At 63.8% G+C, this 134963-nt stretch overlaps 4 protein-coding genes across 4 annotated transcripts; 2 read left to right on the forward strand and 2 right to left on the reverse strand.

Annotated features, from left to right (window-relative positions):
• Window positions 1-31068: 31068 nt before the first annotated feature.
• Window positions 31069-39719, reverse strand: AIPL1 (aryl hydrocarbon receptor interacting protein like 1). Its single transcript, XM_047089963.1, has 6 exons — window positions 39624-39719; window positions 38915-39094; window positions 33498-33686; window positions 32261-32437; window positions 31839-31980; window positions 31069-31401 (listed from the first exon to the last, which is right to left on the reverse strand). Exons 1-6 carry the CDS (start codon window positions 39717-39719, stop codon window positions 31199-31201), a joined length of 987 nt encoding a protein of 328 aa, XP_046945919.1. The 3' UTR covers window positions 31069-31198.
• Window positions 39720-45045: 5326 nt separating this feature from the next.
• Window positions 45046-49032, forward strand: PIMREG (PICALM interacting mitotic regulator). The gene is made up of 4 exons (XM_047089891.1): window positions 45046-45362; window positions 46797-47092; window positions 47462-47557; window positions 48099-49032. The coding sequence occupies exons 1-4, from the start codon at window positions 45069-45071 to the stop codon at window positions 48136-48138; spliced, it is 726 nt and encodes a 241-aa protein (XP_046945847.1). The 5' UTR covers window positions 45046-45068; the 3' UTR covers window positions 48139-49032.
• Window positions 49033-52611: 3579 nt separating this feature from the next.
• On the reverse strand, window positions 52612-99222 carry PITPNM3 (PITPNM family member 3). The gene is made up of 19 exons (XM_047090140.1): window positions 99162-99222; window positions 98030-98137; window positions 84598-84645; window positions 74777-74853; window positions 74212-74447; window positions 72601-72790; window positions 71354-71476; window positions 70837-71027; window positions 68562-68734; window positions 67201-67371; window positions 65825-66019; window positions 65274-65422; window positions 63350-63466; window positions 61008-61124; window positions 60682-60830; window positions 60298-60447; window positions 57007-57190; window positions 54712-54840; window positions 52612-53440 (listed from the first exon to the last, which is right to left on the reverse strand). Exons 1-19 carry the CDS (start codon window positions 99220-99222, stop codon window positions 53138-53140), a joined length of 2871 nt encoding a protein of 956 aa, XP_046946096.1. The 3' UTR covers window positions 52612-53137.
• A 6031-nt stretch (window positions 99223-105253) lies between these two features.
• LOC124519712 (collagen alpha-1(I) chain-like) lies at window positions 105254-129379 on the forward strand. The gene is made up of 9 exons (XM_047090141.1): window positions 105254-106973; window positions 110087-110396; window positions 115339-115576; window positions 123339-123447; window positions 124099-124229; window positions 124391-124469; window positions 125800-126025; window positions 126117-126244; window positions 129315-129379. The coding sequence occupies exons 1-9, from the start codon at window positions 105254-105256 to the stop codon at window positions 129377-129379; spliced, it is 3006 nt and encodes a 1001-aa protein (XP_046946097.1).
• Window positions 129380-134963: the final 5584 nt, after the last annotated feature.

Consider the following 134963-nt stretch of genomic DNA (forward strand, 5'->3'; position numbering starts at 1 on the left):
GGACTGTGACAGGAGCGCAGTGATTGAGGTCTGGGAAAACCGCAGCCCGTTAAATTAATGCTGTTAATTTGAATTTTATTGATTTCCTAGTTTGCCGTTCTGTAATTTGTCCATTTGTTTTGCTTTTGTAGTGAAATGAGAGCCATAAATAGAGGGTCTTGCTTCTGCTTCCGCGTCGTACGTGTTCAAGCAACATTCTGATGGGAATTAACTTGAATCAACAGGAGTCGGGGAGAGGTCTTGGAAAATACTTGCATCTTATAAAGGGACCCTCAGCGTTGCTTGGGTTTGAGAATCTATATTTTATTTGGCGTTAGATTTTTTCAGCCAAGATCACGGTCTCCAAGCCTTCCAGCCGCAGGTGACTTCTTCACGTGAAATCTGTGTGATTTTCCTGGTGGGACCCGCCCCCCGGGGCAGCTCAGAGCTTTGCAAAGGGACGAGCTGGGCGTTGGGGGCAGGGGTGTTGCTCCCCGAACCCGCCCGAAACAGGCCCAGCTCCCGCCCGGTTACAAACGAAGGGGATGGGACACAGCCATCACCGTGGGCCCCCCAGTCTGGGAGCGCCTGGGCTGTGAGATGTCGCAGGACAGACCCTCGGTGCTGAGAAGCCGCCCCTGATGACCGGTCCTGTGCCAGCACGGCCTGGCGGGAGACGGTTTTCTCTCTGGAGCGACAGGATTCACTTCACGAGCAAACTCCCCACCCCCGCTGCCAGTTCTCACGTTCTAACGGGCGGGGAGGGCGCGGTGAAAGCCAACAGGAAAAGCACAGCCACCAGTGCGGCTGTGACCGCAGGCCCACAACCGCCGGGAAGGTTCAGTTGCCACAAAGTCCCTGGGACCTTGCTCCCCACACACCTTCCTCTTGAGCCTGCTTGTTCCCTCGCAGCGGTGGAGATGTCGCCTCCTCCAGGAAGCCCTCCCTGACCCAAGCAAAGACAGGAACTCGTGCCTCTCCTCCACGCCCCACGCACCCTGCATGTGCCCTACTCAGCAGTCACCACACGACAGTACCATGTGGTTTGAGTGTCTGTCCCCCCACCGAGGCAGGGTCTCGGCTCCTTAATACTCCCCTGGCCCAGCAAAATGCGGGGTACCTCTGGGTACACAGCTCGTATTTGTGAATGGGTGGATGAACAAAGTTTCAGAGGAAACCCTCCCACTGGAGAAGAACGAGGATCCTTGGTGACAGCTGTCCCGTCCCCCCTCTGCCTCTTCTGCTCCCTGATCCCCGCCTGCTGGGCACACTCGGCCTTGGGCCGCCCACTCCCCAGGGCAACAGGCCCGGAGCAGCCTCACTCTCCCAACGAGCCGACCCTGTCACAGACCCCAGGTCTCCCCCGTTGGCCTGATCCGGGACCCAGAGCAAATCGCCAGCCGCCACAGCCACGCCATGGGCTCTCCCCGGGTCTGGAAGGCCGGTGCAGGTGGGGAGGAGTCCCTGGGGCCCAGGCCTCCCTCCAGGGGCAACCGAGTCCCAACAGGTGGCTCTCTTGGTCCCTTCTCTAATCACTGGCCATTTGGCCCCCAGCTTCTCAGGGATGGTTCTGAACGTGGTTCTGTCTGCCCGGCCCCGCCGTCCCCAACTCCACATCACCGGGCAGGTGCCACAGCACCTGGGGGCGCTATCTGGCCCGCTGAGACATGCCCCATCATTCTCTTGCACTTTCCCGGGCCATCCGAGCCCCAAAGATCAATCCGGACGGCTGCCGGGAGGCAGGAGGGGGCCGGGTCGTGCGTGGCCTCCCCGTGGCTCCTCGTCCACACCAGCCCGGCCCCCGTCTGTGACGGTGCGCACAGCCTCCAACCCGAACCACGAAAGCTGCTTTCCCTGTGCCTCTAACATCCCACCGGAAAATGAGCCGTAATTTGAAACACACGGTGAAACGTAATCTTCCCTCTGTGGCGCCCAAGCGCCTTCGCTTCCAAAGGAGGCAGCGGCCGGCAGATTGCATTCTGTGTTTTGCCAGTTACACATCTTGCCTCAAAAGCTGCCTGGAGAACAGAGAAGCAGCGAGGACGTTCACGCTCTGAAGACGGGCCGCCCGCGCCCGCGCGCACCCAGTCGCGAGCCGGTCGCTCGAGTCGTTAGCGGGAGCCCGTGTGACAGGCCCCAGTTACGACTCGCGTTTGCTCTCCGCAGTCAGGAGTGTCCTCTATTAATGACAACAGCTGGCGGTTTAATAACCCCGGAAAAGATCATTAAATTCCTTCGCGTTTCCCGGGAACAGATGGAAGAATTTCAGAAAAGGTTCGAGCATATGGGGGAACATACGGGGCTGCGGCGGCTCCAAGGCGGGGCCGGGACGGCCGGTCCACGCCGCGTGGCCGGGGGCACCGGCGGGGGCCGCAAGCCGGGAAGGTGGCCGCCCGATGGCGGGTCTGGTGAAGGCCAAGGGGGTGGCTGGTGTCACGGCCCTCGGCCCCGCGTGGCTGCCTCGGTGACCGCCAGAGGCACCGTCCGCCGGCCGAGGAGGACGCGCATGCGCGCGCATGCGCACGCACGCGCTTCCTCGGTCCCGGCACACTCACCCCGTGGAAAGCATGGCCGTTCCTTCTCGAAGGAAGCGTGGCCTCGTAACCCTCGCCAAAGCGTGGAGAGACAGCAAGCGGAGGGCCCAGCTGGCGTGGGGATGCGGCCGTGAACGGCCCTGTGAGCAACGGCAGGACGCACACAACTCCTTTAAGGGATACACGCGGGTCGGCCAGGTTTGCGAGAACGCTGCGACGTGACGCAAGTGATTGCCACAAGGTAGCGGATGATGCCGTCGCGTGGAAACGTGACGCGTCGTAAAGATTTCCGTTGCTGTTCCCGCCGCTGTGTTCTGCTCACGTGGAGTTACTGGCGTCACGGGGTGAAGTGCGTCCTGCCTAAAAGGGTCCGGGGAGCGCTTGTCCCCGTACCTCACGGGGACCTTGTTCGGAGACAGGGACCTGGCAGGCGGAATTAGTTAAGATGGGGTCACGCTGGAGTCAGGAGCGCCCCTCATCCGGCGCGACTGGTGTCCTTACGGGAAGAGGTCCGAGTGAGGACCGAGATGCGGGGAGAAGCCGGGACCACCGCCGAGGACGCCCACCTTTGCTGGTGGCACCGGAGGCCAGGGAGACGCACAGAGGGCTTGAGGTCGGCGAGGGGGCGCGGTCCCGCGGGCACCTCGACTCGGATCGCTGCGATGCAGACTGTGGGACCGTAAACCCCCCGGGTTCCGAGTCACTCTGTCTCTGGTACTTTGTCACAGTCCCAGGAAACCCCCACACACGGTTGGTTTCAATCGGGGACCTGCTGGGGCGCCTGGGTGGCTCAGTTAAGTGTCCGACTTCGGCTCAGGTCATAACCTCACGGTTTGTGGGTTCGAGCCCCGCGTTGGGCTCTGTGCTGACCGGCTCAGAGCCTGGAGCCTGCTTCGGATTCTGTCTTTCTCTGTCTCTCTCTCTCTGCCCCTCCTCCACTCACACTCTGTCTCTCTCTCCTTCGGAAATAAATACACATTAAAAAAAAAAAAAAAAGAAGGACGCCTGGGTGGCTCAGTTAAGTGTCCGACTTCGGCTCAGGTCATAATCTCGCGGTTTGTGGGTTCGAGCCCCACATCGGGCTCTGTGCCAACAGCTCGGAGCCTGGAGCCTGCTTCAGATTCTGTGTCTCCCTCTCTCTCTCTCTGTCCCCCCCTGCTTGCACTCTGTCTCAGTCTCTCAAAAATAAATAAACATAAATAAACGTTAAAAAAATTTTAATAAAGCAGTTGTTGCTGTCTTTGCTAGAAATTTAATTTTTAAACAGCATTTTTATTAAGATGGTTGTTTTTTGTTAGTGTTGTGGTTACAACAGAACATAATTTTCAGTGATCTGCCTTAAACACATTTTCTCCCATAAGTCATGTCATGTTTACTGCATGATTTTACAGAACACAATATTTTTTGGCACTTTATATGACATATATATACACATATATATCACATTACCGTATGACACCTCCATACCATAATCAAAATCCTCACACACAAAAAAAATTAACCAGCAACTCCACTCACAGCGATACGGACGTAGGGGAAAAAAACAGATACGCACAAAAATGTATGCACAACGGTGCTCGTCAAGGACTTATTTATAAAACTAAAACATTGGAAAAAATTATCCAAATGCATAATAATTGACCGAATGCCTGAAATTGCATCTATACGATGGAACGTATGAGCCATTAGACATAATCTTTGCAAAGAACGCTCAGAGCAATGACAATTTTTCATAATAGTTCATTAACTGGGGGGGGGGGGAAGGCAGTCTATAAAATAATGCAAATTTCATAATATACATTATTAAGTTGTGTGCTTATTTATATGTGGCAAACACGTAAATATGAACAGCGAAGTATCAATAATAGTCATAAGTGAAAGTAGACGGGGTTGGGGGCAGGCATCAGCTAGCTTCTCGTGCTTGACATTTTCCAGGGATTCCACCGTGAACACATTACTGTTATAAATAAAAGGAAAATGAACAGTATTTTTAAAGCAAATGAAAACCTAATGGGTTTTTTACAACACCGAAAGGAGAGGACGAAGGAAGGGCAGAGAAGGGGAGAGACGGGGCCACCCCAGGGTCGAATCGCGGCTCCTTGTGCTCAGAGACCCGGAGGCCGGGGGAGGGGGCCTCTTCTCTCAGCCCGTGGAGACCCTCGACCCCTAGAGACTGTCTGCCTTCTCCCCAAGCCCGCAAGGCCTCATTGTTGGGGTAGTCCCCAGGCCAGGATGGGCTCTCCGCCCAGAGACCCACTCGCTTGTCAGGTTCTGTGCCCTGGGGTCAAGCCCTCAGCTGCCCCCGTCCCTGCCGTCCCCTGCCCTGCCCACCCCTGGAACCCAGGCAATCAGGGCCAGACCCCCTGAGGAGGATCCCCAAGCCCACTCCCACCGCCACCCTGCCCTGGAGGGTCGAGAGCTTCTCTGTAATTCCGGCCCTGGGAGGGGAGGGGGTGCGGCCCCCAAGAGAGGCGCAAAACTGCCGATCTGAGAGGGCCAGGTAGCTCGGTGGGCATCCAGGTATGTCCACGGGGATGGGATACGCCCTGTTCCCACACCCCTGCCTTGGCACTACAAGGGGGGAAAGAAAAGAGGGACCTTGAAAGGACAAAGCCAGTGGTGGTTTTGCCAAGAATAACACGGTGGCCCGTGTCCGGAGGCAGTGTGCCCCGGTCCCTCGGAGGACCCCTCTCCCCACGATACAGAGTGGCTGGATACGAGAGCTGTAAAAATGCACCTGAACTCACTATCGAGCTGGCACAAACGTGAGGGACCTATGAAGCCCCAAAAGGGAAATAAGGAGCCCGGGGAGAACAGGGGGCCCGAGGTCTGCTCTGTCCCTGGACACCGAGAGGCTCTTCGCTGGGAGCCGCCGGATGTTTGGGGCTGAGGACACCCGGCCGCGGCCCGAGGCAGGCGGTCTGATGTCAAACCTGTCGGTGAGGCTGGGAGGGGTCCCAAACCTGGACCCCCACAAAGACACAGCCGGGAGACTCCTCCGGCCTGAAGAGGAAAAGCTTCCTGGAAACACAAGCCACTTCCGATGTGACTTTGAGGTCCCAGATGACACCACCTGTGAGTCACAAACAGCCTGGCATCGGGCTTCCGGCCACCGCGGATGCAAACAGAATCCGGAAAAGCCTAACCCCAGGTGAGGCCTCAGAAGCCCCATAAATACTTGCCGCTGGACAGGGGTGGGCAGTGTGGACAGGGGCGGGCAGGGTGGACAGGGGCAGGGAGTGTGGACAGGGGTGGGCAGTGTGGACAGGGGCAGGGAGTGTGGACAGGGGCGGGCAGTGTGGACAGGGGCAGGGAGTGTGGATAGGGGCGGGCAGTGTGGACAGGGGCAGGGAGTGTGGATAGGGGCGGGCAGTGTGGACAGGGCTGGGCGCTGTGGACAGGGGCGGGCAGTGTGGACAGGGGTGGGTGCTGTGGACAGGGGCAGGCAGAGTGGACAGGACCCCAGACTGGAGCTCACCGGCCATCAGAGCACCAGGTCACAAGGTACAAATAAGAACGGCCGACAGTAATGAATGCCAAGAAGGGGGGCCCCTGGGGGGCTCCGTGGGGTAAGCAGCAGACTTCAAATCAGGTCATGATCTCACGGATTGTGGGTTTGAGGTCCACGTTGGGCTCTGTGCTGACAGCTCAGAGCCTGGAGCCTGCTTCGGATTCTGTGTCTCCATCTCTCTCTGCTCATCCCCCGCTCACACTGTGTGTCTCTCTCTCTCTCAAAAATAAATAAATATTAAAAATAAAATAAAAAATATTAACTCGGACATGTAGACGTTCTGTGGAGACTGATGTGCAGACACAGTTGGAGCCACCGAGGTCCCCCAACCGGGCCATGTTGGCCACTCACCTGTCGTGATGCAGGACTTCTCAGCGCGCATGGACAGCATGGGTGTGTAAGGGTTAAATTGTAGTGTAGGGCTAAGGTAGCTTGAAAAGTAACAGCTTTGTTCTGACACTGAAGGTCAAGAGATAACAGCCTTGCTTTTTACTCTTGTAAATTATGCTTCATACTCTTGTGAATCAGGCTTCACCAATGAAGGAAACAAAAACTCAAAGAAAAGAGCATCAGAGGCAAGTTCAAAGAGATCCACTGGTTGCAACTTGGCGGCAGAAAGTCTAAAATAATCACCTCATCTGGCAACTGTTTCTAACTCGTCTGACAACTGTTTCTAATTCATCTGGAAACTGTTTCTAAGTCATCTGGGAACTATTTCTCTGTTCTGTTCCCAGGTAATGATAAAACGATGTGATCGGCTTTAAAAACTCTGTACCCCGGCTGTTCGGGGCCGCACTCTTATCAAGAGTGTTGGTCCCGACCGGTCGGCCTTGCCTCTCACTGCAATGAACTCTGTTGTGACTGTCACTGGTGCCGGTAGCATTCTGTTTCAGGAGTCGTGTGGATGCAACAGGTGGAGAACCACGTGGCGGGGGAGCAGAACGGAGCAAAAGAGGGAGGCAGGTGAGATCCTAATACATACACGAGGCCACCAGCAGGGCCGTGTCCCCCAGGAAGTGCCGGGGGAGGGGGCGTCACCGGGAACCTGCCCACCGCCCCCCAGCGCTTGTGGCTGGAACTGTCCACCCCGGGGTTTCCGGTACAACCTGCTCACCGGGATTGGTCCAAACGGAGGGCACGTGACTCAAGCAGGACCAATCCGGCCTCTCCCATAGGCACCTGCCGGACTACAGGGTGCCCAAGGGACTCTGAGTTTTAGATGAAAACCAAATAGCTTTCTTTTCTTTTTCTTTTTCTTTTTCTTTTCTTTTCTTTTTTAACTGTAAGCCACAGCTCTCCATCCAGAGGCCAAGGTCTTGTCACCAGCCGCGACCTGCCACCGGGGGGGGGGGGGGGGGGGTGCCGTGGCTCGGTTCCCTACCGCGGACTGGCCCCGGCAGAGGTGAGGGACGCCCATGTGCGGGTGCCTGTCCGCTGAGATCCTAGCAGCTCTACAGCGAGCTCTCTGGGAAATTACAAGACCGCGCGATGTGCAGGTCGTCCTGTAATAAATAGGGTCCAGCCCTCCGTGCAGAAGCCCCTCGGGACTGGCCACAGCTGGTGTCCCTGAGACCTCTTCCCCCTGGGGCGACTCACCGCCAGGCGCCTGTAAGGCCATTGGGAATGGCCCCCGCAGCCGAGGCAGGAGGACAAGGACCGGGAGGCCCTGAGCCCGGCTCACAGGCCCAGGCAATCCCACTGGGGACACTGGAGAAAGGAGCCCGTGGGCACTTCCTTCCCCCAAACGGAGGACACGGTCCCGGCAGCAGGGGACACGGTACTGCTGCTGAGGTCGGAGGTGGGTGGCCGGCCTGGTTCAGGGCTCGGGGGCGTCCCTTCCCTCCGGCACTGAGGCCGTCCCAACCCTGCTGCCCCGCTGTCCAAGCACGCCCACCCGCCTGCCCCGCCGGCCCCTCTGCCCGCAGGCCCACGTCCACACCGCCCCCAGCTTCTCTGCCCCTCGGGCCTCAGGGGAAGCACAGGGTCGGGACCCAGCCTCCGAGCCCCCGCTGTGTGATGCCCGGCAGGCACCTCCGCCTCCGAGCCTTGGCGTCCTCACCTGTGAGACGACATCACGATACCCACCTCGCAGAGCGACTGGATGGACCCACAGTATCGTGACAAGGAGCCCCGGCGGGATGCTGAGCACAGAGCGGGGCTCCAGAATCCACGTCTTTCATTGTGCCTAGCACGCGCTTCTCATCCGCCTCCTCCAGGAAGCACTCCCTGACCACCCAGCTCCGACGGTCCTTGCAGCCTGCCGCGCGGGCACAGCACCTGACTCCTCTCCATGGGCGGTCCTCTCTCGAATGCACAGAAAATCCTCTGAGGGCAGAGACTCGGACCGGACCCCGGCTCTCCGGCCTTGCCCTCGGTGCCGGGCCGGGCACATAGTAGGTGCCCCGGTCCGCAGTTCGCCGAGTGCCGGAAGCTTGGCTTTTACGGGGAAGGCAAGGAGCCAGGGAGCTGGGGAGGGCTCTGGAGGAGGGGGGATGGGGGCAGGGGCCGAGGACGGACGAGGCACTGAGCAGCGGCAGCCCGCAGGATTCCCGGCCCGTAGCCTTCCTCCCTTCCCGGCCGGGGCCATCGGCAGAGTGATGGATGTGCCGGGGGCTGCGCATTATTAATCACCTTAAAAGCACACATTCATCTTCGTGCAGGATTTTTACTTTTCTCCTCTAATAATGGATTAAAGCGCCCGGATATTAATGGGCCAGATAATTTATGTTTTGCTTAAGCAGGAAAAACAAACCATCAAGCCCTCACGGCAACAGCACTTTGCCACGGATTGAGAGATCTGCCGAATAAATCGCCGGGACGGAAACACGCGGACGCCCGCTCACCTGCTGACACTTGGCGGTTTGCAGCACGATTTCCGCGCACGAACAATGACCTCCTCTCACCAGCGGGTTCCGCCCTCCTCGCCTTCCCAGCCGCTTGGGGCAATTGAGCCTCTAACCCGCGGACCGCACGCCCGTGTGCCCCGGTCACAGACTGTGACCTCGGCCCCGAACGAATCAGTCCCGGGAGCTGACGCCCGGAGGAATTTCCAGCGCCCCCAGAGACGGCAGACGGGCCCAGGCCGTGCTCCCCCCCCCGGGCTCCCGTCTCCTGACGGGGGTCTTGGGGACAGAGAAGGCCTCCTGACCCTTCACCTTGACCCTCTGGCCTGCACGCTGTGCAGCACTGGCCGTGCCGGGCTGTCTCGGGTCCCGGCCCAGGGCCGAAGCCGTGGAGAGGGGACGGGAGAGCTGACACTCGTTCCCGCGTGGCACCACTCAGCACGTGACCTCCCCCAATCCCCCGCCGCCCTCTGGGCTTCGGCTCCCCATCGGAACGACGAATGCTCGGTTCTGGTAACTTCAGACTCTGCGGTGGGTGGTTTAACCCCTGCTGGGCTCCAACAGCCACACGGGACGGGAGCCCCGAGGGTCGGGGCCGAGCAGTCAGAAGGAACGTGCACGCTGGGGGCCCACGCGCACTGCCCACCGACCACGCTGGGTGCAAGGCAGTTAGAGGCCTCATCTAAGGCCCCAGAGCAGACTCTGGCTCACCGGGCACATTCAGTTCTGAAGGAAAGGGCACCACCCACGCTTAGCCACAGGCAATATCCCGTCCCCTGATGAAAGCTTGTCCCCCCACCTCCAGCTCCCCAGCCAGGACAGACACACCTGACGCCCTTAGCGAGTAGTCGACTTAAAGAAATCGAGTAACCTTCATCTGCTGGTGTAGACAATCTCTAAGCGTGAGATACGTGGGTTCTGAATTGGCGTGTTACAGCAAAGCCTGGTTCCTTGCAGGGAGACCCTGTCCGCCAGTCCCACCAGCACAGAGCATGTCCTCGGAGCCCTCCTCACTGTCTTCGTGCCCGAAGAATACAGAAGGTGTGAAGGAGGGCCTTGCACACCATCGAGGGGTCACCCCATCAACAACTCACCTTCTTCCCAGGAATGCAAGGAACGGTCACCAGGACAAGGCCATTTGCTTGCCCATAAAGCATGTCTCAAAACACGCAGGAAGACGGAAATCATACAGGTTATATTCTCCAATCCAGCGGACTCAAACTTAAACGTGATAACAGTAAGCCATCTAGAAACTCACCAAGTATCAGGAAATCAAGCCAAAACACTTTTAAATAAGCCATCAATCAGTGGAAAAGGGTAACAAAGGGGAAAAGGCAATTGGGAAATATTTCAAAGTGAATGATAATGAAAGCAAAGCATATCAAAGTTGTAGGCGACAGCTAACACGGGGGTTAAAAGAAAAGCCGGAGCGTTAGATGCCTGTGTTAATAAAGAAAAAAGACGTGAGAGCAATGGTCTCAGTTTCCACCTATAGGTGCAAAAAAGAAAGGAAATAAAATTCAGGGAAAGCAGGAGACAGACAGGAAACAAGAAGAAGCAGAAGAGGGAAAATCAATGATCTAAAACTTAGATAAACAATCACGAAAATCACCAGAGTCATCTCCTTGGAAAGGCTAATACAATTGATAGCCTCTCTGAGGAGACTGATCAAGAAAAAAGGAGTGTGTAGAAAACTGGAAGAAAAAACAAAAGTGTGGCGCCTGATGGCTCAGGAGGTTGAGCGTCCGACTCTCGAGGGCGGCTCGGGTCATGATCCCAGGGTCGTAAGATCGAGCCCCACGTTAGGCTCCGCGCTGACCTTGGAGCCTGCTTGGGATTCTCTCTCTGCCTCTCTCTCTTTGCCCCTCCCCCGGCCCTCTCTCCCTTTCTGAAAGAAAGAAAGAAAGAAAGAAAGAAAGAAAGAAAGAAAGAGAAAACACACTGCCAATATCAGGAACTAAAGAGGATTTCAATACAGATTCTCTATTAAAAGAAGCATAGAGGGCCGCCTGGGGGGCTCAGTCGGTTGAGCGTCCAACTTCGGCTCAGGTCATGGTCTCACGGTTTGTGGGTTCGAGCCCCATATCAGGCTCTGTGCTGACAGTGTGGAGACTGCTTGGGATTCTCTCTCTCCTTTCTCTGCCCCTCCCCACTCACACATGTCCTAAATAAATAAATAAGTAAACATTTTTTAAAAAGGAAAAAGTTTTTACTTTTAAAATAAAAAAGGGGCGCCTGGGGGGGCTCAGCCCAGTCGGCTCAGTCGGTTGGCTCAGGTCACGATGTCGTGGTCCGTGAGTTCGAGCCCCGCGTCGTCGGGCCTTGTGCTGACAGCTGGGAGCCTGGAGCCTGCTTCGGATTCTGTGTCTCCCTCTCTCTCTGCCCCTTCCCCCGCTCATGCTCTGTCTCTCTCTGTGTCTCAAAAATGAACAAAGCTAAAAAAATTTTTTTTCAAAAAAATATTTTAAAAAAAGAGGTAAACGGAACAGAACAGAATACAAAGTCTAAAACGTAGGCCCAGCATAGACCTAAAGACAGTGCCAGAGCCACAGAAGTTCCAGAGAAAACACACTCGTTACCTTCAAGACTTGGGGCAGACGACGTATGAAATAAGAGGACAGACCCGTGTGTAGGGCTCTGCCCCCGTTTCTGGCGCAGAACTCCTAAATCCTTCGGCATCGCCTGGGTGATAGGAACGTCCTTTGTCCTAAGGAGGTGGCTCTTGGCGGCTCCTGGACGGGGGCTGGTCGCCAGAAAGACCAAGCTATGAATAAAAGCTTAGAATTTTCAGTCTCATCCTCTGTTCTCTGGAGAGGGCCTGGAAATTGAGTGATGACCGGTTCTGCCCCTAATAGGAGACCCGCACAGAAAAGCCCAAAGTACCGGGTTCCGGAGGTTCCTGGCCAGGTGACCACGCAGGGGTGTGGGGAGAGTGGTACCTGCAGACAGCACGGAGGCTCTGCCCCCTCCCCCGCCCCTCGCCCTGGGCACCCCTTCCGTCTGCTGTCCCCGAGCTGTGTCCTCTCATGGCACACGGGTCACCTGTTTCCTGAGGTCTGGGAGCCACCCAGCAAAGTGATCGAACCCGAAGAGGGGGCCGTGGGAACCTCGGACTCAGAGCTGGGTGGTCAGGACCTACAAGTGGCCCCCGAAGGGGGCTGGGCAGTCTCGTGGGGCTGAGCCCTCACCCCGTGGGATCCGAGGCCGTCTCCAGGTGCGCAGGGTCAGAAGCGGGTTACGCTGGAATACATCCGGCTGGCGGGACGGAGAACTGCTTTGGTGCGGGGAAAACCCACTCATCCGGGGAGAAGGGAGGAGCCCCGCGTGGCAGGCACAGCGAGGTTCCCCGGCTCACAAAGGCTTCTCAGAACACGGAAAACAACACTCATAAGATTTTTAAAATCGAACAGGCCAACTTAATCAAAAGGTACGCGTCTTCTCTCCGATGTGTACCATTAACCAAGTGAATCAACAGGCTACAAACTGAGAGAAACGTTCAGCATGCAGATCCCAAACAAGGGACTCACGCACAATATGTAAGGAATCTCGCCAATCAACGGCAAAAAGACAAGTAACACCAGTTTGGAAATGAGCCAGACTGGAAAAGACCTTTCACGAAAGGAAATGCACGGGTCAGTACTAAGACATGGAAATGCTCCGTACCCGCGTCCGTCGGGAAATGCAAATTGAAATCACAAGGAGACACGTTTCATACCCACGAGGACGTCTTTTTTAAAACGACGGCAGGTGGGTACAAGGAATCCTTTGGGGGGAGGCGGGTGGAAATATTCCGGACTGCATGTGATGGTGTTACAACTGCTCACATTTATGGGGCCGCCCGGGGGGGGCTCAGCCGGCTAAGGGTCCGACTCTTGATTTCGGCTCAGGTCCTGAGGTCACCGTGCGTGGGATCGAGCCCCGCGTCAGGCTCTGTGCTGACAGCATGGAGCCTGCTTGGATTCTCCATCTCTCCTCTCTCGGCGTCCCTCCCTGCTAGTGCTCTCTCTCTCCAAATAAACAAATAAGCTTAAAGAAAAAACAAAAAACCCACAACTGTCTGCATCTACGGAAAGCAGGGAACACCACCACACAAATGAGTCCTGACCAAGCTCGTTCGTTGCCGCGAGAGCGTCGGCCGCGTATCACAACGGAGAGACACATGCCTGTGGGGAAACTGGAGCAAAGGGCTGGAGGACGGTGAACGCGAAATCCGGGGCAGCGATCGCCTCGGAGAGGGTGGAAGTCGTGAAAACGGACAGGAAGCTTCCAGGGCGTCCGTCACCTTTTTCCGGCATGTTGGCGGTGATACGTGGCGTTGCTCGCCACGCCGATGTTTTCTGCTTACAAACGTCGGCCTGACGCTATGCCCGAGTTTATAAAAACCACGCCACGCCAACGAACCGTGGAAGAGACCGGGGGTGGACCGGGGAGGAACATGCATTATGGCAACAACCCGCCCAGCGGGGAGGGGGTGGGGGGACTCGACTCCACCCCAAAACCGCTGACGGCGCCCCAGGCAGAGTCAGGAGAGCCCCCAGAGTTGGAAGCCCACGGGGGCCACCCCGAGCGACAGGCGGACGGATGGGGACGCACGGGGGGCAAGGGAACGCGACCTCCCCGGCTCCGCGCCCGTTACACGCCGGGCCTTTGCACTTCCCGGAGCCGCACTGCGTCCTCGGAGCTCAGTGCCCGTCCCGCTCGGAGAAGGTGCACGAGGACGTCCGTCCGCGAGCGGGGCTGGGTGGCGGTGCCCTCGGGTCCCTCGAAGCACTGGCACCGGGGATTCCTTTCCGCCACAGGCGCCCCGGTGCGAGGACGGTGGCCCTGGCGGTGACTCCCTCGTGCGGAGCTTTAAGCCCCAGACGCGGGGCGCCTGGGTGGCTCCGCCCGTTAAGCCGTAGCACCTTTACTACCCTCAAAATGAAGGCACAGAAAACAGCCTCAACCTCGACCAAAGTCAAGTGATTAAGAACTCAGAACAGCTCGCTAACGGAACCAGAAGGAGGTACCAAGAAAAGTAAATTCTAACGAAGACAGTGCACGGCTCAGTATTCGCTGTGCGAGTGAACGCGCGGGCGTCGCGCTGGGGGAGGGCTATCAGGACAGGGCTACAGACCAGAAATGCACGGTGCGGAAGCCACAGGACATCACCCGAGAGGACCGCCAGGGAAACGAGAGGAAGGAAGACGGAGGAGGTGCCCGGGAAGGGTGGCGAAGCGGGCGGGGCTCCCAGCAGGTCACGGAGCCAGGGGTCTGTGCTTCCCGCCCACATCAGCATCAGGAAGGACTCCGCGATGCAGCTTGGGGGAACCCGGCCGGGCGCCCCCATCCCGTGTGGCTCGTACGCCCCGTCCCGAGGGCCCCCCGCCCATCCGAAGCTCACGCTGGGGACGAGCTCCTGTCAGGGCTGGACGAGCAAATGCAGCGCCACCGGGCGGGGGGCGGGGCGCCGGGGCAGGTGCACCCTCCAGATTTAGTTTCTAAGTCTGTGCCCCTCCCCCATCCCAGGGCTTTTTCTTGAGAAGCGAGGGGAGGTCGCGGCCTGACTCGAAGGCTGTGGATGACGAGGCCGGGTCCCCAGGGGCACAGGGAGCCCGCCGGGAGCCCGCGTGTGTCTGCAGCGGCACTCTTAGACCGCGACCTACGGCTTATGGACTCATTTCTGTTAATTAAACTCCTTAATATAATTTTGAGGTAAGAGTGCTTGGCCCGTATTTCAGACGGTCCCCGGAGGACCGGGAAAGGGAGAATATGCCATGTGGCAAAGCGCCATGAAGCTTAATCACCCGGGGACATCTGCAGGAAAAGGCACTGACGGAGGAGGGACACGTGGGTGGACCAGTCCACACGCACAATCCCGACTCACTTCACCAGCCCGTCAAGGCTCAGAGCCCGACTCGGTTTCCCCGGGGGCCCACCCACCTCTGAATCGCAGCCTCGGGGTGGGGGGGGGTGGCTGTCGCTGCCGTGCCCACCCCGCTCACCCAGGAGCCGGGCTCCCGACTCCCCCCCGAAAAGGAACCCTCTTCCTCCTCAGACCGTGTCTATGCAGGGCCGCGAAAGTGCTGCACTGACCCCGGGCCGTGCATCTTCGGAAGGAAATCAATACATAATTATGTCTTCCGTCCGAGCAGCGCGGCCCAGAGCCCGGCTGATTGGGAATTAGAGAAACTGGAAGCAGAGGGGTCAAGGCTGGCCCAGGGGGCCCAGGTCACGCCCGAGGCCCTGAAGCCGGGGCCGCCTCTCGGGCCGCACGGCCTTTGTACCCTCGTGGGGCGAGGCGGGACAGGCAGGGCCCGGGGTGACGGCTCCTCCCCTCTCCCCGCGGAGGAGTCCCTCCCGCGTCCGCAGAGGGCCGGACTCCGTGCGGCCACCCCGCACCCCGCTGCCGGCTTCCCGGCCCCTCCCTTACCCCCCGGCTTGGGCCCAGCAACCCAGATGCTCCCCCTCAAGGGCAGGTATGACCTGCTCATTTCTCTGCCTCTCGTCCCTCTTGGCAGGGAGCACGGTGGTGGGGGGCGGCGGTTAAAAGCACCCCCGTGACCTAGAAAGGCCTAAGCGTGCGTCTTGCTGGGTCACCGAGTCCCTGGCGCCCCGTGTAAAACGAGCAAACAAAAACACCCATCCGTCAGGTTGTCCGCGGCGGGATGATGACGCGAAGAACGCCGACGAACGTGAGCCCGGTGGCTGGTCGCGGTGGGCGCCACCATCATCATCACCGTCACTTTCACAGCTTCCCAGCTGTGGCGCCTGGTGAGCCGGGTCAAAGGAAGGGGCGAGAAGGGGTGAGGACGGGGCTGGTCGTCCACCTGGGCCGTGAGCAGATCCGGCAGAGACGGGGCGGCTCGAACAGCAAGCGCTGACCCGTCACGGCTCTGGAGGCCGCGGGGCGCCATCAGGGCTCCAACAGATTTAGCTGGTTCGCAGACGGCCATCTTCCCGCTGTGTCCCCTGCGGTGCAGAGAGATCTCGCGTCCCTTCCTCTGCTCACGAGGGCACCGATCCCACCCTGGGGCCACGCGCACGACCTCCTGTCACTCAACACGTCACAAGGCCCCTCCAGACACCATCACGCTGGGGATCGGAGCTTCACCATGCGGATGGGGGGGGAGGGGGACACGACCGGGCCCCAGCAAGGGGACGTCAGAGGAGGCTGGGGCGCCCTCCAACCGGCTGGGCTTGGGCAAAAGGCTTGCCTTCTTCATCCTCCAGGCCTCCTGCACACCTGTGCACCTGTAGTATGTGCGATCTGGGGAGCCCCGGCCGTCTCCCCCACGTGTGGAGGCTCCGAGCCTCACGGATGCAGGACCCGGACGCCAGCTGTGTCCCAGGGCGGGGGGGAGAACGAGCTTACGAGGGAGGCCAGGCTTGCCTCCGGCCTTGCGGACGCCCAAGCGCAGGCTGGGGCTGGCGTCTGGACCTCAGTCCTGGGCAGGCCCAGAGCCCCGTCCGCAAACGGAGCCGGAACTCAGCCCGAGGCCGGGATCGGTCCTCAGCCTGCAACCAGATCCGAGCTGCGCTGGGGCCACCGCCGAGACCCCGCCTGAGGACAGGAATGGAATTTTCTGATGCGAAGTTTAACGGTTTCTGCGAACAGAACCCGCGGCCAAAGCTTCGCGGACGTCGGGCTCTAACCACGCCACGGATGCACCGAGGTCAGAAGTGAATCGTCCCCTTCGTGGTTTTATGTGTCTTCAGCCCACGTGCAGCATCCCCACGGACATCGTCTGCGACAAGTGCACGGACGTCAGTGGTTTCCCCTCTGCAGCCAGCGCACCTGCCAAGGCCGTTCTGCTGCTCGATGCCCCTGGAGACCCCCGGCAGGCATCGCCCCGACCCTCGAGACTCTAAAGATAAACCTCTTGTGGACGTTTCCACAGACCCAGGCACCTGTGCCCTCTGTATCCAATCCTCTGCCCTCGCAACAGGGGAGCCACGGCGGCAGAAAGGCGGAGTGTGGCTCACGGCAGCGGTCTGTGGACCGGGATCACGCGTGGGGTCCGGCCAGAAGGGGCCTGAGAAGTGATCAGCAGGGGCCCGGGGTGGGGCCCCCCCCCTTGGCCAGCAACAGGTGCCGAGACGAGACGGGAGGAGACTGGGCAGAGCCCCGAGGGGACCCGTCCCCTGTCCCTGGGGGCGAGGAATGGACGTGTGAGTGGGGCTCCTCCCCACCTCACTCCAGACACCACGTCCTCTCTCATTCACCCCCCACGTCTTTCACCACGGCGGTTCCAGAAGGAAGGTCCGAGCTCTGGCAGGAACATGAGTCTCTCCCACTCCGGGCGTGCTTGAACGCTAGGGACCTCCCCCGGCAAATATAATACATGGACTCGGAAAGTTTAACTCGCGGTGTAACCGGGCCAGGCCGGCCCCGCCCGTCCTGCTGCAGAGAGCCCTCCAAGGGCCGGCTCATAAATACAAGGACCGGGAGAGCAAACTCACTCCTGCTCCTTTTCCAGCTTCCTTTTTTTTTTTTTTTTATAATTAAACAGTTAGTGGCTAAATTGCATTGTAATTGATTGCAAAATTGCTTTTTTAATGAGATTTAGACACTAGGAAATAGCTTTTTGGTTTTTTTTTTCTCCAATATGCCCAGAGTGAACTTGGTCATTTCGACAACAAATTGCCTCCCTGGCCTCCTGGGCGCTTGTCACTGGGAGCCGAGCAGAGGGCAGGGGACGGGGCCGCCTTGCAAAGAGGCGGCTGGAGCCCCGGCCCCTGCCCGCCCCCCCGCAGGAAGGGCGCCCGGCAGCCCTGGTGTCTGGGCCCCTCGGGGCTCCTCCAGGCCCTCCCCCGCCCCCCCAAGGTGCCGGCTGTCCGAGCGGGGCCCTGAGACTGTCCTGTGTGCCCCCTCGTCATCCGGGGCGCGACCCTGAAGCCCCCTCTGGGAAGCGTGTCTCCTCCAGCTCGTTCCAGCTCACCCCGTGCCGGTCACCGGAAGGAACCTCGAGGTCTCCCGGCCCCCAGCCCACGGGGCCCACCGGGGAGGCGGGAAGGTCAGAGCCCCCTTCCGGGCTCCAGGAGCCCCGTGACTGGAGGCGAATAAGACAGAATTCCTGCCCCGAGATCACAGGTCACGGCTGGGGACAGAAATAGGGGCACAGACAGATCAGGAGGCGAGGGACACTTGCACGGGGCCTTGAAGGGTGAGTAGGAGTTGGTGGGGAGTGAGTCAGAGCTGGAGAACAGAGCTCTCTGCTCACACTGGGTGCTCAAAGGACAGATCCTGGAGCCGGGAGAGCGTGGCAGGAGCCCGGCGGTCGCCAGAAGGAGCCTGGCCGAAGTCCTTGCTCCGCCCCACCCTTGGCCGTGCTGGGCTGGTTTCTCCCCTGCACGCCGGGGCCGCGGTTGTGAACTGCTACAGACGTGCCTCTGCCCTCCGGAAGCTCAGAGGTCTCCACGTGGCCACAGGCAGATGTGTCCCCGGAATCACGCGCTCCGCCCTGTGCTAGGCATCCAACCACGTGGGCACACCCCCGGAAAGATCCTGTAAGGGGTGCGGGTTCCGGGCAGGCGGTCAGATGCACCCTCCCTCAGGAGGACTCACCTCCCCCGAGACCCAGAAGATAAGCATCACCCGCGAGCCGGGGAGGCCGGGACGCTGCTCCGTGTGGAGAGGCCCTGGGGGGTGATCGCTGGGGACCGGGGGCTTCTCACGCGGGCAGGAAGGCAGAGCGGTGGCCGCGGAAGGGCGCCTGGTCTCCGCCAGGGAGGACGGGTCTGTACGCAGAAAAGCATCAGTCTGTGATGTGCAGACAGGACCTGAGGGGGCGCGGGGGCCGGGGGCGGGCAGGGGGTTCTGCAGCTGGCCTGGCAGGGCAGGGTGGTGGCAGCCGGGATGCGGGGCGCAGGGGGTGGGGAGGCAGAGGCTGTGGACGGGGAGAGTGGACGGATCCGAGAGGGACCAAGCCGGCAAATCAGGGCCTACGAGGCAGGCTGCGGCAGGTGGAGGGGAGGAGTCAGGGCGGGGCACCGTGGGCCTTGGAGGAGTAGCCGGCCCGGCGTCCCCCCTGCACGCGCGAGAAGCCGGCCTGGGTCCCCACCCCATGTGCCAGGAGCCGCACGGTGTCCCCACCCCCGCACGCCAGAAGCCACAGGCTCGCAGAGACGAAGGACCTGGCCGCGGCCACCCAGCTCACCAGTGGCGGGTCTGGGGTCCGTCCACGCCAACCCAGCCCGCCTCTGTCCCGGCCCAGCTCCAGATCCCCGGGGCCTCCCTCACCTGCCTGCCGTGTGACCCCGTCTCTCCTGTGCCCTCGTGTGTCCTTTCAGGGACCCCCCCCCCAAATACTCGAGTCGACTTAGGTCTGTCCCCGTCCCTGGCCACCTGGGGACACAGCCCTGCGCAGGGCGCTGCTCCGCTCTGGGAGGAATCAGGGTCCAGTTAAAACCGAAAATGCAGTGGTTTTTAAGACACGACACGAGCTCCCTTTCTGAGGCTTTTGGTTTTCAAACAGGTGACGGACACACCAGGCTGAGAACCACGGTCCTGCCGGGAGCTGGTGGAAGGGGCAGGAGATCTGCGGGGGCCTCACAAGGACGGCCTCCGGCCCTTGCTGGGAGAACCCTGCGTCACAGCACCGTCAAAGGGGAATCATCTGCACCCCAACAAAAAGAGTGAACACCGGGGCGCCTGGGTGGCTCCGTCGGTTGGGCGTCCGACTTCGGCTCAGGTCACGATCTCACGGTCCGTGGGTTCGAGCCCCGCGTCGGGCTCTGTGCCGACAGCTGGGAGCCTGGAGCCTGCTTCAAGTTCTGTGTCCCCCTCTCTCTGCCCCTCCCCTGCTTGCACTCTGTCTCTACCTCTCAAAAATAAATAAACATTAAAAAAAAAAAGAGTAAACACTTAGATCCCTCAAGTTGAGCCAGAAGGGGAACCAGCCTCGCCTGGAGCCAGAAGGCCTCGTCCTAAGACTCCGTCACGGGAACGGCCGCGTTTAAAACCTCGGGGGTCCTCTACACCTTACGACAGGGAGACATTCCCACGAGCTCGTGGGGACCCTCACAAGTGACGCGAGGTGGACGAGGCCGGCTCCCTTCCCTCCAGTGGACAGAAGACGACACCGAGGGCCCGGGAGGTCAAGCGGCTCCCCCGACGCCACACGGCCGGCGGATTCCCGGGACCAGGGCTGGTTCTGAAACCGCTGAGGACCCGCCTCCTCTCCCGCCCGGCCCGCGGCTCCGGCCTGAGAACCGAGTGTCACCGAGTGCCCGTCTCCAGAGTTTAGACCCTTTTTAGAAAATTCTACACCCAGTCGCCGAAGCCCGTGTGTATTTCAAATGCTCAGAGTTGCAACTTGGCAAAGCGGATGAAATGAAGGGCCCGGGGCAGGCGGCCCTGACGCGACAGATTTACAGAAAACCCGGCCACGGGGGCCGGAGCCGCTCCGGGTGTCGTGGCCTCCGGCAAGTCGCTTCTTCCCTCAGGGATTTATTCTCGGTGGCGACACCCGGGCTGGGGTCGGATGCTCCCTGGAGTCCTTCCTACTCCAGCGAAGTGCTGTCACCGATCGGCTCCGGGCACTGGGCCGGCGCGCGGGGAGGGGGCTGCGGGGCGTCCCTCGGGCGGTGCGGCAGAAAGAGCTGGGCCACGGGGAGGGCGGGCGGGGGGCCACTCGGTGCCCCGACGCAGGTGCACGCGGGGGAGCGGGGCTCCCGCCGCTTTGCGGGGCGCCTGAGCCCAGACGGCCCGTCTCTCTCGTCTCCAGAAGGCGAGCCGGGCACGTGGTAGGAAGAGCCCGCCACGGAGGCCACGGGCCGTGGCCGGGGGAGCGTGGCCGGTTCCCAGCGCGTCCTCCGAGGGCGGCCGGACGTGGGGTTTGGTGGGAATTGGCAGACGGGGAGGAAGGGACAAGACGTCCCCGGGGGCTGGTTCGGAATGGGAACGAGCCCCACGCCCAAGTCGAGATTTGTATTTCTTGTTTTTCCGAAGCCGCGTTGACGGGCGCCAAGTTCACAGTACAAACAGTGGTGATTGCAATCGCTTGCCGTTCCCATGGCAACGGGCGAGATGAAAAGGGCAAACATTCGGGCTGGAGCTCTCCTCGGATTCAACTCGGTGGATTTTCACGGCCAGGCAGCACGCGAGCACGCGGCGCCCCCCCGCCCCCCGTTTCGAGAGTGAAAACCCCTCCTGGGCCAGTCACCAGGGGCCCCCGGGCTGACCGGCCAGGGTGTGAAGCCGCCGGGCGGCTTCTCGAATACCTCCAGCGACGGCGAGCTCACTTCACCTCTGGCCGGATGTAGGTGCTCACTGAAGGGGGACGCTCGCTGAGCGGGCAGGGGTAAATCCACGAAGGTGTGGGATCAGGCCGCCCCAGCGGGAACGGAAGGACAACCGTGGCCAACAGCTCACGTTCGTCACAGCCTACGTTCGCGCACGTGCGGCTCCCAGCACCCCACCCTCGACGGACCGCAGAGGACCAGGTCCGGCGGCCGGTGAGCTGAACAGTTGCACGTGTCACACACTGTGCAAATCGCCCCACACCCATGACCTCGTCTGGTTCCCGCCACGGCCTGCCTCAAGCATTATTATCTTTCCTACTTCGCGGATGAAGACAGTGGCCTGGAGAGATCAGGGCCACGGTCGCGGAATCACGGCTGGGGCTCGGACCCGCCGACCCCGGGGCCCACGCCTGGCAACCACACAACGGGGCTGGGGATGCCGGTTGCACAGCTGGGCCTGGTCTCCCGAGCCCCACGCCCCCCCTGCAGAGAGGTACGCCGTCACCAGGGAGAATCAGACTCCGGAAAAACATCACCGACACAAAACAGTGAGTCCACGGAGAAGACGACAATTAAATACCTGCCCGGGGCACCTGGGCCCCAGGTACAGAGACACAAGGTCTTTCCCACACTCAGCCGTCAGGTCAGCGTGTGCCTACTGTGTGCCGGGCACCGGGGGAGGCCCTGGGGATCCAGAAGGGATGAGGCCCGGACCACACGGAGGGTGGTGGGCAGGGAGGGGCGGGCAGGGCCGCAAGCCGACACAGGGCAAAGAAAAAGCAGTAGGTGTTACAAGAGTGGTGAGGACTGTGGCCGCTGAGGCTGGGAGACGGGAACCCTGAGGGCTTCCTGGAGGAGAGGGCCTTTTCAGTCATTCCTTTGCTCGCTCACCAAAGCCACGTCTGCTGTGTCCCCACGGGCGCTCTGCAGAGCGTGGGGCGTGAGGACAGCCTACCCCTCCCCGCGGGATGGGATCAAGAGTCGGCCGGAGGAGCAGACAGAAACTCGCCCAAGTGCCGGGAGGGGGAGAAGGGCTCTGGGGACGAGGGAACCAGACGCCGGGCTCGTCTGCGGTGTCCAGGGGAGGCTTCCTAAAGCGAGAGGCGTTTGGGCCGGGAAGAGAACGCTGAGGGCCCCGAGGAGGGGTCGGGGGCTCGGCTGGGACCGGGAGTGGCCCCGGATGAGACTTGACCGCGGGGACGACGCAGGAGGGCTTCCTTGCGCCCCGGCGGCACCAAAGAATGACGACCTCAGTCCTTCCCGGCCGAGGCCTCCCTCTGGCCCAACCCCCCGGGTCAGGAGGCACAGGGGCCCCTGGTGTGGCCCATCCCGAGAGGCACAGAGCAGACCAGAGGAGAGCACAGATGCACCTGCCGGGGCAAAGGGCCATCAGGCGGGAGCGAGGGGGCAACGCGCGGGGCCTCGGCCAGGCCCCGCGGAGACGCCGGACGGAGAGGAGCAGGGAGAGGACAGCGGAGTCCGCGGTTACCACGATACCTGCTCCAAGCGGGTGGGTTTGCCCGGCGGTGTCCCCAGGAGGTCACAGGCAAACTGACCCCGTGTGAGGGGAGCCCCCCGACCCAGGGCCACCAGGCGGGCAGAGGGTCAGGCGTGGACGGGCTTCCGGGAAACACAGGTCTCCGGGAAAGACCCGGGTGTTCCTGCCTGGATAACCCGCCGAAGCCGGGAGCGCCGGGGAACCCCAGGGGTCTGCTCGCCCGACCCGCGACCTGCAGTGAAGCCCCCGCCCCCAACAGCACGGCCCAGCTGTGGAGGCTGCAATCAAGCCTTCACTGTCTCACCTTAAAAACGCACGGGCCAGCAAGGATGTCTAGACCCGGGGGCAAGAAGGACCCAGTGGGGGAACACTGGGGAACTAGGGCTATCACGGGAGCCAAAGCGAAAATTCAAAAACCTCCTCCATATCCTCAGGGAGATTTGGTTCCCCATAAAACAAGAACAGGGGCGCCCGGGTGGCTCAGTCGGTTGAGCGTCCGACTTCGGCTCAAGTCACGATCTCACGGTTCGTGGGTTCGAGCCCCGCCTCAGGCTCTGTGCGGACAGCTCAGAGCCTGGAGCCTGCTTCGGATTCTGTGTCTCCTCCTCGCTCTGCCCATGCCCCGCTTGTGCTCTGTCTCTCAAAAATAAATAAATAAAGGTAAAAAAAAATTTTTAAAAATTAAACAAGAACAGAATTCCGTGAAAGGGTGGAGACGACCCCCAAGATAAGAAAGAGCCCCAAGGAACTCACGATACAATAGCAGTAATGCAAAGCTCAGTGGAAAGTGTTGCAAACGAAGTTGCAGAAATATCCCCAAAAGTAAGACAGCAAGGAGACAGGGTCGGTGGGAAGTAAGAGTATGAAACTCGGAACATCAGCGCATGAGTCCAACATCCGACAGACGAGAGCTCCAGACAGACCGGGGGGTGGGGGAGGGGGGGAACACAGGAAGCCAAACGAGGAGCGTTTGCAGACGGACCCAAAGACCCTCCACGGCACGTTGCCCGGAAATTCCCAAGTGTCCGGCAGGAACAGGAGGTCCGAAAAGCCGTGAGAAGGCCCGGACGGTCACACACAGAGGCCGGGGAATGAAAGTGACTTCTCTGTGTGTTCCGGGCTGAACTATGACCCCCCCACCCGCTTCCTATGTGGAAGGTCCTCATCCACAGCACCTCAGGGTGCCATGTGACCTGGAAATGGGGTCCTGACAGGCATCACTGACTGGGGTGAGGTCACACCGCAGCAGACCAGGCCCCTAGCCCAGGATGACCCAGGTCCTCGGGAAAAGGGGACATTTGGGGGGCGCCTGGGTGGCTCCGTCAGTCAAGCGTCTGACTTCGGCTCAGGTCACGATCTCGCGGTTCGTGGGTTCGAGCCCTGCGTCAGGCTCTGTGCTGACTGCTCAGAGCCTGGAGCCTGCTTGGGATTCTGTGTCTCCCCTCTCTCTACCCCTCCCCTGCTCTCACTCTCTCTCTTTCTCTCTCAAAGATAAATAAACATTAAAAAAAAATTTTTTTAAAGGGAGCATTTGGACACAGACACACGCACGGGGAGACGCCGCGGGACGGTCAGGGCGCAGGAAAACTCCCAGGAGCAAGAAGAAGGGCATGGAATTCATTTGCCCCCAGCCTCAGAAGGGAGCAGGTATGATGTCGGAGTTCCGACCCCCAGAACCAGGGGACAGGGAAGGGGAAATCGTGATGCGTGAGCTGCTGTGACAGCAGCCGGAGCAGACTAACGTTAACGGCGGGAGAGGGACGGGGACCCCCGAGAGAGGTCTCCAGTCTCGAGTTCTGCAGCCAGCCAAGGACCAGCCCAGGGTGAAGGTGGAATAAATACACCGTCAGCGACGCAGCATCGCAGGAACGCCCACCCCCCACGCGCCTGTCCTGAGAAAGCCACGGCAGGATGACGCCTGGCCCGAAGTGCAGCGGCAGACGAGAAGGAGGGAAGACAGGCTCCGGGAGGCGGGGAGGCGTCCCAGGGGGCCCGGCGGTCCTGGGGGCGGCTGGAGCAGGGCGCTCGGGAGGCTGGCACAGCCGGAGGCGCTAAGGGACCGAGGAGTGTTGGGAAACAACTTCCGGCAGACGCGGGGCACCAAGCGCGCCCGCTCTCGCACACGTGTGAGCGCCACCCGTGCGACAGACGACACTCGGCACCTGGGCCGCGGCAGCGAGACGATGGCACGACGAAAGCCAGGGCCCAAACGGGGCCGTGAGAGGAAGCGTCGCCAGCCCTCCGGCTTGGCCAGCGTTCACACGGTCAGAAGGAAGCAAGCGCGAGGTCTCGGCCGTGGCGGTGACGTCCCCGTGCAGCGGAAAGTGCCGGGCCGTGGGGTTCGGCGCGCCGAGGCCGGGTTCAAACAGGATCCTTGCGTCCAGTGTGCGAAATCCAGACCCGGGAGCGCAGGGTCACAGTCTGCGTCCCCTCGCCCCCTCCCCCGCACGCAGGCCGGAGAACCTGGGACACGGCAGTGCTCAGCCGTGCCTGACGTGCACAGAGAGGCCCCGAGCCGTTAACCGATTCACCCCCCTCCCTGGTGGTTCCGGTAAATTCCGGCTCCGGTCCCCGCGGGCGAGTGAGAGGCCGATGGGGGGCCCCCCACCCCAGCGAGGACGGCCAGCTGACCACCGGCGGGCAGCTCTGTGACACCCCCGTCGGGACCTCTTGGCCCTGTTGGCCCTGAGTCCTTTCAGGGAATGACTCGCGCCAGTGATCATGAAAGAAGGGACCAGGGACACCAGGACGTGCCCCGGCTCCAAGCTGGGCCTGCTGTGGGGCCCTGGCCACGCGGCCTCAGGCCCCCTCCCCGAGGAGCCCCCGGGGAGCGGCCCGCCCACCCGCCTGCTTCCGTGGGGGCTCGAGAATGAGGAGAGTGAGGGCCTGGCTCGCAGGGGACGACCCGGGCCTCCTCCGCCAGGTCACGGCCACCAAGAGATGGGAAAGCAGGTTTGGACAGAAGGATCCAGGGGAGCGTCCAAAGCCCCAGGCCCAGGGCGGGCCCGCAGTTGGGAACCGACCCACCAGGAAGGAAGACGCTCGGGGCCTCGGGGAAAGAGAGACGCAAACACTTTCGAACTGGTCCCAGCGAGCACAGACGGGGATTCTTAGGAACGTGGATACCAAGGCTCTGGGTTCTGATTCTTTCCCTCCACCTGCGAGGTCTTGCCCGCGTTACCCAGAAGCACGCACGTCTGACCACAGAGGGGGCTCCCGTTCCCCAGCATCACCACGGTCGAATCTCGGGCCGGGGGGCTTCCTCCTCGAGCACGACCTGATCCTACCGGTTGTGGTCCTGGCTTTCAGGTGCCCTCGTGTTCCCGGTCCCTGACATCAGGCCCGGCCCTCTGTTCCCCCCCCCCCCCCCCGACACCTTTCAACAAGACCACATTACAGTCCCGCCGTCACACACGGGGCCCCGGGGACGCTGGCATCATCAGTCGGCAGGTGGGAAGGCGGTCAGGCGGGGGGTTCTAGGGCGCAGGCCCAGAAGCGGCCACACCGGCTGCATCCCGCTCTACGGGCCAGCCAACCACCAGCAGGCTGGGGACCGTCTGTCTGTCCAGTCTGTCACAAGGTCCCTTCCAGCACATCTGCGGGTTCCCGAGCTGCTGTCACAAAGACCGTCTGCTCGCCCCGCGCCCTGGGAGTTCCTCTCCACCAGGGGGAGAAGGCGGCCTTCCTGGGGACTGGCTTCTGCGGGTGCCGGTGGGCGGTTCCCACTGACGGCAGCTGTTCCTGAATTAACGGAACGAGGAGGGAGGGAGGGAGGGAGTGTTCGGGGAGACTGGACCCCAGGGGGCCTCTTTGCTGCTGCCCCCCCCGCCCCCCGCTGCAAGTCTCCCCTCCCTGTTCCCTCCTCTGATGTGAACTCACCCAGCGGTGGGGCCCGGGGATGTGGCCCGCGAACGGGCAGGCCGGGCCGCAGATGCCAAGTCCTGGGAAAAGCAAAGAAGTTTCTAGGAGACAAAGGCGAGCCATCGGCAGGATGAATGCGAAAGCTCGAGACCAGCCTCTCTTTTCTCGTGTAGAATCCCCCGCGGGGTCCTGAAAAACTTGTTCTTGGTATTTATTAGGAACAGGGGACCTGTGTCCCTGAAAGCCTGCACCACTCGCCCCCCCCACGACATACGCAGCAGGTGCCCCGAGGCTGCGCGTCCCTCCCCCGACTCGGGGCTACGACCAGGCTGTGGAGTAAACTCTGCTCTCCAGCCAGAGGACAAGCCGGTCCCGGAGGCAAGCCCGGGGCTGAGGCCGGCCAGCGTGCGAGCAGGTGACCCCGGGGCCACAGCGTGCCCGGTGGTCAGAATGACAACAGCAGGGTCACCCGCTTTACGTGCATTAACTCGCTCGCTCCTCCCGAGCACAAACCAGGAAACCTCGGGCCAGAGGGGCAGGGATTGGGGGGGGGAACCCACTTCGAAGGTTGTTTGTTGAAAGATTGGATCAACCTGGAGAGAACATGCGCTGAGGCTCAGCAGGGACCCCCGAGCACCGCCAACACGAGGAAGGTTTACGGGGGGCGCGGGCAGGACGCGCAAGGCCGTGGGAGACAGTAACAGCCAGGCCCCCACGAGCCCCGAGGTGGAGTGCGGGCGGCAGGGGAGCGGCCCCTCTCCGGTGCCCACGGCCTCACCCCCCAGCCTGTGCACGCGTGGCCTTCCACCCCAACGGGGGCTCTGCAAGAGTGATCCTGGGGGCACGGGGGCCCGGCTGGTCATGGGGTCCTGGTAAGGGGGACGCAGGGGACTCGGAGGAGGAAATGTGACTACAGGGACTGCGGTGACAAGGGGCAAGGAGCCACGGCCCGCAGGCCCGGAGCAGCTGGAGGCAGAAGGAACAGGGTCCCGTCCCCGACCTCCAGGAGGAACACCACGCGCCCACACCCCAATTTTAGTCCCTCAAGGTCCATTTCAGACTCCCGACCTCCAGAACCCAGAGACACACGTGCGACGTCTGAGCCTCCGCGTCTGTGACGGGCGACGCCTCGATCACAGGGACACCCGGTGACCTGAGCGCAGCACTGCCCCGGCAGCACGTGCACGAGCCCCCCCAGAAGGCAGCTGAGGGGACAAAGCCTTGACCTCACTGTCCCCAGCGCCCGACCCGCTGGCGGGCTTCCATGGGAAGAGGGAGCCACTGAGGAAGCACCCGGACGGCTTCCGGGAGAACAGAGCGTAGTGAAGACACGGCAGAAGGGCCACACGGAGATGCCGCTCGTGTCCCGTGCAGGGTTCGGGGCCACGCGCGAGTTCTGCGGAGGAGCAGGGACGCTCCTTCCGGCTGGAACACGAGTGGACAGTCCCAGGAGGACTGTCACGGCCCCGGGCACAGAGGGGGACGTACGTCCTTCCGGCGTCCTGTCTTCCCCCCCACCCCAGCCGGGCCACCCCTCGCTCGCCTTCAAGGACGGGATTCTGCTGGATGAGAGAAGGGCGCCCCGCGTCACACGGGGACGTCCCCGGGCCGTGCCCCTGGCAACGGACGCTCACAGGCCAACGTAGCTGGAACGCGGGGCCAGCTAGCCGATACGGCGGCTGAGCAAATTAGGAAGAGGTGCCCCTTCCTCCAGACATTTTCCCGCCACCTGCTGGGAACTTGCAATAACCACATACCTATGACGACCATGAGACAAACAGGGGCCCCTGGGTTGTGCAGTGCCCAACGCGCACAACTGTAAGTGGCAGCCCGGGAAGCTTTCGTGGAGCCCCATCACACCCCGAACGATGGCGGTGATAGGTGCTCTCCTTTGCTCTGTTTGTCTGCCTCCCGGGCCCCCGCCCAACGATCTCGCACGCCTGCCGGCAAAGACCACCAGGAGCACGAACGCAGCCGGCTTCCGCGCTAACCCAGGAGAGAGCACAGAAGAGACTCCCCCGTCGCATCACGTTCACACGCAGCTCGAGGAGTCACACTGAATTGTGAATGGTGCGCAGGGTCGGAGTGGGACGGGGGCACGGTCCGCCACCACCCACACCCCGACACGCGCCCCTCGGGACGCGCTGGGAGCACCACATGCCCCAGAGACGGCGTGAGGCACGGAACGCAGAGCACCTCGTTTGGGACGAGCCGGTAACGCTGCTGATGCACGGGGTCAAGGTTAACGCACCCATTTTTTGCCTTTTTAACGTAACTTCCCGGAAACCGGACGTCACAGCTGCCACCTGGACCGCGATGCCCTCCCCGCCTGGGCCCCCGTGGGACGCGGTCCCCGGCTGTGGGCTCAGGGCCGCTCGACATCAGACCTCAGGGGCTACGGGACACTGTCCCCCCAGCTCTTCCCTGGGGGAGGGCTTGGTGGGGACGTGGGGTCAACTCGCTATGAGGACACACGATGTCCCGGCCGAGAGACAGATCTCAAACATGCTCTTCCCCCCTTATCTTCCTTCCCCCTCCTTCCCCCCCCTTCCTCCCTCCTCCTTCCCTTCTCCCTCCCTTCCCTCCTCCCCCCTTCCTCCCCTCCCTCCCTCCTTCCTCCCTCACCCCCTCCCTCCCTTCCCTCCCCCTTCCTTCCACCTTCCCTTGGCCCCCTCCTTTCCTCCCTTCCCTCCCTTCCTGCCTCCCTCCTTCCTCCCTCCCTCCTTCCTCCCTCGCCCTCTCCCTCCCTTCCCTCCCCTCTTCCTTCCTCCCTCCCTTGCCCCCTCCTTTCCTCCCTTCCCTCTCTCCAGCCCCCCATTCCCTCCCTCCCTCCCATACATCACACTCACGTGTAGACTGTCCCGGGAGGAGCGTTGTACAAAAAGTCCCAGCCCGGAAACATGGAAACCTTGAACACTAATCCTGAGGCTGTCCCAGAACTGCAGTGGGGTCTGGAATGTTACTGCCCTTCTCCGAGCCTCAGTTTCCCCATCTGTACAGGGGGGTGCCTGGTGGCATTCGGACGCTGCAGCTCTACACCCTCCCTTCCCTGTGCCCTGCCCGCGGGACCTGCTGGCGACCCGTGAGAGTCAGAGAGTCAGGGCAGGTCGGGACTCCTGGGGAAGCAAAGCTTTCTCAGGGCTCCCAGCCAGTCCCAGCTCCGGCCCTGGGGACCCCAACCTGCTTGATCTCTGCTGCCCCCTGCTGGCCACTCGGAACCAGCTTCCAGTTCGGTCCCTTGGAAAGGTTGGAAGGGGCGACATCCCAGGACCCTCCTGCGCCCACCTGCCCAGACCTGGCCCAGAGCACCTCCCGGAGGCTGTGTCAGGGCCACAGGAAGCCAGCGCCGGGGCCAGAGGCCTGGACAGGGTGGCGGCGCACCTCGGGGCCCTGGTCAGCTCTCCCCCCCCCCCCACCAGCCAGATAGGGTGAGAGGCACCTGGGTCCTGAAAAAGAACCTGTGGTCCCGTCCTTGGCCTTTGGACGGGGTGAGTCTGTCCTGTGTCTGGATCTGGCACACACGGGGGGAGGGGGGCGGGGAGGAGGGGAAGTGTGCCCAGCAGGGCAGAAATCACCAGGGAGGGGTGCGGCCGGGGGGGAGGCTCCGACCACCCGAGAAAGGCAGGTGGCAGGCAGAGAGGGGAGGGCTGACCAAGAAAGGCCTGAAGCAAAATGTGGCCGATCCCCACCCCCTGGGTGGCTGGTGGGTCTCCAGGGAGGGAGGGTCTCCAGCCTCACGGGTTCCACACCGGTCTCCAGCACTGGGGGGGCGGGCAGCTTCCACACACCCTCTCCCCCCCCCCCGCCTCTCTTTTCTCTGGGGCTTGCAAAGTCCTAGGGCATCAGGAGGGGGCATGGAGGCAGGGGACCAGGGTCGTGGGACACATTCTGGCCTCAGCACAGACGGGGTGAGACCCTCACAGACCCCAGGGAAGAGGGCGGTGGAGGGAAGGCCGCACACTGAAAACGGAAGGAGCCTGGGGCCGGGCGTCTCCGGCCAGAGGTCCTGGTCCTCAATGAATTCCCTCGCCCGGCTCTCCATCTGCTTTGCAGCCTCCGGTGGGTCCCGCCCAGGGCAGTGGGAGGCCCGGTGACCGTCCCCGCTCCAGCCCACGGTGTCCCCTCGCCCGACCCGCTCCCCTCTGCTTCGCGCACGTATACCTGGACGGCCCTCAGCCACGAGCCTGAACCCACCGAACGCCAACCCCCTTTCCTTGCCACAAGTGACCTCCTTCTGTGGCCCCTGGGGGCCGTGAATTTGGAAGCACAGAAAAAGAACCGCGATCACAGCACCGCACGGGGGCCTGTGGGAAACTTACACCGTTTATTGGTTTTCTCATTTTAAAGTCAGTCTGCGGACAGAGCACAGAAAACTTGGTTTTGGCTACAGGAGGAGCACAGGTGTTAACAGTGGGGACAGAGCAGAAGCAAAGGTCCAGTGGTCACCCCGCACAGAAGGGAGTGGTGGGGACTCCAGAGAGAATTCTAGAGGAAGTGGATGAAGCAACAACAATAACCAGGGGAGGTCGGGTGGCATTGAAGGCTGTGGGAGACAGGGGAGGTGGGAGTCCAGAGGAGGCTACAGGAGGCCAGGGGAGCCCAGAGGGTCAGTGGAGGAGGGGGCCAGGGGAGGCCGGAGAAGGCCGAGGGAGGCCGGAGGAGTCTGAAGAGTCAGGGGAGGGCGCGGCCGGGGCAGGCCGGGGGAGGCCGGAGGGGGCCGGGGAGGCCCGGAGGCCCGCTCCCCGCCCTAGCCCAACATGTTCCGGCAGCGCAGCCGTTCCTCCTCCCTCTTCTCCTCCAGGCGGCTCTCCAAGAGCCTCAGCTCCCTGCGCACCGCCTTCTGCATGGACGGCTCCAGCTCCAGCACCTTCTGAAGGTCCGCCCTGGCCTCCGCCTCGTTCCACACCTCCGCGTGGGCCCGGGCCCGCACGTAGTAGGCCTTCACGATGCCTGAGGGGAGGATCGGGCCGCCCCGGCCGCCGGGGCCTCAGAGGCCGGCCCCGCGAGGCCGAGCCTCGCCCGCCCTGAGCCCGGATCACGAGCCGTGCCCTCCGCGTCCGCCGGAGCCGCCGCCTCGGTTTCCCTCCCCAGACCGCGGGCCTGGCGGGGGGGGGGGGGGGGGGGCGGGGCCTCTCCCTGCCCCCCCCCGCCCCCCCTCCCCTGCGGCCGGCGCCTACTCTGGGCGCCAAGTGAGGCGAGGCGAGCGCCCGGCCCGGCGCGCAGTAGGACCGCGAGGCTTCTCCTGACAAGCACCTGCTACGGGCCGGGCCCCAGAGTCGCGGGCTCCCGAGCGAGCCGCCCGGTCGCCCGAGCGGGGACGCTTCGCACGGCGCGGGACCCCTCCCGCCGCGGCCCCGCCCCCCGCGCACGCGCAGGCGCACGCGCACCTGGGTGGTGGCGCAGGATGTCGCTGGTGTGCTCCAGCACCTCGTAGTACTCCTCCTTCTTCAGCAGACACTGGCAGTAGTTGAGGATCAGGGTGTTGATCAGCTTCTCCAGCTTCAGCCACTGCACGTCCCAGGGCTTCTCCTGCCCGGGGAGCGCGTGCGCCGTGAGCTCGGGCCGCCGCCTGCCCCCTCCCCCCCCCCCCCCGGCCGCCCCCACCCTCGGCGGCCTGTCCCCTCCCCCCTGCCGCCTGTCCCCTCCCCCCAGCCGCCTGCCCCCTCCCCCCGGCCGCCCCCACCCTCGGCGGCCTGTCCCCTCCCCCCTGCCGCCTGTCCCCTCCCCCCGGCCGCCCCCACCCTCGGCGGCCTGCCCCCTCCCCCCCCCCCCCCGGCCGCCCCCGCCCGCCCTGCCCGCCGCCTCCCACCTTGGTCTGCAGGTTCCGCAGGCACACGATGGCCTCCTGGTACTTGGTGGAGGCCTCCTCGTATCGGCCCAGCTTGAAGAGCCGGTTCCCTTCCCCGTGGAGGACGGGCACCGCCTGCAGCTTCTCCTCGTTACTCAGGCTCCACGTCTCCCGCCGGTACTCGCTCGGGGCCTCGACCTGGCCCCAGAGCGGCAGGCGGGTGAGGCGGGGACCGGGGTGCCTGCGTCCCCGCGGCGGGGGAACCCCCTCGGCGTATTCCACGGGGAGGGTGGGCCGGGCGGCAGAACCGTGCTCGCCAGCCACAGCCACGTACACGGGGGGCCTAAATCAGATCCTCTGTGCGAATCAGGGAAAGACCGCCCTTTGTCAACACACCTGACTTCAGCCTTCAGAAGATCGTCAGGATACTCATTTGGCAGAACTACACGCTTTATTGCCATCTGCCGGGTAATCGTCATTCTAAAGGTTCCCATATACGGTGTCGGTGACGAGCACCTTGGAGGTGATGCCCTTGTGCAGTGGAGAAACCGCACAACTGTCCTAGCAGGCCCACAAAGACCCTCCGCCGACACGATTCTCTTATTTATTTGTTCATCCACCTAGCCCTCGGGCTGAATCTCACCCCGGGCCATGAGCTGAGTCCCCACCCGGGCTTGACCCTCTCCCGCCACCCCGCAAACACGAGCTATCAGTCACTCTGGGGCCTGGGTGAGAAGGTGTGGGCCGTTCTGTTCAGCCTCTCCCACTGCTGGAGAACCAGGTCTGAATCCAGGACCCCGGGGACTAATTGGAAACCACTGGAAACAAAAGCACAGCCCAGAACCAACAGAAGTAAACGCCTCCGAAGTGAACACCGGTAACTCCCGAGAGAGCTGGTCTCAGATGGGCTTTTGGTACTTTTGGGGGTCAGATTCCACTTTTGCTGTGGTTTATGAACCCTCTTGTGCTCTACAGAGAAAGCAGGTGACGCCCGGGGACCAGTGAGGTCAGGCTCCCTGCGGCCCGCTCCCCCGGGGCACAGCTGCCCTGAGGCTGGGCCAGCCCCCTGCCCCTTCCCCGCCCCCCCCCCCCCGCCCCTGGCATCCCTGCCCTGCTGCCCCTCCCCTGCCCCATGCACCTGCCCCCCTGCCCCTCCCCCCCCCCCCCGCGCACCCCCCCTCCCCCCATACCTGCCCCACCCCCACCCCGGGCGCACCTGCCCCCCCTCCCCCCGCCCCTCCCCCTGCCCGGGGCGCACCTGCAGCAGCTCTATCACAAAGATCAAAGGCTGTGGTTCCTTCTGCAGCTCGTCCAGGTCCTCGTAGCCCAGCGTGTGGTAGGCAAACATGTTGGCCAGCCCGCACGTGTGCACGTGCCACTCTGTGGGGTCCTTGCCCTCCGCCACCTGCCGCAGGCTCCGGGACAGGATGGGGTAGACCCCTGTGTGCTGTGGGGAGAGACCGCGGTGGCTTCCGGCCCCAGAGAGCCCACCTCTGGGTCCGGCCACAGCCCATCCGTGCCCGTGGCTGGTAGCACGCGTTGTCCCCAGCACGCCCCACCCGTGACCGGGGTTCACCGTGTCCCGGGCACAGTGTTCACCAGCTCCTTCTGTTAGCCGCTTCGGTCCTTAGATGACCCGGTGAGGGAGGCACGACTATCATCCCCACTCTGTAGATGAGGAGACTGCAGCCCAGAGAGGTTAAGTAACTTGCTTAAGTCACACAGCTAGGAAATGACAGAGCCGGGATTCAAACCCGGCCCCAGCGGACACACTCTCGCCACAGTGCCGTGCTGCCTCTTGCTGGCGCTTGTGCTCAGCGCTGACGCATTTCTCTCCCAAGGAGACCTGAGCCCCTGAGTCTGTGACCCGCAGGGAGGGAGGTGTGGAGAGTAGGGGAAGGAGCAGGCTCCGCTGGCCGAGAGGGCCACACCGATCCGCAGAGAGCCTGGGCACCACACCTGCCACAGGGGAGCTGTCGTGGGTTGCAGGGGGTGGGTACAGATCCCAGCTCATCCCAGCCCCTCCCTGCGCCGGGCACCGGGCTCGCCCTTCTGGGGGTGGAGGAGGCCTGGGGACATCAGCCCCTGGGGCCTCAGCCTCCCAGCTGTGAGCCCCTCTGCTTGGACCCGGTTCTGACACGGCCCATCTCCGGCTCTCTCAGGGCGGCTCCGGGAAAGACCCGGTGTCGGGGACTCCGGGGGCAGAAACAGCTCAGCTTGTCCTCCAAGTCACCAGCGTGGGGGTGAGTGGGGGTGCCGGCCAGCGCTCCCCGCCCCCAGGAGCCGGGATTAACCCAGAATGCCCGAGGCTCCTTTGTGAGGGAGGTGACCAGATGGCAGTTAATCCCATGGGGATCGAGGCTGAACTGAAGCCAGGAGAGGCCCCAGGAGCAGCTGGCTGGGGGGCGGCCCGTCCCGGCCCGGCAGGCGGCCCCCAGCTCACACGCCCTGCGGCCCACGAGTCCACGGAGCCACCGGCGCCCTGGAGCCAGCAGACCCTCTGGGCAGCACGGTGGGGCTGGGGCTGCCGCCAGGAGCCAGGAGAGACCCGGGAAGGATGGAGTCCCCGTCTGTGCCCGTCTTGTGAGGCCGGCTTGCCTGGCTGGGGACCGGCAGGACAGCTAGAGACACACGCGGGGCCCTCTGTGGGGCCCCAGCCCCGGGGACTGGGACCCAGGCTGCGACGGAGGCAGGGGGCCCCAGGACCCCTGCCCGTCTCTAAGGCTTCAGGGCCCGGGGCGGGTTCTTTCTGAGGGGCTGTGTCTGTACTGGAGGCTGCAGACCGGTGGGCCCGAGGCCACATTCAGCTGCCGGATGGGTTTTGTCTTAACCCGCGCCTTGTGGAGTTTTTACCAATTAGCTCCTGACATTCAAGTGTTGAGGGAGTCTGCGTGCTAATGAAGATTTCTGGCTCATCTTAAAAACTCAGAATGTGCAGCCACGCGGCAACCAAGGGGGGCGGTGGCTGAGGACAGGCTGCCCCCGTCGATCGGCCAGAGCGCCCGGCCCCTGGTGGAATCGGAGTTTGCAGCCCTTGGCCTCACACCCCACACTACTGGGCACCAGCACGAAATCCCACCTCGAGACCAGCGTCCTGCCCGCGGTGGGGGTGAGGCGGGGAGGAGAGCTCTCAGGGCAGAGGCCCCCAGCTCCTCACTGACCCTGCCTCCCCTGAGTAGGGGGAGGTGAGGGAGGCAGGAGGCCCCCGCTCTTCAAAGCGAGAGCTGATGAGGGCTGTCCAGGAGGAGGGCTCTGCAGGGAGTGAGGGGCCGAGCCAGGCCCTCCTAAGTCCTCTGACAAACACACACGATGATCCCACCGATCGCTGAGCTGTTCCAAAACTCAGATTCTTTTTTTTAATGTTTGTTTGTTTTTGAGGGGGTGGGGGCAGAGGGAGAGGGAGACACAGAGTCCGAAGCAGGCTCCAGGCTCCCAGCCGTCAGCACAGAGCCCGATGCGGGGCTGGAAGCCACGGGCCGTGAGATCGTGACCTCATCCGAAGTCGGGTGCTTAACCGACTGAGCCACCAGGTGCCCCCCAAAACTCAGAGAGATGGCCCCCAGGGAAGGGGCTAGGTAAATTAGCCTCGCCAAACCTTTGCACACTTCCTGGCCCAGATGCCACCCCTCTCCCCGCATGTAGACCTGGTGAACTCCTATTCATCCTTCAATACCCAATTCAATGTCGTCTTGAAAAAGTTTCCCCCAAGATCCTAAGGCAGCTAGTTGCCGGTCATCTGTGGCCCCAAAGCACCGTGCCCTCACTGACCCCCATCGGGGCACTGGCCGCCCTCGGTCGTAACTGCTCAAGTCTCTGCTCCTCCTCCAGACTGAGGGACAGAGCTTTGTTCCACCCCTAACACGCGGCACAGTCCAAACCTGGTGCCCAGCGAATGTTCCCAGATAGATAAGCAGACAGACAGACCCATGAAGGGTGGATGCTTGATGCCTGGGTGCGGCGACGGAGAAAAGGGGGAAACGTCATTAGAGAAACCACCGTGCACGCGCGTACGTGCGTGCGCAATCACGGCGGCCGTGGGCCGGGAGGAGGCATGGCAGGCTGTCCCCGGGGCATCGAAGTCGCCAGCCTGCGAGGCGCGCACACAGACCGCCCAGGACACGCAGACCCGTGCCCGCGTTCGGGAGGGTAGCAGCAGCTCGGGGTTCTGCGCGCAACAGATCAATCGGCCAATCGAGGGTTCGTTGGCGCCCAGGTCTCCGACGTGAACGAGCGTGCGCCCTGCGGAGCACGACCCCGGGGGCGGCCGAGGCTCGTCCCACGCGCCGCCCCAGTGACAGGTGCGCGTGCCGGAGAACCTCACCATAAGCAAAGCCAACAGATGGTATTTTGAACTAACGGAAGCCACAAAACCGGTTTTCTGAAGACCTGGCTCGTTGGAGACACATCTTTACACTCTTTCTACACATTAGGACGAGGCACAACACAGACGCCGGTAGGCAGAGGAGACACGCCCACCTGGCACCTGGCACCTGGCACCTGGCACCTGGCGGGGGAACCGTCGGGCGGGCGCCCCTAGCGGTAGACCCCGGCATTGCAGCCCCTGGCGGTCACTGGGGGCCGGGGTCCAGCCTTCCATCGGGATAAGCGGTGGGGGAACCAGGGGTCCCACCTCCACCCTGTCCCTTTACTTGTCTGACCCAGCCCAAGTCGCTCTTCTCTGCCTCTTCTGCTTCGACTAAAACAGGGGAGTTCGGGGCGCCTGGGGGGCTCAGTCGGCTAAGCCTCCGACTTCAGCTCGGGTCACGATCCCGCGGTCTGTGAGTTCGAGCCCCGCGTCGGGCTCTGTGCGGACAGCTCGGAGCCTGGAGCTGCTTCGGATTCTGTGTCTCCCTCTCTCTCTGCCCCTCCCCTGCTCACCCTGTCTCTCTCTCTCTCTCTCTCATATAAATACACATTAAAAAATATTTTAAATAAATAAAAATTTTAAATTAAAAAAAAAAAATAAAAGTTCGTCTCCGAAATTCCTCCAGCACTTTTCAGTTGCCCCGAACTATGCTTTGCCCTCGTAAGCACCACATCACGTCTTCCCCACAACAGCCCCTTAGCCTAGGGTTTCGGTTGTCTACGGATGAACAAGACAGCCAGAGGGAGGAAGGACTTCCCCAGGGTCACACAGCTCCCAGACTACCCCCCGGTGAAGGCTTGAATCTGATCGGCCGCCATCAGCAGCCGCTGCGTCCATCGGGGGAGAGCCCAGGGGAGCTGGTGCTGGCTGGACCAGGCTCTCAACGTCTGCACCCATCGGCCAATCACAAGACGGGTACCACCCAGTGAGAGGGAGAAGCAGGTGTGGCGCACGACGTCTGGAAACTACGGGGACCGAGGGACGCGGTAGACGATCCACGGCAGGGGTCCGGTCCCTCCAACGAATCCACGCCAAGGGGACAAAGAGGGGAGACGACCCAAAAAGAGACCCAAGACGCATATCCACAGGGCCTGTGCATGGACGTTGTTTGGGCCCAGCTTGGAACAGCCATAGAGAGTGGCGGGAACAGGACCAAGGAGCGACTGGCATTAAGGAAATAGCGGGGTTTCAAAAGGATGTAACGATGACACCGAGGTTATGTTATTTTAGTATCTTTTTTACAGATACGAGTTCTAGCATTTGTGGGTGAAACGATCCGGTGTCTGGAAGGTGCTGTAACCACGCGGAAGGATGGGGCTGGAAGGCTGTAACCACGCGGGTGAGGGAGAGAGGCGGAAGGATGGGGCTGGAAGCCGGGCTCGGGTCGATGGTGGCTGGCGTGGGGGATGGGCACTTGGGACCTCACTGCACTTTCTGTTGGCTTTTGTATATGTTTGAAAGTTTCCCTAAGAAATGTTTGTTGGTGTTGTATGGAAGCCAATTTGACAATAAATTTCATATATTAAAAAAAAAAAAAGAAAAAAAAAAGAAATGTTTGTTGGGGGGGCGCCTGGGTGGCTCAGCCGGTTAAGCGTCCGACTTCAGCTCAGGTCACGACCTCGCGGTTCACGAGTTTGAGCCCCACGTCGGGCTCTGTGCTGATGGCTCGGACCCTGGAGCCCGCTTCCGATTCTCTCTCCCTCTCTCTCTGCCCCTCCCCCACTCGTGCTCTGTCTCTCTCTCTCTCTCTCTCTCAAGAATAAACATTTAAAAAGATTTTTTATTTTTTTATTTTTTATTTATTTTTTTTTTTAAATTTTTTTTTTTAACGTTTATTTATTTTTGGGACAGAGAGAGACAGAGCATGAACGGGGGAGGGGCAGAGAGAGAGGGAGACACAGAATCGGAAACAGGCTCCAGGCTCCGAGCCATCAGCCCAGAGCCTGACGCGGGGCTCGAACTCACGGACTGCGAGATCGTGACCTGGCTGAAGTCGGACGCTTAACCGACTGCGCCACCCAGGCGCCCCTAAAAAGATTTTTTAAATGGAAATAATTTTACAAGGCTCACAGGAGTGGGGAGGGGGCAGAAAAGTGACCCGTGGCCAAAAGTCCCCAGGATCCAACAATGGTGTGTGGGGCATGGGTGGCCCTGGTCCCACATCCCGCCAGCCAGCCGCCACGCTGACTGTCGCTCTGGGGCTTGCTCCTGGGGGTGACTCTCCACCTGCGCGGAGGAAGGCCACCCAGGGTTTTGTCTCAGCCCCACTCCGCGGCCCGGCAGGAGCCCTGGCGGGCGCGCCTACTTACAATGGAGTCGCACCAGAACTCGGCCACCTCGCCGATGCGCATGGACGTCAGGAGCACCTCCCAGACCTCCAGCTTGAACATGTTCCCGATGATAATGTGCATGGGGTGGCCCACGCGCTTGCTGTCGTCTATCACCGTCCGCTCGTCGTCACATTTCGTGGTGCGGAAGTGGAAGATCACCTGGTGGCCGAGACAGGGACCCCGGGTCTAGACGCACCTCCACGGCGCCTGCGGAAGCCCCCCCCACCGGCACTCTGGGGGGGGGGTTCCCCGGGGCTCAGCTCACGCAGCCCAGCCAGAGCTCCCCCCCGGGGGGGGGGGGGCCGGGAGCCCACTCCCTCGCAAAGGACCCCGTCCCACCTCTGGCAGCCTGCGGGTCAGGAGCCCCTCGCTTACGTCAGCCCTGGATCTGTGGCCACAGACCCAGGGAAGGCCCCCAGAGACGACCGCCGAGGGCCCCTCCTTTTAACTCGACGTTTGGGGCTCCAGGAAATTCCCAAAGCCCTTCCCCTGCCCCACGCCAGAGTTTAATTTTCCAGCGTCAAAAGTGTGCCCGTGAATGGGCACCAATCCAGAGGTCCCCAGGTGCTCAGGGGCCGACAGTCCAGGGACGACGTGTCCGGCCGGGTTCTGACAAAGCGGGACGCGGTTTCAGTGCGAAGGCTGCCGTGGGGGCCCCTATCTGGTGTGGGGGGCGGGGCCCACTCACCCGGGACCCCGTGATGAAGTTGGGGAGATCCCCCGTGCCTCCGTGCAGGATGGTTTTCCTGACCCCTTCCACGTTCAGGAGCAGAGCGGCGTCCATGGCTGCGGGTGAGGGAGGTGTGGGCTCAGGCACAGATTATCTCCCCGGATGAAGGGCTTGGGTGGCGGAGACCCGGGGATTGGCCCGCGGGGGTGTGGATGAGGAGTAGGTCGGTGGTGCCTCATCCCTGCTCCTCACAGCGATGTGGGGGCCCCCGAAGCTCCACCATTGGTTTCCTCCCACCCCAACGAGGGGTTTTAGGGGAGTGACGGTGGGGGGGTTCAGAGCTGACGGCCAAGAAGGGAATCTCGAAGACGTCTTTGGTGCAAAAGAGGTGATTTTGTTTAAGCACGGGAACAGGATTTGTGGGCAGAAAAAGCCGTATGGGGTCGTGCCGGGTAACTCATCATATGCCCTCAGGTTGGGAGGGGGTCAGGGACGGTGTAAATCTCTAAGGAATTTTGGAAGCAAGGTTTCCAGGCCCTTGAGGGGCTGCTGTTAGCAAAACATCATTTATTACCGTCTAGTAAGACCCCAGTCACGAGACCCCTCAGATGTATATGAAGGGGGCCATAAGCTTGGAGGAGGATGGCCAGCATATACTTGGGGGTTAAAGATAAAGGAGGTTTGCAAAGGGATTTTTATGTTAAATAGACTTACAGGATCCTGGGGGGTCAGGACAATGTTGAGCCAAGATTCCCTTTTGTCCCCGGCAAAGTGTCATCCAGGCAGCTGAGCTCCTAGAGGGAGGTCACTCTGCGGGTTACAAGGACTTGTCAGTGGCTGTAGGCAGTAAGGCAGTTTAGTTTCTCATCTGCCTTAGTTTCCCACATCCCCGTGGCGGCACTTAAACCCCTTTCCCCTGTTCTTCGGGAGCCGGGAGTGTGCAAGGATTATCACACATACTCCACTGGGGGGGGGGGGGTACTCCGCCGGCAGGGGCGGGGGCGGGGCTAGCTTGTACTTCGCCCCCAGCCCACCCCAGGCTCCTGCTTCCTTGTCACCAAGAAGGAAGAAAGCCGGCTGGAGCTTTGCCACCAAAGGGGAAGAGGAGGGGAGACCTGAGCCTAGGGCTCCTCGGTCCCTGCCTGCCTTCCCTTTCCTATTTCCTCCTCCCCTCCCCCCATACTCTGCACACCGGAGGATGTGACACTGGGAGGGCAGGGGAGGGGAGAGAAGCAGCCGTCTGGCCTGGGTGGCTCTAGAACGGGGTGAGAGAAGGGTGCAGGTTTGGGCGAAGAGCCTCTCTCAGCCCCACGTCAGCCTCTCCTACAAAGTCTGGCTGTGGGGAGCGGGGCTCTCCTCTCCCCTTTGGAGGGCCTCATCCCTGCGCCTGGGACCCAAGTGGAGCTCAGTCCCTGCATCTGGGATCGCCTTCTGGTCTAAAGGGACAGGGGGCCTGAAAGCTTGGCGCTTGGCGCCACCTGGTGGCCAGTCAGAGCTCCTGCGCCCCGGCTCCAAGTCCTTCGTGTGGGAGACCCCAGACCGACTTGTTTAGGGAGGGAAGCAGGGACCGGGCGAGAACACTGGATTAAGAGGAGCCACATGGAGCTGGGTTCAAAGGGCCGACCCCACCTCTGATTCCTGACCTTGTGGCCTTGGGGGTCACAACTCCTAACTCCATTCATTTTCCAAACTGAAATGGGAAAAGCCACCTCTCCCACCTTCCTCCCCAGGAAGTTGAGAAGTCTCCCTGGAGCAGTAGGTGGGACCCCACACCCAGCACCCTGGAAGTCTCCCGTGAGGAGCCACTGGCACAGAGGGGGGCTGAGCCTGAGCCCCCAAACCCAGACGGGGGCGGCTGGATCAGACCTCTCCAGGCCCCCTCCCTGGGTGCTCAGTCCTCCAAGGGCCCAGACCCGTCCTTCTCTGGGGGGTGGGGGTGGGGTGAGGGTGCAGGGGTCCTTCCCCTCTGTTCCATCCTGCTCTAGCCACACAACAGCCTGGAGGGGTCTGCGTGCACGGGGAGCGAGATGTATACTAGGTGCTACGACTACTACGAAGAAAAGTAACATCGATTCCCAGAAAAGTCCAGAGAGGGGGAGGGGGGCCGCGCCGGGTGGGGTGGGGGCCGCGCTTCCGGGGTCCTGGCATGCTGTTTCTTCCTCCCGACGGTTACGTGGGTGTTTGCATTCTAAGTACTCGTGATACTAGACTTAAGGTCCGGCACTTTCCTGCCAGTGATAAGAAACGGGTCCCCTCACGTCCCACTGACGACGGCTCCGGGTGTGGAGGGTAGAAGTCACTGCTGGCTGGGGCGGAGCTGAGAGATTTGGCCCCTTGTGGGCAGGGGCGGGGGGTGAGGGAGGTTGATGAGGCCTGATGCCGGAACATCAATCAAGTCGGGAGGGGCTCAGGCCACGGCTTCCAGACGGGGCCCCCCAGCCACCCCTTGTCCCCCAAACTAACCTCCTAATGGACTTCATTTAGAGGCAACTCTAACCCCACCCCCTCTGAAAATCCAGCAGCGGCTTTCCACTGCCCTCAGGAGGCGCCCCAACCTCCTAGGCTGCATGGTGGGGCGGCCCCTGCCTCCGGCCACTATAAGGAGGGGTGGCGGGGGGGGGGGGGAGGGCACCCTCTGGAGTCACCCTGGCCTCCTCTGTCCTGTTCTCTGGCCTCCCAACACCAGCCTTCGTGGACCCCTCTGTGGGAACGCCTCATCCCCGCACTCTGTCATCCCCTGGTTTCTCAGCGAAAGCACCACCTGCCCCCAGCTCATGTGGGGCGCCCTGTCCCCCACCGCCGCAGGTCACATTCCTGGGAGTTTGCACTGGCCATTCCATAGGCCAAGGAAGCGCGGGTAGAATTTCTGCTGTCGGATGGGGAAGCCGCCAGGACAGGGGAGCCCCCAGGACAGGGGAGCCCCCAGGACGGGGGAGCCCCCACGACGGGGCAGGCTGGAGCTCCCCCTCAGCATCCACCCTCCTCCCCAACAGAGGCCAGGGTGGGGCTGGACCCCACAAAGCCTCCGCCTGGGACAACTGACAGCGTTCTCTCCTTACAGGGAGGAGCAGGGACCCCTGTCCCCGCCACCCCTGCACCCAGGAGCCTGCTCCCCCTCCCACCCCCTCTCCCCACCAACCCCCTGCAAGGCAAGAGGGAGCCTTCTCATTCAGAAGAAAACGTTTCTTCCTCCTTCCCTCGTCGCCATGGCGACTGCACTCCAGCACCCCGGCTGCCGGGAGCTGTTCCGAGGCCCGGAGGGCAGGGAAGGGGAGGGTCTGGTCGGCGGTCACCCAGGCTCTCCGGAGCCTCCGGGAGGTCACGTGTCCCAGGGTTAAGCATTCAGGCTTTAAAGCCAGACATCCAAGGGCTTCGGTTCCAGCGCCGACTGTCCCTCTGTCCCCAGCAGACACTTCACCCTTGTGGGTCTGTGTCGTCTGTAATGGGGACGGAAATAGCCCCGACTTCAGACTGGAGGGCTGAGGAAGGAAGGGTGAAGACAGGAAATGTGCCCGGCGTGCGAGCTAAGTGCTGGACCAGTGTGAGCTGTCCTCTGACGCCCGGGACACGCGGGGCACTGTCACCGGCTCGGACAGGTGTGACGAGAGCGGGTCTAGCGGGAGAGACTGTTTCTAGGCGTTTCTCCTGCACCGAGTCTCTCCCACCCGTGTGGCGTAGTTTTCCTAAGAATCACCACGCTTGCTCCCCCCCGTCTTTCACCGGAAAAGGGCGTGAATTAAACCTCCTAAATATGACCCACACACACAACCGTCCTGAGCCGGCAATGATCCAGCTCGGGGAACCGGCGAAGGGGAGCAGAGCCCGGGAGCCCCGTCGCCAGCTGCCAGTGGCGCGTTCTTAAATAACAAAGTAGCAAATTAACAAATCAAAGCAGGTCACACAGAGCCCAGCATTGTTTCAGGAAACCAGTTTCGGTTGCACGTCTGTGTGTGAGCCGGGCGACCGACCGCGGGCGCTGGTCCCCACCCCTCCCCCCCACGCTCAAACATTCTTGGCTCCCTTAGCTCATCCTTCAGGCACGAGCTCTAAATGACACGATGTTGGTGTCATAATTTTCTTGGATTATTGATGATGCGGCTCATTGACGCCCGTCTCTCCCCACGCGCCTGGACCCGGGTCCCGGACAGTGGGAATCCCGCCACCTACTAACTGAGGGAACTGGGGCCCGACCCAACCTCTCCGGACAGCGGTTTCCCCATCTGCTAGGCTGCCATCGGGGCCCAGCGAGTTCATCATAAAAGGACTTAGCACAGCAGCACCTGGTGCGTGCAACCCCCCTAGCAGAGAGGAGTGGGTGGGGTCACCCAGCCGTGTCGCAGTGAAGGGCAGAGCCACAAGGAACCCACCGGCGGAGACCCCGCCAGAGGGGGGGCCGGTGAGGTCGGCAGCAAGGGACCCGAGAGGGGCGCGGGCCGGGCTGCCCTGGGGTCTCCAGAAAGTGGGAGAGGGCTTTCCAAAGGGCGGGGTTTGGATGGCCCACTGGAGACGGGAGGCGGCCTCGTCGCAGGAGGACCGGGAGGTGTACCCTGGTCTGTCCCCGCCCCCAGGATCTTCCAGGGTCCAGAGTGTGGGTGCCGAGCGTGGGGACACAGAGGGAGTGTCTGAGACCCACGGCCGCGGGGCGCGGCCGAGCTCCCGGCCCCGCGCCTCCCGACCGAACCCGCTTGGCCGCGCGGCGGGGCGCAGACCGCGGAGACAAAGGGGCGGCGCCCGGCTGCGCCCGCCCGGCCGCGGCCCCAGCACGAATGGGGCGGCCAGCCAATCGGAGGGCAGCATTCCCGCCGCTAGAGCGCGGGCCAATCGGATCCCGGGCGCGGCGGCGCTGCGGGGACGCGGCCAATCAGCTGCGAGGGCCGGCCAGGGGGCGGACCCGCGCGGAGTTTCAAACCCGTTGGGTGGGCGCGGAGCGGCTGCTCGGGGCTGCGGCCTGCGCCGGGGGCTGCCGGGTGAGCGCAGTCCGGGGCCCGGGGGCCCGGGGACCCTTCTGTTCCGACGGGACCTGGGCGGAGCGTGGGGGTGGGGCGGGTGTGCCAGTCAGGATGGGCACGCAAGTGGGGGCGTCTGGGGACTGCGAGCTGCAAATCGGGGGGCTCTGGGCGACGGGAGAGGGCCCCGGATGGGGCCCTGGCCAGCCGAGGCTCGGCGAGGCCCCGTCCTGACCCTTGCTTCCCTCCCGCCTGAGGCAGAGAGCTGGGACGGCTGGGTGGGAAGACGGACACGCAGCTGTTGCGGACAGTGGCCGCCAGGGACCGCGGGAAGCGCTGACCCCTCCTCCGGGAAGCAGCTCCCTTCCCACACCCACCGCTGCCACGTGCCCCCACGCCCAGCCCGGGCGACCTGTGTCTCCGTGGAGCCCGGGAGGGGGAGAGGGGCTGGCTTGCTGACCTGCTTTTGACCTCCTCCCCAGGATCTGGTGGGCTGAGCAGACTCCCGACCGGGCAGATGGCTTCTAAGTGGCCGGGCGTGGGGGTCTCCGTGCGTCGGGGGCCGCTCCAGGAGCGGGAGCAGCTGGCGGAGAAGGAGGCGGAGCAGACTGCGGGCGGCCAGCCGGAGCCCTCCAGCGGGGCCCTGGGCTCCCTGTGCAGACACTTCCAAAGGAGGCTGCCCCTGAGGGCAGTCAGCCGCAACCTCGGGGCGGGGCCCTCCTGGAAACGCCTGGAGAACCCAGAGCCGGCGCAGCAGGGCCTCCAGGCTGCGGCCCGCTCGGCGAAGAACGCCTTGGGCTCCGTGTCCCAGGTAACGCCGACGGGCCCTTAACCCAGGGCTTCCTCGGTGCCCGCAGCCGGTGCCTTCAAGGGGCCCCTGAGGAGGCCGACCCCACGAAGACGGGGACTTTGGTGTGTCCTCGCTGTGTCTCCTGCCCTCAGCCAGCCGGGGGACGAACGGATGGGAGGGGCGTCCTGGAGGCCAAGCGGAGCCTCGCAGTATAAGATGCTAGAGCTTAGCAAGCAGCGTAGCAAGCACGGGCGTCACGGGGACACAGCAAACACAGCGAGGCTTGCAGGGGAGGCCGCCCCGCGGAATCGCCCAGGAAGGGGGAAGGAAGTGGGAGGAGAGCGTAGGGCGAGATGGCGTGGGTCCGGATCCAGAGCGGAGGGAGCGTGGTCTGGGGGAGCCAGGAGGGGCAGGGCAGGCGTGCCGCGTGCCGAGGGTGTTTGGTTCGACTCTCCCAAGAGCCACCGGGGGCCGGTGGGGGGGAGGATTTTCAACCTGGTGGGAATCCGGTCCCAGGAGCATTTTAGAGCTCGTTCCCCAGCCGCCTGGTGGAAAGGGGGTGAGAAGCATTCGCCACCGGGGGGCCTGGGGGCCTGGCCTGGCAGAGGCGTGGACCTCGAGAGGTGCTCAGAAGGTAGGTGTGCGAGGATTTGTGTCAGACGACACGTGTGGGCACAAAGACGCCACGTGGGCAGGCGTGAGGTGCCTGGGGCCTTGCAGGTGAACGGGTCCTTCAACCCGAACATGGGGGCAGGTGTCCCCCGGAAAGGACCGACGTCATGGCGAGCGAAAGCCTCCGAGGAGAGAAGGGGTGCGGGTACCCCCTTGGTGTCGGGCTGTTTACAGACCCTCTGCTCTGGGGTCTCTAAGCCGAAAGTCAGTCCCCGACTAGGAGTCCTGGGACCGCCTTTGTCCCGAAGGGATCACAGGAACACAGGTGCGCCCGCGGCCACACACCTCACCGAACGTAACTCGTCCCGGCCTCTGGCCTCTTGTTTGCCCGGGCCGACATTCTGGCCTCGAGGAGCCAGCAGGAGCTAGGGCCTGCCCCCCACCCCCACCCCAGGCCGTGAGGAACCCAGAGGGGCTTCGAGCCGTCGAGTGTCGGGAGAGCTGCCCCTCGAATCCGCACCAGTGCGGAGGGCGACTTAGTGAGACCCGAGGCAGGTCCTGGGGGGCCTTCCAGGGGGCGCCAGGGTCTTTCCGTGTCCCGAAACGAGCGTGGACTCCACGAGCCGCTGCTTGGGCTGCTGACCGCCGCGCCGGTGCCCTGGGTGGCCCTGAGCTGGCTCCCTGCAGCGGGCTCGCTTCTCAGGGACCCACGCACCCCCCTCACCCCTGGGGCTCCGAGCTGTCTGTATTTGCGCGGCTGGGGCGCTGGGGGCGGGAGGGGCCCGGAGACTCCGCAGGAGCTCGTCCTTGGCTCTGCGCTCACCTTCCGTGGTCCCGTCCCAGAGAATCCAGGAGTCCTGCCAGAGCGGCACCAGGTGGCTGGTGGGGACCCAGGTGAAGGCCAGGAAGAGGAGGAGAGGGGCACAGACGGGCAGTCGTCCCCCCGCCCACACCCCGGGCCAGAGGAGCCCCCGGCTGTGTGGAGCCGCCCCAGCCTCCTCAGCCCTGGGCCCGCGGGAGAGACCCTGTCACCGACTCTCTGGGCACGAGGGCCCCCGCGCCCACCCGCGGTGGCGGTCCCGGAGGGAGCCCACCTTCCGGAGCCCCTACTCCTCAACGGAGCCCCTGTGCTCCCCCAGGTAAGAGGAGGGGTGCCTTGCCCCCAGATCACTAGCTGGGCCCCAGCGGCTTCTGACCCCCTCCTGGGGCTCCCCGGGGGCATCTGTGTCCTGACCCAACTCTACCCCTGACGAGGGGGCACCGCAGGGCTCACCTGTGCAGGGTCCCCGGCCCTGGACCTGATGGGCCCTGAGCCACGTGTTCTCTGGCAGGTGCTCCAAGTCGCACGCACGGGCTATCACCTCCTGGCGGGCAGGGAGGGCCCAGACAGGGTGCTCCCGGCCCCCTCGGGGTGTCTCCGGGCCTGCGCGCACCCGGCCCAGCACCGGGCGGGAGGGCCTCGTGCTGCACATTTCCGCCAGTCGCTGCTGCGGCTTTCCTCCTTTCAGTGAGTCTGACAGTGACCCGGAGCCTGCGGGAGCGGGACTTCAGCACCTCCAGAAGCTGTCCCGGCAGCTGGACGAGGCCATTGTGGCTGAAGAGAGGTGAGCTGGAGGGTCATGCTTCCAAACGGAAGAGCTGAGGGGGGGGTCCCGTGCTCCTTGAGTCCTGCCACGTTTTTACACCTCTCCGACTCGGGCCCTGACCTGTTGTGTGACCCCGGCCCGTCCCCGGCCCTCTCTGAGCCTCAGGCCGCTCACGTGCAACACGAGGGGGCAGAAAACATAGATCAGGATGGTGTCTGGAACGCATCCTGGATGTGAACGGCCCCCCGGGAGCCCCACCAGGCCAGGCACCTGGTTTCCGGAAGACCTGCCCTTCCCCCAGCACTCCCCATGGCTCCCCTGCGCCTGCCTGCCCATGGGATTGGGAAAAGGCCCGTGGCCACTCTGGAGCATCTGGCCTGACTGCCCAGGACCCTCTGGAGGCGGGGCCTCGGTCTGCAGCCCCCCTAACTTGGGGCCTGTTCCCCATTCATACAAGGGCCCGGATGGGCTCTGGGGCGGGGCCCAGCCAGCTCTGACTGCGGGGTGGTAGGGCCCCTCCTACAGGTGACACCAGTCCCTCCCGCCCTCCTGTCTCCAGCGGCGACATGACCATGACCGTTTCTCTCATCCGTGACTGAGGACAGTGCCTCCAGGTGACGCCCGCCTCCCGAGCCTTTTCTCCAGGTTCCTCCTCCTCCTCCTCCTCCTCCTCCTCCTCCTCCTCCTCACCACGAACGTGTGGAAGAACGTAGTCTTTTCTGGAAAATCCTGAAGAGCGGATGGGCCCAGCAGCGAAGGAAGCATGCAGGTCTAGCCCACCTGCCTAGAGCCAGACGACCTCACTGACCGCGTCCCCAGCCAGGCACGCCGGGCCGTCGGCGAGCCCCCGTCCATCCCCTCGTTCTGGGGAACCTGCCCCCGCTCTGAGCCCAGCCAGGGGCACGAAGGGGGCTCCGCACTGCAGGAGGCAAGCCACGGCAGACACCATGACCTCACAGCGGGATCCACGCGGCCCCACGAGCTCCCAAGGAGGCCCCGGGTGGGGACTCCCCCGGGGCCACACCTGGTTCTGCCAGTGGCCACCTGGCCCAGCCTGAGAGTGACCAGGGGGACGGAGGTGGTGGGGGGGGGGTTTCACTCTACTCCCCTTTTGGGCTCGGAGACTCACCTGCACGTAGGCCACGTGGCTGTGTCCTCTCCAACGTGAAGGCGGAGGCACCAGAAGGGACTGGGGACCCAAGGGTGGGACCCCCGAGGGATCGTGCCCGGGCTCTGGGGAGCCCAGCCGCCGTCCCTTCTGCCCCCACCACAGCCCTGCAGGGAGGGATGGGGGAAGAGATTCCTGGCCCCGAGAGCCTGGGCCTGCGGACAGCTATTTATGCTCAGCACGGGGACCGGGGGTGTGCAGGGACGGGCATCACTGTTGACCAGCGACTTCTGCGCTTGGCCAGTCATCTCAGAAATCTGCTGTGTCATTTTATTAGAAAGAAACCCCCGTGTGACTTCCCCGGATAACACTGCTTTTTCATAATAAAGACCGCTTCTGCGTCTGACATCTGTTCTGTTACCCACGCGCATGCACAGACACGTGTGCACGCACAACCACACAGGCACACACACCCCCTATGTGCCCGTGCCCGTGCGCACACACCTACATGCACGTGCGCACGCGTACATGCGTGAACACAGCCGTGCACGCACACACGCCCACTTGCACACACACGTATACACCCCCACGTGTGTGTGCGCGCGCACCCCCACTCCGGGCGACGGGTCTGCTTCGGGGCCGGGCTCCGCTCCCCTCGCCTCCCAGCGGCTCCTAGCGGCCGGCCCCCAGCTCAGGGAGAAGACACCCCGCACAGGGAAGGCTTCCCCGCTCCGCTCAGAACAAAGCACACTTTAAAGGCAAATCAGGTTTTTATTTCAGTGACAACGTTCAAGAGTTAAAAACCAGCTCACGTCAAAATCAAGACCAGTAGTAAAAATCTTTTAACCCCGTAGTGCTGTGTTTGTCGCTTTAGAAATCTGATATTTTACATTTCCTTTTCTAACGGATTTTGTACAAGGCAGCCGTGAGGAAGGGAATAAACCTTTTTCACCACAGAACCGGCTGCCACTGGCAATACTGAGAGTCACACGTTTAGGAACAGTCGGACCACGGACAAGACGGGACGGGCTGCCACCTCGCAGTAAACAAGGACAGGGGTTCGAGGGTGGAGGTCCCCAGGGGCGAGCCGTCCTGCCCCTCCCTGTGACTCTACTTCCCCCCCTCCCCCACCGGCCACCCTGGTGGGTTTCTCCACGGGAAGAGCAGACCCCGGCCGGGGCCTCCCTGCGTGGACTTAACCCCAGCTGTGATTTTTAAGGTTCCCCCAAGCCCAGAGGGAGGGGAAGGAGCGAGGGGTTGCGTGTTTTGGCTGAGCCAGAGAACAGGTTTCCAGAGCACTTGGTGCCCAGACCCGGGGGATTCGGCGGGGAAGCTGGTTGTTTAAGGCGGGGTCCGGCCTTGAGGCTCCTTCCCAGCTAGGGTCCCCCTCCCTGGCGGGGCTGCGCCCATGCTTAGGGAGGGTGTCCACGGGGAACCAGAGCCGCCTGCTCGGGCCTCTGGCTTTCATTTAAAGATGCACGCCCTGTTTTGCCTGTAGGACACTCCCAGGGTGCAGACCAGGGGCTCCAAAGTGGTAAAAACAGTTCAAAAAGCCAAGAGATCCAGCCTCCCCTCTTTCCGGGGGCCCACGCCCCCGGAACCTCTTTGGAATGCGGGGTTCAGACGCGGTTTTCTGTGGCCCAGCACCCAGACAGGAGGGCCGTCCGTCCAAGTGCATAAAAACGGTCCACGTTTTTAAACGCATGTTTTGTGGAGCCCAAGGGCAGGTCGAGATCTTCAGGAAAACCCCACGAAGCCAGAAGGGTAGGGCCCGAGACCCCCTCGGGGCGGGCGCGGGGGAGGGCGGCAGGCAGGCCCTCCGACAGGGACGGCCACCAGACAGGGAAGAACGAACATGCCACGCGAGAAACGAGGAGCTCTGATCAGGCGGGAAGAAGGATGCTCCGGGTCCCGGGAGAGGGCGCACCGGGGACCGGAAAAGGGTTCTCTGGGAAACAGCCAGGCGGGCTCACGGACCCACTCGGGGAGGGGCGGCGGCACCCCCTCCAGGGAACAACGCAGCCTGCTCGTCTCCCTCCAACTTCAGCGCACGGACGAAACCGCACCAACCACTCGTCCGGGAGCGCGCGTTAACCAACGCCAAGGCGGAGGGGCGCTCGCGCGCATGCGCACACGCCCACTAACCCGAGAGGCGGGCTCAGGACGCCGCCTTTCATCTCCCCAATCGCAGGTGTGAGTCGTCCGGTTCCACAAAGGAGAAGGGGTGGCCTCCTGCCGGGCCCCACATCCCAGCTCCGGACCCCCATAATCACAGCACCCCCAGAACCCCAGAACCCCAGCAGCCTCAGAACTCTGCACCCCCAGAACCCCAGACCTCCAGAACCACGGCACCCCCAGAGTCCCAGCATCCCCAGAACTCCAGCACCCCCAGAACCACGGGACCCCCAGAATCCCAGACCCCCAGCACCCCCCCAGAACCATGGCACCTCCCAGAACCCTGGACCCCCAAAACCACAGCACCCCCAGAACCCCAGATCCCCAGCCACAGTACCCTGCTCGCTGGGACTCCAAACTCCCCAGGGTCCTGGTGTTCTCTGTCTCTCTGTGTCTCTCACTCCCAGCCTGGGGCTCACAGGGCAGAGGGAACCTAACTCGGGAAGACATAACTCCACTAATTTATCAGTGGAGACTGACGGCAGGGGCTTCTGGAAGGAAAGGGGATGGCGAAGCCTCAGAGAATCAGAGTAAGTCCGCCCGACTTCAACGCAGGCTAGATTTCGGGAAGGACAGGAAGGCCTGGGGTGGGAGTAGCTGTGCCTATGACCTCGTACCTTCTGGGGAGCCCCGACGACCAAGTGTGGAAGGAGGGATGGGCACCTGGGAACCCAGGAGGCAGGGCTGGAGAGGACACCCCCAGGGTACCTGCCCCTGCCTACAGGGGAGCCGCAGGGCTGGGGGAGGGGGGTGCCACACACTGGAGAGAGCGGGGTGGGGGCCGGGAGCCCGGACCCCTCCAGCCCCAGCAGGTCTGCTGGGCAGGTCACAGCAGCTGCTGCGGGGAGGACGCTGGCCACACGGGAGCCGCGAGAGGTAGACACGGAGCAGAAGCGACACGGGCCCACGCAGGTGCCTGGACTCGGGCACAGCCCCGCCTGGAGGAGCTGGGCCAGCCTCAGGGGCTCCGAAGCAGGCCGGGGCGGGTGTGGGCCTGGGCTGGGCTGCAGGAGAGCCCTGCCGACCTCACGACCTCACGGGACGGCCCAGGAGGAGGGCGTGGGCCCCAAACCAAGCTGAGTGGCAGGCGGAAGGGAAAAGAGTACAACAGTTTGAGCCAAAATGACACGCGCCCCCGGAACGCTGGGATCTCAGCTCTATGCCCTCCAGGAGCCAAAACAGAGTCAGCGTGAGCAGCGCTGGGGAGGGCGAGCCCGGCCCCCGGGGTGGGGGGTGTCCCCGCTGCCGGGACACGTGGTTTTGGTTTGGGCATCAGTGCAAAGCACACTGCCTCACGGAGCCGGGACCCCTTCCCATCCCCGTCCCTCCCCAAGCGGTGGGGCGACAGTGAGGGCCCCCCCCCCCGAGCCCCTCTCTCAGACAGTGTGGAAGGTGGAGCCGGGGTGGTCTGAGGGGCTCTGAGGCCCAGAAACCCCAGGGCACAGAAGTGCAAGACAGAAGACAGCCCAGGAGTCAGAAACCGCGCACCAGTCTCAGCCGGGGGGACCTTCCAATTCCGTAAGGAAGCCAGGGCCCAGAGAGGGCGACGAGGGGCTCGAGGGCTCTCAGCCAGCCCAGCCGGGCCAGCGCCCAGGGCCGCAGCCTCCCCGGGGAGGGCCCCAGGCAGGACCCCGGGAAGAGGAATGGCCGTCCTCTCGGGCCGCGGGGTGAACGGCAGGAACACCGAGGACAAGACGGGGACAATGGACAGCCGCAGAAGGACAGACCGTCAGCACCAGACCCCGCCACCCCCCCCCACCCCCGCAAGGGCCGTGGACAGACACGCGGACACAGGAGGAGCCCCGGGGGATGTCCCCTCCCTCCCAGAAAGTGGCCACTTTGCCACAGGAAAGCCAGGCCCGTGAGGCTGACCCAGGATGGCACGGGGGGGGCCGGCACGATGCCACTTGTCCGTCCCCCAGGCCGCTGGGAGGCTGCACCTGCCGGCGGCTGCTGACCCCCGGTCTGGCGGCTTCTCCCTTTAGGGCCCGCGTGGACCCCAGAAAGGTGGTCGACTCTGTCAGACCGGCCAGCTCGGGGCAGGCCCGCCCCCCAGGACTCCACGGACACCGCCCCTGACGGGCTCGCGGTTCCAGGTCCCGCACGGGGAGGCAGCCGCGGCTGCGGAGACCCTGGGGTCTCACCCCCTCGTGGCCCAGGGAGCCCCCTCCCCGGGGCTCGGCAGGGTCCCTCCCCGCTCTGCTCGGACACCGCTGGACACACACGGGGGCGGGGAAAAGCAGGAAACGGCCCGGCTCGGGGAGCAGCACCCCCCACCCCCGCCCGGCCCCGGCCCTCTGCGCGCAGCCCGGCTCTCAGGGCACCGACTCGAACTTGGGGGGCCCGCGCGCCCAGCTGAGCGCGGGCAGGGGCCGCTCCTGGTCCTTGTCGGACTCGGGCTGGCTCTGGGCCCGCTCGGGCTTGGGGTTGGCGGGCGGGTGGGGCTGCTGCACGGACATGGTCCTGCGCAGGTGGTTGCGCTTCCGCAGGAACTCGGGCTGCGCGTGCAGGCCGAAGCTGCCCTTGCGCAGCACCATCCGCGAGTTGTTCTTCTTCGGGCGCGAGCGGTGGCCGGCCTCCAGCGTCGCCAGGTGGGCCGCGTAGCCCTCGCTCAGGAACTGCGGAGGGGACGGGCGTCAGCCAGCGGGGCGGTGACCCGGTCCCCCCCCCCCCGACCCCCCGCCAAAATCGTCGCCGGGGAGACGGGGAGCTCCCCGCCCGGCTCTGAACGTCTGAGCTCGTCCCTCTGTACCCGCGGGGCACACCGTCCTCGTCACCTGCCGCTGAGATCCCCAAATGCAAGTCTGCGCCACATCCGGCTTCCGCCCCGCGGAGCTCCCTCGGGTGCTGGCCCCGCTGCTGTCCTCCCTGCCCATCACCCCCCCCCCACCGGGTCCTCAGGCCCTTGCCCCCCCCAGAAGGGGGCCGCGGACCAGCAGCCTCAGCGGGACCGGGGCCCTGACAGGCAGAATCTCAGCCACCGCCCCCCCCCCCCGCCCCCACCAGGCCTATGGAACCAGTCTGCACGCACGCAAGCCCCCGGGGGCCACGTGTGTGCGTCAGCGTCTCCCGTCTGCACCCGCCGGTGGCTCCCACGCCCCGCACTCAGACACCCCCAAAGGGGTCGTCACCTCCCCCCCACCCCTCCTTCTCCAACCTGCTCTCAGTCCCCGGAACAGCACCCCCGAGCTGATCGCGCTCCCAGAAACCAGGCGCCACCCCTGGCCTTCGCTCCCGCTCAGCCCACACCTCTGACCCGTTCATTTCCAAGTCCAGTCCCTCCGTCCTGCCTCCGAAGTGACTCTGGGGCCCTTCACCTTCCCGCCGGCCACCGCCTCCCCCTGCTTCCCTCCCCCCTTCCTCTGACGGGCCTTCCCCCTGCAGCCTGGGGACCGCAGGAATCACGACTCACCCCCGAAGTCCCAGCCCGCCGAGGCGCAGGCCGTCAGCCAGGCACTGCGGCCCCCCTTCTCCTGCTCCCGCCCCGGGGGGGGGGGGGAACACCTGCTCTGTCACCTCCTGACCTTCACTTTTGCGGCGACCTCTGTCACAAATGCTCCTCCCACCTCAAGCCTCCTGGACAATTCCCTCGAACCCTCCAAAGCAGCCTTGCCCCCATCGTCTCTGTTCCTCCCCGGGGGGGGGGGGGGTCACGACCCCATGCCCCCCATCATCCATTAGGCCTCTTGCCACGGGCACTGCCGCCTGGATGACGGGACATCCAACGGCACCAGGGCCTGGCCCAGGACAGGTGCCCATGGTGCGTGTGGAAACGGCGAATGAACAGATGAACAAATGAGTGAGTGGGCAAATGAAGGAATGAACAAAAACAACTGAATGGACGGCAGACCCTGCCCACGCCGCCCCCCACCCGGCCCGGCGCCCCCACCTGGCACTGGGCCTGGTACTTCTTGGTGGGCCGGCCCACGATGAAGATCTGGGAGGGCAGCAGTCCCAGCACACTGTACACGGAGATGTCCTTTGTGGAGCCGTAGGCCGCGCTGATTCTGATGAAACACTGAAACACAGGGCAGCCCGTGGAGGGGCGGGCGCTCACGGGGTCAGAGGACCCGATTCCGCACGGGGGGGGGGGGGGCTCCAGGTCCCGGGGCCACCCCGCGGCAGGACGCGGCCCTGCAGGAGCTCCCCTCCCGCCCCGCCGTGCCCCCCAGTTCAAGGGCTCCGCCTGGGGAGGTCGGGACCATGCCACCTGCTGACCCCGTCGGCGTTCCTAGGTCACTGGGTGACGGGCAAAGACACGGACGAGGGAACGAGAGACGTGTCACAGGACTGGAGGGGTTCTGTCTGGGCCTCACCCCCCGCCCTGTGCCGTCCGCACCACCCCAGACTGGTGCGGAGTGCCTCCGTCCGGTGGCCGTGTCCCAATGCTCACTCGCCCCCCAGCCCCTCGCCCTCCAGCTGCTCACCTTGAGCCCCACCCTCTGGTCCCAGGTCACAGTTTCCCTGCCCCCTGAGCCCCATCAGCCCCAGGGGACCTCCCGCTCGCGGGGTGACCCACGAGCACCTCGGCCTCCCTCCTGCCATCTTCACGGCCAGCGGCCTCCAGGACCAAACCCAGAACCGCCCCTCTGGACTGCACGTCCCATCCCCACGCCGACCCTGCCCCTTCCCTCCCGTGCCCGCCTGGCCACGCCCTGGCCCGGGAGACTGCTCTCTCGCCGCCTTCCCGGTTCCACGGGCTGGCCACTGAGAGCCGCTGGAGGGCCACGAAGCTCCGGTCCTGAACTTTCTGCTGCCCCCCCAGAACATTCTTCCCCAGTTCTACCTCCTGCTGGGGGGCCGCCACCCAGTCCCGAGCATGACCTGACAATCCCCGCTCCCGATGCCGTTTTCTCCCTCCCCGTGGCCGCCACTGGATTCCGGTCGGCCTCTGCCTCGCCTGGCCTCCCTGCCTCTCTTGTCTCACCGATCTGGTCTCCACACAGCCACCACAGGGCTCTTTCTGCAGCCCTCATCAGGCACTGCCGCTCCCCAGCTCCCCACTGCCCTCAGTGGAGTTCACGGTCTTGGCCAAGGTTTTCCAAGGTCTGCCAACCCTCAGGCCCCCGATGACCTCCAGGCCTCTGCTCCCACGCGACCTGGGTCTGACCCGGTGCACACCAGCATCCTGCATGCCCGCAGCTCTAAGAACATCTGAGGCTCTCTTCTACCTCAGTGCCTTTGCACGTTCTGTTTGTGTCTGCCAGGCAAACTGCTATTCCTGATTCAAGACTCAGCTCGAGAGTTACCAACCCCTGGAAGCCTTCTCTGCCCTCCCCAGGCCAAGCTCCTCTGCATGACAACAGGCCTTTACTGATCACCCACCAGGTAAAGATTTACACATCTTTCTTCCTCTGGACCAGGGATTGGCTGACGTTGTTGCGAAAGACCAGATAATCGGTATCTCAGGCTTTGCGCTGTGCTGCAACCACACTCTTCCTTTGTGGCTCCGAGCGGCCACGCACACCGCGCCAGCAGGGAGCGTGGCCAGCAGGGAGCGTGGCCGTGTCCCAACGCATCTGCCTTCGCAGGCAGCGAGATCGGACTTTCGTACCGCTGTCGCATCATGAGATAGCATTCTCCTTTTGATCCCCGCCCCCAACCCCCAACCATTTAAAACTATAAACACCATTCTCAGACCAAGGTCACGTAGAAGAAGGGCTACCGGCTGGGCTCAGCCCCTGGGCCACAGATCACTGGTTCTCAAAATGTTACCGTCATTGAAATCCCCCCGGAGGGTCTGTCAAGATGCAGACCGCTGGGCCCTTTCCCCAGTTTCTGATGCAGCGGGTCTGGGGTGAGTGGCGGCGGGGGGGGGGGGCAGGGAATCGACATTTCTGAGCAGCTCCCAGGGGACGCCGTGCCGGGGCCACAGGTCAAAGCTCCGGAAGGAGAGCAGGTGCCAGCCCGTGCCGCCGACGCCAGGACCCCGAAGGAGCGTGGCGGGCACCCGTCGGCTGAACGAATAACCGGGCGCAGAGACGGAGTTCGGGCTTTGGGGTCAGGAGGTAAAGGAGGAGACGCGGACTCGGGGACCGTGGGGGAGTCACCGAGCCTCAGGGAGCCTCCCCGCCCTCCTCTGTCCCCGCGGGTGACAGTGCCCACCTCGGGGTGGGGGCGGGGGCCGTGGAGGCTCCCAGCACCCGCAGGCGGAGGGCGGGTCTGGCCTCCGGCCCGCACTCACCTCCTGCACGAGGTTGCGGAGGAAGATGGCCTTCTGCCGCAGGGGGTCGTGCACCAGCCCGTCGGAGAAGAAGATCATGCCCTGTGGAAAGTTGTGCTGGCACAGCCAGGACACCACCCGCTGCTTCTGCATGTCCGGCCGCCCCGTGATGTACAGGATCAGGTAGCCCAGATCCTGCCAGTGCCTGCGGACGGACGGCATCGCAGGTCCAGCCCCCCTGCCCCGCAGCCGCCCCCGCCCCCCACCCCCGCAGCCGTCCTGAGCAGCGCCGGGACCCCGGGGAAGGACGGTGGAGCCACACGCGGGGGGGGGGGGGGGGCTGAGCCCCATGAGTCGGGACGTGTCCCTGGACGGCCCGCAGGCACCGCTCGCCCACCACCAAACTGGCCCCCGTCCCCGAGGCCTCCACGTCACTCGGGCTTCCCCGCCGAGGACGGGCCACCTCTGCCTCCTCGGCTGTCCCCGTCGCCCTTCCTGCTCCCGTGAGCGGCCTCCCGTCCAACCAGCGACCAGCAGGACCTGACCCCTGACCCCCTCCTGCTTCGGCGCCCTCCTCGGCCTTCGCTCACACCCCCACCCGAGTCCAGTCCGACCTGGGCCGTGCAACCCCCTCCAGGCCCCACCCGTGACGGGGGGACAAGAACTGAGACGAGGGCCGTCCCAAGGCGGGACAGGAGGAGTCCGGACACGACCAGCATAGTGCGTACTGGACAGAGGCCGTGGCGCTCCCCCTGGTCCTGTTTCCATGGTGACCATCGCTCCTGTGCCCAAAGCCGCCCCTGGCTCCCCGGCGTCCCGAGGTGTCCAGCCCTCCGTGCACCTGTTACCCCCGACCATCGTGTCACCCCGGCCACACGGGGCTGCTTTGCTGCACCCACGGGCCTCGAGCTCCAGCTCGAGCTGGGACCCCAGCCGCGGACCCCTCCCCTGGACGCCCTTCAGGGCTTCATCTCCTCACGTTCCCATCCCCTCTCAAGGCCCCCTCGTGCAGGAAGCCCTCCCAGCTTCCCAGGCGCCATCGGTCCCTCCCCTGTCTGCTCCCGCAGCACTGGCTGTGGACCTCACACGGGACTCTGCCTCCAAGATGCCAGATGAGCTCGGGCCTGTCAGGGGCTGCTGCGGCACCGGCCACCCCCGGCTCACCATAGACCGGGGGGCTCCAGACCTGGAGAGCGCCCTGAGGGGTCGGGGGGACGTTCCATAATCCCACACAGGCTCAGACGCCACCGTGGGGACTCTGGCTAGTTCTGAGCTGGACCCAGTAGTCCGTTTATCAGCAGCAGGGTCTGTGGAACACGGCAGGGGCTCAGGAGCCCACGTGAAGACCACGGTGCGGGTCCCCGGGGGAGAGGACCACAGCCCCCCCCACTCCCAGCTGTGGAAGGGGGGCGCTGACGGGCGGGGGGGTGGGAGACGTAAGAGGAACAAGCCACCCACCCTCACAGGGTGAGCCGGACACTTGCCAGGAGCTCGAGCCTGTCCGTCCAGGTCCTGTTCCCGCAGGGCCAGGGGCATCTGGAGGGCAGCTAACCCTGGGGTCCCCAGTCCAGGCTGGTCTGATCACTGCTGCTACGCTGAGGCCCGGCATCGGTCCTGCTCACCTGGAGTCCGGGGTTAGTTTCTCATGCCTGAGACTTGTTTTCCCCGTGGGGCTGCCTTGCTCCCGGGCCTGGCCCTGAGTCAGCCTCACAAAAGGGTGGAGGCAGGGAGGGAGGGAGGGATGGTAGGAGGGAGGGAGGCAGGGAGGGAAGGAGGCAGGGGTGGAGGCAGGGAAGGATGGGGGAGGCAGGGAGGGGGGCAGGGAGGGGGGCAGGGAGGGAGGCAGGGGTGGAAACAGGGAGGCTGGTAGGGAGGCAGGGAGGGAGGGAGGGAGGGAGGCAGAGAGGCAGGAACTGGGGGAGGCAGGGAGGGAGGTAAGGAGGGGGGAGGCAGGGAGGGAGGCAGGGAGGGGCGGAGGCAGGGAGGGAGGTAGTGTGGGGGGTAGGCAGGGAGGCAGGGAGGGTAGGAGGGAGGGTAGGAGGGAGGCAGGGATGGGGGGAGGCAGGGAGGGGAGGAGACAGGGAGGGGGCAGGGAGGTAGGGATGGGGTGGGGGGAGGCAGGGAGGGAGGCAGGGGTGGAAACAGGGAGGCAGGGAGGGTAGGAGGGAGGGAGGTGGGGAGGGAGGTGGGGAGGGGGGAGGCAGGGGGGAGGCAGGGAGGGTGAAAGGGAGGGATGGGGGGAGGCAGGGAGCGGGGAGGCAGGGAGCGGATAAAGTGGCTCCTCCCTCACTCTCCTATGGTGACACCCTTCTACACGGCTGCTTCCAGCCCCACCTCCGGCCCCGTCCTGGTCTGGCCTCCAAAATCCAACCACCCTGACCCCGTCCCACCACGTGCTCTGCTCTTCCTGTCCTTGTCGCCCCGCGTCCTCCTTTCTGGCCTATCAAAATCCGTTTTCTATTTTCTTCTCGCTTCCGCACGTTTGCTAATCTTTGTGCAGCGGCTTGGACTGAACCCGTCCACCCCTCGGGGACTATCTCTGACGCCACCTCTCTCAGGAAGCCTGCCCTGCTCTCCCCAATCAGCTGTACGAGCTCCAATCTTCCCCTTATCACTGCGCCTGAGTCAGGCCCAGAGGGTGGCCCCTGGGAGCCACGTGTCCTGTATTCACACGTTTAGGTGGTCCCTTCCCCGTGAATCTGGGCGGATCCTGCCACTACTCATGACCAGCGGAACACAGCGGAAAGGTCACTGTGACGCCCCAGGCTGGGTCCTGAGAAGGCTTGCGGCCTCCACCCGGGTCTCCACGAGACGGCCCAGGCTGGCCCCGCGGACAGAGAGCGGGCCCAGCCACCGCGAGTACAGAGGCCATCTCGAACCCGGCCCGAGGGGAGCCTGCGGATGAGCCCCGCCCCCAGCCCAGATCGCCACCCGGCCGTGAGTCACGGGAACACCCCACGTGACGACATCCGAGCAGAGCCCAGCCCACCCACGGAACCGCGAGAGATGGAATAGTATTCTTTTCGGCTGCTACATTCGGAGCCTTTTCTCCCAGAGGCCACCAGAACACGCCGACTGGACCCCGCCTGGAGTCAGAACTCGGGAGCCCAGGCCTGGCTGGCTGCAGAGATTAAACGGAGGCGGGAGGGAGGGGGAGCTCGCGTCCAGACGGTGGCAGGGCGTTTCTCGGGGACCCTCGGTACACGTGACCGGGACTCCCCAGTTCCTGCCCCGGAGATTAGTGGAATTCTGGAAAAATACACGGCCCGGCTCTCCCGGGGCCTCTGGGAAGGGACGGGAGGGAACGCTCACCGGACGACGTCCACGGCCCCCGGCCGGACCTTGGGGTCACTTCCCATGATAGACACGCTGGCCGCGAAGGACCCGTCGATGCTGAACACCACGCACTCCATGCCCCGGGGCAGCACTGTGAGGTAGCTCATCGCAAAGGTCTGGTCGCCCCTAAAACGCACCTGCCTGTGGTCGGCCCGCGTCGCACTCAGCTCGTAGCCTGAGGCCAGGGGTCGGCCCGGGCCCGGCTCGGGGAGCAGCGGGCCGGTATCTCCCGAAGCCACAGCTGGCCGCCGGTCCGTCTTCCTCTCTCTCCCCCCCTCCCCGGAAAGCACCCCCAGGGCTCCGTCACCCGGCCGGCCCGGCTGGAAGGGCACCGAACGGCACGATCCGCCTGGGTCTTACCTGACGACCATCTTCACGGGGTAGACGCCCACCCCCAGGCGCCGGGGCCGCGGGACGCTGTAGGTGATGCGGCCGCTGCTGTTGGTGATCTCCGTGTCCAGGTGCACCCAGCGGCCCGAGGACGGCTCCGCCATCACCAGGATGTCCACCTGCACGCGGTGAGGGGCCAGGGGACGCCCTGAAGGCCGGGGGCTGCAGGCGGGGGCCAGGGGCCATTCGGCCGGCTCCTCGGCCCCCACGCCCAGCCCTCGGGCGCACGGACTTCGGCGCCCCCCGCTCACCCTCCCGGCCCTGCTCCGCCCCGCCGCCCGGCCCGGCCCTCGCACCTTCTCTCCGGTCAGAGCCACCATGTCCAGGGGCCCGTACATGAAGCGCCCCACCAGGACCTGCGGGCCGTCTTCCGCGGCGATCACGTCGTTGGCCCGGTGGTTCGCGGTGACGTTCTGAAAGCAGAGATCAGCTCGGCCTTCGCCACTGGGGCCGGACCGTGAGCTTCCTCCCGACGCCGTGCTCAGGACCGCGGGGCACACGTGTCCCTGCCGCGTCACCCCTTCTGAGCCGTGTGCTGTGGACCCCGGGTTCCCGCAGACGGAGAAGCACCCTGATCCTGACCGTCCCACGCACCCTGAGGAGGCGGCCGGGCCCCTGGCTGTCCTCCTCCCCGGCTCCTGGGCCGGACCCTGCCAGGACGCCTCCCGTTCCGCCTTCCACGTCACAGGTCCCATCCCACAGCCACTTACCGTGTGTCTTCTTACTGGGAAATGTAAACGTGTCAGAGCGTGGAGAAGTGCGTGGGGACCCCGCCTGCGCCCCGCACCAGCTACGGCCTCCCTGGGGTCCCCCACCCCCCACACTGCGGATCATTCCGGACACGGAGTCACTTTGTCTGTAAGCATCCAGGGTCCCCAGGCTTCTCCACTTCTGGTTTCAATTCGCCCCGCAGCTCAAAGGCCCCCCTCGGCCCCCAGCCTCGCTCCAAGACCGAACCCCTCAAGCCGGTGACCGTTCCCATAGGCGTCTGTCCCCACCCACCGAGCTCCCCCTGGCCGGGGCTCTGCTTACAGCCCTCAGTGGGGACCCTCAGTCAACACAAGCCGTGCCAAAGCACAGAACTGCCGACGCCCAGGCCCCCGCGGTGAATTCCGGATCCTGAGCTCGGCGTCACGGCCGTGCCCGGTGACCTGTCTGTGGCCCCCAGTTGTCATGGGCCGGGCACTGCAGGGCCCCCCCGACTCTGTCTGCCCCCACCTCCCAGCCCACCTGCTACGGCCTGGCCCGGCCGCGTCCGAGAAGCACCCCGCGGACCCCCGCCCTCCATTCTCACGGTGTCTGCGTGCAATTCAGCAGACCCCCCCCCCCCCACCCTGCACCGGCCCCTGGACTGGGCTCAGGGGACCCGGACCCACAGACGGTCGGGAGGGGGCACGGGCCACACCGCCAAAACTCCAGGGAGGAGACACTTAACTCGCGGAAACAGACACACGGGAAGACGCCTGTGTCACCTATCTGCGGGGAGACGCGAAGCAAAACCACACGGAGACCCCGCCTCGCACCCGCCGGGGCGGCTGGATCCCACGAGAGACGAGGACACACGAGAGCCCGGAGCGTCGCCCACGGTAGAGAAAAGGTGCGAACCGCCCGAAGGCCCCACAGGTGACGACTGGGTAAACGGAACGTGTCCGTCCGCGGGAAGATCCTCGGCCGTCAAGCGGAACGAGGTACCCACGCCTGCCGCAACGTGGGCGCGCCCCCAGAGCACAGGGCTCCGAGAAGGAAGCTGGACGCAGAGGCAACATGCCGGATGGTTCCGTTACACGGACGGCCCAGAGCAGACAGACAGCTGGGGCCAGGGGCAGGGACCACAGTCGGGGGATGGTTACGGGGAAAGGGGCCTCTTTCCGAAGTGATGAGAAGGTCCCAAACTTGGCCGTAGTGATGTTTGTGCGCATCCGTGAACACGCTCACATCCACCGAACTGTCCCCCTTCAGCAGGCGAGTTGTAGAAAACGTGACCGTAGCTCAATAAATACGTTTGCGAGAACAGAGTTGATTCGCGGAGCACCGGTCCGCGCTCAGGGTCCTCAGCGTCCACGTCTGGTGCTCCCACCAGACGGCCCACCGGAGCAGTGGCTGCGTCTGTGGACCCGGCACAGGGGGCCACATCCACGACCGATGATGCTTTGCTGAGTACATAGATGAAGTGACGCATACCACGCTCCTATTCGTCCTTCAATACCCTACGGAGGCGACTCTCCTTCAGGGAAGCCCTGCCTGGTCTGCCCCAAGTCCTTTTCTCCGTTTTCTTCCTGATCTGCGCTTCCCTCTCTCACCGCAGACACCACGCCGGGCCGTACGTACTCAGAGGCGAATCGGACTGTGAGCCCCACGGTCATGGGCAAGACCCTGACTCACATCCGCGTCTCCAGAAGCCTGACATACAGCAGCCGTTCCACCCCCAGCGCCCTGGACCCCGCCCTGGTGCTCCCCTGGAGCCGGGCCTTCGGGAACCGGCCCCCCCACCCCGCGTAGCCCCGACCCCACCCCCACCTTCCCTGCCACCCGCAGCCCTCCCCTGCCACGCGGGTGCCCCAGCCCCCAGGGCACCCCGCTCCCTGAGACCAGCTGAGACCCCCACCCCCACCAGGACACGGTGCCAATGACCACATACCCGCAGCTTGACCTGGGTCCTCTTGCGAAGCCACTTCTCACGGGGGTTGGCGGGGCTCAGTGCCGCAGGATCCAGGCCCGCGTTCTCCTTGACGGTCACGTTCTCGTAGCGCATCACCTGACGGGCAGCCGAGCAGGGCTCCGGGTCGGCCGGGCCCACCCCGCTCCCTCCTTCCCAGAAGGCTGTCAGGGCCGGCAGCGCCCCCCCACCCCCACCCACCCACCACCTGCCAGCCTGGGACCCTCAGGAGGCCGGGAGCCCCGGGACCTGTCTGCCACCATCCTGACAGCCGGGGCCAGGCCGCGGGCTCTCAGATGCTCTGCCGGGGAGCAGCCTCTGTGCACGGCGTCCAAACCGCGGCCCCCCCCCCCCCCCCCCGCTCGGATCCGTTCCCGCCGCGCTGCTCCAGCAGCTAGCCGGTCCTCCCTCCCACCCAGCCCCGTGGCTCCGTCCCTCCCCCACTGGGTCACGCCCTTCCGCGTCCCCAGGACGGACCCTGTGCCTGTCGGAGCCACGCCCCACGGAAGCCTCACCCTGCGTGGCTCCCACCCACCTGCTCCCCTTGCACCTGCCCCACGCGGGCTTCCTCCAGACCCCCCCGCGGCCCCCGGACTTTGTCCGGCCCAGCGCAGAGGCTCGCGCCCTCTCCCGGCTCTCCTGCACCTTCCAGGGCTCCTCCTCCACCCCCTGGGTCCCCGTCCCTGCGCTTCTCAGCCTACAGAGACACCCCCGGCTCCCACGCGGGAAACCCAGATCCGGTCTCAGAGCTCCCAAAACCTCTGGAATGTCCTCGATGCCAGAGAGCCCTCAAGATGCCTTTTGTTAGGACCCCACCCAAGGGGAGGCCGTGGCCAGGAGCAGGCCGCACGTGACCGGAGGCTGGCACCTCCAGTCCCACCCCCTGACCTCTGGGGACCCACGAGGTCCAGGTGGGAGGCATTCTGGAGGCCGCCCCGGCGGACGGCAGGACCCGAGGCAGGGTTGCCGGACCGTCCGTCTCAGGGGCCGGAAGCCCGGGCAACGACCCGCACCCAGAACTGGCGGGGCCGACGCTGCCGTGGGGTCGGCGGGGTCACAACTGGGCTACGCTGCAGGATGCCCCACTGGTGGGGAGAGCCGCTCGGTGGGGGCAAAGCCCACCTCAGAATCGGGGCGCCGCGCCCGTCACCGGGACACCTACCACCGGCGACTGCCGAGCCCCAGCCTGCACTCGCCTCCCTTCGGCCTTCTCAGGCCCAGACCCAAGACTCGGTTTCCCGCGCCCCAGCCTGGCCCTGCTCCTCCCCAACCCCAGGGAGCCCCCCAGGTGCTCAGGTGGGCGTCAGGCCCCGCAGCACGGCCCTCGGTCCCTCACGCCCAGATGCCAGCAAGCCTTGCTGTCGCCCCATCCCCGGCCCCCCGGGCCTCCGCACCAGCTCCCGGCCCAAAGCCGGGCCCCCAGGCTGGCCTTGTAACGGGCCTAGGGCTTTCTCTCTGGCCCCTCAAGCAGCAGACACAGGACTCCCTTCCCAGAACACGGTCAGGCACGAGCTCTCTCTTTGCTCAGCCCTGCGGTGGCTTCTCGCGGGACACAGAACAGAATCAAACTCCTGCCCTTGGCCACCGGCCCCGCCTCCCGGCCCCCTACCCCCCCACCAGGCTCCCCCTCAGTCACCGGCCTCTCCGAGGACACCGAGACCCTCAGAGGAACAGGCATTTGTGACTCGTCTCCAGGCGGAACACGGGTCCATTCTCCTGTGCGGTTTCTGTTTAATTTTCCAGCAAGTGCCACGCCATTGACCAGAAGCCAGTGCTCTCCATGAAACCCCCCGTGTGGCCTCGTAACCCCCATGCCCTCCCAGGGCGCAGTGTGGCCCGCAAGACACCCTGCTCCCCAGAGAGCAGGACGGGCCCTCCCGAGGGGCCCGGAGAGGGAGAGCAGTACCTGTCTCAGGATGAAGGCTACCACGTCCGTGGACTCCCAGTAGCTGGCGTGGAAGAGGTGGGGCAGGGCCACGGTGGGGAAGGCCGTGAGGACGTCGGGGCAGTACAGGGCGTAGTCGATACGCTTGGCGCCCCACCACTTGGCCGTGACTGTGGGCCCGAGATCCAGGTGAGGACCGTGTGGCCCTGCTGGGCCTTGACCCGCGAGCCAGCGTGGGGCCCCGGCACACGGACCCCGCGGTGAACGGGCCACTCGGGGCGCAGGTCCGGGGCCGGAGCCCCGGACGTGACCACTCAGCTTCCCGTGAGCCACCGGCCCCTTCTCCTGCCTGTCCCCAGGACGAGCCCTGCAACCCGGTCCCCAGCAGCGGGGGCTGGCCCCGTGGAGACAAACGCTGGGGTCGCGGCTCGGCCCCGGGGCTCAGTCTGGATGGATTTCCTTTATCGCGCCCAGCCCGCCCTCAGCAGCCCCGGCAGTGGACCAGCGCCCGCCCCGGGGCGGGGGGGTCCCTGGCCCTCAAAGCAGGCAGCGCCCCGAAAACCCTCACTCACTGTGGGAGACGCCCGCGGGGGCCAGGCTGTCTGAGGAGTCTGAGCTGTCGCTGCGTGAGCTGTCCCGGCTCATCCTCCGCGCGGGGCACTGGGCCCCCGGGGCCTGAGGAGGCGGGGCGGGGGCGTCCGGGGGCGGTGGGCTGTCCCGTGAGCCGCCCTCCAGGAAGAGGCCGCTGTGGGCGTGCAGAGCGTCAGCTGGTGGGGGAAGGTCGCGGTCAGGAGCTGCCCGTACCGGGCAGGAGTCTGGGCCTCCCCGGTCCGCTCACCATCACCCCCGCCCCAGAGGCAGCCCGCGCCCCTAACCCCCCGGGGCTCGACGGGGCGCCTGCACCCCAGGGCCCGGCTGGGTCTCACCTCCTCTAAGTTGTGGGTCCCAACCATCCCCTCTGTCTGTGGCAGAACCGCCGAGGGTACCTCCGGAGGCGGACGGTCACCACGCGCCCCTCCACGGACCCCCCTCCCCCCCGAGGCACAGAGGCCTGCGGCCGAGCCCGGGGGGGGGGGGGGGAACAGGCGTGTCAGCCAAGGCGCTAGGACGCTCTCCGGGGCAGGGCCTTGCCCCGCCCAGAGCAACACATTTTCGGGTGCACGGGGGAGACCGTCTGTGGAAGCTCCCGACGAAGCAGGACTTTGGAAATTAAGTTTCCATTAAAAATGGGGGGGGTGCTGTTTTTGGATCCTGAATGAGCCTCATGCACGGCACCCCCCCCTCCCCCAGTCTGGCCCAAACTTCTGAACAGGCTCTGACCAAACCTCCTCATCCAGGATGTGGAAGGAAGGCCCTGATTTCCCAGCCCCGACCGCCAACGCCGGCCTCCCCTGCCCGTGCCTGGTTCACTCCGTGTCAGCCCTGGAGACCACTGGCCTCCCCCAGACCCACCTGCCCTGTTCCCGCTGCTCCTTCCACCTACAAGTGCCCCCCGACCCTCATCCTCCAGCTCTGCTCCGCCTGTCCAAATGCCGTGGCCAAAGGCCCCCTCTTCCATGATGCCCACCGGGATGACACATTCCTGGCCCTGCACCTCCAGGGGCGAGGCTGGGGAACAACACCCAGCACAGACCCCCGGGCTTGCACTCAGGTCTGATGGCTCGAGCAGCGTGCTGGCCCCAGGAGCCCGTCAGGGGCAGAGCCTGGCCTCTGGGCCCCAAGACGCCCCCGACAGAGCAGGGGTGCACACAGGTGAGCAGCTGTTTCTGCCCCCTCCTCCTGCTCTGGAGCACATGGGCCCTGGTCGGAGGGGAGTCTAGTCCCTCCTTCGGCCAGCGCGTGGAGAGCCTGGACCAGAGAGGGTGGCCCTGGAGTGCCACCCGGCGGGGCCCAGCCCCTGGCTCAGCACGCTCACACAACCGCCCGCCCCCAACCGCGGAGAGCCTACCCAGCAGGAGGGACTGCCCGTCGCCCAGCGGGAACCTCTGGTAGCGGGGCACGCTGACGGGCGGCACCAGGTGGAACTTGGGCTCCAGCAGGGGCTCCAGCCGCGAAGCAGAGGGGTCCGCGCAGTGGAAGAAACTGTAGACCTGGCTGCAGGCGGGACGCATCTGGAAGCCTGAGGGGAACAGAGAGGACGTGGGGGAAGCCCCTTGCCAGTTCCTGCTCCCTTGGGCCCAGCAGGCTTCCTTGAGTGCGGCTTCGGGTGGCCCAGCCCTCTGCTCAAGAACATGCCGTGGCTCCCTGCTACCAACAGGACCAAGGCCATCGTGCTGCGTTTGGCATTCAGGGCCTTGCCAACCTGCCCCACCAGGAGCGGCGCTCTAGGCCCCAGGGCTGCGGCCGGCGCTCCCCTGCAGTTCCCCACCCCGGCCTGTGCCTGCCGGCTGCCCCTCTCTGTGCCTTTGCTCAGGCAGCCCCTCTTCCACGCAGGCCTTCCCTCCACTGTTTCCCCTGCTCGGTCTCCTGCAAATCCTTCCGGCGTCCGCGAACTCTCCATGTGATCTACCAGGCAGACCCAGGATCTCTCGGTCGGAATCAGCGGCCCCTTCCCCAGCCGCTCAGCCCCCAGGCAGGCGGGAGACAGGGCTCGAGGCTGGCCAGAGCCGCAGAACACTTCTCCCCCCAGCCCGGCAGGTGTCTTCCCCCGAGGCCTCCCCGTGTCCCCCTCCCCCGGGGTGGGGGGACTGAATGGTCCGGAGTCCGGAGTCCTGGGAGACCCAGGTCCCCTCGCCAACTTGGAGGCGGCGTGGGATTCCGCCTCACCCCTCCCCACTTCAAGGAGAGCCCCTCCCTTCTCCGTCCCACGGTGGCGGCTGCTGGGGAGCGCTGTGGAAAAGGAGTTTGAGAAGCCCTGACGTGTGGGCCTCGAGGTGCCCCCGCTGCTTGTCCCCTCAGACTCACTGCTAAACCACAGGCCGGTGCACATCACCTCACTGTGTATCTCAGAGCACTGGGGGTGGGCGCTCAGGCCGCGGGCACTAAGGTGGGCCTGGGACTGTGTGGGAGTCGGGGAGGTCGCCCCGGCCGCAGAAGGTCTGCCTGGGGGTGCCGGGGAAGGAGGGCGGCGGGAGGGTAAATGTGGCTTCTCCTCCTGTGGAGCATGACAACTGCCCACGTGGGGCATGTGACAGGGAGGTGAAACCCACCGGGGCTGGCTCACCTTTGTCCCACCCGGGGATGCTGCCCCTCCCTCCCCCCTCCCCATGCCCCACCCCTCCCTGCACCCCCCCACGGTCCCCTAGCCGGAGGCCCCGACACCGTGGTCCAGAGACACGAGGCCTCTCAGGCCCCGGCAGCGCCACCCACCGTCCAGTCCCGGCAGCACTGTCCTCCGCATGGCCAGGACCAGGCCCAGGGGCGAGCCAAAGAGGAAGAAGTCGGACACGTCGAAGTCCAAGCGACCCAGGCTGACCTCGGGCGGCGGGAGCCCCCCGGCCGCGGGGGGCTCGGCCTCGTCCTTCAGCACGTTCGAGTGGATGCTGCCCAGGGGAGAGAGCCCCGGGAGGGCGGTCAGCGAAGGAGCGGGGGTGCGTAGGCTGAGCGGGGAGAGCCCGGCCCGCCGCCTCCGCGGCGGGGCCCGGAGTCAGAGCCCGCCGGCCAGCCCGGAGAGCTGACGGCCACCCTGGCGCGGGCCACCGGGGCCCGGCCGACGGCCCTTTTCCTCTGAAGGGCCAGACGGTAAATGGTTTAGACCGCGGGGCCGTTCGGCCTCCGTCGCATCTACCCAACTCTGCCGTTGTCACCTGCCGGCAGCCAGAGACCGTACTTGGACAGACGCTCACGGCCACGATCCGGTAAAACCTTTCCTCAGCTGGGCTGAGGGCCTCAGAGCACCTAAGCATCCTGCAGGCTGGCAGGCCTGCCCCATCGGGCCGGCTTCGCAAGGGCCCCCGGTGAGCTCCCGCGCCGTCTGCCGGCGGAGCCTGGCCTGGCCGGTACGCAGACCGGCCGGACGGAGCCGGTCCTGCAGAATCGGGCAAGTTCATTGTCACCCGGGCCCCAGGCCACCTGCAGAACCAGGTGCAGACAGCGTGCGCTTCCCTCCCGCACCACCTGCACAGGGAGCAGGGCTTGAAGAGAAAGGTGGGACACACAGAACCGCCCCCAGTCCCAGCCCGGGCGCCGCTGCTCCCGAGAGCCGGGCCGATGCTGTTTCGGACCCAGAGCGGCCGCCGAGGCCTGGCGGGCAGGAAAGCCGGGCGCCCCTGGACCGTCCAGGTGGCACTTAAGTGCAGCTCAGGGTGTGAGACGATCCAGTGGGATCCCGTGATCTACGAATCAAGTAACTGAACGCAAATTCAACTAGAATATTCCAGGTGGGGGAGAGAGGGAATTTGAGAAATAACAACGGAAAGAGCGCGGGCCAGTCCCCCGCCGGCCGTGCGTGAGGGGTCGGGGTAGCCGGATCTGAGTCCTCGGGCTCCTGTCTCTCCCCGCGAGGACAGCGCCGGCGTCTGACGAAACTGCCATCTGTCCCTACGCTAGAGGGAAAAGCTGGCTGCGCTGAACCGGCTACCAGAAGCCTCCAACTTCTTGTCGCCCTCCGGATTTGGGGCCTTCTTAAAGGACTTTTCGAGGGTGAACCAGAAAAGTCACGACTTCACCCTGCAAGCCTGATGCGAACTGAGGCTGACAGAGGGGCTTCGAATAGTCAGAGATTTGAATGTGCGGGGCCTTTGATGGAAGGATTTCTCTTCGGGGAACGAATGCACCCGAATGAAACAGCCCTACACACGCGCAAACGTTTACGCACGCTGTAACTTCCCAGAACTGGAAGGAGCCAAGTATCCAATTACTGGTATGAAGGGAGCTGTCTGTCCGCTCACCCAGTGAAACGCTCCCCGTTAAGAAGATTTACCGAATACGTATCACATAGGGAAAGGATCAGAAAAGATCCCGGTAGAAGGGTTCTTTTTCCAAGAAAAACTAAACGCAAAGGATGTACAAAATACGTACAAAGAGGAAGACCCCAAAGCGGTCACAGGGGACCTATTTTGCAAACCTCCTGATGGCCCCGTGACACTTGCCACTTGGGTAAGAAAGGAGTGAGGACAGACAGGGCAGAGAACGGAGGGACAGCGCGGAACAAGGCCTGCTTTCCTAGGTGGGTCCCTTGTGCCCTGATGAGCGTGCTGGTAACTCACTCAACTCTGCAGAAGGGACCGCACCAGGGACCAGGAGTCGGAGTCCGGCCCCAGCTGCTCGGCGCTGGCCGTGTGATCCCAGGACGCCTCCCGGCCTCCAGGAGCCTCCACTGCCCCGTCTGACAAACAGAACGACCCCCGGAGCGGCTCGCAAAACACACCCGCATCCGCTTTTCCACCGCCTTTTCTTAAGCAGCAGTGAAGCGGGCCGGGCGTAATTTTCCCTTTGCCAGAGCTTGACACTGAGCGTCCACGACGCTGGAGGGCCGTCCCCTCCCTCCGCAGGTCGGGGCGGCGCAGGGCCCACGGGGAGTGGCCGGGGTCCCAGCCTCTCCGCACCCGTCTACAGGCCTCCCGAAAGGGCCTGGGCCCCAGGGCCGGTCCTCGCTGCCCCGGACGCCGCGCTGGAAGGAAGACGGGGCCCGGGAGGCGGTTACCTGGACAGGAAGGCATGATGCTGGCCGATGGCCTCACAGTCGTAGGTGGAGGAGTCGCTCTGTTTCCGAGGCAACGGCCTCTGGGGCTCCGAGGCGTCCTCGTCCGGCACGCCGGAGACATCAATGCTGCTCTTGCTGAGACGCTTGCTGCCGGCCAGACCGCACGCCTCGTCCGCCATGACGGGGGCGTCCTTTGGGGTCACGCAGAGGACAGGAGAGCACTGCAGCCACCACAGACTCCGGGGCCCCGCGTCCTCCCCCGGGCGCGGATGAACCCCTTTCTCCCCAGACGTCAGGTCAGCACTCTTGCGAAGGAGCGCGGGAGCCACCGAGTCACGGCGGGGTTTCGGCCCGGGGCGACCCACCGGGGGTCCGGACGTAGGCGCCCGACCCCGGCCTAAACCCGCCCTCCTCCCGTAGGGCAACACTTCCGGGGTAGCGACCGCGTACCGGGGTGAAGGCCCGCCTCACCTCCCCAGGACAGGCCCCTCCCCGACCCCCACCGGCTGGCCCGCACCTGGGTGCTGCTGATGCTGCCCTTCCGGCTGCTGCCGCCCGGACTGTCACCCGAGGGCCCCGCGCTGTAGCAGATGGCATCGAAGGCCAGGAGGCCCCCCACACAGTCCCCGATGAGACACACCTGGGGCACACACAGCTGGGGCTAAAGGCCCGCCCGCCGCTGACCCACCGCCTCCGTACCCGGCCGGAGCACCAGTCCCCTGTCCCTGGCAGAATAAGGGACCTGTCCCGGAGAGCCACTGACAGAACCCCTGTGGGGGATGGGTGTTCATGCTGGGTCAGGGTTGGCTTGAGGGCAGCAGTCAAACTTGGGTCAGGGTCAGCGTAAGGACAGCAGTCAGGCCAGGGTCAGGGGTCAGACTCAGGTCAGGGTCAGCCTGAAGGCAGCTGTCAGGCCAGGGTCAGGGGTCAGACTCAGGTCAGGGTCAGCCCGAGGACAGCCGTCAGACCAGGGTCAGGAGTCACACTCGGGTCAGGGTCAGCGTAAGGACAGCAGTCAGGCCAGGGTCAGGGGTCAGACTCAGGTCAGGGTCAGCCTGAAGGCAGCTGTCAGGCCAGGGTCAGGGGTCAGACTCAGGTCAGGGTCAGCCTGAAGGCAGCTGTCAGGCCAGGGTCAGGGGTCAGACTCAGGTCAGGGTCAGGCCGAGGACAGCAGTCAGGCCAGGGTCAGGAGTCACACTTGGGTCAGGGTCAGCGTAAGGACAGCAGTCAGGCCAGGGTCAGGGGTCAGACTCAGGTCAGGGTCAGGCCGAGGACAGCAGTCAGGCCAGGGTCAGGAGTCACACTTGGGTCAGGGTCAGCGTAAGGACAGCAGTCAGGCCAGGGTCAGGGGTCAGACTCAGGTCAGGGTCAGGCCGAGGACAGCAGTCAGGCCAGGGTCAGGAGTCACACTTGGGTCAGGGTCAGCGTAAGGACAGCAGTCAGGCCAGGGTCAGGGGTCAGACTCAGGTCAGGGTCAGCCGGAGGACAGCAGTCAGGCCAGGGTCAGGAGTCACACTTGGGTCAGGGTCAGCGTAAGGACAGCAGTCAGGCCAGGGTCAGGGGTCAGACTTGGGTCAGGGTCAGCCCACAGGCAGCTGTCAGGCCAGGGTCAGGGGTCAGACTCGGGTCAGGGTCAGCCTGAAGGCAGCTGTCAGGCCAGGGTCAGGGGTCAGACTCGGGTCAGGGGTCAGACTCGGGTCAGGGTCGGCCTGAGGACAGCGGTCAGGCTAGGTCAGAGCTGGTTAGGGAGGCAGGCTGTCATACCTGCCCACTGAAGCCGATTCCGTCAGGGGACTTGAGGAACTCTGTGTAGACCTGGTTGGCCCGCTCGATGACGGCGGCCACCGCGTCCTGGTACCGCGGAGAGGAGATGGCCAGCAGGGGCAGGGCGGCCAGGGGGACGTGGTCCTGGCTGTTGCTGAGGCAGCCCTCATCGTGGCTGTAGGGGTTCAGGCTGCAGACAGGGTCAAGGTAAGCCCGGCCGGGCTCAGGCAGGGGCAGGTCTGGGGCTGCGTGCCGGGCAGAGGAGAGCACGGGCCGGCCGTGGCTAGGCCCCTGCTCGGGGCCCTCGAAGCAGAACCAAGCAGGAGCCACAAGAAACAAAGTGCAGGTGGGGGCATCGTCCCCGCGCCAGCCCGGGATGTGGGCCTGGCGTCTCCTGGCCGGCCACCTTCCCCTGCCCTCTTCCGCACGGCCCCAAGGGACACCCCGATTTGGAGGAAGCCGCCTGGTGTGGATCAGGGTGGGGACGTATCATAGCAGACTTCCCGGAGGAGGTGCAATCTGGACTAGGCCTCAGGGAAGGCTTTACGGACGCTACAGAGGAGGAGAGAGAGGGTTCCAGGCAAGGGGACCCGCGTCAGCCACAGCTTGGAGATGGACACGTAGCTGTGTGCATGACATGGTGTGCACCGTCCTGGGGCGAGGGTCCAGGGCCGCGGGCTTTGCAGAAAGGTGTGAGCCCAGAAAGGACCGAGAGCTTGCTCTACGGCGTCCTCGCTGCCCTGCTTCCCCACGTGCAAGCCCTTCCCTCTGCCGTAGCTCAGACCCCTCGGGGACCAGCTCCTGCCCGGCCCCCACCCCCACCCTGCCTGCCGTGGTCCCCTGGGGCATCAGAGCCAGCTGGCTGGAGCCCCCGCCCCACCCCACCCCCACCCAGGGCCCAAACTCAGGTTGACCAGGGCCCGACATGACCCCACTGGGGACGGGAGGGGGGGCAGGAACCAGGCCCGGGGAGCTTGATGCCTTATCCCCTGCGGCCGGCTTCTCTGTGGGGACCCGGACACCCTCTCCCCGGCCCACTGTCCTCGAGAGAGCGCCATCCACGCTGGAGGACGAAGCCGCGAGTCACACTAGCGCTCAGCGTCCTCGCAAACACTCCACGCGGTGCTCCCGACGCGATCGTCCCCACGTTACAGATGACACAGGCCGGGGAAGGTTCCCTGGCTCTTCCCGGGCGTCCAGGGCGCATGGCCCGCCCGCATCAGAACACACACCCGCACCGGGCTCTGACCGTGCGGCGGGAAAGCCAGGCTGCCCGGGTTCGATTCCCAGCTCCATTCTCTGGGTAACCCTGGGGGCAACTGCTGGGCCTCCCGGGGCCTCAGTGTCCTCGGAGCCAGGGGGACCGGGGCCTACTGAGCACAGGGAGCCAGCACCGCCGGGCTCGGCAGGGCAGGGCAGGGCAGGCCGGGCGCACACCTGCTAACTGCTCGGGACCCTCGCTGACCACTCCCCGCCAGCGTGTTCATGGCCAGTCAGCGCCTAACATCCCGTGGACGCCCCGGCAGGCACCCCCCGCCCCCCCCGCCGGGACAGCACTCCCTCGTCAACCCCACCAACCTTGGCCAGTCCACGTGGGCAGAAGGGACTCACTTAGAGACGAGCGAGAAGGCCTCGGAGCAGACGGCAGGACAGGGCACGAACTTGAGGAGGATGTGGCCCAGGGCCGCCGGGAAGTGGGCGCGCGTGACCTTCTCCAGCACGGAGCCGAAGGTGTGGATGTCGGCCGCCTTGCAGGCCGGGTCCCCCGCACCCGTGTCCAGGACGTTGCCCCCGTGGAGCACCAGCAGGAGCACGTGCGTCTTGCAGGAGCGCCGCGGGCAGCCTTCCTGAGGAGGACATTGGGCGGGGTAGACACGGGAGGCGGGGAGAGGGGGCGCAGGCACGGGGACCCTCGGCCCCCGGCGTGGCCCCCTGTGGTGCACGCAGAGGGGGCCGCCCAGGCTGCTGGCGGAGCAAGCCCCTCGCTGTCAAGGCCCCAAGGGCCCCAAGAGACCCTTCTTGAGGGGGTCTGAGCCGGAGGCCCAGAGACAGACAAGGACCTGCCCAGGGTCGCACGGCAAGTCCGGTGAAGAGCAAGTGAAATGTCCACCGGCCTGGGGGTCCCCCCGAAGTCCTGACCACAGGGAGCCCAGACACCGCCAGGAGCCCCGCCCACCTCATTGTCTTCGTGGATCTCGATGCTGCCCTGGGCCGGGAACCTCTGTCTTCTCAAGGAAACCCGATACAGTTCTCCTGCGGGGGGACAGAGGACTCAGCACCTGCAGGCCTCCCTCCCTGGGGCCCCAGCGTCCCCGGGGACCAGCTGGAACGACAGCGTCCAGCCCCCGCCTCCAGACCAACACAACCAGAAGCCGTTGTCCCCCCAGGGCCGGGCCAGCCCACACGCCGTCCCCGAGGCCAGGGAGGGTGTCCCGGAAGAGGCCGTCCTGCTTCCCTCGCCAGTAACAACAGCAACCATGTGCGTGCCATCGGGGGACTTCTAGTGAGGGACGGAAATGGGGGCCGAGCACCCTCCTGAAAAGTGGAGAGCTGCATATTTTAAAACTGTCTGCTTGGAGCCATCAGAGCCGTAGCAAGGCCTTGAATGAGGGGACCTGGGGCCCAGGGCAGGTGGACCCCCAGAGAGGCAAGGCAGCATTTGGGTGACCTCTGGGGTGAGGCCCCTGTCACCCACCCCCCCCCACCCCCGCCAAGAAAGGCTGTCCTCATTTCCTTCAGCTGCCACCCCTCCTCTGGGGCCTCCGGGCCCGAGCCCCTGGTCCCTCTAATGCAGGGACCCGCAGGCGACAGCCGAGAAGCAAATCTGGCCTGCGCCCATCGCTGTTAATAAAGTTTCACTGGAACACCACTGGGCTCTCTGGTTCACATCCGTCTGTGGCTGCTTGCACACGGGCCTCAGCGACAGAGTTACACAGTTGCACGAGTCCTCACAGCCTGCCAAGCTGGGAGTATTTACCGGCTGGCCCTGACAGAGAAGGCTGTGTGATCTAACACCTACATTCCCAATGTCACCGTGCTGGGCTCTCGGGTGGAGAGAGACCTCAAAGACACCCCGCGGCCCCCTCGCTGCCCACCTGGGGCCGCCTGCCATCCTGAGGAACCCACCCACCCACCACGCTGACCTTGCTTCCTCTCTGTTCTCCCCACAAGGAGGATGTTATTTTGTATGTGTTTGGACCACGTGGTGAGACTGTGGACCACTCGTGTGCTTTCAGTGACGGGGAACTCACTCCCTCACTCCCGAAGCAGCCAGCTGCATGCTGGGACGGCCCTTTCCTTCTTTGCCCCCCCTCCCTCACCCACCCCACCCGAACCTGCTGCACCTCTTAGGGGTCATGTGGGGGAGGGTCCTTCCGGGGCTCTGCGGGCAGGGGTGGGAGCCTGACCGAGGGTCTGGGTTAGGACACCCTCCCCCCACCATCCTGGCCCCAGGGTACTCAGCAAAGAACACGAAACCAGAAGTGTAATTCTGAATGATTCGGTCCTTCCGGTTACCGCCCTGGTCTAAGGGTAACTGCTTTATGGGCTCAGGGCTCCCGCCCACACAGACAGGAATTCGTTCCCTAAAGGATGGAGGGGTGGCCAGGAGGAGGAGGAGGAGGGAACGAGGCCAGGCTTGCCCGGGACTTCCCCCGGCTCCTTCCAGCGGCTCACATCCTGGGGACCTTGCCCTGGGCCCTGTGCTCAGGACAGGCTCCTGACAAAACACAGAACCGGCTTGGGTTTTGCTGAGCACGCATTATGTCCCAGGCACTGTCACCTAGTCCCCACACCGCCCCTGAGCTCTGGTCCTCTGGGTATCAGCCCCATTTGCAGACGAGGAACCGAGGCTCATACATCCTGGCTCACGTGCCCCAGGCCGCAGGGTTAGGCTGAGCGGCCGGCACCCAAGTCCCACGCCCAACCCAGGACGGTGCTGGCAAGTGGTACCTCTAGGCCTGCCACGCACACACCGCCCCAGAGCAAAGCAGCCACATTCCGTGGTGCGTGTGGCCTCGTGCGCGGCTCCGGGGCCGGTAAGACCAGGAGCTGTGTGCAGCTGAGGTCCCCTCTGGCCCCGGGGACCCCTCACTCCTGAGGCCGGGAGACACCCGGTTCGGACAGCGCCCGCGTCCACATCTTGCCCCCGCCCACGGTGTGAGAGGGCCCTCGGCTTCTTGGTTTCCTCTTCTGGACGTGAGAATGACAGAGGCCACCCCCGGGACGAGGCCGAGGATAAACGAGCTCATACACACACACAGGCCTCAGAGCGGGGCTCCTGGCTCCAGGTGGCGGAGGGGAGCTGGGACTGACACGGTGGTCCTCAGCACCCCTCGCCCCTTCCCTGGCCACGGCAGCCAAAGACATCTTGCTCGGGGGACAGAGGAGGGGAGGCCTCGCCCGCAGACCTAGATCCTGCCCCCGGGAGTGGGCTAACGTGACTGGAGGGCCCTCCAGGAAGGCGCGTCTCCAGCGTCAGCAGAGGCCCCTGGGGAACCCAGGAAGGCGGCCCGCGCCCCCGCCCCTGCCCTGCCCACAGCGCTGTGCTCTCGAAGAGCCAGGTGTCCCCGCCACAGTAATGGAGGCCACTGGCTCGCCCACCAGACACGGCAGGCTCGCTCCTCCTCGCCTCGTGCTGAGCCCCGTGCCCGGGACGGCCTTCCTCCCCGGGCAGACCAGCAAACTCCTACCTGTCCTTCAAAACCCTGCTCAATCGTCCTGACATCTGGAAAGCCTTCTCAGAGCCACTGAGGCAGAGATGGAGACCTCACAACATGCTCAGCAGGGCCCGGCTCACTGTCATTGCTGCGATCAACTCGGAGCCCCTGGACAGCCGCGATCCCCTGCTGTCACGGTCTGGCGTGGCGTTTTTGGGAAAACTCGCTCCAAGCAAAGATCCCAGGGTGCACCCAGCCCGTGAGGTACCTCTATGCTCGTCAGCGCCGGGGAGAAATTGGGCTCAGGGAAGTGTCACCCGCTGGGATGTGCGTCTCCTGAAAGTCCCAGGGCAGCTGGCGTCAGGGAACCGAACGAGTTCTGGGCCTGGGCCTCGTCGGACCCCCTCCACAGGCTCCCCCAGAGCCCCCGGAGACACAAGCCGCCGGCAGGGTCTGGCGTGGCGGGGAGCCCCAGACCCGTTTCCGCCAGCATGGCCCCATCCAGGCGGGTCCCTGCCGAGCCCAGATTTGGGGCGGGGTGGGCCCCCGGCCGTCTGCTGACCCCGGCGCCCGCCCCCAGCACTCCCACCAGCTGAAGAGCAGAGGCTGCTTTTCCTTAATCGCAACCTTGGAGAGGCACACACTGGGGTCATCCTTCTCATGACCCAAGTGCCACACTCCTCTTGAGACAGAGGCCGAGGTCGGCACCCACGCGCTTGGCACGCAGAGCAAAGCGGCACCGGCTTGGTCGAGGGGCCCACTGCCTCTGCCCCTCCCGCTGCCGGGCCGCGGGGACCCGCAAGGGCTGGGGGCTGGGGGCGCCCCTGGCTGGAGCTGGGCGCCCCGTCCCGTCACCCCTGCCCTCCAGGGAGCACAGCTGGGCCCAGCTTGCGACCGTGTGGCCCACAGGAGCACCCGGTCCTCTGTGAGCTCACGGACGCACACACACCACACGCTCGGCCGCAAGCGCGAATCCTGGGGAAGAACCCAGTGGCTCTGTGACCTCTCCCTGAGTGCGACGCGGGACGTGTCCCTCCCTGGGAGCTCACAGGAGGAGGTACAGCCTCATTGCACGGCCAGCGGGGGCTCCGGCCACGGCCCCAGGCCCCCAGGCGAGCGTCCGGGACAAGCACACACAGCACGCGGGCATGGAAGGTCCAGGGGCGGGAGCGGCCGGCCCAGCCCGAGGGTGGTTCTGTTCGGATGGTGGGACAACGGCTGGTTGTTTTCCTAACCGTCCTGTATTTTCCAATTTTTCTCCAGCGAGTGAGCCCATATCTAAGTCCAAAACCATTTACGAGCACGTCCGCTGAGCACACAGCACAAATGTCTGTCACGCTTACAACAGGAACGCCTTAGACAAGCTGCGGTCCCCTACTTTGCCCCACGCGAACCCCTCAGACAGAACAGGGAAACGCCCTGCCCTCTGGGAGCTGACGGCCGGCGGCGAGGGGACCCGAGAAGGACCGTCTGCGGACGGAATACACCTGAAACACAATCAGTGAACCAAGATCCTGTGTTTGGGTTTGGGTTCCAAAACCGGGTCGACACCACGGAGGCCTCCTGGTCCACCGGCTGGGCCCAGAGACACCTCAATGAGCCTGAGGACCTCGGGGCCCTGGGGTCGTGCGACACAGGCCTAGGCTGGGCAGGGGGCCTCCGAGGCTGCGGGCACGTCCCTGCCCCCACAGCTCAGGCCGCTCTGGGGGCTCACGGGGGGCCCCGCCAGGGGGAAAAGCAGGCTCAAGGACGCGTGGCACCTGCCCGCCAATCCCCAGGAGCTGGGTCTGGGTCACCAGACAGAGGGGAGAGCCCCGCCAACGGGGTGGGGCGGTTTCTGGGGGGTTCCGAGTCTCAGCACTCAGGAAAGGTTCACAGTCGTCCAGGAGGGGCCAGGAGGAAGGAGCGAGTGGATGAGGGGCAGTGCAGGATGGGGGTGGACGCTGAGGCCCCGCTGAGACAACTTAACCCTTCCAGGGTCAGAACCCAACCCGGTCAGCCTGGATCCACCAGCCCACGGGGCCCAAACCCCGGAGGGTGCTCAGCACCCCACAGAGGTGCAGTCCCAGACTAAGACCCCAGAGGGTCTGGGCCCCAGATCCAGCCCCTAAAAGCACACCGTCGGGGGCAGTAGTGGGGCCACACCCGGGGGGGGGGGGTGCCAGGCTCAGACTGGGGGAGGCACCATCTTGAGTCAGGCCCCAGGGAGACGTCAGACACACTAGAGACCCTCCTGGCCGGGGCAGGGCTCAGCACCCCGTTCCAGTGCCTCCTCGGCATGTGCCCGGGGTCCCAGTCCTCCTCCAGGGTCTCAGGCCTCCCTACACTCACAAGGGAGCAGGGTGCCCTCCCTGGTTTACAGATGAGAAAGCAGGGGCTCATGAGGGGCCGTGATCCCCGTGTGGGTGAAGCGCTGGGGACGTGGGCCCAGGCATGGTGTCAGCACAGGACAAGGCACCCACAGCAGGGAGTCGCTCGGCGAAATGACCCTAAAAGGCCTTTTCCTCACCCCCCAGATCAGCAATCACCATGCCGCCCAGCGTGGGGGGGGGACAGCCCTTCCCCATTCGTGGTCGGTGACAGGAGAAACCGTTCGACCCTGAGCGGGGCGATTTGGAACGTCATTCGAAGCACCGAGCACCCGCGACGCCCCGGGACGGAGCCTTGGCGCGGAAAGGCACACGTGCCCGCTGAGCATCGCCACACCGCTCATGACACCAACGGAGAACCACCTGCGTGCCCAGCCCTGGGGGACCGGCCGGCGCATCCACAGCAGTGAGCCAGGACGCGGGTAGGGAGACCGGTGCGCCCCCCGCGGCCCGAGATGCGGACGTCACCCTGTGTGTCGTCCTCCGAGGGGGGCCGGGAGGGAAGGCGCCGTCCGCTCCTGTCTGCGTGCGGCACGAACAGAGACGCGCACAAGCGGGTGTTCGTGGAGGTGTTCGGTTCCCGGGGAATCCCGCTGCCTCTGGGGGGGGCCGGGTGAGCCCACGCGTGCGTCGCGTCTGGTCCGCCAGGAATCCGACCGTCTCCCTGCGCTGTCCGCTCAGAAGAGCTTCCAGTGCCCACGTAGCGGGCAGCGACTTTTCTGAGACAGCAATTCCGATTTCTTCCCTCTTGGGCTTCTGTGCCGCTGGGGAGGTCTGCCGCACGGCTTCCTGGGCTGTTTCCAGAAGCTCTTTTGTTCCCAGGAGAAAAGGATTTGGGGAAACGGATTCTCTCAGGCTGAAGACAGACCCCCGCCCCCACCCACGTTGGTCTCAGCCTCCCTACGAGGGCTCCGGACGGGGCCGGACCGCCGGCCGGGGCCGCAGAGCAGGACGCCGGGGACCGCCGGCTGGGGCTCCGCGGTGTGGACCGACGGCGGGGCAGGGTGCTGGGCCGCTACCTGCGCGCCCGTGGGTTTCCCTAAGCCTGTGAACAAGGTCCTTTCGGGGGACCCTCCCCCAGTCCTGTGTTGGCACAGCCTTCCTTTCCCCGCCGGGACCCTGACAGAGTCATGCACTAAATTCTAACAGCTCCACACAAATCGTGTGCTGTGGTCCCACCTCCCCTCGGAGCTCAATCCCTGAGCCACAGGATGGTTTTCAAACCTCTCCTCCCTCTCACCAAGCGGCCTTTGCACATTCTGCCCCCCAAGCCTGGACTCTCCTTCATGCTGCTGTGCCCAAATGTTTCCTATGAAACTTCCGTCCTTCCTGTCCTCCTCCCGAAGCAGCTGGCTTTCCTTCCCAGGGGGAGTCCTCATACTTAGCTCTGTGGTCACTCCATCTGCCGTCTCCTCCACCCCCCAGGCCGTGAGGTCCTTAAAGGCTGCAGCCGGGCTCATTTACGTTCCATTTTATCCCCAAAGACTATGAAGATGCTGGCACATAAAAGATGCTCGTGAAATATTTTTCAAACAGACGAGGGAACCAACAATCTGTTCCCGTCTTAGACCCTTACGAGTGTCAAAAGCCGCACGTGTCCCCAGCAAAGCGCAGACACGACACGGATAGACCCACGGGAACACACACGTATCCTCGTGAAAATGAACGCGCCGACACGTTAACATGCACACGGATGCACACACGCGCACGGGCACACGCTTACGTACACACGCGAGAGCGGACACTGTCGAACAGACATTCGCGCGCACACGCGAGAGAAAAGCTCCCAAGGCGGCCGTCTGCCACCCTGAGCTCATTAAATCCGGCTAAATATAGCCCGCCTGCAGCTGCGCGCAGCAAGCTGCCCACACAGGCCAGGAAAAGACACCGGTTAGTGGGGGGGAGCCGGGAGGCCAGCTGTGGGCGAGGGGCCGCGGGCACACGGGAGGGGAGCCCTGAGGTGGCGGTCCCGGCATCCGAGCGGCTCCTCTGGTCGCCGGCCCCAGGCGGTGGGACGTGAGGTCAGACCCACACACACAGTGGGGGTGGGTGGTTCTGAGCATCCCCGTCTTCTCTGTCCCCTTGGGGACGTTTGTCTGACAGGTGATGGGGCCTAGGAGCGGAGTGGGGGGGGTGGGGTGGGGAGTCAGGACGCGGCCCTGGACAAAGCCGGGCTCGCTGGCGGCCAGGGCAGGACGGAGACCCGCGGGTCAGACGGGAGCCTGTAACGGCACTCGGTCCGGACTGCGGTCTCCGGGTCCCGGTCTGGGGACGGGAGAAAGTTCAGAGTCCCCACCGAGTGGGTGTGGGGGGGAAGGAGAGCGGCAGGGAGGGTGGCCGGGGGGCCGGAGGGCCGCGTGGAGAGTGCGGCTGGTGCGGACCATGTGTCCGGGGCCCCTGCGCCGAACTCCACGTCAGACGGCAGGACGTGCGCTGGGGGTGCTTGCTGAGCTCAGGGCAGCCGGGACCCGCAGACAGAGGAAACCAGGAGGCACGGAGAGTGCTAGAACGTCAGAGCCCACGGGGCTGCGCGGGCTCCACGCGCACGCAGGACGGCGCCTGTGGGCCGGGGGACCAGACCCTCTGTCCTCTGCCCCCAGGCAGGCCCCCCCCCCACAGAAATCTGGTCCCAAATAACAGGGAAGCAGCAGGCTGTGGGCCGTGCAGCTGCGGGGTGGAGTCTGAGCGGCCCCGGCCGGCCCCCTCCCCGCTCACGCCCTGGGGCCTGCACAGGACACACCTCTGTGCGGGCACCGGCGGAGCGCGAGGACGGATCTCCGGAAGCCCCTCCGCCTGTCTGCCACTCCGGGAAGAAGACATTACGGTCCTCTCTCAACGAGGGAGTAAACTGAGGTTCAGAGACGCTTGGTGACCTGCCCAGAGCGTCACAGCACTGAACGAAGGAACAGGGCTTCACCCCCAGGCCTGGCTCCCTCCCAGCTCAGAGGCTGCAGCAACAGCCCCGGGGCCTCCTGAGTCCTGGTCGGGGGGCCACTCGCACCCCCCCTGCATCTGGCCCCCAGTGAGGCTGCGTAAGGCCGGCAGAAATACCGGAACGACCGTGCGCGCGGAAGGACACGGCGAACGCTGAAGCGCGTCACGGGGTCACAGGCGCCAGGCGGACCTCCGCGTCGCCAATTCTGGATCAAGAGTAAACCGCGGCCGTCAACAACCCTCACTCCACAAACACGAGGCAGCGAAATGCCGAAGTCTGCGGGCGGCACGCATGGAACAGAACCAGCAGACCCGTCGGCCGGCCGTGTGGACGTCGCAGGGAGGGGTGTCACAAGGTCGTCCTTCCCACTGTCCACACTGCTGGCCGTGTACTTAGGGCCACTGGCCCCGTTGTTATTACCCTTAACTCCCCGCTGGCAAGACGACCCTCGACGGGCAGAACCACAGAGGAGCCTTCAGCGGTGGATTCTGACGTCCATACCCCTAGTTTATTCTATTTTTTGAAAAAAAATTTTAATGTTTATTTATGGGGGGGGGAGGAGAACAAGTGGGGGAGGGGCAGAGACAGAGGGAGACACGGAATCCGAAGCAGGCTCCAGGAGCTGAGCTGTCAGCACAGAGCCCCACGCGGGGCTCGAACGCATGAACTGTGGGATCATGACCTGAGCCAAAGTCGGACGCTTAACGGACTGAGCCCCCCGGCGCCCGCACAGCCCTAGTTTAAAGACAACAACAAACAGATTTTGTGTCTCTACTAAATACCCACGTTGCTCAGCCAGGTCCAGACTGGAGCAGCGGTCTGGCCCCGGGTGGGCGGTCACTCTCCCTTTGAGGCTGGGGTCCTCCCTCCCTCCTGAGGACAGTGGCCACACCTGAGGGATGTGACGCGGGGCCTCTTGGGGGGACCGGGCTAACTAATCCCTAGAGAGGACACACAAGGTGCATGGGAACGGGCCCTCCACCCGAAGACCACTCATCTCCAGCTCCGCCCTCCTCCCTCACCCCCTGAGCCAACCCTCCTCACCCAGGACGGGCTGAGGACACCCCGAAGGCCCACGCTTGTCAAACCAGCCGCCATTCCCGAGGGAGACAGCACCCAGGCTCCGGCCACGCACACCCTGGCTTCCTCCCCCTCGGGCGCAAACCTGGCGCCTCCCAGTGGCCCTTCCTCTCGGGAAATGCAAACGCATTGCTCTCTGGGTCCTCGTTCAGCCACAGAGATTAGAATCCGGGGGCACACTGGACGCGCCCCGCTCCTGCTGAGCTCAGTTCCTTGCACGGTGTGAGGATGCCCTCCCCCTCCCCCTGCCCCGTGCCCCCGCGGCCTGAGCTGTGGGGTGCCCCTGACAGAGGCGCCCAGGCCTCCCGGCCCCCGGCACACATCCCCAGTGCTGGCCCCGGGCCGGGCAGACCCCCTCCTGCAGCCGAGGGATGTGCGAGCCTGGGGACGGGTGGGCAGGGCGGGCTCAGCCCCCAGGCTCCAACCACACCTCCAAGCGGCAGGAGAGAGAAGGGGGTTCTGAGGGCTCACGCCCATCACGCGCCAGACCCTCCCCGACCCCGGCCTGCTGAGAAACTCAACGCTGCCGACCGCAGACGCTTGGCTGAGGCCGCCCACCAAGTCTGCCGGAGCCTCCGGGGAGGACGCCCCGATCGCGGTCGGCCCACGGGCATCTCTACAGGGTGCCCCGGGTCCGGGCCTGTGGGAGGAGTCTTGACCCCGGCACAGCCTCGAATGAGGGGCCTCTGACCTCAGCACCACGTCACCCGGGACACACGGCGTCAAAGGCTGGGAAGGGCCCCCCGTTCCCGTGCTCTCTCTGCCCGCACACAGATGACACTCTGCAGGGTCCCGCCCCCACTCTGGCTCTGCCGCCCCTGAGCTGCCCGGCGGGTGGGAGCCGGGGACCCCCAGGAGCTCAGCTCACGGGCAGGGAGGGGCCCGAGGAGGCTGGACCCACGGTGGGGGGGGGGGCGGGGAGGGACAAGCCTCCTGGCAGGTCAGGGGAACTCACGCTGCTTCTCCTGGAGGGCGCTGGACGTGCACGGGGCGCTCCCGTCTCCTGCGGAGAGAGAGAAGGCACATGAGCAGAGTCCCCGGCACTGTGGCCGCACGCGGGGAGGCCGCTGGTGCCCTGCCCCGGCCGTGCCACTCCGGGCACTTCAGGCAGCACAAGGCACGAGCCAGGGGAAGCCAGGCCTGACTCCCCGACGGTCAGCGTGCACACCGCCAGCCCCTTTCCCGACTCCTGACCCTCATCGGCCGCTGCTCCCCCCCACGTCCGCTCAGATGTCCCCTGACCTGCGTGGGTCCGTCCCCAGCCCCGCCTCAGCAAAGGCACCACCTTCTCCTTCTCCCCCTGGGGCCCTTTCCCTCCCTCGGGCCCCCGTGGTCCCCAGGTCCTGGGGTGTCTGACTCTGAGAATTGGACCCCTCGCTGGAAGGGACGACTGTGCTGCCAGCTGGTGTCCCCACACCTAGAATGCGCTTCTCAGCCGACATTTGTGCAGTGCATGAACCGCACACCCTCCCCTCGTGCAGAATCCGCCCCTGGACTATGGAACTAGTTCTTTCCCGTCTGGGAACAGCTTTTTTCTGCAATCGTGAAAGTCGTACAAACTCCTCACTGAAAATCTGGAAAACACCGACAGACATAAGGAAGGAAGAAAACGTCTCATAATCCCGTCACGCAGAGAGAACCCGCGATCCCCTCACGCCTGTTCTTCCGGGCTTTTCCGCGTTCCGTCTGGGCTTACGCCACCCGTCTCTGAAGTCCCACCAGCCAGACTCATCGCAAACCATCGGGAAGCACAAAACACACTCTGAACCGCGAGGTTGGGCGTAAGTTATTCCCCGAGTCACGAGGCCCCGTGTGAGCGAGGACAGACCCGGCCCACCGTGACCTCACCTGCTCCCGTCACTGCCGCCAGCCCCGCTCTCCTGGCATCCTGAAGCCCGGTCAAGGCGCAGGGACCCCGCACAAGGCCCCGTGGGTGCCGGCAATGCTTTGCAGGGAGGGTGGCCCCGACCCACTCCCCCCTCTGCAGGGGACGCTGGCTCTGCCCCGACCTCCCTCCCGCTGATGGGCCTGCAATGGCTCCCCTCCTCGGGGTCCCACGTGATAAGCAGGCCTCTCGGGAAAGCGGCCCCCTCCCGTCCCCACGCCCTCCGCCCGCCAAGTCCCCTTCCCCGAACGCACCCCTTTCCTGCACAGGCGAGGCCGTGCCTGGAGCCCCACCCGCCCTCCCACCACACCTCGGTCACATCCGCCGCGTCCTCTGAGAACCGCCCCGGCCGCATCCGCGAAGGCCTCCCATTCCCACCCGAAGCCTCAGTTCTCGGACCCCTGCCCTCCGGGGTCAGCTCTGGGCCCCCAAGGGGCAGTGTCGGCAGAGGCCAGCACCCCTTCCTCGAGCCCACTCCCCAACCACGGAGGCTCAGAAAGGAAACTAAGCCTGAAGCCCCAGGAACCGGAAGGTCCCCTGAAGAACCGCCCCCCCCCCCCCAGCCAGCACCCCCCAGCCTCCGGGGCGTCGCCTGTCAGAGCTCTACACTCGCATTTCCACCCCGCGTGCTGAACGGCCCTCCTTCCAGAGTGTCTGCCTTCCCTGCTTCCGGGGCCAGGGGAGGGCACACACGTGGCCGCACCAGGGTCTAGGGAGACAGAGGCCGCGCCCAGCCTGAGAACCGAGGTTTCTCCTGAACGTGACCCTGCCCGCACATTACAGCTTCCCCAGCAGGCCTGAGTTCCCTGAACAAAAGGTGTCTGCAGCGTCCCCAAGGACCCCCGCTCTCCGAGGTGCCAAATCACTGGCACTTCCTGGGGCCCAGACGCCCGCCCCGCAGGGCTGCCTCCACGTCCGCCTCCCTCTCCGTCACCTCCCTCTCCGGGCAGGTGGTCCCAAGGTGTGTGAGGTCCCCGTGTGCAGTGGCGCCTTGGGCAGCACAGCACTGAAGTGCACCTGCGCTCGGATCCCGGTCTCTCGCCTACGCTCTGTGCACCTCAGTCTCCTGACCTGCAGACCGGGGAGAGCGGTACCCAGGGCAGGGCCATGGTGAGCACCGGATGCTCACAGGTGTGAAACCCTCAGCATGTGGCCAGATGCACCATGAGCACTCAGCAGGCGAGGACGAGCCAAGGTCACTGCTGCCCTGGCTCCCGGTGACCCCAGCCTGCGTCCCGGCTCCCGGTGCCCCCAGCCTGGGTCCTCACGGCTCTCGGTGCCCCCAGCCCGGGTCGTCCCAGAGCCTGGGTGCAAGAGGGGGCAGACGGAGAGCAGAGGCCCGGCCCTCACGGGCACCCCAGTAGTGTGGGGAGGCGGCCAGGACCGCTTCCCAGCAGAGCCCTCAGACCCGGTGCCACAGGAGAAAACTGAGGCCTGGAGAGGCGGGGGGGCTGGCCCCTGGGACCCGGCTGCAGCTGTATGACTGGGGCCCCAGCACAATGAAAACTCAGGGGTCCTCGTCCAAAAAGCAAGAGAAAGTGTCGTTAGCGGTCCTAAAATAAAAAGGTTCTTCCTTTTCCCTGTGCGCTCTCTACCTGTCCTGGTGGTCTGTACGCGAGGGGGTCTCCCCGACCCGGCACACCCGACCCACACCGGCCTCCCACCGCCCACCGGACCCACACACCCGACCACGGTGAGAGCAGGAACGGTGGGACACACATCTGCCCTCCACAGGCCTGCCACCCCAGCCCGGGCAGACAGGTGGCCTCTGGGCACGCTGCAACCTTCCCGTCAAAATGCACCAGGTCCCCGCATGGGGTGGGTGACGGGCTGGCTGTCCTATAGGACAGCGTCCTGTCCGTGCTCAGGGCAGGGATGGCCGCTCGGCCCTGAGACACAGGCATACAGCCCCAACCCCTGCCCCACCCTGTGGCCGGGCCCCTACCGGCCGGAAAAGGAGGCAGGGCTGGAAGCCAGAGGGCAGGAGACATCCTGGGAGGCAGGGAGGGGGCCCGAGGCAGCGCCCGCCAGCCAAGTGCAGGCCAAGCCAGGACCCCACCCCATCTGGCCACACTTACAAACACAGACCCGAGGCTAAATTATTCAGAACTCACAAGTTAACCCCTAACCCAGGCCCTGCCCACAGCATAACGCCCCTGGGCGTTTCTTGGGCACCTACTGCGTGCCAGACCCCGGGGGCGGGGAGGCATCTAGTTGGGGGAGCGGCTGGGTCTGATTCATCGCCCGTCCTGTCCTTGCGCCAAGGCCTGCGAGTGAGTTAACCTAGACGGTGTAGGAGACGCTGATTTCGTTACCAGGAAGGAGGTATGACTGCTTCCGGGCAGGATTTCTGGGGCAGGAATGCCCGGGGCGGGGGTGGGGGTGGGGGCAGGGCCACTGAGGCTGGGGCCCGGAAGCAGGGGTGCGGAGCTGGAGAAGCCAGGAGGGAGGGTCACTGCAAGGGCAGTGTGCAGGAGACACGGGTCACCTGGGAGGAGGAGGGATGCCGGGCAAGGAGGCAGGGCCAGCCCCAGGGGCAGGGGGCGGGGGGGTGGGGGGGGCTCAGCCGGGCCAACTGAAAGCAGCAGCTTTACGGCTTCCCCACCCCCCACCCCGCTAGATCATCGAGATTCCACACCTTCGGGAGGAAGGAAACTGAGACTCAGAAGAATAAAGTCGTTACCTCATCCTTAAGGTTTGGATCTGGTCCCTTGTGACGCCCCAGTCTGCTGAGGGCTCTTGCCGCGACCTCTGCCCCACGGGACGGCTCTGGCCGGGGTCAGGCAAGCAGACAGGGCAGGGCTGGGGTCAAGGCGGTGAAAAGGGCCCGTCCGCCAGGGAGGCCGGGCCGCCCCATGTCTCCGCACACCCGGGGCTTCCGCCGTGAAGCCTCGGCCGGGCGCCTGGTGGGCTGGCTCAGCTCCCCCTTCCCTCGGAGCCACCACGAGGGTCAGCCGTGAGCCGGGCTTCCTGACGAGCAGGCTCCCCAGACGACAGCCACCAGGCAGATGTGCCCCGGTTCCGGGCTGCCTAACGGCACCCCACTTGGCCCCACGGCCGCACCTCAGCGGAAGCTGCCAGAAACTCCTGCAGACAGGACAGGTTGTGCAGGGGGCCGGGATGGAGGCTCGCACATCTGGGCCACATCTAATGCACGGGAACGCGTCCAACGCCTGCCAGTGGTTCCCCCATGATTTCCTACTTCCTGTCCCAACCCCCGTCCAACAAACCGTGAGACCCCCCCCCCCCATCCTCCCCAGAGTAAGAGCAGCTCTCCCACCAAACACCTGAAAGGGGAAGGCTGGGGGCGGGGGGAGCATTCTGGATGGTGGGGGCCTCGGGGAGGCTGGGGGGGGCCATCCGGGACAGCGGGGGCCTCGGGGAGGCTGGGCGGGAGCATTCTGGATGGCAGGGGCCTCGGGGAGGCTGGGGGGGGCATCTGGGACAGCGGGGGCCTCGGGGAGGCTGGGGGGGGCATCTGGGACAGCGGGGGCCTCGGGGAGGCTGGAGGGGAGCATTCTGGATGGCAGGGGCCTCGGGGAGGCTGGGGGGGGCCATCCGGGACAGCGGGGGCCTCGGGGAGGCTGGGGGGGGCATCTGGGACAGCGGGGGCCCCGGGGAGGCTGGGGGGGGCATCTGGGACAGCGGGGGTCCCGGGGAGGCTGGGGGGGGCATCTGGGACAGCGGGGGCCTCGGGGAGGCTGAGGGGGGGATCATTCAGGATGGCGGGGCCTCTGGGAGGAGGAAGATGTTAGAAAATCCCCTCCCGAAGAGCCAGAGGGGGCCTGGCAGACCCCACGGTGGGGGGGTGGGGGGCAGCAGCTGGGGTGCGGGGCTTGCCTGGTAACGGGGCTCCGAAGCCAACAGCCTTCCTGCCTATCTCCTGTTCTGGTGCTCCCACCAAGCTGCAGGCTCAAAGTGCCCTCTCACCCAGCCCGCTGCACCCCTGCACACATTCCCAGGCCCTCCTATCATCTTCTCGTTGACTTCCAGAATAATTTTTCTAGAAGGTGGCTCTGGATTAAATAACTCCACGGATCCCCAGCCGCCACCCCCAACACCGGTTAGCTTGCCATTCCAAGCCTTCGGCACCAGGGTCCCCTCCGGCCTCTTTCAGACCTCCCCACCCCCTCTCCCCACCCCCTCTCCAGCCCCCAGCCCAGCACCTCGCAGCCTGACTTCAGGCAACAAGAACCCATGTGCTTCTCCAGACTTCCTTGCTTCTCACACGCCCTCTGCATCTTTGCACATGCTGATGCCGCCCACGGCGCCCTAACGGGTCTGTCCAGAGCCCAGCAAGGCCTCCTGGGCCTGCGTTTCCCTGCTCACGCTCCGTGTCCCTCCGACCCCAATGTCCTGTGCTCCCCCTCTTGTAGGCTGTCACCTCACTGGACTGTGCCTGCCCCGCCCCAGCCTGGAGCCGTTTCTGAGCCATCCGTGTGTCCCCAGGGCTGACCAGCAGAATTCGTGAGCCCAGTGCACAGTGGGAGTGGGGGGGAGGCACGAATGTGGGGAGCCCCTCATCGCTGCAGGTGCAGACACCCTCGAAGGCAGGGCTGCAGGCAGCCGGCAGGCCGGCACCACCAGCGACGGCCCAGCCCCACGGTGCGGCCAGTTAGAGCCACACTAGGGCAAGGAGGTGGCCTGGGGGAGGCTGGGCTTCCGGAAGGCCTGCTGAGAAAGTGCTGGGCGGTCAGCCTGCAGCCCCCCAGAGGCTCTGTCTAGAGCACAGGCGAGCAGAGAGGCGGGAGTACAGCCTGGAAGTGAGACATACCAGCGTGGAAATCAGCCGTGGGACGGATCTGACAGTCCCTCGTGGAAGCCGGCCCGGGGCTGCTTGACTCCTATGGCGATGGTGAACTTACTATCCCCAGACAATGACAGCTGCTGGAGGGGGTGGTGAAAGCCACACCGATGGGCCTTCATGCCAGGCGGGGGTCCGCCCTTCATTCCGCAGACGAGGGAAACCCGCTGCCAACCTCACCGCAGGGCCACGTTACCGGGTCCACATCTCAGAAGCATCAGGGTCCGGCTGAATACAGTGAGCTCACTGCATGATCCGGGCCCTTCCTCCCGCCCCAAATCCCTAGAAAACGGCGCTAAATATTTCTCTGCCAGTTGGTCTTTAGCAGTATGGTAAGGTAAGAAGGGGCGTCCTTCGCAGACCTGAAACCATCAGGCATCTGCGAAAGGTGGACGGCAGAGAGAACCCACGGAGGGGGGCAGGGCCGGCTACCGAGCGCGAGGCCCTCCTAGGGAGGTCTGTGTGACTGCGAAGGTCTAACCAACGTCCGTAACGCTGCCCGAGCAGAGAGGAGGCCACAACCTCAATCTTGCAAAGGAACGTCTATGGCCGGAGGACAGGCCAGTGCGGGGGCGGAGAGCGGGCTCCTGGATGGAAAACAGGGGAGCAAAGGAAGCTGTGTAATGGCCTGGGCGTGCGTGGGCCCCCCCCCCCGAACACCCGCTGTGCCAAGCAGAGGCATCTGCCCCGGGTGTGGGAAGGGCTGAATGTTGGAGGCACAGGACAGCCCAGGAAGCTGAAAACACCAAGAAGAATAAGCCAGAAGTTCTGTCACCCTCCCCAATAATTAGATGGCAGCCGTTTGCGAAAACTAGACGCATCACATCACCCAGAGACAGGCTAAGGGGGAAGGGCAGATACAAAGCGGGGTACACGGTCAACTTCACTCAATATTGGAGGAAAACTAAGTGTGGAAAAAAGAGGCCAAACTCAGTGACTGAGGGAGGGGAAATCCAGGAAAATGGATCTGTGGGCCTCTCGCCAGTTACTGGCCTAATAGCCAATGGCTGTCAGATGTCAGCAAGCACCCGAAGGATCTAAAAGGGTAGTTAAATCACGGATTCACCGAGTCTGGGCCGGGCTCCAAAATTCACACTTCTGACCACTTTCCGAGCGGTCCAGGGACCACTCTTTGAGAACCACATCGTCTAGACACAGGCATCAGCTGGAGTCCAGGAGGAACTATGGGAAAACAGCCTTCTGCAAAGTTGAAGTAGGAGAAGCCGGTCAGGACACCTGTGCAGAGACCGCTTCCCTCCTGTCAGTAAGAATGTGGCCTTGGTGACACTCCCTTTGTTTCTAAAACAAGTTTGTCCCTTAAGCGACAGCTCATAGCCTGTTAGCATAAATTATTCTGAAAGATGTGTGTAAACCCCGAGCATAGAAGATTAACAACTGTGGCAAGGACTGAGTGGAATCTCTCCAAGGAGCGCCAAGTTGTTCAACAAATGGAAACCCACCGCAGTAACAGAAAAAGGACAAAACCCACACAATCATCTCAACAGATGCGGAAAAGGCATTTGGCAAAATCCGACACCTTTTCGTGATAAAAGCATTGATCAAACCCAGAATAGGAGGGAACTTCCCTGACCAGATAAATGACAACTCCAAAAAAACCCCAAAGACAAAAACAAAACAAAACACAACCAGCTAACAAAATATTTAATGGCGAAAGATTGAAAACTCTCCTGAAGATCGTGAACAAAATGTCAGCTCTCAGCATTTCTGTTCGGTATTATACTAGAGCTTCTAGCCAGGGATGCCAGGCAAGAAAAGGAAATAAAAAGGCATCCAGGTTGGAAAGGAAAAAAGGAAAACTACCTGTTGGGAGTTGATATGATCTTGTACGTAGAAAATCCTAATGGGGCACCTGGGGGGCTCAGTCAGTTAAGCGTCCGACTTCAGCTCAGGTCATGATCTCACCATGTGAGTTCAAGCCCTGCGTCGGGCTCTGTGCTGATGGCTCGGAGCCTGGAGCCTGCTTTGGATTGTGGGTCTCCCTCTCTCTCTGCCCCTCCCCTGCTCACACTCTGTCTCCCTCTCTCTCCCTCTCTCTCTCTCAAAAATAAATAAGACATTAAAATTTTTTTTCAAATAGATAAAATGAAAATGAATTCAAAGTGGATCAAAGACCTAAATGTAGAGCTAAAATTATAAAACTCTTCAGGGAAAACAAAGGGTAAACCTTCATGACTTCACATTAACAGGTGGTTTCTTACATATGGCCTCAAATGCAGAAACAATAAAAGCAAAAATAGACAAATCGGGCTTCATCAGAATTTCAGAACTTGGCACTCCAAAGGGTATTATCAAAAAAAGTGAAAAGACGCCCCAAAGAATGGGAGAAAGTAATGGAAAATCATGTAACTGACAAGAGCCTAGCGTCCACAATATGTAAAGAACACTCACAACTCGACAAGAGACAAACAACCTGATTTTAAAATGGGCAAAGCATCTGAATAGACATTTCTCCGAATGATGATGAACAATGACCACCAAGCACACGAACACATGCTCACCATCATCAGTCATTAGGGAAATGCCAACCCAAACCATAGTCATACACCCGCTCGCAAGGCTATTCGCAAACAACAGACAACAAGGGTTGGCAAGAGCGTGGGGAAGTCTGAACTCTGGGAAGGTGATGTGGTGAGTCCCCAGCAATCCCACTCCTGGGTTGTGCCCAAGAGAACAGGAAGTATGTCCTCAAAACCCTGTACATGCTGACAGAATGGGAAAGATATTTGCAAATGACATAGAGGTTAAGGGTTAGCATCCAAAATCTATAAGGAACTTATCAAACTCAACACAGCAAAAACATACTTCTTCGGGTGAAGAAATGGCAGAAGACATGAATAGACACTTCTCCAAAGAAGACATCCGGATGGCCAACAGGCACATGAAAGGATGCTCAACGTCGCTCCTCATCAGGGAAATACAAATCAAAACCACACTCAGATATCACCTCACGCCAGTCAGAGTGGCCAAAATGAACAAATCAGGAGACTATAGATGCTGGAGAGGATGTGGAGAAACGGGAACCCTCTTGCACTGTTGGTGGGAATGCAAACTGGTGCAGCCGCTCTGGAAAACAGTGTGGAGGTTCCTCAGAAAATTAAAAATAGATCTACCCTAAGACCCAGCAATAGCACTGCTAGGAATTTACCCGAGGGATACAGGAGAACTGATGCATAGGGGCACTTGTACCCCAATATTTATAGCAGCGCTCTCAACAATAGCCCAATTATGGAAAGAGCCTAAATGTCCATCAACTGATGAATGGATAAAGATGTGGTTTATATACACAATAGAATACTACTTGGCAATAAGAAAGAAGGAAATCATGCCATTTGCAGCAACGTGGATGGAACTGGAGGGCATTATGCTAAGTGAAATAAGTCAGGCAGAGAAAGGTACCGAATGTTTTCACTCATATGTGGAACTTGAGAAACTGAACAGAAGACCATGGGGGAAGGGAAGGGGGAAAAATAGTTTCAGACAGACAGGGAGGGAGGCAAACCCTAAGAGACTCTTAAATACAGAGAACAAACTGAGGGTTGATGGGGGGAGGGGAAGTGGGGGATGGGCACCGAGGAGGGCACTTGTTGGACGAGCGCTGGGTGTTGTACGTAAGCGATGAATCACAGGAATCTGCTCCTGAAGCCAAGACTACCCTGTGCACACTGTATGTTAGCTCATTTGACAATAAATTACATTAAAAAAAACCAAACCTGTACGTAAACACTTAGAGCACCGTGATTCATAACAGCAAGAAAGTGGAAACAGCCCAAAGGTCCAGCTGACGGACGGATGGACAGTATGTGCAACAGCCATACGGGGGCCTATTATTCAAGCGTGGAATGCAATGAAATTCTGGTTCATGCCACGGCACGTCTGAGCCTCAAAAACGTGATGCCGAGGCAGACCTCAATACCAACGGCCACATACTGTCGGGTTCCACTTCTACGCAATTCCGTGTTTGAGGAGAGGAAAATGGTGAGTGACTGCCGACAGGTTAGGAGGTGTCTTTCCGGGGAGAAGAAAATGTTCTGGAACCAGGTAGCTGCTCAACTTTGTGCATCTACAAGATATACAGAGACTGCTGAAGTATACACTTGAAGAGGGTGGATTGTCTGGTATGTGAATTATGTCCCGATTAAAAACAAAACAAAACAAAACTTGGCAAGACCCGCTTTACTTGGACAACGTCAACGGCAGCTCTGTGCTTCCTGAGATCACTGGAAACACACCAGTTCCTGTTCTGTGCCATAACCTCACTTAGGGATCTTTGGCTAATTAGCCCAAACTCAAGTGCGTGGGGGCCGTTTGCATCTACTTCTAACCCACCAGGAGACTCCGAACTTAAAAAGCACAGGGAGGAGGGAGGCTGTGAAAAGCACAGAATGAGTCCACGGCACCCATGGACAGTACAGGTTGTATCAGTATCTGGAAAACAACCGAACAAAAAAAAAAAAAACCAACAGAGCGCGTGAAAACGAAGACAGGATTGCTTTAACAAAAAAAAAACCCAAACAAACTCCACAGAAGAGCTGACCAGAGGGATGGCAACGGCAGCAGAAGAGAAACTGGTCTGGCGAGCTATTGATCGTGTTAGAGCCAAGGAAAGTTTCTAGAGCCCAGCAGGGACCAAGAAATAAGAACGGGGCCAGACAAGGTGAGACACGGGTCCAGCATCCGTCTAATGCAAGCTTTAGAAGGGGAATGAGAGAGAGAGAGAAACACTTGAGGGGCACCTGGGTGGCTCAGTCGGTTGAGCATCTGACTCTTGATTCCGGCTCCAGTCACGATCTCAGGGTTCGTGGGACCGAGCCCCACGCTGGGCTCTGCGCTGACAACACAGGGCCTGCTTGGGATTCTCATTCTCTCTCTCTCTCTCTCTCTGCCCCTTCCCTGTTCATGCTCTGTCTCTCTCAAAATAAACAAACATTGAAAAAAAAATATTTGAAAAAATAAGTTGTGTATGTGTATATATACACATAAATACGTACATGTTTGAATATGTTTACATGAATATTTTATATATCATATACAGACATTGATACATCATATTATGTATCACACGCACACACGCTAAACGTTTTATATTATATGCACACGCGTGCACATACACCGTATATTCACACACATGTACAACAGGTACTTACATAATTACACAAAATGTAAATCTATACACGTGTATATGCTGGGCCAAATTCACCAACAAAATGCAAACCTGTAACCGAGCTCAAGGTGAAGAAGGGTTAATATACAAGTACCAGAACCAACAAGGGGAATACAACCCAGGGGAGAGAGCAGAGGGGCCCACGGAACGTGGAAGATTCCGTAGCGGATGGAGGCTGCAGGACCAGTGGCTGGAAACCACACCGTCACCCCGACGGCATGGCCCCAGCCCGTGGCAGGCGAGGCGCTAAAGTGAAGTCCCCGTAGGGCAGGGGTCCCTGAGGTCTGCTCCGTCCATGATGGGACTTCAAAGCAAACCCACTCCTTTGGAGGAACAACAAAGGCACCACCCCCGGACGGTGGGAGGCAGCCTTCTCCTGAAGTGCCCCCGGAGCCTCCCTCCCGAGGCCCCGAGCTCAGCCTCCTCCTGCACAGTCACAGTCACGGAGGCCGGGACCCCGCTCTTCCTTGGCCGTGAGCCCCTCCAAGCACTGTGCCCACACCCCGCCCCGGGAAGCCCCTGTCGTGGCTGATAACGGTCGGTGAGTGCAAGGATTCCTCTGTCCTGCGGAGGAGGAATCACACCATGAATCCCCAGGGGATGGGGACGTGGCTGGTTTCCTCTTCCTCGCCTGCCCTGCCCGCTCCTGCTCGCCCCGGGGGGTGGGGGGGGCAGGCACTGCCTTAATGCACCTCTCCCCAGTGAGCAGGTGAGCGCCTACGGCTATTTGCCAGAATGCGACCTGTCCCCTCACCACAACCACCTGTCGCTGAGAGCGCTTAGCCAACCACCGGCTCACTCGGTCCTCCCGACTTGTGTAGAAGCCTCACTCTGCCCACCGTGAACCTGCCCGGCCGTGAAGCCACGTTCAAGCCCCGACCGCGCAGAGTGTAGCTTCGGCCCCTGTGTCCCTCTCTCTCCGCTTGCCTCCCTGTGCCTGCCCCTCTCCCTGCCTTTCCTCACCCCTCCCCGGCTCACACTGGGCTGAGTCACGCTCTCTGACTGCCAGCGGGCCGGCCTGGGAGAGGATGGCCAGATGGGTCATGACTAAGATCTGGGTTTGTCTTCACGGCTACAGAGAACCCGTGACCCCTTCTGGGCCCCTCCAGGGCTTGGGGCGAAGGAAAGAGCAGACAAATGCACGGCTGTGTCAATGGGGAAGTCGTTTCTGAACTGGCCCGGGGGACCAGACTCGAGCAGTGGCCTGAGGGCCTTTCCTTGAAGCCTCTGTGTTTCCTGAACTTGACCACCTTGCAGAGGCCCCGGACACCGCCCAGCTGGGAACCAGGACACGAGGGATGTGAGCGCGATGCTGCCACCAACTTGGAGGGCCCTGGGCAAGACACCGCTTCCCCAGGCCTTGGGTTCTGCATCTGTGAAATGAACAGCCACCGCTGGCGTGTCCAGCACTGTGGCACGGGGACAGCACCGAGCCAAGGGGGCGGGGAAGGGGCTCAAGGAAAGCGGCTACAGACAAAGCACCGGCACCAACACGGCCGCTGGAGCAGCACACGTCCGGAGAGGGCGGCCTGGCCCAGACCATGACTGAGGAATGACGGGGCCAGGCCACCAGGAGGAGGGGAGGTGGGTGGAGGGCAGCCCCAGGATAACAGGTGCAGACGTGGGCACCGTGGACCCAGGTGGGTTCTTGATCTGTCTCGCTCCTGAGTGACCTCAATCCAATGCAGCCCCTCTATTGTTTTGACCTTCAGCTAAGCTGCGTCCTCCACTTGTGTCTCCTAGCTTGGCCCCGTAGCTTCACTGCCAGGAGCCCTTCCCTGCTCCCCTCTCCCGCCTCCCTCCCACCCCAGGCCCAGCAACCCTCAGCCCAAACCTCACCCCCTTACGTCCTGATTATACCCTGTCACCGTGTCACGGTCGGAGATCTCAGCCACGTCACCTTCACTCCTCCTACCAAACACGCATACACAGTAGGTGCTCAACAAAAAATCTGTTAGTGATGCAAAATGGCCAAACGGGTGGGATGCCTGAAGGGCCAGGCCTGCTCTGTTGATTAAGCTCCTGGTCAAGCCCTCCTCCACGAAAAGTCTCCTGGATGAATCCCCTTCCCCAGGCACTCAGCCCAAGGAAGTTACGATCCCCACGACCGCCCTGCCCGGTGCCTTCTTAAAGGCTCCCAGACTAACCAGCGGACCCCCAGCCCACTCCAAGGAGCCTGGCCCCCGCCACCTGCCCCTCATAACCCATGCCCCCCGGGGTCATCCTAGGGACGCAGGAAGTTCTGCCCGAGCATCTTGGAGCTGCTCTGCACAGACAGCCATGTGCAAGCACCCACGAGGGTCCCTGCAGGTCACAGAGCTCAGGGGGCACAGGTAGGGGGAGGGGAGGCGTCTGGAGAGACAGAAGACTTTTTACAGAAGACCCGACTTCTGGCCCCGAGCTGTCCGCACCAGCACTCCCGCAGCACACGCGTGCACACACCCCGGGGCCTCACCCTGGGGCCCCTCCGGTCTCCCCAAGGACCCCATCCGCTCACACACACCCCGGGGGCTCACCCTGGTGCCCCTCCAGTCTCCCCAAGGTCCCCATCTGCTCCGCCAGGTCGTTAGAACTCCACTGGCTCATCCCGATGAGGATGGAATTCTTCCCTTCGGCCATGTCCTCTGTGGGGGAAGCAGAGATGGGCGTGAGCGGACAGGCTGTGTTCAGGTGACCCTAGCCGTTGACGCAGACCTCGACTGCTGGACGTGTCTGTCCTCTGGACAGTACAACACATTCAGGAAGCTTCCGCCGCAAGCAGGCATCGCTGCTGTGCCCCACGGGGCCCCCCAGCTGCGGCTGAAGAAAGTAACCAGGGGACAGTGCTGGGAAAGGGTGCAAACCCACACAAGTTTCTGTTCCTGGCAACAAGGGTGGTGTTTCCTGAAAAGAAGGAAAAGAAAAACCTTGCCACTTGCCAGGAGTTTTTCTTTGGGTAAGTGACTTGACTTCTCTGAGCCTCAGTTTTCCCATCAGAAAAACGGGACTGGCAAGGTCCACCTCGAAGAGCTGCCATGAGAATTAAGTGAGCTAAGGGGGATAAAGGTCTCGGAGCACACGAGGTGCCCACAGATAAAGACATTATGGTTACTCCTCTGCATGAGAATGGGTTGCCACAGGTATCTGGGGTTTGAATGGGGCAGAAGTAGGACTGCAGTAACCGGGGCGCGGAATTCTGGCTCCAAACAAGCCTTGAGCTGTACAGAACCACTGACTCTCATCTCAACCTTATGAACCTAGTGATACCCCCATCCTCCTCACGCCCCCCCAACCCTGTCTCTATCCGTGCCCTTACCCAACCTGAGCTCAGCGATTACTCTGAAGAAGTCAGTGGGGCCATATTCCCCAACCACACCGAACACAAGCCCCTGGGTCCCACACGACAGCTGCACACACCTGGTGCGGTCCCTCGTCCCAAAGCGGGGCGTTCCCTCAACAACAAACCCACAGGTGTGCCCTGCCCCCGCTTGCAAAGTGACGGGCCTTCCTGGCAAAGGATGCTGTGCCCTCTCTCATGGGGCAGGTACTAAAGGGTGGTGGCGAAAATCCTCAAGCTCGTGACAACTGAGAATAAAGGGACAGGACCCATTTCACTGCCAAAGATGGAACCAACATGGCAGAGCATGGGGAGCTGTCCAGAGTTCTGACCGCTTTGGAGCTCAGCACTTTTCTCCCCCACTTCTGGCTGGGACACCTCGGCCAGCCTCATGGACTCGCCTATTTGATTTATTTAACAACGCTGATGAAATGTTTCCTCTGCACTGAGATGGTCATAATGCCTTACAAATACCAACTCACCCCACTCTCATCATGGTACCGAAAAGGTATAACCCTTATCATCGGCATTTTATAGACGAGAGATCTGAAACACGGAGTAGCTCAGTACCTTGCCCAAGGTCACCGGCGAGAGCCAGGACTGAAGCCCAGGTACACTATTTCAAGAGTCCTGCAATCCTGGTGGCCTGCCCTGGACGTCCTGGATCGGCCGCCCAGCCCCCCGCCCAGGATCCACACCTGCCCAGATGACTTCCCGAGCCCCATGTGCTCCATTCTGGCACACATCTACACGTCTAGGCAGCGCCGTGTTCCGGGCAGGCTCCTGGCTGGATTCCTGTCCAAACTCTGCCCCACGTGAGCCTGGGTCTTTGCACGTGCCCTCAACTCTTCCTGTCTTCTCGTCTCTTCCTTGGGAGTAACAGCGCTGGTTCTGGAGCCCTTTCCAGCAGACCATCATGAGGGTGAAGGAGAACACTGTGAATCTGTAAAATCTACAGGGGCCAAGGTGCCCACCCCCAGACACTGGCTTCTCTGCTCCCACCCCTAACCGAGAGACAGGGCCAGGCTCAGGAACACGCCTGTGCTCTGCTCCCGGGATGGCTCCGTTACCCAGCGCCCACAGCATCAACAGCCCACTCGTCCCGGGGACAACCAGCCCCACCCCGGCTGTGTGCAACAGAAGGGGCCCGGGCCCCAGAGACTCACCTGGGGCCACACGTTGGCCAGTCACTGGCCCAACCTCTGCCCCTGGCGGCCTGCACCTGTGTCTGCTACCTCCCTTCCAGGTGGAGGCTGTGTGCCCACAGGAAAAGCCCAGAGATGTGCCCCCTGTTCTCCAGGAGACCGGCCGCGGTCTGTAAATTCAGTGCTTTATCCTGTTCCCTTCGCTGGGAGGAACCGGGGATTGGAGCACGCAGCCGGGTCTCCGCAAGACCGAGGGCAGCTCTCCGCCCGGCCTCGCACCAGGAGGGGAGCAGGGTGTCCACCGGGCATGGGGACAGCAGAGCAGGGGACACGGGAGATGAGGCGGCAGGTGGAAACCTCCAACGTCCCGCCTGGGGAGGGCTCCGCTGGGCCCCTGGTTGGGCTCGGCTGCGACCTCGGGGACCAGGCCGCTTGCGCGGGTCCACGGCAACGAGCCGGCTCTTGTCTAGATGTTGGGAGAGGGGACCGAGAGAACAAGAGAACAAGCGGAGGGAAGGGGCCTGGGCCTCAGCGGGGGGCACCTCCTGCTCACTCACTCACCCCTCCGTGTTCCCTTATGTCAGAGGGGGGCAAATCCTTCACTTTGAACAGCGACGCTGAGCAGAACGGTGATCAACAAACCACTCATATTCACAAGTACAACTTGAGGCAGGCGTCTGGGTGGTTTAGTGGGTTAACCGTCCGACTTCAGCTCAGGTCATGATCTCACAGTTTGTGGGTTCAGGCCCCGCGTCGGGCTCTGTGCTGACAACTTGGAGCCTGGAGCCTGCTAAGGATTTTGTGTCTCCCTCTCTCTCTCTCTCTCTCTCAAATAAACATCAAGAATAATAATAAAAAAAATGCAAATACAACTTGGTAGGTGCTGACAAACGGACACACCCCTGACACCATCTCCCGAGTTTCACCCCCTCCCTCCCCCCCTCCCCCCCTCTCCCCTTCTCCCCTCCAGTTTCTGCTTTTCGCTGTCTGCCGGAGTCTCCTCCCTTGCCTTACTTACAGCTCGCCTGTCTCCCACCCCCACCGCTGACCGGTGGCTCCGGAAGCACGGGGACAGCGCCCATCTGCCACACCCCCGGTGTGAGAGGCAGCGTCCCCGGGGAGCAGATACTCACAGGTGAGTGGATTCTAGCCCCTGCTTGGCCTGACCTCGAGTAACCTTGGGTGACCCTGAGCAAGCCTCCCAACGCTCTGGCCTCAGTTTCCCAGCCCGGAGACGGTGGTGGTGGTGCTGAACTCCAAGACCTTGCGGGCCCTTCTGGGCCCCCCTGAGTCTTCCCTTGCTCTGCACCCCAGCCCTGGCAGACTGGGCCGTGGCCCCCAGATATCCTCTGACAGGAGGGAGGCACCTCTCCTGGGTCTGGGGACCTGGACCCCAACGCCCGCCCCGCGGCGCTCACCAGCCACGCGAGGCCCCGGGCCTGCCGCCGCGGCCCACGGAGCCGGCATCCTGCCCAGGGTGTCAGGGACCCAGACGGTCTCCTGCCCGAGTGCGGGACACTCACCGCCCGGACCTGGGGGCTGCGGACTGCCTGTTGGGCCTCGCCCAGCCCAGGGGACAGAGAAGGACAGCTTCACCTCTGACTGCCTGAGCCACGGAGACTCCAACGGCCTTGTCTTGGGGACAGCACAGAGCACACAGGGGGTGGGGAGGGCAACCGGGAGGAAGGGGGCAGGACGTGCCCACAGCTGCTCAGGGGGCAAGCCGGCGAGCAGGCCCGCCCCCAGTGCCTCCTGCTGCCAGCCGTCCCGTCATCGGGGAAGCCGGCCCTGAGGAACTGCAAAATATTTTAAATAAAAGCGTTCTAAGCATCAAAACATTGACGTCACTGCTGTCACATTGTGCGCTAGTTGCTATGGAGAAGCAGTCCCGGCAGCCGCTCTGGCCAGACACCCCTGGGAGACAGCACACGGGTCCCACATGGGCTGAGTGTCGGTTGGCTTGGGGTCTGCCCAGCTGTGCCCTGTGCCTCCCTGAAAGGCACCTGAACTGGGCACTCCCCACTTCCGGAGGCACAGAGCTGACCCGGACACTAAGGCCCAGAGAAGGGCAATGGCGTGGCTGAGACCACGAGGCCACGTCCCCGGGGTCCCGCTGCAGGCCCAGATGTCTTCCCAGCACACAGTCTGTTTCTGCTTCGAGACCCCATCTCACTAGGCATTTTACAGCTGGCTGTCCCGGGAGTGCGTCAGCCCCCCAGATACGGTGACTTCCCCGGTGGGGCCAAGCCGGCCAGGTGAGGACCGGGGCCCCTGGGTGGGGGAGGCAGCCAGGCGAGCATGACCGTGGGGACCTTCTGTCCGCCGCCCTCTGGCGCCCACACCTGCCCTGCGTGCGCGCTCTCGCCCAGAGCCGGAAACGCGCACCCGCTTTGGCGCGCCCGTCCCCACTCCCTGTTTCCTGTTCTTCGTCCCCTTGACCACGCCCCTGCTGTCCGCCGGCCCCCTTGTACCCACTGGACCGGCCGCCCACCAACCCCCCCCCGTGCCCCCTGGACATGCCCCCTTACCCGCGGGACGTGCCCCCCTCGCGCCCCCTGGATGTGCCGCCCACCGGCCTCCCTCGTACCTGTTGGACACGCCCCCCCTTACTCGCAGGACGTGCCCCCCTCTTACCCGCTGGACGCGCCCCTCTCGCGCCCCCTGGACATGCCCCCTTCGTGCCTGCTGGACATGCCATCTTCGCGCCTGGACATGCCCCCCTCACGCCCCCTGGACGTGCCGTCTTTGTGCCCACTGGACGTGCCCCCCTCGCACACGCTGGAGGTGCCCCCCCTTGCACCCTCTGGATATGCTGCCCGCTGACCCCCTCGTGCCCTCTGGATGTACCCCCCTCATACCCGCTGGACATGTCCCTTTGTACCCGCTGGACGTGCCCCCCTCACGCTCCCCTGGACGTGCCGTCTTTGTGCCCACTGGACGTGCCCCCCCTCGCGCACGCTGGAGGTGCCCCCCTTGCACCCTCTGTATATGCTGCCCGCTGACCCCCTTGTGCCCTCTGGACGTGCCCCTCTCACGCTCCCCTGGACGTGCCCCCCTCGTGCCTGCTGGACATGCCGTCTTCGCGCCCGCTGGATGTGCCCCCATCCCGCCTTCTGACACGCCGCCCGCCAGTCCCCTCGTGGCCCCAGGACGTGTCCCCCTCGTGCCCGCTGGATGTGCCACCCTCGCACCTGCTGGACGTGCCCCCCTGGTACCCGCGGGAGGTCCCCAACAGTCCTGCTCACTGCCCCGCATCCCCTCTGCGACTGATCCTACGTGCCTGGCTCAGGGTCTCAGGCAGGCAGCCAGCCTCTCCTCTGCCCCTCGTGCCAGGCCCCTGACCCCTGGTGCACGGGCCCCTGGGTCCCCGGAAGGGCCACCGTCCTGCTTCAATGCCATCACACCGGCCGCCTCCTCCGTCAGAAGCCTCCTTCCCCTCGTGACTACGGAGAGGGTGCTACCAACCCACTAAGTTAGGGACCCGCGTCCACTCCCCGCTAACACCTGCTGACTTACGCAGGGGCATCACCCCCTTGGGAGGGTGACTTCCTCCGTGTCACTGCTGGGTTTGGCCTCTCCCGCTAAACCACCAGCATCAGGAGGGCAGCACCCACGCCCAGAGGCCTCTACAGCTCAGCGAGCGCCTGGCACAGCCCCTGAGGTGGACCAACGACACAGCCAGTGCCCCTGCCTCGGGGACTCAGAATCGGGCACACGTGAAGTGCGGGGGCACAGCGTCCAAGAGGGAGAGACGCTAACCCCCACAAAGATCCCCTTCGTGAGGCTTCTAGAAAGCTCACCCAGCCAGTGGCGGGAAGATGGAGTTCACTCACCTCTGGCATCAAAGAATTCATCGTCCGAGCTCTCCACTGAGTCGCTGAGGACGTTTCGAAGGTGCCAGGGGGGCACCGCCGCCCGGGGGAGGGCCACCTGTGGAAGAGAACATACCTGTTAGCCAGTCCTGAGACCCAGTCCCAGCTGAGCGGTAAAGCTGCACGAACGCCACCCCCCCACTGCCCCGTGCTCAGCACCCCACCCCCACCCCCCCCACCCCCCCCTGCGGGGCTCAGCACTCCACCCCCCACCCTCCCCACCCCCCCCCCCCCCGCAGCGGTCCGGACAGTGCTCCACGTGTGCCAGAACGCACAGCGCAACGTGCAGGGTGAGCGCTGCACCTCGCGCTCACACACCGGCGGGAAGGGGCCCTGGTCACGGTGGCCGCTCGGAGGCACCACCCGCCTTACAACGCCACCCTCTGCCAAGGGGACGTCAAGGTCGGCGGAACAGGGGAGAAGGGCCCAGAAAATCACGCCGGTCGCGTGCACTTCCTCGCGCGGGGGCGACGTGCTCCCGCGTGCGTCTCTGTCCGGGGCCGGTCAGGTGGCGCGGCCGGGGAGGGCAGGAGGGTGCAGGAGCGGGGCAGCCGATACCCGGGCAGCGTGTCCCGGCCGGGACCTCGGGCCTCCGTCGCAGACGCACGGCCTGAGCCCCAGCCCCGCGCGGTCCCTGCCGCTTGCAACCTGCATGGCCGTCCTTCCACACCACAGCCTCAGTTTCCCCACCTCTAAAGAACCGACCACCATCAGTCCGGAGCCCGAAGGATCAGAAGAGATGTACAGTCAGAGTCTGCGTCTCAGGCCCAGTAATTGTGATGACTCACGTCCACAGAAGCCAGGGGCGGGGACGGGGGCCGAGGGGTCCCCGGGACGGTCAGGGGAAGGGCGCACCCGGACCCAGAACACCCCCCGCCCCACCCCCACAGGCACCTGGGTCCTCACCGTGGACCAGCGGGTGCCCAGCACGTCCTCCCCATGCCCCCCCCCCGCCCCCCCAGGCACGCGAAACCCTGGGCATCGCCCAGGGGATTGAGATCTAACTGCCGAAACTGAAACCAGAAAAGCGTCAGGACCAAACCGACCCGGTAATTTTCCTGAGGAAGCAGTCAGGACTGCACGGGTAGCCCTCGCGTTCCGGCGGCTCCGGGGCCTGGGAAGAAACCCCAGAGCCCGGGCGCAGGGACGGGACTTGCGCGCGCACACGGCCGTAAAGGGACTTTCTTCGCGGCGGCCGCGAGGACGCAGTCGCTCCTGGTGTGCGCGCGGGGAAGGCTGCCCGCCGGGTGCGGCTGGGAGAGGAGGGGGAGGCAGGCGGGTCCCGGGACGGCGCGTGCCGTGGGCCCCACGTCCTGAAAAGCGCCCCCGCGTCTGAGGAGGATGCGCGCGGCGTGTTGGTCAAGAGCTCAGGTCGGGGTTGGAAGGGGCCAGGGGTCAAGCCGTGAGATGACAGAGGGCCCCCCACCCTCTGTGCCTCAGACGGCAGGGGGGGGGGTGGGAGCCTGTCGGAAAACTCGGGCAAATTCAACGCAGCGCCGCCCGTCGGAAAACTCGGGCAAATTCAACGCAGCGCCGCCCGTCGGAAAACTCGGGCAAATTCAGCGCAGCGCCGCCCGCCGGAAAACTCGGGCAAATTCAGCGCAGCGCCGCCCGCCGGAAAACTCGGGCAAATTCAGCGCAGCGCCGCCGGCCGGAAAACTCGGGCAAATTCAGCGCGGCGCCGCCGGCCGGAAAACTCGGGCAAATTCAGCGCGGCGCCGCCGGCCGGAAAACTCGGGCAAATTCAGCGCGGCGCCGCCCGCCGGAAAACTCGGGCAAATTCAGCGCGGCGCCGCCCGCCGGAAAACTCGGGCAAATTCAGCGCGGCGCCGCCCGCCGGAAAACTCGGGCAAATTCAGCGCGGCGCCGCCCGCCGGAAAACTCGGGCAAATTCAGCGCGGCGCCGCCCGCCGGAAAACTCGGGCAAATTCAGCGCGGCGCCGCCCGCCGGAAAACTCGGGCAAATTCAGCGCGGCGCCGCCCGCCGGAAAACTCGGGCAAATTCAGCGCGGCGCCGCCCGCCGGAAAACTCGGGCAAATTCAGCGCGGCGCCGCCCGCCGGAAAACTCGGGCAAATTCAGCGCGGCGCCGCCCGCCGGAAAACTCGGGCAAATTCAGCGCGGCGCCGCCCGCCGGAAAACTCGGGCAAATTCAGCGCGGCGCCGCCCGCCGGAAAACTCGGGCAAATTCAGCGCGGCGCCGCCCGCCGGAAAACTCGGGCAAATTCAGCGCGGCGCCGCCCGCCGGAAAACTCGGGCAAATTCAGCGCGGCGCCGCCCGCCGGAAAACTCGGGCAAATTCAGCGCGGCGCCGCCCGCCGGAAAACTCGGGCAAATTCAGCGCGGCGCCGCCCGCCGGAAAACTCGGGCAAATTCAGCGCGGCGCCGCCCGCCGGAAAACTCGGGCAAATTCAGCGCGGCGCCGCCCGCCGGAAAACTCGGGCAAATTCAGCGCGGCGCCGCCCGCCGGAAAACTCGGGCAAATTCAGCGCGGCGCCGCCCGCCGGAAAACTCGGGCAAATTCAGCGCGGCGCCGCCCGCCGGAAAACTCGGGCAAATTCAGCGCGGCGCCGCCCGTCGGAAAACTCGGGCAAATTCAGCGCGGCGCCGCCCGCCGGAAAACTCGGGCAAATTCAGCGCGGCGCCGCCCGCCGGAAAACTCGGGCAAATTCAGCGCGGCGCCGCCCGCCGGAAAACTCGGGCAAATTCAGCGCAGCGCCGCCCGCCGGAAAACTCGGGCAAATTCAGCGCAGCGCCGCCCGCCGGAAAACTCGGGCAAATTCAGCGCAGCGCCGCCCGCCGGAAAACTCGGGCAAATTCAGCGCAGCGCCGCCCGCCGGAAAACTCGGGCAAATTCAGCGCAGCGCCGCCCGCCGGAAAACTCGGGCAAATTCAGCGCAGCGCCGCCCGCCGGAAAACTCGGGCAAATTCAGCGCAGCGCCGCCCGCCGGAAAACTCGGGCAAATTCAGCGCAGCGCCGCCCGCCGGAAAACTCGGGCAAATTCAACACAGCGCCGCCCGTCGGAAAACTCGGGCAAATTCAACACAGCGCCGCCCGTCGGAAAACTCGGGCAAATTCAACACAGCGCCGCCTGTCGGAAAACTCAAGCAAATTCAACACAGCGCTCGTTAGCGCAGGGCCTGGGGCACGGCCAGTGTCCACATCAGCCGCCATCGCACGTACATGCGGAGGCAGCGCCGTGGAGGGAAGGGCGTGCCCCAAATGCCAGCCAGACACTATCCCCACAGAGCAGAACCTGACGGGGGGAGGCCGGGAGGAGGCAGCGTTTACACGGAACACGTAATTTCACGGGACTGTTAATTTTATAAACCATCCTACCTTATCAGTTCTAAGGTGCGCATTGTTTCACGCACTCCAACACCTTCAAAACCGGAGTGCATCTCGCTTTTAAAAAAATTTCTTTTAATGTTTATTTATTTTTGGGAGAGAGAGCACCAGCAGGGGAGGGGCAGAGAGAGAGGGAGACACAGAATCCGAAGCAGCTCCAGGCTCCGAGCTGTCAGCACAGAGCCCGACACGGGGCTCGAACCCACGGACCGTGAGATCATGACCTGAGCCAGAGTCGGACGCTAAACCTCCTGAGCCACCCAGGCGCCCCATGGAGTGCGTCGTCCTTAACCCTGTGTCGTGGCTCACAGCGTACCCCCCACTCACACAGGGGTTTCCTCTTTCAATAAACACAGTCCAACACTGTAAATATAGTTTCTCTTCATGTAAGTTTCTTAACGTTTTCTCTTCTCCAGCTTTAATTTACTGCACTTATACAGTATGTAACTCATACCACACACAGAACACGTGTTAATCGACTGTTTCTGTTACTGGCGATGCTCTGGTCAAGGGTAGGCTATCAGTAGTTAAGTTTGGGGGGGTCAAAAGTCACATGCAGATTTTTTAAATTTTTTAAAAAATGTTTTTATTTATTTTGAGAGACAGAACCGGCAGGGAAGGGGCAGAGAGAGAGAGAGGGGGACAGGGGATCCCAAGCAGGCTTTGCACTGACAGCACAGAGCCTGACGTGGGGCTCAAACCCACGAACCGTGAGATCACGACCTGAGCCGAAGTCAGGGGCTTAACTGAGCCACCCAGGGACCCCAGTCATATGCAGAGCTTTTACTGTGGGGGGATCAGCACCCCCAGCCCCTGACTATGGGGGGGGTCAGCGCCCCCAGCCCCCACATAGTTCCAGGGTTTATAAAATAATAGTGCATCCTAGCTACTGATCGGATCTTGGATTCTGTGGCAAATGGTAAAACCACCAGGCACACAGGGTACGTCTTTCCTAGGGCCTCAGACCTGACCACCAGGCACACAAGTCTTGTGTCGGAGAGACCCACATTCCTGTAGCAGCAATGCCCCTGCCTCAGTTTCCCCATCTGTGCGAGGGGAGAAACCTGACGGAGACTAACCGTTTTCAGTTCTGACTCATGTTGGAGGCGCCCGTCGGGGACACACGGCTGGGGCCAATGAGCAAGTGAGAGGTGGGCGCTCTCCCCAGCCATGGCTCCCATGCCCCCTGTGCCCAGTCCCTGCTCTCCTCGCCCCGCCCCACCCCTGCAGGATGCTGGCACTGTTCCCTGCCCGGGGCCCAGATCCCAGCACATAAACTGTTCCTGAAGGGTGAGGCCAGCCCCGCCGGCCCAGGGACACCGCTTCCTGCCTGTCCCTCCTGCCCCACCCCCCACAAATTCCCAAATACACACCCAGCCTGGGCGCCAGGCGAGAAGCCCTTTCTGAAGCCCGGAAGCCACCTCCGGGTGTAAAGCTGGGTCTGGCCCCCACTCCCCACGGGGACCCTCGAAGCTTTCGATTCTTACCCACCAGGCGGGCGTTGTGGCACGGTGGTTGGCAATCTCCCACTCACGCGCCCTGGATTTCCCGCAGGGGATGCACCAAAACTGACTACTTCCAGTGAGGGGAGGGACTGTGTCCCCGACGTAGGTGGAGGATATCCAGCCGGTGCCGTGAGACGGGGCGAGAAACAAAACTGCCTCTGTTCTCAGATGGGCTCATTGTCTACACAGAAAACAAAGGCTCAGGGCGCCTGGGGGCTCCGACCGTTAAGTGTTTGACTCTTGGCTTCAGCTCAGATCTCACGGTTCTTGGGTTCGAGCTCCTCTCTCTCCCTTACTCTCTGCCCCTCCCCTGCTCGCTTTCTCAAAATAAACATCTTTTTTAGAAAAAAGCTCTATGGGGTCCCCCGGGGGGCTCAGTCAGTTAAGCGTCCGACTTCGGCTCAGGTCATGATCTCGCGGTTCGTGGGTTCGAGCCCCACGTCGGGCTCTGTGCTGACAGCTCAGAGCCCGGAGCCTCCTTCGGATTCTGTGTCTCCCTCTCTCTCTGCCCCTCCCCTGTCCGTGCTCTCTCTCTCAAAAATAAATATACATCCAAAAAATTTTTTTAAAACCTTGTAAAAATAAAAAAGTTCTACAAAATCCACAAACCAAAACACGCTATTGAGAACAAATAGTTGAATATAGCAAGATCGCCACATATAAGGTCAATATACAAAAGTCACCTGCACTCTATATTATCAACACAGGATGAGAATTTGAAATTAAATAAACAATACCGCTTACAATATCACCAAAAAAATAGTGAAACCACAAAAAGAAGTGCATGTAGGTATAAATCAAACGGATATGGAAATTTCGGTGATACCAAAAGTACGACGAGATAAACTTCTGCTGAATTTACATTAATTTTATATGGTTTCTCCATCAACAGATACTAAAGGTCTAAAACCCACCACACACGCCATATTAACATGCCAACATCCCTTGTGGTCCAAATCCATCCTGTTCCCAAGAAGCGAGCACCTGGATGGTCAGGACAGTCATACTGGCCCCAAGATTCGGTCCCTGAGTTTGGGGGGCGGGGCGCGCATGGGCTGCAAGCGTGTAAGTAGTGATGGGCTCATCTGAAGCTTTACCCGAGTCTCCCTGGTTCTTGAGCTTGAATAGCGAGGGTTCAGGTTTGGGAGAAGTTCCCAACATGGTGGCCCTCGCACCTGTTCGGGAGACACTCCGTCCAAGAAAAAAGGCAAGGACGTTTCTGCTAGCCCTCCACACACACACACACACACACACACACACACACACACTCTCTCTCTCTCTCTCTCTCTCTCTCTCTCTCCCTCCAGCCTGAGGAAAGAGAAAGTCTCCAGAATTTGTCACTCACACGCCACCCCCACTACGTCCCTTTGGGCCACCATCACCCTAGGTTGCTGCCACGCCGACGACGTGGGTGACGGGCTGGGCTTCGAGGGGGCCCCGGCAGGAGGGCCCGGCTGCGGGGAAGCTGGGCTGGCTCCGCTGGGAGAGCCGTTCTCCCCGCTGCAGTGGGCCAAGACGGAGGGGGCTCGGTGTCAGAGAGGGCTGCCCGGACCACAGGCACCGCGCTGGGTGCTGGGGACACCGCGGCGAGCAGGCGGCAGTGAGGGTGGGGACCGCACGGAGCTCACCTTCTGCGGGGGCGCGGGGGACGCAGAGCTGGGTCGGGTGACTGACAAAGATGATTTTCGCAGCAGAGAGTGACGTGGAGAAAATAGGACCCTGCCTCCTACCTCTGCCCCCTTCCCCGAGCAGCTGACGGTGGCATCATGGCCTGAAGAACAGGCCAGCACGGAGGGAGTTGTGGACACTGAACTCTCGTGTGCCTCTCCTTTCGAACAGACCCTCACCTGCCGGTTGACTCTCCTCTGTGGCCAAAGTCGGTACCCGAATTTCTGTTCAAAGGCACATTTTACCTTGTTTACGGTTTATTCTTGCCTTCAAAATGCATCCCTGCAGTGTTCGTTTTTTTTTTTTAATGTTTACTTATTTTTCAGAGAGAGAGAGAGAGAGAGTATGATCAGGGAAGGGGCAGAGGTGGGGGTGGGGGCAGAATCCGAAGCAGGCTCCAGGCTCTGAGCTGTCAACACAGAGCCCGACGCGGGGCTTGAACTCATGAGCTGCGAGATCACGAACCTGAGTTGAAGTGGGACACTTAACCGACTGAGCCACCCAGGTGCCCCTTTTTTAAAAAAATATTTTTTTACCGTTTATTTATGCATTGGTTTTTAAATACAGCAATTTTGTGGCAAGGTCTGTGCGGACAGCTCAGAGCCTGGAGCCTGCTTCGGATTCTGCGTCTCCAGCTCTCTGCCCCTCCTCCACTCACACTCTGTCTCTCTCTCTCTCAAAAATTTTTTGAAACATACGGTAAGTTTGCTTGGACACCTGCAAATCCCTCCTCTCAGGCAGGGGCCACCGCAAACAATGTCGGGAAAGGGTGGGGTGGGGTCTCAGCTGTCCACGCACGCAGACACGAGAACCCGCGAAGGCGGGCAGCGCCAAGCAGCAGCCGTGACTGGCTTCCACGTGGGGGTGTGCCCTTCCCCTGTTCCTCCAGCAGATCCTTCAACGAGGTCCTATGTGACAAAGGGAGGCAGTGATGGGCGGGTGACCTTGGGGGGGCATGAGAGGAAGGCCTTTCCGACAGGGTGTCAATCAGTGAGAAAGGGCCAGACACACCAAGTGCGTGTGCACGTGTGTACGCACACATGCTCCTGCACACACACGTGTGGGGTACACGGACAGAGTGCATGCGTGCGAACATTCTTCCAGCTGGGCACGTCTGAGGGGCGGGAAGAAGCCGCGTGTCTGGAGCCGGATGGAGGGGAGACAGGTGCAAGGGGGGAGGGGGCCGAGCTGGGTGGGACACTGCCCGCTGTGGACAGGGGGCTCCCGACCCAGACTCTATCACCCACACACTCGGGAAGAGGGGGACCCCGATGCCGAGAGGACCAGGGAGTCTCCCAAGCATGGGGTGGGGCCCACAGATCAGGTGCACTGAGGGCCACACCGTTAGCGTCTGGGCTCAGTGACCCCAGAGCTTGGAGGGTAAAGTGTCCTTGAGCTGGTCCCCACGCTGCCTCTCTCTGCGTGCTGTGTCCAGCACAGGGTCCCGGGGAGGGGAGCTCCGAGAAATGTTGGGCAAATGGATAAAGTGACGTGCTGAGTCATAGAATGTGCCAGATACCCCGCTTACCTGGAGGAAACCCTAACCCCCCCAGAGGGCACCGTGCGTCCCCCGCATACCTAGAGGAACCCTAACCAGCCCCCGGAGGGACCGTGCATCCCCCCGCTTACCTAGAGGAACCCTAACCAGCCCCCGGAGGGACCGTGCGTCCCTGTCCTGCACCTGTTCGCTCCAGGTCACAAAGCTGGTAAGTGACGGAGGCGAGGCCCGACCAGACGCCAGACCCGTCCGGCCTGCCCACCGGGTCTGCGGGTCAGCGTCTGGGTATCCCCAGGCCCACGTGGACATCGGAAGGTGCACCTACGTTCCTTGGAGAGCGCCGTCCTCCCAAAGCCCCTCCCCGTCCCTGAGCCGGTCCTGAAGACACACGGACTCACACGCGCTCCCACATCACCCCCTCCCCGTCCCTGTCCCTCATGCACACCTGCCAGCTCGCAGCCGCGGGTGAAAACATCGCAGAAAGGCCAGCGTGTGGCCGTGCAGCAGCACAAACCTGGGCTCCTCGCTACCACTTACGTGTCTGTGGCAGAAGCGTGGGAAGCCGGCGGGCCTCACCTTTGTCATCTGTGAGATGGGTAGGCGCTACCTCACTGTCGGGAGACTCTGCGCACATGGCCCGCGGCCCGCACGCGGCATCCCGGCACTTGGGGGACGCTGAGCCCCTCAGGAGCCGGACCGAGGGTTAGACGGGCGCGGGGGCTTCCGGGGGCGCCCTCCCCCCAGGGCCACAGACCCCTCTGCTCCTCCAAGGTCCAAGAGACGCCCCCCAGCACACCCCGCACGCTCTCCTCTGGCCCCTCTCCCCCACCACACTGACTTAAAGGTCTAAATCAGGACAGGAGGGAAAAGGGAAAACCCTTCCCCAGCCCGAGGGCAAGAGCCCACCGGAAGGAGACCCCACCCTGCGCCCAGGGGCCCAGCCAGAGGGCAAAGCCCTGTAAGGCCAGGGACGTGGGCTTGGCCCGGTCTTCTAGGGCCAGATGGGGGCCAGACGGCGCCTGGAGGAAGCAGTTAGGGAGAGAGCAGTCCCTCCCCCTGGGACGCAGCCTGGGGACCCAGCACCCAGTGAAGCCCCCTAGGCCAGCCTGGCCCAGCACTAAATGTCAACACTGCGCCCCACAGGTGTGGACACAGGTCCCCAGGCAGAGGGCCTGCAGGCTGGAGAGCCTGGAGGCCTTCCCGGGGAGGGGGCCTCAGCTGAGCCTTAAAGAGAGGGTGGGCAGGCTGGGAGGAAGGAAAGACATGGGTCAAAGCCATCAGGCCGCTTCTACAAGAAGCTGGATCTAGAACCTTCTCCAAAATGGGAAGTCTGGCTCAAAGGAGCAAGGAGGGGACCCAGGCGTCTGCCGTGACAGCCACACTCCGCAGGTGTTCAGGTAACACCTGCCAAGTCCCAGACCTCCAGGGACCCTCAAGTGCCCCTGAGAGGCTGGGGTGGGGCGGCCGGCACTGCACCTGCCCTCCCCCGCCCTGCCTGAGGCCAAGGAGACACATGCTGCGTCCCAACAACACGTGCCTCAGGGGACACGGGTTGAGAGAGAAAAGTGCTCTGCTGTGGCTCACGTAGGCCCTTGTCCCCATTCTCTCTGTGTCCATCACACACACAGACACACATATGCTTGTGCACCTACACACACAAACACACACACACACACACATGCACACGTGCACACCCACACGTGTGCACTTACAAACACACGTGCACACGCATGGACGAGAACGGCTCCAGAGTGTGGGTCTCGCTACCGTCAATGCTACGGAAACAATCAGGCCACCAGACTCCCTGTGGGCGGTGGGGACCCTGGGGACACACAGAGCGCAGAGCCTACATGTGGCTCACACAGACACGCTCACACAGCTTCACACCCAGCCTCGCAACACGGAGCCACATCTCACTGCTGCTCTGATCCCGCCCCGGCTTCCAGGGGTCCACGAGCAGGACAGAGTGAGACGCAGGGTCTGGCGGGGGCCCCCCCTCTCCAGAGCCGGGCCTTCTGCCTCACGTGTGATATGAGCCACCGTCCCGCTCACCCTCCCCCTTGGTGCTGGTTCAAGCCCCAGCCCTGCCGCCTGTCCGCTGGGATTCTCAGTAAGTGTTACCACACCACGCCGTGCCTCAGTTTCCTCCTCTGTGAAATGGGAGTAAGGACAGGACTTACAGAGGGTGGCCATGAGGAGTAACCGAATGAAATTTTTTTAGAGCCAGTGTGAGCAGGGGAGGGGCAGAGAGAGCGAGCGAGAGAGAGAATCCCAGGCAGGCTCCACGCTCAGTGCAGAGCCCAACACGAGGCTCGAACTCACGACCCTGGGATCAGAACCTGAGCGGAAATCAAGAGTCGGACACTGAACCCACTGAGCCACCCAGGCGCCCCTAAATGAACGGATATTTGAGAGAGGCCGAGCACGGGGCCTGGCCCTCCACCGGTACAGTCACACACAGAAACTCCGAGGGCGGCCCTTGTCCTCAGGTCCTAAAACTGGCACAGGGGGCACGACGGGAACTGCTCCGAGCAGGCGGGTCCCCATCCCCTCCCTGGTGCAGCTCCCCGCCCCCCCAGCCTCTGAGCTCCCGGGGCCAGAACGTGCTCCCTCCACCTGCCGGCCTGGGCTCCGGCAGCTCACGGCCTCTGGGAACAGCGCTCCTTCCCTCCACGCCGTCTTCGCTCCTGCCCGTCCCTGCCCGTCGGTGCCCGAAGGGTCCCCCAGCCCACCCTCTGTTAATGCCCACCCATGCTGCTGGTCTGGCCCCGCCTCCTCCATGCTCCCGAGGTCCCGCACCTGTGCCCATTCGAGCACCTGGGTCCAGGCCTGCCTGCCCCCGGGCTGTGGGTTCCCTGGGGCAGATACCTGGTGCGGCCCCCACAGGCCCATAGCTTCTCCCGGCCCACTTCAGGGGAGACCACGGGGGTGGGCCTCTCGGGGGAGCATCCCCCCCTCCCCGGCCTGTCCTCAGGCCCCCCTGGGGTCAGGATGAGTCTGGGAAGCAGACCAATCCAGGGCAGACCTCACGGGGCTGTGGGGACACTAGGGAGGGACCGAGAGGCTCGGAGAAGCTGCTTCCAGAAAAAAAGCATCATCGAAGGAAACCAATGCTGGCTGGGGGTTGGTTGCTATGGAAACATGTCCCAAACTGCTGTATGCGCCACTGATGAGCTTATGGGGCTGAGCTGTTTCGGGGACACGCGGGGAGCCCTGGGAGGGCCTGTCTGCTGGGGCTCCGGGTGCCCGGAGCCCAGATCCTGGAGGGCCCGGAAGGAGTCCAGCTTCTGGGGGACCAGGCAGCTCCATGCCAGGAGTCCAGAATGAGCCTGAGACCAGCCACAACGCAACCTGGCCCCAACCACAGCCCACACCTGCAGCAGCCCACGTATGGAGCCACGGCCCTGAGCACAGATGTGGCCATGACCCGGCCACACGGCAGGCCACGGCCCCCTCTCCTTGCCCGGTCACAGAGCCAGCTGCCAATCGGGCACCACCGAGCAAACGCACTCGCACCGCCTTCCCCTGACGCCGGCCACGCCGGCCCCCGGGGAACCGTCAAGGGGCATCTCCTCTGTGCAGCCAGGGACCTGCACGGCCCATGAGCCCAACAAGGAGGGGCAGGGACCCCCGCCTGCAGCTGAGAGCCGCACGGAGGAAGCTGGCCTGGCCGCCGTCACACCCCCGTCCCCAGGCGCGGGCCAGAGCGGGGTTAGGATCCCCGTCTCCCAACAGGACACGGCTGGCCAAACCAGTTACTTTGAAAAAATACGCTTCTTGAAGACCTGCGGGTAATCTCATAAATACAGCATTTAAATGCCCGTTAATCACGTTACTCCGGAGGCAATTAGTGATTAATAGCTTTGGCTATGTGTTGTACTTTTCACAAGTACAAGTTGACCTCCCGGTGGAAGCAGAGGTCCCCAGACGCCCCCCTCTGTCCCACCGGCTTCTTGCCCCTCCCGCTGAGGGGAGCTCCCATAGCACCTGCCACGAGGGCTCCTCAGGAGGGCGGGTGGGGGACAGGAGATGGGGCGGGGGGCCCTCCTGCCAGTCCCCCCCAGGAGCCCCTGCAGGGAGCGGGAAACAGAGGCCTGGGCCGCGGAGACCCCCACCTCGCTGAGCCGGCCCGGGTTTTCGAAGGGCACCACAGGCTACCTACCGTGAGCCCGAAGCAAGGAGCGGGGAGGGGAAAGGGTCACGGTGACCCCAGGTGGGCACTTACCACCTGCAGCTCCCAGGCTGCTACCCAGCAGGGTGGGGCCCCAGGCCGCCTCTGCCGGGCAGGCCCCCCATCGGGTGCCGATCCACAGCCCCAGGAGCCGCGGTGGGACCCTGGGGGCTGCGCGAGGTTCTCGCTGCTCCAGACGACACCGCACGCAAAGGGAACAAAGAGCCAACAAGGGATAGACACCCCCTGCACACTGGGCAGTAATGGGAAGGCTGAAAATAGCTCTTTTGCCACCAGGGATGACTCCAGAGTTGCTCAGCGGGGACCAGCCTCCCCAGGGGGGGTGAGGGCCGGAGAGGGAAGCCTCAGGCCACGGCCCGGGCAGAGGCATCCCGAGGAGGAGGGGGAGGAGGAGGAGGGGGAGGAGGAGGAGGGGGAGGAGGAGGGGGAGGAGGAGGAGGGGGAGGAGGAGGAGGGGGAGGAGGGGGAGGGGGAGGAGGAGGGGGAGGAGGAGGAGGAGGGGGAGGAGGAGGAGGAGGGGGAGGAGGAGGAGGAGGGGGAGGAGGAGGGGGAGGAGGGGGAGGGGGAGGAGGGGGAGGAGGAGGGGAGGAGGAGGGGGAGGAGGAGGAGGGGGAGGAGGAGGGGGAGGAGGGGGAGGAGGAGGAGGGGGAGGAGGAGGGGGAGGAGGAGGGGGAGGAGGAGGAGGGGGAGGAGGGGGAGGAGGGGAGGGGGAGGAGGGGGAGGAGGGGGAGGAGGAGGGGGAGGAGGAGGAGGGGGAGGAGGGGGAGGGGGAGGAGGGGGAGGAGGAGGAGGGGGAGGAGGAGGAGGGGGAGGAGGGGGAGGGGGAGGAGGGGGAGGAGGAGGAGGGGGAGGAGGAGGACGCGGATCCGGACCGGCTGGAGCAGGTGCACAGGAGGTCAGAGGTCAGAGGTGTGCGCGTGATGACGGGCGGCCGGCCGCGGATGCCGCAAGCCTCCAGGGACAGGCTCCCGGACAGCTGCTGCCCCTGCGGGCTCACCCCGCATCCCACACACCTAGGTCTCTCCCTGAGCAGGGCACACACGGGGCGCCCAGCGGACGGGCCCCGGCGGCAGGCGCCTCCGAAGAGGCCTCTCTGCTCCGCCACATGTTTTTGCTTCCAACCCTCGTTCGGCAACCCGGCTGACAGGCTGCTACCTTCCCTCCCTTCCAGAATAACGGGTCATCTGGGAAGGGAACACCTCCTCGCCGGCCCGCCCCGCGCAGTTCTGCAAACAAACGGCGGGGGGGGGGGGGGGGGACCCTCTCCAAGGAAGGCAGGCTCCAGACAGCCCGCGGGCACCTTCCCCTGGAGGGTCAGCCCCGCGCTCTGCTCTGCGGCACTCCGGCCTGGGGAAGAGTCGCACCAAGAAGCCCAGGGAGCACCTGTCCCCGCCGGCCCTGACCACGCACACTGAGCCCCCGCGCCCCCCGCCCCGGGGCCTGAATTCGCCCCCCAGACAGGCCACCCCCCGGCCTCAGGCCGAGCCAACAGGCGCAAGGGGGCTCTCAGGCCGCAGGAGAGTGAACCTCGTAAATGCAGCCCCGGGAGAGCCTGGGGGCGGGGGGCGGGGGCCGCGGCAGGGCCCCTGCTCCCACCCCGGAGCCGCTTACAGGCAGGAGGCTCCCCCCACCCACACGTGTACCCCGGGGACTGTGGCCACACAGCTGTGCAGGGGGGCGGGCGGGCGTGGGGCCCTGGAGGTGGCTTTACCTCCGGAGTGACTCACTACGGCTCCTTCCTTTGCAAAAGGGGTTGCAGTGTAGCATTTTCTTTCTCTTTAGAAAACAAGAATTTTAAAACGGGGAGTAGAGAGAGCTCGAGGGCGCGTGGCGGGGGGGGGGGTGGTGCTGGGATCTCACGTGGCTTCCAAACTCACTTGCTATGCTCTCGGCCCCCTCCCACTCCAGCCCTTAGGTGAGGGACCGGCTGCCCCCTCCCCAGCCCAGCTGCAGATCTGGTGATGGGCAGGCCAGGCCCCCCAGAGGCATGTGCTCTCTCTGTCCTCTGCCCTGCCCCCCACACCTCTGGGGGTCCCTGGGAGACAGGAGAGGGGGGAGGGGGCCCCCAAGGCACAAACCAGCGAGGAGGGGGCTGGTCCTGGCCCCCGAGCTCTCCTCCTCGCCTCCTCCTGCCCCCTCACTGATGAGGAAACCGAGAGAAGGTTCAAGATCAACCAGCGTCTTCTCCGTGGCACAGCTTCCCCGCTAGGAATGGCGAATCCGAGAACAGACGAGACCCGAGTCCTCCCTCCAGCTCTGCCTCTCACTTCACGGGAGTCTACAACCAGACCCTCGATCTTTCTGGGCCTCCGTTTTCTCATCCACGGAATGGGAGCCACAGCAACCCTCATCGAAAGAGACGCCGTCGAGCCGCCCGGTGGAAGCATGCTGGGGACGGCAGCCGACATCACGAGCCAGGCTGTGCCCACCGACCCCGCGCCTCCCACCCCCACGCCTGGACTCCACGGGACATCCCCACACTCGGAGCCCCATGGGTCTCCGGGCGACCCCGTGCCTTTCTGGCCTCGGTCTCCCGCCCCGCACACGATTAACAGGTGGGGTCGGCCACCTCCAGACTTCTCCCGGGGGGGGAACCATCACAACAGGCTAAGACGTCCACGAAACACGTCACGCCTCCTGGCCGATCCGACGTGGCCCAGCCAGGGGTGTCTAGCCGTGGGCTCACACTCTGTGTCCCACCTGCGAACCCCGAACACCTGCCTCGCAAACAGGGGCCTCCTGCTGGGACAGGGGCTTGGGCCCAGACCTCGGGGCAGCAAAGGGTCTCTAGTTGGGGTCTGCCGGGCCGCCGGTGAGCCGCCGGGACAGGTGGCTCCGCAGAGGGTGGGAGACCCTCCAGAGCTCCAGCACTCCCACCGCTGCAGGGAAGGCGTCTCAGAGACAAAGTTTTAGACAAGCCGTGAGTTGGGACGCTGGCTTCTGATTTGGACCCAGCGTTTCCTCCGAGTGAATCTGCAACCTCCTTGCAGAACGCCATGCCCTTCCCGGACACCTACGAGCCATCCTAGTGCCCGAGGCCTGGGGGCTCCTCAGACTGGCCCCTTGAATCCCCCGGCAGCTTCCCAGAGTGCTGAGAATCTCACCCTCCTCCAAGAGATCTGGCCACGGCTGGAGCGGGGGCGCCCAGGACGCTGCCTGGCTTGGAGATGGTGACAAGCTGGGTGACGGCAGAACAAGGTCCGAACCGAGACTCTGGAGATGCAGGTTCGAGGCCCGGCTTGCCACCACCTTTCTGTGGCCTGGCCGGGCCTGCCGAGGGCTCTGAACAGGAGGATCTGGGAGTGTCCCCCTGTCCCTGCCACTGGACGATCAGTGCTCGCCCCCCCCCCACCCCCCCGGAGTACGGGTTTGATGCAATCCAGCCCACAGGCCCTCGGAACACGGCCAGCTCCTGGGAGCAAATAAACAGGTTCCTCCAGCCTGGAAGGCCCAGCACCGCCCCCCCCCCTCCCCACCCGCCTTGGCCCTGCCCAGCTGAGAGGTCCCAAACCGCTGGGGCACTGGGAGCGGGGGGTGGGGGGCAGGGGCAGGAAGCCGAACCAGCCCTTCCCAACAGAGTGGGTTCTGCCACGCGGGTCTGAGCCGCCCTCGAAGCAGGCAGAGGGACTACCTCGCCACCCCGCCCCGCCTCCCATGCTGTTCTCTGTCCGGGGTTCTCTCCAGCCTCGCCCCTCCCCATGCACCCCTCCAGCACCCCAGCCCTGCCCCGCACGCCCTCCAGGGCCTCCGTGCAGGGCCAGGCCGTTCTCCCCACCCTCAGGACCCCTCTGCCACCCTCCCTACCTCCACCCTCCCTTGGCCCCTCCACGGGAAAATCTTCCTCGTCCAGCCCCTAGCTGACCCAAGGCCTGCCCCTCATGCGCCACCTTCCTGCCCAAATCGGCCAGCTTCTGAGGCGCGGCTCCTAGAGAGCGCCAGCCCTCCCTGTTTCGAACCACCCCTAGTTTCTTCCGGTCTGTACCGCACTGGAGGATGGCCACAGGTAGGCCTGGGTGTGAACAGCTGTCCCCCCAGGGAGGCCTCGCCCACCCCCGCCCTAGTCCACCGGACCTGGAGCTCCCACAGGGCCCTCCCTCCCCTCAAGACCGGACACAGGGCACAACACTTCTGGGCTGGGTGACTGAAATCTCCCAGACGCTGGGAACTAGTAGTAACCCGTCTGAGATCCACACCCTGTAATTTATCCAATCCTTTCTGGAACCTCACAGCATGTTTTCCTGCACCTGGGTCCTCCCGACCAAGTGAAAGTCCTTTTACTGCCTCCCTTCGGCGCCTGTCTGATATAGCTGACGGTGCCATGGCTAGCTGCTCAGGCGGTACACTGCACAAGCCCAGGGACACCATTCACTGGACTACAATACGATGATCCCAGAGTCACGCACTGTGGTGGCTCTGGGGCCCAAACCTCACTAGGTGGTCCCTTGGCCAGTTTTCAGAGGAAGTGTCTCCTAGGCCACAGAACATACCCTTATAGCCCTTGCACCCCCACCTTCAGCCACCCTTGGTTCTAATGGCACCCCAGAGCGAAGGCCTGATCATTTCTGATCACCAGTCTGCCCATCTGTGGTAGACAGTCCCGAACAGCCAACCCTCTCTGTTATGTCCCCTCCTTGGGCCCTAGTGTCTCCAGCTGTGCAGAGAGGGACACCCCCCCCCCCCCGCGAGGACGCCTCTGTTCTAAAGCTCACCGATCATTCCACACGGGCTTTGCCACCATGGGTCCCATAAACATGTTACCGGAAGCTGTTTTCAGGTCAGTAGGCTTAGAGCCTAAAGAGAAGGGACATTGACAAAATGCAAAGTAACCCAGAAAGATTGAGAAAAGGAGGCGTAACCCCATCTCGCTGGCTCAATCCCAAAAAGGCTCCTTGGAGCGGTGGCCGAGTACGGGCACGGGATCCACAGAGGAGGGGTCAGGGCTGCCCTGAAGGGAAGGGCCGAACACAGAATGCCCCAGAAAAGACGAGATGTTAGAGCCGCACGAGGCACAGACGCTCGGGGCAGTTTTCACCCGGCACTGAACAAATGCCCACGGACTGGCAGCTGGGGAACCAAACGACCCACAGGCTACAGTAGAGGAACCAGACTGCACCCCAGACCGTTGGTGCGGGGGTGGCCTGACGGGGCAGTGATGGAGAAACCCTGTCACTCAGCACCCTTAGGGTCCGGCAGACCCGGCTGGGTGCCCAGGCTCTGCCCAGACCCTCTGGGCCACCTGGAGGGAAAGCTTCTCTGAGTATCTGCTTCCAGATGCCTTAAAGGGGGGCCAGGACCATCTCCACCCTCCCGGGATCACTGTGCATGTTGCCCGGAACCCAGTTCTGGCGGCACAGTTAGCCTCTACCGTGGTGACTGTACCCGGCAGGTGGTTTGTGCAGGGCTGTGCACGCACACGCGGAGCGGGGCGGCGGGCGGGACACACACCCTGCCATGTGCCCTTTGGGAGGCGAGGGGGTGGGTAAGGCCCCAGGCTCCTGGAGGAGGAAGAGGGAGACAGCCTTCTCCAGGAGGGGAAAGGGAGGGAAGTGAGAAAGGGGTGTTTAGATGCGTCTCACTCAGCCAGCCCCACCCCGGCAGGACTCCTCCGGGCCCTAAATCGCACGCCCAGCGTGCATACAGGGGGGTCCGGACCGACCCAAGGTTCTGAGCAGCACCCGTGGGGCGGCAGTGGATGTGCACACGGACCAGGGTGTTCGCCCGAGTGTGCGTACGGGCGAATTCACACTGATTCCATCACGGCCACTGCTTGTGGGTAGAGGGGTGGGGTTCGTGCCAGACCAAGGCCGGGTCCCCAGGGATAGCACCGCACCTGCCAGGGTCACAGGCCGGGGGTGAGTTCACGGTGCATTTACACACGCCAGTGTCACCACTGTGCGCCAGCCTGGTGGTCTGTCCTCCCCCCGGGGCCTCTGGGGGCGCCGCCAGGCCCAGACCGTGCAGACGGGGGCAGAGCCGGGTGGCCGTCCTGACCCCCGGCGCCCAGCCCGGGTCTGGCACGCAGGACGCTGGGGAATTAACGCCTGGCTGAATGAATGAATGCAGGAACGAACGAATGACTGACGCCCACTCCCTCACCCCGCTGGCCTCCATGCCCGCGCCCGGGGGAGCGCAGAGCCCGCGGGACCCCACGGGAGGCAGGCCTGCAGACCCGCAGACCTTCGCACCTGCGGCTCTGCGTCCGGGGTCGGTGGGGGAGGGGGCGGGACGGCTCCCTAGCGGTGCGGCGCGCAGTACCCCTCCTTCCCCAGAAGAAATCTGGGTCTCCTGACTGAGCTGGGTGGCGCGGGGGGAGGGGGGGGGGAGGTTGCCGCGTCCCGGATGGAGCGAGCGGCGGCACTGGAGGTGGGGGTGGGGGGGCGCGTCCGGGCTGACGCTGGGGGCGCGGGAGGGAGCGGTGGCCTCGAGACGGGCCCTCCGGTGCCCGCGCTCCGGGGCTGCCCGGAGAGCCGAGGGGGGGTGGCGGCCGGACGGGACCCGGCAGCCGCAGCCCCGGCCCCCCCCCACCGCCGCCCGCGGCGCCCCTCCGGGGACCGGGGGGCGCAGGAAGGACGCGCGGGGCGCGCGGGGCCCGGCCCTCCCGGAACCTCCGCCCACCTGCGCGGGGGCTCACCTGGGCCGCGCGCGGGTCCCTCCCCCGGGCCGCCGGCCCTGCCCTCCCCGCGCCCGCCCTCACCTGCGCGGCCCGCCTTGGCCATGTCCCGGGCGGCGGGCTCCGGCTGCGCCGCGCGCGCTCCTCGCCGCTCCCGGCCCGGCCCCGGCCGCCGAGCCTCCTCCGGCCCCGAGCGGACTCCGCGCGCCGCGCCCCGCGCCCCCGCCCCGCGCGCCTCGGCCGCCGCAGCCGCCGCCTCGCCGCTCCCTCCCGCTGCCTTAAAGGCGCCGAGCGGCGGCCGCCGGGGAGGGACTGGCGGAGGAAGGCGCCCGACGCCGCCCCCGCGGGCCCGCACCCCCGCCCGGCTCCGGCTCCGGACACCGCAGCGCGCGGGGGGCGTAGACGCGGGCAGGCCCTGCGGTGCGCGCGGGGGCGCGGCGCCGCCGGGGAGGCACCCCCGGGGGCAGGGGGAGATCAGAGGAGCCGGGAGACCCAGGGCCCCGCGCGGGAGGGGTACCGAGAGAGGAGAGGGCAGGGAGGTGGGGCCGGGGGGGGGGGTTGTCACCGGAGGATTGGGGCCCTCCGTCAGCCCCCACGCTGGCGTCCGGGGTCATCTCCAGGGTCTGACCCGCCCGGGACGGGGAGGGACTTCAGGGCCTTTAACTCCGCAGGAACGCGAGCGGCACACGCCAGTCCCCTTGCAGCAGTCTGGAGTGGGGGGCGGGCAGCGGCCCTTCCGCGTGCCCACGCCGGGCTGCAGACGTTCCCGCGAGCAGGCCGGTTGGAGGCTTCGCAGCCAGGGCTCTGCAGGCCAGCCCAGCCCCAGGCAGCAGAGCCCGGCTGGCAGCCCGGGAAGGGCTGGGCTGGGTCCCCGGCCCTCCAGCTCTCGTCACAGGGCAATGCCACCCCGCCCCGTGCAGCGGGAAAGGTTGGGGTCGCTGGTCCTCAGGGCTTCTCCACCCGCCAGGCCCTGCCCTGAAAACAAGCCCTCGGCAACTTGTGAGGAATCCACGGCCAGGCCCCCACCCTCCCTGCCCCACCCTCGCCTCCTGGGGGAAAAGGTGCGTTACGTGACCCCCCACCGGCTAGCCTCGGTCCTTACTCCATCAGCCCCTCCGTGGGAAACTGGACCCAGGTGGAGCCACCAGAGGTCTCCGTGAGTATCCAGTCCCCGCGCCCGTTGGGTCTTTGACTCCATCCACAGGATTCTTAGCAAGTGGCCTGCACCTCCTGGTTGATTCCATCCAAGGACAGGGTGCCCAGTAGCTCGGGCCAGAGTTCTTCTGTCTTTGGACGGTGCTGTCCGTGAAAACGTTTTTCCTCGTTTGAGCTGAAACCTGCATCTTGTACGACCCACATGTGGGTCCTTCTGACTGGTGTCCCAGCTAACAAAAGCAGGGCCTCCTAAGGCCCTCCATCCAAACTCCCCAGGGCAGCTTCGCCAGAAGCTCCGAAAGTCCCCCAGTCCCGGGAGCTCTGGATCCCGGAACCAGACGGCAGCGCTGACTCCAGAAGACGGAATTTCAGAAGCCCCAGGGACACAGAGCCACAGCTGTTCACCGGTGTGCCACTGGTCCCCCCCCGCCCCCCCGGAAGAGCGTGAATGGATTCCTGCAGACCCTCCCCGTTCCTGGGGTCTGGTGGGGATGGGAACAGCAGTGAGTGCTGGCCGGACGGGCAGTGAGCTCGCGGCTTCATCCACAGCCGGTCTGTGGACCCGCAGGTGCCCTCGGAGGTGCGCTGTGCAACCCAGCTTGTCCGTGAAGGAACGGAAGTGAAGGTTCGCTGTGGGCGGTCCGCAGGTTTGGGTTGCTGGCCTGTGCTCTGCCCGCTGTGCCAGGCTGCCCTCACCCTTCCCTGCAGGCGGGGCACGGCCAGAGGCCTGGGCCCCCGCAGAGAGTCCAGGTTTGGCCACCTGGGCTGTGGGGGTGAATGGCCACCGAAAGGCAATAAACCTGCCTCGGTGGGGGGGGGGGGGACACACCGGGCCTGAGAGCCTCCCCGGGGCCCTTGGCTTACAGCAGCAACAGTGACTGCAGTTTGCAGGGACCTGTGATTTCCTGGCACTGCCGTGTGTGTGTGTGTGTGTGCGTGTGTGTGCGCGTGTGTGCGCGCGCAAGTGTGGGTGAACAGGTGCATACAGGTGTGTGGATGTGTGTGGATGCGTGTATATGAGAATATGTACGCGTGTGTGTGTGGTTGTGTGTCCGTGTGTGTACCTGTGCGCAAGTGTTTTTAAGCACGTGTGTGCATGTATGTGTGCAAGTGTGCAGGTGGGGGTATGTGCACATGGGTTTGGGTGGGGATGTGCGCAGATGTGGACATATACGTGTGGATGTGTGTGTGGATGTGTGTGGGTGTGTGTGTGTGCAAGTGTAGGTGAACAGGTGTGTACACGTGTGTGGATGTGTGTGGATGCGTGTATATGAGAATATGTATGCGTGCGTGTGTGTGTGGTTGTGTGTCCGTGTGTGTACCTGTGCGGTGTTTTTAAGCGTGTGTGTGCACATATGTGTGCAAGTGTGCATGTGGAGGTATGCGCACGTGGGTTTGGGTGGGGATGTGCACAGATGTGGACGTATACGTGTGGATGTCGCGTGTGGATGTGTGTGGGTGTGCAAGTGTGGGTGAACAGGTGCGTACACGTGTGTGGATGTGTGTGGGTGCGTGTATATGAGAATATGTACGCGTGCGTGTGTGTGTGGTTGTGTGTCCGTGCGTGTACCTGTGCGCAGGTGTTTTTAAGCATGTGTGTGCATGTATGCGTGCAAGTGTGCAGGTGGGGGTATGCGCACGTGGGTTTGGGTGTGGATGTGCACAGATGCGGACGTATATGTGTGGATGTGTGTGTGGATGTGTGTTTGCCTGGACACACAGGCAAACGCACCCTACTCAGGGGAGGTGCACCCTGCGGTGGGCGCGGAGACCCCTCCCCACCGCTCTGTGCAGGCGCCGCAAACCCCTGGGAGAGGACGAGAGGGCAGTCAAGGGCCGGTGTCGCGTTGGTGGGATGTGCACACGTCCCGTGGCCGGACCGCCCGCGCCCCACGCTCGGATGGGCCCCTGCCTCAGGACAGCCGCGCCTGGGCTCTGTGCCTCCCCGACCCCGGCCTGCCTGGCGTTCACCCCGAGGGCTGCATGCGGTCCAGCCGGGAGTGCACCCGGCCGCGTGGACCTTACCAGCCCGCGAGGAGGTTCCGGCCCAGCCTCCGGGCAGAGCAAACACTTCGGGACGGTCGGGGCCGCTGGACTACCTGCTGGGGACTAACTTCCTGCCCACCGTGTTTGGAGAAAGAATAAGCAGCCGTTCGGAGGCGCTGCCCTCGGCTGCCCGCAGGAGGGAAGCAGGAGCCAGAAGGTGTCTGTGGGCCCCCGGCTCTGTGGCCGGTGTCCCGGGCAGGGTTCCAGGCCGACCGTGGGTCCACAGCGTGTCCCACTTCTGCCTCCAGAGCCCCCCGCGGCTCCCAGGCCCCACGAGCACAACGGCCCCGAGAACCGGTGAACGGGTGCCCGGGTCAGTGCCGCCCACCGCCCGAGAACGCGTGCGCCGACTGGACAGACCGAGAGCTCCAGGCAGGTAGGCAGTCCGGGCCTGGACCCGGATCTGGGACAGCTGGTGTCCACGCACTTGGAAAGGTAGGTGGCCGTCACCAGGAGCCAACACGGGCCCACAGAAAGGCAGGCACGCCCGGCTACACTCATTTCCTCTCCGGACGTGCTGGCTGGTGGGGTGGGTACTGCGGGGCCTGTGGGGCCTGGCCGGCTGCTCCCGGCTCCCCGATGGGACACCGGGCTGGCCCGGTGCCGCATCGCTGCCCTCTGCTGGTGGACGGCAGGTGGACCGGGCCGCCCCGGCCCCGGGCAGAGAAGCCCCCCCTGGTCTCCCCTGAACCTCTGGCAGCACCTTCCCTCCCTGGAGACTCCCGGCCCCTCCTCCCGGGTCCCTAGGTTGTTGTCACCACCGCGGGGGCCGCCTCCACTCACAAAAGCAGCCTCGGAAACAGATGCTCTTTTCTGGAGCCTTCCAGGGAAGCTCTGAGAGTGGCTGCTCCCAGCCCTGCCCGCCACGCGGGACGCCTGGTGGACCGAGCTCTTCCATCGGCAGCCCCCCCGGCCCTCCTCCTGCTGATGTAGTCTGTTCGCACTTTCCACCCCAGGAGGGTCAGGACCCCGCCCGCCCCCACCCTTCAGCAGGAGCCCGTTCTCAGCCACGTGGATGACCACGGCCTCACCCTCACAGCACAGTCTGTAAAGGAGGCGCTGGGTGGCCAAGGGTCTCATTTGCCACCTGCAGAGGCCAAATGAGCCCTCGGGGGCGCCCTGGACCCCACGTGCAAGGACCCCCGGCCAGGGCAGCCCCCAGCCTGGCGGACCAAGCCCAAGGCTCCGCGGTTACACAGAGTGTGTCCCGTTCCGGCCTCCGACGGGGGGCTCCGGGGTCAACATTCCAGTGCCATAGCCTCAGCGTTTTCTACAAACACCCACAGAACCCGCTGAACGGGGCTATGTCCACCTGGGCTTGAGCGCAAGGCCGCTGAGGGTCAGGTCGCTGCTCGGCCTGCTTCTCTGTCTCACCAAGCAGGGTGCCCATCACAGGGCCTGGGAGGGGCTGGAGGGGCTGAGGGGCAGGTTCTTCAGGGGGCGACAGCCGGACGAGGGGGAGACGTACCGGCTGCTCCAAGGAGGTGCTTAAGGAGGCTAGGCTGTGGCGCACGACCCCCACCCCCCCCACCCTCCCCACCCCCATCCACGGTCGGGGACGCCATCGACACTGCACCTCCTTCTTCGGCCCTGCTGGGGGCTGCGGTTTGTGTTTGTCCCACGTCAGGACTGCTGACACTGGCCCCGAGCAGGCCCAGCCGGCTTCAAGTTATACGCAGACCAGACACGAAGTAGGACCCGGCTGGAAATCGACCGCTGGTGGCGGGTGTGACCGTCCCCATCCTGCAGCACCGTCCACACGGCCTCACCTGTCCAGCCCCAGCCCCGTGCACAACGTGGCTCATGCACCAGACTCCAGAACACGGGAAGCCAGACACTGCCGTAGACAGCAAGGCACCTAAGAAGCAACAGGTCGACAGGGGAACCGGCCGGGGCTCCGCCACTGAGGCCGCCGATCCAGCGAGGACGGGAAACCACAATCAGACCCTGCGTCAGTAGGCGTGGCTTCCCCTGCACCGAGCACTCGTCTACACACCTGTTGCGGCTCCCTCGCGTGCACATCGGGCCTCGGGCTCCCCTACTCCGACGGGTCCTCGCTCCCTCCGGCTCCGGCCACGCTGTGTGGCCCTGTTTGTGTGCGTCTCTCCTGCTCTTAGCTGCCCTCCCCTCCCCTCCTCCAGTGTCTGCCTCCCCGGTCTACCTGCGGAGGCTCCTGCTGTGTGTGTGCACGACATCATTCACCTGCAAGTCTGCATCCAGAACGTCGTGGTCCCCGCACCTGGGCGGACAGCTCGTTCCCCGCCCTCCCCTTCCCTTTGTGGTGTCTGAGCTCTGTCCGCATCGATGTTTGCAGATTTGCCTGTAGCCCCGCGTAATACTTCACGGCACGAAGCCACCTCCCCTTGTTGTTCTGACCCCCCCCTTCTGACGTTTTATTATCACATTTTTGAGACAGAGCGTGAGTGGGGGAGGGGCAGAGGGAGGGGAACAGAGGATCTCCAGCAGCCTCAGCGCTGTCCGCACAGAGCCCGACGTGGGGCTCAGACGCACGAACTGGGAGATCATGACCTGAGCCGAAGTTGGGCGTTCGACCGACTGGGCCCCCCGGGGAGCCCCGTTTTCCAGCCCTCTCAATGGCCACTTAGGACAGCTTCTCGCTGTGCGGACATCGCCCTGCACTGTGTGCTCTCGTCTGGGAGACTCCGGGGCACACGCGGAGCCCTGGGACTGTGGGGCGTCGGGAACACGCAGATTTCCCTAACTACTGCATCACAAATCGCTCTCAGGTGGTCCTGTCTTCATTTCGGACGGAAAGACCGAGGCCGCAGGCAGTGGGGTGACTCACCCCAGTTTGAGAACCTGACTTGCAGCCCGGGCCCCACCGCCCCCCACCTCCACTGGGACACGAACTTCATCTCCCTCCCCTACATCTGAACACAGTGGTGCCCACCGGGAGCCTCCCAGGGCGGTGCTGGGGAAGGAGGTGGGAGGTCTGAGCTCCGGAGGGGGCTCCTTCGCGGCGGGAACAAACCCTGGCGGCCCGGTCGCCGCGTGCGGCTCAGGTGCGGCGCGCACTGGTCTCGGCTCCGGGGAGCACCCGCTGCTGGGGCTCACGGGGCTCGGATGAGCCAGAACAGGGTCCCTGGGGGAGGGAGCCCCGGGGAGGGGGGTCATCCTGTCCACCCCTCTGCCCCCAGAGCCTAGGCCGGGAGCTCTTCCTGGGGCCGCTCTCGTCACCCTGTGAGCACAGCAGCAGCAGATACTTTCTGTGTGGTTCCTGTGCCCCCAGCGGCCTTGTTCTGTCCAAGCAGCATGAACCCTCCCACTTCGCAGACAAGGAAACTGAGGCTCAGAAGCTACCCATCTTTCTTTAGGCCCTGAGTGGTGGACCGGCCCGCCCCCTGGCGTCCACGCCCCCCCATCAGCACGTGGGGGAGGCTGGGCAGGTGGGGCCCCCCGGCCCGGGAGGGGCCCTGTCCCCGCAGACCCTGCCGCGCTGTGCACCGATGGCGAGAAGGCCGAATTTTACGAGGCTCTGCGAGTGAACTGACTGCACTCATTACGGACAGACATACTAGATTACCCGCGGAGTGAAAAGGCACCCCGGGGACCCCGGGCCGTGCAGCCTTCGGCGAGGACGGGAACGGCCCCTCTGAGCTGCGGCAGTGAAGCACGTGCCCATTCGGTTACCAGCCGAGGGGCTGCGGTGCGCCCGGAGCTGTCCGGGGGCTCACGGGGGCTGAGGGTGAAGGAAGAGGCGGTTCCAGAAATAAAATCCCTTTTTCATGTAAATCAGCCGCCGAAGGCAGAGAGCAAAGCCCGGCAGTGGGCAGTGTCGGGAAGGCCAGGGGCCAGGGGCTGCGGAGGAGGCCACCCGCTGTGCTCCTGCTCAGACTGGGGTCTCGGGGAGGCCAGAATCCTACGTCCCCTGTGCCAGCGAGGAAGGGGGTGTGGGAGTCGGAAGGACCCCAGGCCCCACTCAGGGACGCCCCATGCTCAGTGGACACGTCTTGCTGCACAGGTTGGGACGCTGGGCCCAGGTTCCCGGGAGTCAGACGGGGCTCCTAGCACTGGGCTCTCTCCTCACACCCCCGGGAGCCCCTTCTGCTCTGTCCTCGTCCTGCCCCCCGCTGGCAGGAGCAGCAGTGAGTGCCTGCTTACACGAACAGCACGCGGTGCAGGCGGTGTGCACAGGGCACGGGCACGCACACGGCAGGGTGCTTCCTGACCCTGTGGGCACACGCTCAGGCTCTCAGGCAGAAGGGGAGTTTCCTGGGGTCTGAGAGACCAGAGGAGGGTTCGCTGACTAGTCTGGGGGGCAGAGAGGAACCCAGGCTGCTCAGAGCCAACACCGTAAAGCGCAGCAGCCGACTCCCCCGATGGCCCCCGTCTACACCACAGGTGCCCGCGCTGCTCACGGGACCCCCACCTCTGCTTCGCTCATTCAGGCCCGGCTGGTTGGCCGAGCCGGGACACGTGAGCTCTCCCGGCTTCGGGGACGGTAGCGGGAGGCGAGTGGGCCTCATGGGTACATTGTCAGGACAGTGGGGGTCCCGCACGCTTCGGAGGGGAGGCCGCATGCTGAATTCCAAGCTCCGTAGACGCTGGGCCCCTGTGATCCCCAGAGCTCGCTCCTGAGACCCCACCAAAGCAAAGGGCTCCCGAAACCTTCTGGAGGGCGTGCGATCCACTGTCAGGGGCGCGTGAGCGGGGCTGCCGGACGCATGGGGTCCGGGGGGCAAGTGGCTGCGGACGGTTTTACGTGTTTCGGCGTCCCTTTCTTTCATACTCGGGGAGTAAGAACACTTGCGACCGAGTCCAGCTCTGTTTCGAGCTGCACAGAGTAAAACTTACGCGAAGGCTCCCTGGCGGACGATGCAGGGAACTGGGCGCGGGGCGGGAAATCCTGGAGCCGGAAGGGAGAGGTTTCTCACACGTCAAGAGGGAGAAAGGGATGTGCACCAGACCCGAGACCTTGGACCCGGAGCCAGTGTCACCGCTGACGCCTGCGAGCCCTGCACGCGCTCTGCAGGAAAGGGCAACAAACCCTCCTGCGTCTCCCCCAGAGATGAGAAGATGCCTCCAGAGGCACCTGGGAGGCTCAGTCGGTTGGGCGTCCGGCTTCAACTCAGGTTCGTGATCTTGCAGCTCGTGAGTTCGAGCCCCGCGTCGGGCTCTGTGCTGACGGCTCGGAGCCTGGAGCCTGCTTCGGATTCCGTGTCTCCCCCTCTCTCTCTGTGCCTCCCCCACTCGTGCTCTCTCTCTCCCTCAAAAATAAATAAATATTAAAAACAAATTTTTTTTTAATGCCCTAGACAGCCCCTGCGAGGCACACGACGCGTCAGGGAGCGCGACACGGGGGGGGGGGGGGGGCCTTCCAGCAGGCCTCCTTGACCAGGTGTCCCACCTGCCTGGGTCTAGGGGTTGGGAGCCCCCAAAACCGCAGCTGTGTGCGTACGTGTGCAGATGTAAATGCGTACGTGTGTATACGTGTGGTGTGTGCCTGTGCGGGTGTACGTATGCATACGTGCGACATGTATCTGTACACGTGTATACACGTGCTCTGTCATGTGTATGTGTGCACGCATGTGCACATGTGCACTGTGCGTGCGTGTGTCTGTGCATGTGTGTGCAAGCATATCTGTGCACGTGTGTGCACGTGTTACAAGTGTACATGTGTGTGTGCATTTTCTGAGGAAAGGTCCGTACCCTTTACCTGATTTTTGCAGGGGTCTTGACCCTTCAAGAGCAAGAGCTTGGGTGACTCGATCCCTTTGACTAACTTAGGGGCTGGGAAACAGGCCCCTAAGTGCGGGGGATCCGGGACGTGCTTGTCTGAAGCTGGGAACAGCCGTGAGCTCATTAAAACGCGCCCCAGCGGCCCCTGCGATGTGGCCAGGCGGCCATGGCACCCCTGCACGTGGGCCTCGCCTCCCTCCAGAGGCTAGGACGACAGCGTCCACACTGGCACTGTCCTCGCGAGGCACCCCCGCTCAGCGGCCCCGCATCGGGGATCTCTTCGCGACACCGACGCGCGTGTTGGCTGGCTCTGTGGGCCTTGGGTCACACCGAGCAGGTAGAAAATCCATCACCGGGAGCTGACACGAGAGCAAGCCAAGAGGGTGCCCGTGGGGCCCGCAGCCTCAGCACGTGCCAGGCTGCTCGCCCCCACGGATTCCCTCTGTGCTCCATGTCCACACTGGGAAGTGAGGCTGATCCCCACCGTGAAAGCCCGTGCCTGCAGACCCCACACATCAGGGCTGGGATCTGTGAGGACGGACTGGGACCCCGGGGCGAGGGCAGTCTGGGGCGCAGGACCGACTGGGACGCCGGGGCGGGGGCGGCCTGGGGCGAATCCCCCCCCCCCCCGCCATCGCGCTCCGGCCGCGCGGGCCTGGCCTCCACCGTCCCTGCGTCCCCGGTGCAGGCAGTGAACCTGCGTGAATGTTAGTACAAACCGCCCATCTTTCTGAGGCGCCCCCGGCAGGTCTGCCCTGGCGGCCGTGCGGTCCTGAGGCTCAGGTAGCGGGGCCTCGCCTCCCCTAAGGGAAGCTGCCCTCACCTGTGGTCCAGCCGTGCGGTGAGTGCATGATGCAGGTGAGTGCGAGCTGGCGGGTCAGAGCCCCGGGGTCAGGCTGGAAAGGGCCTGTGACAGCCCAGCCCGCTGCCCAGCTCCCCTGGGGACCGTGGGGCCGTGGCTGCTGCTGTGCAGCCCGTCACCAGCTGGGGGTGCTGCCTGAAAAGGCCGCCTCCAGGACGAGAGGAGGAGACCAGGGCAGGGCTGGGAATGCGGGTGTCACCGAGACCACCGGGCGAGGAGCAGCTCAGCAGGACCCGGTGGGGGCGGCGAGGCCACAGGGGCGCCCGTGTGGCGTGGGCACGGGCTGCCCCTCGACTTCGGGGTGGAGCGGCTCCTGGTGCCGGCTGGGGGAGGGGCCTGGATGGATGCCAGGGCCCTGTAGGCCGCCTCGGGCAGTGGACGGTCACCTCCTGGCCGCTTAGGCCCCACCTCACCGGGATGTGGCCCCACCTGTGAAACGTGTTAATGATCCCCGCCTCGGTGTTTGCGTCAGAAATGGTGAGGCTGCTGGAAACCGGGCACCCAGGACGCGGGGGACGGCAGCCGCCACCCTCCCTGGACTGCGCTCTGGGTCCAGCTCCGGTAGGGAGGCAGGGGCTCGCCCGGGCGGCTGGGCCGTCTGGGCTGGCGGGAGGCTAGGACGTGCGAGCCCAGGACTGAGCAGGGTGCCCGGCACAGAAGGACCGCGGTGCCTGCCAGCCGAAGGAGGCTGCATCCGCAGGTGATGCCCGCTAAGGCCTGTGGCCCGGCTAGGAATCGTCTGCTTGAGACACAGACAGAAAGCAGAGGCCGGGCTGGAAGTCAGAGGGACGCTCGGCGAGTTTGCTTCGTCACTGTGTCTCTAGGCCCCCGGGCGGACCCGTGTGAAGCGTGCCCCGGATGCGTCTCTGTGCCCCGGGCCTGGCAGGGTTTCCCCTGCGTGCCTCAAGGAAGCGGTCCAGCCACGGTCTGGGCCGGAAGGTGAGGCAGGGAGAGACACGGGATCACCAGCAGAGGACGCAGAGGAGGAGCAGGGCGACAGGCAGGCCCCTGGGAACTGAGGCCACGAGGCCAGCCCCCAGGCTCCCTCCTGTAAGGGTCCCGGAAACACGCCCGAAGGTTGTCATCCACCCACAGCTTACTGTCTGCCAGGCGTGTGCGTGGAATCACTTCCCTTAATCCTCCAGTAGCCTGAGTCCCAGATCGGGAAACTGAGGCACGGAGGTCCCAGAGGAGCCCACGTCATGGCTCCGGACCCTCCACGAGCCCAGATCTGCAGGCACACAGGCCGGGTGGGGAGAGACAAAGAAGGACACATGAACTGAGGGCGTACAGCAGGCGGGGGGGGGGGGGGGAGGGGGGGCAGGGATGGCAGCTGCCTCTCTCCCAGCCTCTGCCGGGGGCTCTGGGTCATCAGCCCAGGCTCAGAGGAACCCCCCCCCCCATCTCTCCCTTCCACGAGCAGCCGGGCAAGGAGATATGGCCACTGGGCCTGAGGGTCCCACCCAGTGGGGCGGGGACTTCTCTGGCAGGGACCCATCCCCCCACCCCCAGGCCCAAGGGAAGAGCAGGAGAGTGTGGGAGGGGCTGCAGGGAAAGATCCCAGGGTCTTGGGGCGCCTGGGGAAGCAGAGGGACGGGAGGTGGGGGTGGGGAAAGACCCCCAGGGGGCAGGCAGGAGAGAGGGGGAGGGGAGGAGAAGGGGATCCGCCTGCCACTGCCTCTCTGTGATGTCTCTGGGGCCCAGGAAACCCTGAAAGTCCCCAACCCCGTCCTCAGCCCCTCCTGTCCCACTGGCGCCAAGGGCTTCAACTGAGACCCTCCTTGGCCTTCAGCCCCTCACCCGGAGAGAAGCCCTCAGGGACAAGAAAGACACTCTCGCCGCCTTCCCTCCCCCTTGCCTTCCCCCCCAGGTCCCGGTGCCGCCGCAGAGGGAGAACGGACGCATCTGCGGCCGCACACGTCTGCTCTCAGATGTGGCGTCCCCCGTGCACCAGCCTCGGACACGGGGTCTGCAGTTCAGCCGGTGGCGACCACGTCAGGCCACGTCAGGCTGACACATGGGACAGACCCTCCCCCCCCCCCCCCCCCGCCAGAACCTTTCCCGGGAAGGGGGCTTTCTCCTTGTGTGGACCTAAGAGAACCCACTGGGTGCCAAGTACGCGTGGGCGGAGGCCCCGCCCTCAGAGCAGACAGAGAGGCAAGTGCACATGCCGGGTGCCCGGGCGCCAGGGACCCACGTCTCCACACACGGGGACACCGGCCACACGGGGGGAGTGCCAGCGGGCTGTGCGGCCGAGAGCCACACGCACGGGCCCAGAGAACCAGCACGGGGATCGGGTATAAGGCCTGGAGGCTGGGGTGCAGGGCCACCAACGGGGGACTCCCCGTCAACAGCTCCGCACCACTCGCCGGCGACCCCGGTGACTTCTGGCGGCTTATCCCTGCGTCTCTGGAGAAAGCCTCTCGGCGGAGACTCGCTGTGGGCCGAAGCTGTAATGCAGGCCCCACGTGGACGCAGGGGGACGGCATTCCGGAACAAAGGGCAGTCTGGGCCGGGCACCCCCTCGGACAGG

The sequence above is a fragment of the Lynx rufus genome, unplaced genomic scaffold (genome assembly GCF_022079265.1).
Source record: "Lynx rufus isolate CCGP_SWC_20201006 ecotype Redwood Valley unplaced genomic scaffold, mLynRuf1.p SCAF_28, whole genome shotgun sequence".
In the NCBI taxonomy this organism is placed as follows: domain Eukaryota; kingdom Metazoa; phylum Chordata; class Mammalia; order Carnivora; family Felidae; genus Lynx; species Lynx rufus.

Excerpts from the sequence above, each read along its gene's own strand:
- PIMREG (XM_047089891.1), top strand. The coding sequence starts at position 45,069 with ATGGCTTCTAAGTGGCCGGGCGTGGGGGTCTCCGTGCGTCGGGGGCCG. Across the intron at positions 47,093-47,461 it reads GAGCCCCTGTGCTCCCCCAG|TGAGTCTGACAGTGACCCGG; the intron begins GTAAGAGGAGGG and ends TCCTCCTTTCAG. Across the intron at positions 47,558-48,098 it reads GCCATTGTGGCTGAAGAGAG|CGGCGACATGACCATGACCG; the intron begins GTGAGCTGGAGG and ends TCCTGTCTCCAG.
- LOC124519712 (XM_047090141.1), top strand. The coding sequence starts at position 105,254 with ATGACAGAGGGCCCCCCACCCTCTGTGCCTCAGACGGCAGGGGGGGGG. Across the intron at positions 110,397-115,338 it reads GATGATTTTCGCAGCAGAGA|AGCCAGCTGCCAATCGGGCA; the intron begins GTGACGTGGAGA and ends GCCCGGTCACAG. Across the intron at positions 126,026-126,116 it reads AGGGAAGCAGGAGCCAGAAG|AGCCCCCCGCGGCTCCCAGG; the intron begins GTGTCTGTGGGC and ends TTCTGCCTCCAG.
- PITPNM3 (XM_047090140.1), bottom strand. The coding sequence starts at position 99,222 with ATGAGGCTGGCCGAGGTGTCCCAGCCAGAAGTGGGGGAGAAAAGTGCT. Across the intron at positions 74,448-74,776 it reads AGATCCACGAAGACAATGAG|GAAGGCTGCCCGCGGCGCTC; the intron begins GTGGGCGGGGCT and ends TGTCCTCCTCAG. Across the intron at positions 60,448-60,681 it reads CCCGTGAAGATGGTCGTCAG|GGGCGACCAGACCTTTGCGA; the intron begins GTAAGACCCAGG and ends GGTGCGTTTTAG.
- AIPL1 (XM_047089963.1), bottom strand. The coding sequence starts at position 39,719 with ATGGACGCCGCTCTGCTCCTGAACGTGGAAGGGGTCAGGAAAACCATC. Across the intron at positions 31,981-32,260 it reads TGCGGAACCTGCAGACCAAG|GAGAAGCCCTGGGACGTGCA; the intron begins GTGGGAGGCGGC and ends CTCCCCGGGCAG. Across the intron at positions 31,402-31,838 it reads CATCCTGCGCCACCACCCAG|GCATCGTGAAGGCCTACTAC; the intron begins GTGCGCGTGCGC and ends TCCTCCCCTCAG.